Raw genomic sequence first — 144,179 nt, 5'->3', positions numbered from 1 at the left:
ATAACTGCAGAAATTAAAATTATCTATTTTATTAAATATGGTAAACTCAGGTTCTAAATCAGACACGGCACTCTGAGCTCTACCAGAATACTAAAAATCAAGAGTTAGTTCCAGGAGAGCAGGAATTTTGATTGTTTTGTTTCATAGTTGTGTCCCAAGCATAGTGCTTTGGACCACGTAGGCACCCAATGAATAGTTGTTGAATAAATAAATGATTAGTAGTAGCTGCCTGTCACTAAGGTTCCAGTGTAAATAATAATAATGGAAACCTCCTTTTTGTTGAAGAGGTATCATAGTTCAAAGGCAAAGTAACCTCTCCTGGCAACTTCCAAAATACAGCTATAAAACATCTCCTAAAGGATTAGTCCCCTGAGTGATGAAGCACCCCGATTCAAGGTTCCAAAAACTCAGCCTGTCGGAAATATCAGAGTCTTAAAACAATCATGTTTAAAAACACTGTTGTTTTAAGGATTTTCTTTGATTTATATGTTGTTTCTCTTGGAAAGGGCTTGTTATTTTTCTAAGCAAGTTAGGTCATTAAACTGGGCATACCGGGAAAGAGGCAAATTAAAGAAGACATTTTAAAAACAGAAACTATGGTTACTTTACTGTATGTGTCTTGACAGAGTTTCTGATGCCTTAAATTTAATTTTACCAATAAATTCTCTTTATTAAAAATAGACTGAAAATATAATTTGAAATAAAGTATTTAATATTTAATCATATCTTCCTAATGGGGTTACTATGAGGAGTGAATGGTCTAAAGAATGTGAAGTACCTGAAATATACAAGATAATCATTCAACATAGGAAGTTTATTACTCTAGTGGGCAGAGCCTATCCTTATGTAACATTTTGATATTTTGTTTGTCATGGATTTTCTAAAGGTAGTTTGATTCTTTAAAACATTACATTAAGGGGTACCTGGGTGTCTCAGTCAGTTAAGTGTCTGACTTTGGCTCAGGTCATGATCTCATGGTTCATGGGTTCAAGCCCCACAACGGGCTGTGTGCTGACAGCTCGGAGCCTGGAGCCTGCTTCAGATTCTGTGTCTCCGGCTCTCTCTGCCCCTCCCCTGCTCACGCTCTGTCTCTCAAAAATGAATAAACATTTTAAAAAATAAGGGAAAATAACATCCAAGAACTATTAAAAATAAATAAATAAAACATTACATTAAAATATCACTTATCTTGATTACTAAGTTTCTGGGTTTCCCTAAACTTTGTGTCTGAGGCAAGTGTCTCATTTGCCTTACCCTAATCCTGGCCCTGGTGGGTGACTGTGATCCAGGGATGATTTAATCAAATATATATATATATATTTGAACTATTCAATTGTATTTATTTTTTTTTAAGTTTTTATTTTCATTCCAATTAGTTAACATACAGTGTTACATTAGTTTCAGGTGTACCATATAGTGATTCAACATTTTTATTCATCACCCAGTGTTTATCATGACAAGTGCACTTCTCAATCCCCATTACCTATTTCACCCATCACCCCACTACAGCCCCTTTGGGAACCATTAGTTTCTTCTTTATAGTTAAGAGTCTGTTTCTTGATTTGTCTCTCTCTCTCTCTCTCTCTTTTCCTTTTCCTTTTTGCTTGTTTGTTTTGTTTCTTAAATTCCACATATGAGTGAAATCATACGGTATCTGTCTTTCTCTGATTGACTTATTTTGCTTAGCATTATACTCTCTAGCTCCATCAATGTCGTAGATGGCAAGATTTCATTCCTTTTTATGGCTGAATAATATTCCTGTGTGTGTGTGTGTGTGTGTGTACATACCACTTCTTTACCCATTCACCAATCAAGACAGTTGGGCTGCTTCCATAATTTGGCTATTGTAAATAACACTGCTATAAACATAGGGGTGAATGTATCCCTTTGAATTAGTGCTCTTGTATTCTTTGGGTAAATACCCAGTAGTGCAATTACTGGATCATAAGGTAGTTCTATTTTTAGCTTTTTGAGGAACCTCCATACTGTTTCCCATAGTGGTTGGACCAGTTTGTATTCCCACCAAAGTGCAAAAGGGTTCCCTCTTTCTCCACATCCTAACCAACACTTGTTGTTTCTTGTGTTGTTGATTTTAGCCATTCTTACAGGTGTGAGGTGATATCTCGTCATAGTTTTTTTTTTTTTAATTTTTTTTAACGTTTATTTATTTTTGAGACAGAGAGAGACAGAGCATGAACGGGGGAGGGGCAGAGAGAGAGGGAGACACAGAATCGGAAGCAGGCCCCAGGCTCTGAGCCATCAGCCCAGAGCCCGACGCGGGGCTTGAACTCACGGACCGCGAGATCGTGACCTGAGCCGAAGTCGGATGCTTAACCGACTGAGCCACCCAGGCGCCCCTCGTCATAGTTTTGATTTGCAGTTCCCTGATAATAAGTAATCATGACCATCTTTTCATGTGTTTGTTGGCCATCTATATGTTTTCTTTGGAGAAATGTCTGTTTGTGTGTTCTGCCCATTTTTTAATTGAATTATTTTGGGGGGGTGTTGAGTTTTATAAGTACTTTTTTTTTCAGGTTTATTTATTGATCTTTAGAGAGACAGAGAGCATGAGCAGGAGAGGGGCAGAAAGAGAGGGAGAAAATCCCAAGCAGGCTCTGTACTGTCAGTGTGGAGCCAGATATAGGGCTCAATCTCACTAACAGTGGGATCATGACCTCAGTCAAAATCAAGAGTTGGATGTAAGGTGCCTGGATGGCTCAGTCAGTTAAGTGTTTGACTTTGGCTCAGGTCATATCTTGTGTTTCTTGAGTTTGAGCCCCACCTGCTTGGGATTCTCTCTTTCTCTCTCTCTCTCCCTCTCTCTCTCTCTCTCTCTGCCCCTTCTCTTGTGCTCTTCCTCTCAAAAGAAATAAATTAATGTAAAAAAAAAAAAAAAGAGTTGGATCCTTAACCAACTGAGCCACCCAGGCATCCCTGTAAGTACTTTATATATTTTGGATATTAACCCTTTATCAGATATGTCATTTACAATTATCTTCTCCTATTCCAAAGGTTGTCTTTTAATTTTGTTGATTGTTTCCTTTTGCTGTGCAGAATATTTTTATTTTGATGAAGTCTCAATAGTTTATTTTTGCTTTTGTTTCCCTTGCCTCAGGAGATATATCTACAAAGAAGTTGCTATGGCCAGTGTCAAATAAATTACTGCCTGTGTTCTCTTCTAGGATTTTTATGATTTTAGGTCTCACATTTAGGTCTTTAAATCATTTTAAATTTATTTTTGTATGCGGTGTAAGAAAGTGGTTCAGTTTCATTCTTTTGCATGTTGCTGTCCATCTCTAGTCATTCTTGATGGCACTGTATGGTCATCTTACCCAAAGGCATCCAACCAATGGACAGTCAAGTAACCATTTGTATGGTGAGGCTTGAAATGATGAGATAGGGTAATCAGATTCCTTTTTGATGAAAAAGATCTAATAATTTGAAATATGGAAATTCAATAAAAGTATTAAGAAGTTAAATGAAATGATTTTGAGGATTTGCTTTAAATAACTCTTTTTTAAAAAAAATAAAAAAGAGAGATAGAAGTTAGCAAAATGTTGATCATTAAAAAGTAGACGATGGGTTTTTGGAGTTCCATTATCTATTCTCTCTCTATTATTATCTATTTAAATTGAAGCTATTATAAAAGTAAGCCAATGAGGGGTGCCTGGGTGGCTCATTCCATTAAGCATCCAACTCTTGATTTTGGCTCAGGTCATGATCTCATGGTTCATGTGATGGAGCTCCACATCAAGCTTAGCACTGTGAGTGGAGAATCCGAGCTGGGATTCTCTCTCCCTCTCTCTGCCCCTCCCCGGCTTGCATGCACATGCATTCTCTCCATCTCTCAAAATAAATAAATAAATACATAAACATTTATTTAAAAAAGTAAAAAACTAAGCCAATGGACAGTGAAGGCAAAAGCCAAATATCTGTATCAAGAGTTGCCATTAGATAGGATCGTGGGTGGCCATAATAAGCAATAGGTATTCCAAAGTTATGAGAGATTTAAAAGAATGAGTAAGTATTGGAAACTGGTCAGCCTAGGGAATAAAATGGTTCTGTAATTCAGAAAGGCAGATGCCTTAGGAAAGTGACCTCTGCTCCTTGTAGATTTCTAGTTCCTGGTTTCTTTTCCCATGGGGCTCAGCCATACTATAGCTTCTGCCCTTGAATTCCTATGCCATTCCTGATTCTCTTTTTCTTGCCTCATGTTTATCTTGTAAAATTGATTTCCCTTTTCTTGAGAAAGCTCCAGTTATTTATTTAAAAGAAATAATTATTTGTATTTGTTACAGTCAGAATCTGCCCAAGTGGAGTGGCCCTACCAATGTTGGAGTCAAATGGTATTCAGCATCTCATGGAGGGTTAGGAGAGACCCTTGTGGGAAACAGGATGTCGGGTGATCAAAACCAATTCAATCTGCCCTCTAGGTACAAAGGCACCAGGAGAGAATTAAAAGCAGTTTTCCTAAGAGGTCTTGACAGTAAACAGGCAGAACTAATAGACAGTTTGCCATGACCATTTCCTGGGGGAATATGTTGATCTGAGAAGTAAATATGGTCATTGACCAGTCAAGTTGACCTAGAGGCTCTGTGTGTTAGGCCAGTCTTCTCGCCTGAGGGGGGCCTTCCATTTTGAGTGCTATCACAGCAAGGTAATCTCCCATTTGGATAAAGATGAAAGGCTTGGAGGACTACTCTTTTGCCCTTCAATTTACCACAAAGAATAAAGGGTTTCTAGGCAGGATGAAAGAAGTAATCTAGGAAAGAAGCCAGAAAAAGGATTCCAAAAGGCAGTGTCAAGAAGCAGGTTATGGGGAAGTTAGAACAGAGGTGAAATAGGCAGAATTTGGTGCCTGGGGTAGGACAATTCTCTGAGGAACAAGTTGTGATTATCTGTATGCATCAAGGGCACCAAAGGGAGAGGGGCCAACTTGGCAGCCTCTGTGTAGGAGATCTTGCTAGAGCTAGAAGATATACATGTAATTCACAGAAATCTGGGCTGGGAAAGAATATATATTTGTGCTTCAGAGCTGAGCAAAGGAGGAATAGCCCACTTTATTCCTTTCAGGAAAGTGAGGTGGTGCCATATACTTCCTGTATCAAGGAAGGTCATGTACTCACAAAGCAAGGAAGAGACACAACAGAAGTGAATACGAGTATCTGTAAGTTTAAAGAAGGAAGTAATATCCAACCATGCCTCACCACACAGAAAGAACCACCTTAAACAATTTAGTTTATTTTCTTATTTTTTCCATGCATTTACTGAGTCAAGAATATATGCTGATTTTTAAGTGTCATTTAATTCAAGAATATTCACAAATCACTTAATTTAGGAAGAGGCATTTAATGATATTTAACATCTGTCCCCAAATGATTTATTATCTTTCTTCATCAAAAAAAAAAAAAAAAAAAAACACCAACAAGTTAGGTCATTTAACATGAAGCCTAAAGATGCATAAAAATAATTTCTCAAGTTCTTTAGCAATGAAAAAGTTCATTATGTCATTCTATGCAATACTGCTTTTGTGGAGAGGGAGAGAAAAGACCTTTTGTTTAGTAATTTTCTTGGCACAGGGTCCTCACTATGTAATAAGCTTAGCCATTGTTAGCAAAATCTGGACAAGAACAGCACCAGTTATTGTTATAAGTGATCATCAAATAAGGCAAGAGATTCCATATGAACTGTAGGTTAAAGGATATGGCTCAAGAAATATGTTTCTTGGTGCTGAGAGAGGAATGGAACCAGCAGAGGAATAGCTAAGTTAACACTTCAGGGCTGTGTCACTTGGGATGTTTTTTTGCTGTAAGTGGCAGCAAATTTTGACTCATTTTAATTAAACAATAAATACATATAGTATCACACCGCATGCCCAGGTTTGGTTAATTTAGCTAACCAATAATGTCAGCAAGGACCCTGATTCTCTACATCTTCAGCTTTGCCTTCATTGGTATATTGGTGTGGTCCTTAGTCCAGCCCCTCTCACCGCTGTGGGATGACTCCGGCAGTACCCACACATCACAACAACCAGGGAAGACGAGCCAGTCTTCCATGAAGTGTCTCTCTTTAAGAGAGGGGAATCTTCCTAGAAGTTTCCACCTACAGACTTCCCTTATGTCTTATTGGCTGGGATTATGTCATATGTCCACATCTAAAGCAATCATATACAGGAGGTCGCCCAATCACAGTCCATATCCTGTGTTTGGATATGAAACTAGCTTTCTTTGAAGACCGTGGTTTGTAAGGAGATGGATAGGAGCAAAATTGGGGTGGTATTGGAAAGGAGGGAGGAAGGAAGATGTCAGGTAGTAAGCACCAGTGTCTCTCACAAGGGCTAAGTGGTCTCTGGGCTACACAATGTCCCACATGACATACACAGTTTATGGAGTTCCTGAATATGGTTCCTAAGCATAGAAGAGAAGTGCTGCTCCTTTGTGCATATGTGTTATTACTTTTGATTATTTTATCAATTGGTCAGTGTATGTCTTCCAATAATGTCCAAGAAAAGACCATGGGCTGATCCATTTTCTGAGTCCCTGACTATCTGAGCATTTCTTTCTATTGCCTTCAGTAATCAGTGACAACATGGCTAGATATAAAATTATAAGTCACAATTCTTTCTCAACAAAAGTTTGTAGATATGGTTGCATTGTTTTCTGTCAGCATGGCAGAGAAGTCAGCGATTAGATTAATTTATGCTCCTTTGTAAGCAAATTATTATTATTTTTTTAATCTGAGTGCCTGAAGGATTCTTTTCTTTATTTTCTCAGTTTAAAAATGTGCTCAAGATAAATCTAGATGTGGGTCATTTTCTTTAATTTTACCTAGAATATAATGAGTCCCATCCATCTGCAGACTCCAATGTTTTTCATGACAAGAAAGCAAAATTTTTATTATGTCTGATTTGTCTCCGTTTCTCTCGTTCTTGTTCCTATCGTGCTCATTGGGTGGAATCATATCTCTGTCCTCTGTGTCTATCACCTTCTCGCTGCCGTTTTTACTGCCTCATTCTGCTCTATACTATAGAAGAACATCTCAAGTATGATCTTCCGAACACTCACTTGCTTTTCCACAGGGCTTGTGCCACTCTTTATTCATCCCGACATATTTGCATGCTATATTATTTGGTATGAAACTTATTATAGCTTTGGTAATGTTGATATTCTTAATTATCTCACCCATCTCTCACTGCCTTTCATCTCACTCTGTTGTCTTTGCATCCCATCCTTTGCTCTGTGACTATGCGCACCTCTTTCCTAGAAGTCATGTCTCCTTGCGTCTTTCTGAGGATATCACACAGGCTTCTAAAAATGTTTGCTGGTTCCTCTGCAGGAGGTCATTTTCGGAGGAATGTTCCTCATCTGATCTTCTGTGTAATTGTTTTTCATGTTTCCAATGACAGTTTTTCTTTTTCTGATTACTCATTTTTGAATGAAAAAACCAAAAACGAGTTTCAGATTCACCCACAGGCAGGGTGTGTACATTTTATTTGGTCTTATTGATTGGACATTTGGGTAATGATGGAATTTTCTCAGATTTATAGCTTGATAAGAATGGGTGCCTGTGAAATTCTGATAATTTAGCTGGCATTCCTGTAGTGTGGCTCTGCTGTGCTGAGTTCCTTCCTCTGGGTCTGGTCCTATGATTACCTCCTCGCTGTGTATTGCTACAGAGACAATTCTTTCTATCCTCAGCTACAGCATTTTATTACTGGGGCTATTCCTTCAAGAATTCAATGCAGCCAGCACCCCCAGTCTCATACACTTCCTAGAATTAGTCTCTGAATGAATGTTGACAGAGATGGAAAGAAGTATTTATATCAACTCAACATCTAACATCCACATGGTAAAGAGATAACTAGTTTCTTCTAGGGATTAACTAGGGATTCACAGGTTTCTTGTGGTGTAGACTTCAGGTCTCTGAGTAGGGGAATAGAGCAGCCAGGAGGAACAAAACCTCTTCCTGCCTTCCTTAGGATGGCCAGAGATCCTCTATATCTTGAGAAAAGGCAAGACTGTTAGCCAGGTGTTTTCCCCTCCTCATTTAAAAAATTTAAGTAAAACTTCCTTCTAGATTTTAGCAAGTGGTTTTATGTTGGTCTTAGCTTTAGGTGGTAAATGGGGTTTTTATATTTATGTCTTCCTAGGTACTTTAGAAGAAATTTAGGCAAGTTTCTATCAGGGCAGTTAGTCTGGTGCTGTTTAAAATCAGAAGTAGGGGCACCTGGGTGGCTCAGTCCATTGAACTTCCCACTCTTGATTTGGGCTCAGGTCATGATCCCAGGGTCATTGGATTGAGCCCTGTGTCGGGCTCCACTCAGCATGGAGACTGCTTAAAATTCTCTCTATCTCCCTCTGCCCCTCTCCCCAGATTGCACTCACTCTCTCTCTCAAAATAAAAATAAAATCAGAAGTTAAAAACAAACATTTTAGTTGATCCAAACTGCATATGAGTGAGCCAGTAATGTACTTGGCTGCTAAAAAAAACAAAAAAGAGGTACAGACCAAGGTTGGCAGTATTCTGATTGCACTCTCTCAGATGTAACTGGGAGTTTGGGGGTCCACTTATGGCCCCTATTATTAACAAAACTGCCAAAGAATATTTGGTAAATAAGAGCAAGTTCAAAGGTAAATAACTAGGATGCTGGATGTCATATCATGTTGATGGCATGGAGGTAGTTCACATTTAAAAAGAGATGGTGTGGGAAGGGAATGGGGGAGACCTAGTAACTGTGATAAAATATTCAAATGGTGGTCAGGGGAAAAGGGATTACATTTATTCTGGTTTTCTCCAAAGAGCAGAGAACAAAGATCACTTGGAGAAAGTTATAAAAAGGCTCCACATAGAGTTGACTGGTGATGGAGTGGGCACCTCATAAAGACGACCCTAAACTGCCTGGCTCTCTCTGGAAGGTCAAGAAGATCCTGGCTGATCACCCATCAAGGAAGCTGCGGGGAGAAATTCTGTGGGAAGTTGGGTGATCCTGTGACCCATATTTTAACGGTTTTGGAGTTTCGTCCTTGAGGTTTCTAACTTTCAGGCTGGGTGAGTGAGTGATTTGGATTCTCCTGCCAAGAAATCACCAAACTGTGAGAACTCAGCTGTTCTGAAGACTGGGCTCCATCTGGACAAACTGGCAAGTACCACTTTCTCCTGGGCTCTACCATTCCCAGAGAAGGCTACTTCAGAAGCAGACCACGACCAAGCTTCTCTGTCAGGGAAAGTGGAGAATGGGAGCAAACAGGTGGTTTATATGTCATCTCATGTAGTCCTCACCATGGCCCTGGGGGTTGCTTCCCAGACAAGGTACCCGAGATGAAAAGGGGCCAGATAACTTGCCAAGAACAAGAAGACATTCATCCATTGAGCCAGTGGAGGCCCAGAGTTTCTCGTAAGAGGGGTTCAGGGGCAACAGTTGAGTTGGAATGAGCATCTGGAATATTATCGTGAAGCTGCATTTACTTCATTTGCACTTTCTAATGACGCATTTCATCACACTGACATTGTTTTTTCAAAAACCTGTTTTTAAAGGTTTATTTATTTATTTTGAGAGAGAGTATGTGTCTGTGCAAGTGGGGGAGGGGCAGAGAGGGAGGGTGATAGAGAATCCCAAGCAGGCTCTTCACTGCCAGCATGGAGCCTGATGCGGGGCTCAAACTCACGAACTGTGAGGTCATGCCCTGAGCCAAAGTCAATGCTTAACCCCCCGAGCCACCCAGGTGCCCCCACATTTTACACTGTTGACATACATAATGCTATTTTTATCTTGTCTTGGAGTGACTTGTGGGGGCACATGAAGATGGGGTTAGAGCCCCTCCATCCCACCGTCAGGCCCTCCTTAGCATCATGTGGGGTGAATCAAGATTTGGGCTCTGGTCTGACTCCAAAGCTCACGCTGACCTCATGGTGAGCAGAAAAGCCTCTTTAAATGTTACTGGGGATTTGTTTTGTTCTGTTTTTGTACTTCATCTAAACGAATATAACTAAATAAGGCAGGAGAAAGCAGACTGCATGATTTAGCCTATTTTCCTGAAGACTCCCCAAACACAGAAAAGCTGGCCTGGAGGCTGGCCCGTCTACACTCCGGCTCTGTGTTGGCTCCGGCCCCTCTGCTGGCCCCTTCCTCTGACCTGCAGGTGCTGCCTCTTGTTACATGGGCAGGAGGATCCCCCACCTGCTGCTTCCCAGGGGGACGCTGCAGTCAGTCTGGGTCGAGGCTGGAACTCTTTTTTTCCTTTCCTCCTACAAACAAAAATGCCTCCCCTGTTTGTCCTATTGGGCTTGCAGTCCCAGATGTGTCAGGAGTTGGTTCCCGTAAAGCAGCCCAACCAACGGGCTCTTCCACCGCATTACATAATGGCAGGGTTCACGTCATTTTCCATTGGTTTTGGACTGTGATGCATAGTCCGTTGGGGATGTTCTGAAGTTCAGCCTCCTTCAGAGCCAGGAGAGAAAAGCCCAACAGCAAAACAAGTGGAAAGAAAGAGAATACTGGCCACGTGGCCTTGGGTCTCTTCGGAAATGCCTGCCGGTTTCTGTATTTTGTTTCTGGAAGGTTGTGAACGGTCTTCTTAATGCTAGGTCTTTTTTCGCTCATTCTCAATCCTCCTCCCCCGTCTTTGAAGATTTAACACTGCTCGCCACTTCTTTTCTGCTTGAGGCTACTTCTTCCCTTGATTTCGGTAAACCTGTACTTTTGGAATTTTGTTTTCCTACTCACTCCTCTTCTCTCCTTAGCTGAGCATTCTGCTTCTGTACCCCCTTTGCCTTGCCATTCACTTTCAACTTGACATTCCTTATTCCTTAGGGGGTCCCTGTGGTGGACCAATCTTCTGTAACAAATAGTCCCTCAAATTAGAATGGCCTCATTACGAAAGAAGTCTATTTCTTACTCACTTAAGAGTCCACAGTGGCTTGTCCTCTTGGCAGGGGGGCTTCCTCCACCTGGGGACCCAGGCCCCTCCTCTCTGTGGCTTCACCATCTCCCTAGACTCCAGGACCTCACTGTTACCTGCATCCAGTCAGCCAAAAGGGAAGAAAAGAATGGAGAAGGCACAACGGATTGAAAACTTTGGCCTGGAAGAGACACACTTCACTTCTGCTCCTTCTCCGTAGGGATAACTAGTCACGTGGCCCTTTTTAGATGCAAGGGGGACTGGAAAATATAGTTCATGGCTAGAAAGCCCCTTCCCCAGCAACAGGTCTATCCTATGGTAGGGAAAGTGATTGGGGTATATAATTGGCCATCTCTGCCGACAGCTCTGGAGTTTTCTCACTAGATCTCACTCTTGGTGACCTACTCATCCATTCTTGTAATTTCCTTTCTTACCTCAGCATTTATGACTCCTAAATCTCCACTTCTCCATCTTTCCCCATCCAAAGCTGGCTCTCTTTCTGGCCCTCCCCAGTTCTGTCAGCGGATCACCATTTTTCTGGCATCATCTATAATCCTTGCCTTTCCTCTGGGCCTTGATCCAGTGCCTCCCTGAGTCCTTGCTGATTCATCCCTTTTCCTGACTCCAGTATCCCACTTTTCTGATCTATTTAGAATGCTTTTGAAAGGCTAATCTTTCTAGAACACTTTTATTATGTCACTGCCAAGAAATTCTCTTTAAGAACCTATGATTCCTTGTTGCCACTTTAGAAATGAGAAACAGTTTTAAATAGTAACAGCCTATAAATAAGACAGCTTGTTAGGCAAAATAGTTATTTTTTAATCTGAAGGGCAAGTCAAGTTCAGTGTGATGAGGTGGAATAACCAACAGACAAGGCAGCAAGAAATTGGTTTTTTTGTTGTTGTTTTAATATACCCTTTTATCTATTTTATTTATTTTTGAGAGAGAGAGAGGCAGAGAGAGGTGGGAGACACAGAATCTGAAGTAGGCTCCATCCTCTGCACTATTAACACAGAGCCCAACACAGGCCTTCAACCCACAAACCATAAGATTATGATCTGAACTGTAGTCAGCCGTTTCATGGACTAAGCCACCCAGGCACCCCCAGAAATTGTGATTCTAGTTTACCCTCTACCTCTAACCAAATCTCTGAGCCTCAGTTTTCATTTTGTAAAATTAAGAAGGTAGCATTTTAACTGTTTGAAATCCATGTACAGATGACCTCTTTTGGTTCCTTCCAGCATTAGAATGAATGATTCTAAAAATACAACCTCCTCTGCCTAATTTTTTAAGACCCTCCGTGATTTGACTACTCTTTCTCCCGCCTAGTCATTCACACCTTCTTCAAGGCCTTCTCTATTCCATCACCTTGTTTTCTCTCCACATCTCAAATATGCTGAGTGTAGTCTAGCTCGTTGTGAGTGCCATGCTGCTTCCCCTGTCCGGGATCCTCTCCCCTGCTTTCTGCCCATCTAAGGCCCACCCATTCTCCAGGCACTGTTAGTAGCTAGCCTGGGCCATCTTGGAGGATTTGAGGCATTTAGAAGGACATTGTCACCCACCTGATTCAGCCACTTAGGAGTTTCATGACATCAGTTGCACATGTAAATTTCCCTTTTAAAATGCTGTCACTACATAATTCAGTCCTGTGATTGCTCCATGAGTTAGTTTTGTTTTCCCAGTTAACTGGCTGGCTGGTTAGATTAATTGATGATTGATTGATTGATTGATTGATTTCACCAGTCAACAAGCCTTGGCATAAGGTTGAGCCATGTGAAGTTGCTGATATTTGACCGCTTTTGACCTGCGAAGAAATGGCAATTTCCTATGTAAACCTAATAAAGTATTCTAAAAATATTTGTTATTCTTTCCACTCAACTTAGTCCAATCCTCTAAGGCAGGGGAAGCCAACATCTGAGAATAAGAGTCAAAATCCTTGTGGAGGTAATTGCTGCATTTTCTTTTACTGGTCATTTTCTATGCTGTGATTTGGGGGAAAGAGGAGTGGCACATTGTATCTCTCTCTGAGGTGGGCCTAGGCTTTCATCTGCATCAGACTGAAGGCCTGTGGTATTTGCAAGGACAGATTTTAGACCTTGGTCTTGGAAACTGGGCTCCCCGCCTTAACTTTCCACACAGCAGCTAGAGTCAATGAGTGAAGACTTTAGGAATCCAGGTCCTTTTCTTCCTTTCTTTTTGTCCCTATTTGGTCCTCATCAGAAATTAATAACTATCACTGTGCATCACATGAAGGGTTTTGGTGAGATAGCATGAGTTTTAGAATCAAGCAGACCTGTTTCAAAATCCTATCTGCCACTAACTAGATATATAAACAAGTTATTAATTTCTTGAATCCTCAATTTTGTTATCTGGAAAAGGGGGATAAAAATGGTTAACCAGCAGAGACATACCTTTTCTGTTAAGAGCCCCTTCAGGTGTTTTATCTAAAATACTTGTCCTTTCTGGGACAACTGGGTGGCTCAGTCGGTTAAGTGTCTGACTTCAGCTCAGGTCATGATCTCGTGGTTTGTGAGTTCGGGCCCCACATTGGGCTCTGTGCTGACAGCTCAGAGCCTGGAGTCTGCTTTGGATTCTGTGTCTTCCTCTCTCTCTGCCCCTCCCCAACTTGTGCTCTGTCTTTCTCTCTCTTTCTCTCTCAAAAATAAATTAAAAAATGTAAAAAAAAAAATTTTTTTTTTAAATACTTGCCCTTCCTACTGTAGTAGTCCAAGGCTAGTGTCTCATTCAAGACCTGGGCTCTTTCCTTTCCTCTAATCTATATATTGATACTCATACTTCCCACCTTCAATTCTTCCTGAGCTCCTGCTGCACAAAAATACTAAAACAGGATTTCAATGTAACATTATTTTAAATATGGTTTGCTTATTACACGGATCAAGTCAAGTCCTAGAAGTATACTAGGAAAAGCCACTTACCATCCCACATCAGCAGGGAGGGCCTGGCTTGTGGGTACAGATGACAATTATTCAGTAAAAACATTTACGTTATTGTTATCTCATAAACAAAGCATGGAAGCTATTCTTCCTGTACTAGAGATAGGGAAACTGAGGAGCAGAGGTGTGGCTTGTCTGAGCTTCTGTGGGTTGAGTTTGGGTGTCTCCTGAATGCCGGTTTGGGATGCTGACAGCAGGCCATCCTCTCCCCATTGTGCGTGGCCTTGAGACTCCCTGGGCATCGTGGCCCTCCCCCTAACTCCCTCACACCATCACTTGCCCTGGCAGGGGAACACTACCAAGTTGTGCTTTCGCGCAGAGGAGGGGAGGCTATGATTTATTGTTCAGTCACTCCTTCATTCATCCTGATTTTTTTGCTCTTTAGCAGAGCCAGAAAGTAGGGCAAGTCCAGGGTGGCACTGGAGTCCCTTAAGCTTCTGGGATTCTCTTGTGGGCTCCGGAGCTGGGGATCCCAGAAAGTCTAAAGCTTTTCTACCATTCGCCGGCAACTGGCACCTAGTCCTGATGACATGGGCTTCTCCCAGGTCCCCCAGATGCTTAGGGTGGGTCCAACTCACACTGAAAAGGATCCAGCGGGTTCCCAGTCTGGTCCACACCCATAATTCCTGGAGTCCAGTGACTCAGGGTTTCATAAGATACCTCTGTGCTAACTCACCCTCCCCATCTGAGGAAAGGGTGTTGCCCATTAACGGTTGTGTCACCTGTGGGCTGGGAAGAAGTTCTAGACCTTTGCACCCCAGCTTTCACTTAAATCCTGGGGTTCACAATGCAAGCTGGTATTCAGCTACCCCATTTCCAGCCAGAGAAGAGTGACATTGTCACAATCCGTGACGACTCCTTAGTGGCTTGCGGTGTCCTTGACCACCCTCTCTCCTTAGCCAGTTTTAAATTTATTAACTAGAGGAGGGGCACCTGGCTGGCTCAATGGGTGGAAAATGTGGCTCTTGATCTTTGGGTTGTGAGTTCGAGCCCCACATTGGGTGGGAGATTACTTTAAAATAAAATCTTTAAAAAATAAATACATTTATTAACTAAAGGAGAGAAGTGTAAATTGTCTACATGGAATCTGAGGTAAAGAAGGGTGTCTACACAGCCTGGAGACCAACCTGCAGGAGACTGTGGACTTGGCTCTCAGTCACACACTGTAGGTGTGCGCACAGCTACCCTCAGTCTGAGGTTCTTTCTGGTGTCAGTCCCTTGTGCTCTGATCCAATCGAGCTCTGGACCTTTAAGCTGAGTAGCTGAGTTCTGTTCCAGCCCACCAGTGACACAGTCCCTGAATGTGAAACAACATGCCCTGGGGGTGATTTAGCACAGAGGAATCTTCCAAAGCCCTGAGTCAAAAGTCTGCTCAATGCCTCAGCCACAGGCATCTCAGAAGACTTGCCTCTAGCTTCAGCTGAGAACACACCGTGTACACGGAGGACAAGAGTATTGCCCAGACACGGGGGACACGCTGTTCAGAAGACACACTGACATTAACGGGCATTCCCTGCTGGAATTTGTCAAGTGGAAGAGTGAATGCTGAGTGTGGGCAAAACCCTTACAGTTTGATGATTTCCAAAGTTATCGTTACTTATATATTTATATATATCTTTATATGTATATAAACAAGATGCTGCTTGTTCTGAGGTGGAATCTGCAGGGCACAGATTTGGGAAACACAGCTTTTAAGCAGCATTTCATCTTTCATGTCTATGTGCCTACCTTTGGCCCACCATATATGTTTACGGCTATATTTTTATTCTATTAATAAATCACAAGTTAGCGTGAAATGTCCATTTACAGGAGAATGATTAGGTAAATTGCTATATGATGGGATAATCTGTATCCATTAAAAATTAGACTAATGGCATGGAGAAGTACTTATGATATCTTGCTAAGTAAAAAAGAAAAAAGACTATTATATGAACTGAATTTTGAACCCCTTCCCACACAAAACCAACTAAAAGCAATGTATTACATACATCTATTTTTATACATTGAAAAATAATTCACCTGATATATACCAAGATTTATGTAGTTATTTTTCATGTTTTTCTATGGTGGTTATGTATTAATTTTATCACTTAAAATGTTACTGCTTTTTAAAAGGGACACTTAGAAATTGTTTATTTTGGAAACTTAGGGGGAAGACTCTGGACCTCCCACCAACATTCGCAAACTGTGCACTGAAGTCAAGTGCTGATGACGTGAGTTGAGTCCAGGGAACACAGGCCAAGGTTTGCTGGTCACAGCTGCAACTTTGCCCTTCATATCCCTGAGCTGATTCGTCCCCAAATCAACCAATAAAGTAAAACCATACACTTTGTTCATAAGGGCAGCATAACTCACATTCTTAACCCGAGCTGTGGAGCATACAGGCCTGTGAGGGGCTGTTTCTCTGCTTTGCTGCCCCTCTTTCCCTGGAGCCAGTCCACATTCAAGGATAGGCAGGCAGCACCTGCTGGTGGGGCGGGGGGGGGGGGGGGGTCACATACATCTGCTGGTGGCTTAGGTCTGCTTGCCCACATTAGTTTGCTTAGAGACAAAAGATCCTGTTTATCCTTACGCAAACACCTTAACCAAATCAACCCCCAGGGTGAGCTGGAAGGGTAAGAGGGGTCACAAGATGGCGGCATTCAGCCTGAAAGGTATGGAAAAGGTTGGATGGCAAGGTGCCTCGGGCGGGGTGCAGTATGTAGAGTTCCTGCCGGCTCTGTTCATGGTGTCCCAGGTATCTCTCTCATCGGCTTAAAGCTCTTCTGATCCATTGCCCAGATGCTGGTTATAGTAAAAATCCCTCTCCTTTGCTCTCTTAAAGGGACAAATCATAAGGCCCAATCCCTTTTGGATGTCTTAGTCTCTGAAGGATTTGACCCTTTGGGTGATTTATGGAATTTGACTTTTGAGGGTCTAGAGGGCCCATGAGTGGTGCAGGTGCTAAGTAAGGATAGCAAAAACAACAAAAGATGCCACTTGTTCATTCATTCATTTGTTCATCTAATGCATATTGAGTGTCTACTATGTGCTCTTGGGTGACAGCTGGGAACATGACATCCCGCTTTCATGGAGCTGGCATTCCAGGTTGGTGGGAGAGAGATGATAAGTAGGCCAATAATAAATTACAGTGGAAGCTATAATAATGAAACTATAACATCAAGATGTGATAGAGAATACCTGGGGATGAGGGTGCATGGTTCTTGCAGAACACCTGCAATGTCCGTAGGGGCCCCTAGGGGAGAAAGGGAAATGATTCTCAGTAAAGTACAAAGGTGCCCTTTTGCTGTGTATATGTATATGTGATCATGTACTGGGGCTCTCCCCTTTAACCTAAGTTTTCCTCCTCAGATTTGTCTCACTTAATGGTAAGAAGGACTCCTGGAGTCATTTTACATGTGGGTCTTTCCGAGAATGGAAGGAGGTCAAAGAAGCATTGGGGTTCCATGTAGATGGAGAAGAAAATAGGGATCTGGCATGGTATCTCCTACACCCCCTTTCCCCTGCCTCAGAGTCCAGCTTGAGGAACCCCTGTCTGACCTTTCTGGAGAGAGGCTACAGACTAAAGCAGGAGAACCTTCTATCGCTGAGGACTCCGAGAGACACAGGGCCATGGCAGTTCTGACTGTGCATGTTGTATGTTGTGTGTCCAATATAATACATGCTCATCCATGCTAATTATTGTACTACTATTTTAATGACCAAATATGAGACAGAATTAGGGAGGGGAACATTCCATACAAATGTACCGAGTGTGGAAGTTCCTGGGCATCTGAAAGGCCTGAAGCTCTGGGAGGATCCAGGGCCCGCCCACTCTATGCAGACATCAGCCTTCTTATGGGAGAGCCACCCTAAGAAGCCAGGACAGCAGCCAGGCGCCAGACAGGGACCTTACCAGAAGGTAGGAAGAGGGAGAGAAGAAGCTGTAGGAGGAAAGGCAGAGAGGAGCTTCCTTTTCCTTTCAGTCCTTCCTATTCAGAGAGTGAAGGCAGAGAGTGTTGGTAGAACGTGTACATAGCAAGATGGGAAATAAAACAATTGCATTAGTTTTGTGCAGTTCTTACTGCTTGGTAAGAAGGAAATACATACAAGCTATGGAATATAAACTACAAAATTTTAGTGATTCTACATGAATTAAATGCTCTTATATTTGTGTGTAAAACAGGTATTGCACAATATAGAGATGAGTGGTAAAATTCATGCTAATAATCTAAAACGTTAATTTTTCTTTATTTAGAACACTATATAGCAAATAGAAAACACCACGGCAAATAAAGACCACAGATGAAATGAAAACAGTTTTATATTTTAGTACTTTTGAAATATTTTATTTATTTATTTATTTACTGAATAATCTCTGCACCCTCTGCGGGGCTCGAACTCACAACTCCAAGATCAAGAATTGCACGTTTTGACTGAGCCAGCCAGGTGCCCCGGTATATTTTAGTATTTTTAAAGGCACTTTTTCCCTCTGCGTTTTAAATAAGGAACTCCACATTTTCATTTTGCACGAAGGCCCACAAATTATGTAAGTGGCCCTGGCAGGAAGTCTGTGTACATAGCTTCTACCATCCTTGGACCCCAGGAGTATCTTGGGACCCTTCCTCACCTCCACCCCCAGGAGAAAGAGATGCCTGGACCATTGATAGAACAACTCTGCAGTCGGGCCATGTTGTCAGAGGGAGCCTCAGTGGGACAAACAGCCTCCTCTTTGATTTATCTTTCCTTTCGTCAAGAATGTTAAAGTCTAGGGGCACCTGGGTGGCTCAGTTAAGTGGCCGACTCTTGATTTCAGTTCAGGACTTGATCTCGCATTTCGTGGGATCGCTCCCAAATCAGGCTCTGTGCTGGTGGTGGGGAGCCTGCTTGGGACTGTCTCTCTCTCCCAAAATAAAGAAATAAACATAAAACAAGAAGAAATGTAAAGTCTAGAGGGCTAAGATGAAGTCAGCCAGACTTTCAGTAAGGCTGCAGATTTGCCTGTAGCCTGGAAAAAATACTGTCTCCTCCTACCTCATCTGAAACCAATTTGAGGGCTTGTGGCTAAAGACCATATCAGGAGTATAATTTTATCCCCCTGTGTGTGTTTGTATGTATATGTATCTGTGAATCTCCTTCAGGGCTTATCTTCATAGTTAAGGCTCAAAGATTTGAGGTTCCTGGTTGGGACCCTCAGACTAACACCTCAGTGTGAACAAGTGCAGAGTCAGCTCTCAGAATCCAGTCGCAGGCATTTCCCTCCTGGGAGTCTGCGCCAGGGCTTCGGAGAGAGCGGTGAGGACTGAGGAAATGGTGAGTGGCTCTGGGAGGCAGCACAGGAGGATGGCCCTGAGAGGGGGAGCGCCTTCCTCCCCCACTGCAGGCAGGCAGCGGATGTGGGGACGGGAGGAGCCCTACTGCTAACAAGTGAGTGAGGACAGGGGAATCAATCACCGGGGCCAGCTGGGTGACACCACGGCAGGCCTCCTGTCAACGGGCTGGCCTCTCTCCTACCTGGGCTGGGCAGGGGGGAGTCTGGAGGGTCCTAAGCCAGCAAGACTTGTGCCAAGGCAGGCCCTTTCCAAGGCTGCAAACTGCTCCCCTGGGGCTTTGAGCACACTGGTGGTTTTTTATGCCGATTTGCCTATGTCCAAAGAATCCACCAGAGTAAACAAAACCCTTACAAATGACTGAGCTCCTCACAGAGAAAGGGGCAGGATTGCAGGCTTGTCTTTCTATGGCACCATTTTTGGTCAATGGGAAATGAAGGAATATTATTAGGAACGTTCGTTCATTCATTAATTCAATGTTTATTATCTGCCTACTTTGTAAAAGAAGAGGCTATTCCGGGAGATGGCTACTCCAGAAGAGGATATTCCAGGAGAGACTGAGAGAAGAAAACCCAGGGCTGTGTTTGGAGGTGGAAAAGTTCAGCCAGCATTTAGAGAAAACGGATAGTATAAATAATCAGAAAAGATAAGGGGTTCTGGAGTTTGGACTTTATTTTAATTCCTTGGGCAAATGGGAACCATGAAAAGTTTTTTGTTGGTATCATTGTTTTTGAGGTATGATATACATGCAGTAAAATTCATCCTTTTTTAGCATTCAGATGTTTGCAAGTTCCTATAGTTGTGTAAATACCACCATGACCAAGCTACGGAACATTCCCATCATGCCACAAAATTTTCTTGTCTCTTATTGCAGAAAACCCTTCCCCCACACTAGCCCCTTGTAACCACTGATCTGTTGTCTGTCTCTATAGTTTTGCCTTTTCCAGTGTCCTATACATGGAATCATATAGCAAGTCACTTCTTGATTCCGACTTCTCTTACTTAGAATACCACATGTGAGATTCATGCAGGTTTTTGTATGCAGTTAGTCTGTTCCCTTTTTTGTTCGCCACTGTTCTGTTGTGTGGTTGTGTCACAAGTTGGTTCATCCATTTATCAGTTGAAGGACTTTTGGGTTATTTCCAGTTTTTGGTGATTATGCATAAACTCACTGACAACATTCATGCACGGGTTTTTGTGTGACCATTAGTTTTCAATTTATCTGGGCAAATATCTAAGCATGTAAGAGTAAGATTGCTAGGTCAAATCAGTGTTTATTAAGTGTATATTTCACTTTAAAAGAAAACCTTGCCAAACTGTTTTCCAAAGTAACTGTGATGTTTTGCCTTCCCCCCAGCAGTATATGAGGATTCCAGTTATTGCAAATCCTCACCAGCTCTTGGTATTGTATTTTTACTTTTAACCATTCTAATGGATATGCAATAGATGTGTAATAGGTTGTGGTTTTAAAGTGCATTTCCCTAATGACTAATGCTGTTGAGCATCTTCTCATGGGTTCATTTGCCATTCGTATTTGTGTTCAGGTGAAAGATCTGCTCAAATCCATTCAAGCGACATGATCATAGTTATGCTTTAGGAAAATCATTCTGGCAGCAGGGCACAGCCCTGAAAACGTTGAATCAGGACCAGCAGCACCTGCATCTCTCAGGAACTTTTCAGAAATGCAGCACCTTGGCCTCATTCCAACATGATCTCCAGTGGTTAGAATGCATGTTAAACTTTGAGAAACACTCCTGTACAGGAATAATTGGAGGAGAGGAAAAAAATGTAGGGATTCATTGTTGCCATTCAGAGAACTCAGGGAGGCCGAGTGGTCAGAAGGCCAAGCAGCTAAGAATCTCCCCGTTTCCTCTGACCCCCTCTGGAAACCTGGCTCATAGTTTGAGTTCCTGGGTTCCACTGCTGGGTGAAGGCCCATGTGGTAGCAAAGAGGGCCTTCAGAAGAAACCATTGCCTGGAACAACAGATACACCTGTTTAGGCCTCCAGTAATGGCCTATGGGACCAGAGTATAGGGAGACCTGTCAGTAAGGTGGAACAGGATAGGATTCTGAGGATGCCTGGGTGACTCAGTCAGTTAAATGTCCAACTCTTGATTTCGGCTCAAGTCATGATCTCACAGTTCATGAGATCAAGCTCCACATCAGGCTCCATGCTGACAGTGCAGAACCTGCTTGGGATTCTCTCTCTCCCTCTCTCTCTCTGCCCCTCCCCTGCTCATACTCTCTTTCTCTCTCATAATCGATAAATAAACATTTAAAAAAATGATAGGATTCCATTTAATCAATTCCTCCAGCCAAGACTGAGATTGTCTCTGTGTTGGCGTATGGATAAGACTCTGCCTAATCCTCAGATGTACCTCAGATGAAAGTTCATGGTCTACATGAGGAGACAGACACAATTACCATTCAGTATGATGAGTATCATAGCAGAGAGATATATAGAAAGTGCTGTGAAGCCACCCTCAGCACAGGCCTGTGAGGTGGGGACTGTTATAAGCCCCATTTTGTGGAAAAGGCTCCATGGGTAGTCATAGAGGGGTTCAGGAACTCCCCTAGGTCTCACGGCTTGATTCCCACTGGTCTGGCTCCAGAGTTTGTGATCTTAACTGACCATGCACTATGAGCCGGGGGCTGTCCAAGAGAACCCTGAGGTGAACTATTGCAGAATCAGTGTCCCTGGCCCAAGCAGCTCCCTGTCCTTGTCCCAGCCCCAACTTGGCCCAGAGGGACTGAAGACATAGAACAGATGCTTAGATAAATCCTTCTAGCTGCCTGTGGAAGACTTGGGCATAGGCTGAAGGCACCAGGCTTTCCTGTTTGCTGTTGAGCTGCCCTTGGTCAAGGCTCCATGGTCATCCTCTGCTCAGGCCACTGCCTTTCATTGCAGGCAAAGCTGGACAGTATCAGAAGTTTGGCCCTCCTTAGATCCCACATAACTGTGGATTTCTCCTCTATGTAAAGAGATGAAGCCAAAGACAGGGTTTTTCTATTTCTTAGCCTCCCTTGACAGCACGGAGTCCTGAACATTGTAAAGATTTCCAAAAAGGTAAATATCACACAGCATGGCCAAGGATGCAGTCTTCTAGGTTTCTGTGCAATTGGCCTTGGGTGGGTGGTCTGATGAGGCCTTTTATCACCTTAGTCTTCTGATGCCCCTCTACTGTGCCCACAGCAGTGGGGCTCCTCCACCCCTCTGGGTACAGCCTTTGGAAGCCCCTGAAGGAGGGCCACATGGAACTGGGCGGGGGGAGGGGGTGAGAGCTGACTCCAGAGAGGTGGTCAGGGTGGGATCCCAGAGGGTCTTGACTGCAGAGGAACCCAGTTTGTGTTCTGAGGGCAACAGTGAGCCAGTGATGGACTTGAAGCAGGGAAACAAGGATTTGATGGGTGTTTTAGAAACTCCTTTCACAGCTGTGTGGAAGATAAGCTCCTTGAGAATATAAAACGTTGGCTTATTTTTTCTTAAATATACCATATTTTCCAAGTTAAGCCTAAATCACTGACTTTGCTTTTCTCTATGCATTTTTATTTGATCTCTTTAAAAGTTTAAGGGAAACTTTTATTATCTTAAGCCCCTGATGATGCCCTAATTCTGTCCTCTCCCCACCATGTGAAACAAGGCGCAGTGAAAGAAAGCAGCCTTTTCAAACTTGTGCAGTGGGTTTTGGCAAAACCAGGAAGGATTTGACACGGTCTGGATTCTCAGAATTGTGCTCTAATGAGATCCTATGGCCATCCACCCCCACCAACAAGTTCACACTCACCTCCTAAGAAGTTACTTTGGACAGAGAAAAAGGAAGAGCACACCCGAGCTTTGGAAACTTGGCTCTGAGTCCATTACACATTTGCAGGCCACTGCCTCAGTTTCCTTCTGCGTCACTGGGCTTCTGTTGTTAATGTTTCTCGGGGAGTTTCCTGCCAGTTCCTTCACTGTATTATAAATGTAAACACAGTACCAAAGTTGGCCTTTAGCCCAGTATGGCTCCTTAGGAAATGTAAGTGGTAAACAAATGTTGAACAGAGAAGTCAATGCTGACTGCCTTCTTTTCTAATATTGCCAACATACCTCTCTCTTTACCATGAAAATTGGCCTCAGCCCCATGAGTCTAGCAGCAGCGTCATAAATGGGCTCAGAGCTGCGATGCTGCTTTGAGGTCCACCCACTGCTCTCTGTCTCCGGAACACACCCGACAGGAAGGATCTGTACGTAAAGGCTGTTCATGAGGCTGCATTTATAGCGTACCATGGATTTCATGCAAATGCTTCCACAGCTTGAAGTGGAAAATGGTATACCATCCATCACTTTCACTAAGTGATCCCCAACTCTTACCTGTGCTGTTCCTGAAGGCAACATAAATGCTCCGCTGTCCTTTATACAAAAGCCTTCCAAATTGTACAGTGACAAACACGTGTGCTTCTGAACAGTACTGTACAGGATATACAAAATACCGTACAGAACTTTGCTTCCAGTCCGTACCTCATTCATACTCAAGGAATACCCTTGAGTCCTCGGAGGAAAAAAACCAAACAGGTGAAAACTATTAGGGTACATAAGTAAACAAAGTTTGAGCTTTTTAAACAGGACGTTGTTGGGCTCAAATTGGACTTTGGGTTAATGGGACGAGCCATGCCTTTAACCACAACCCAGGCTTCCAAAGAGAAGTAAGGCAGGCTTGAAAGGAATCTAGCTTCAGGCAAGTTAGGAGTAAAGAAGAGAGAGAAAGAAAGAAAGAAAGAAAGAAAGAAAGAAAGAAAGAAAGAAAGAAAGGAAGGAAGGAAGGAAGGAAGGAAGGAAGGAAGGAAGGAAGGAAGGAAGGAAGGAAGGAAGGAAGGAAGGAAGGAAGAAAGAAAGAAAGAAAGAAAGAAAGAAAGAAAGAAAGAAGAGAGGGAGGAAGGAAGGAAGAGAAAGAAAGAAATCTGTCCTTTTTGAGCAAGAACTGGTAAGATATTCTCAGTTAGCGTAATAAAAGTGAGTTTAAACCTATCTCAGACTTATAAAACATCCTCCCAGAAAGCAGAGATGGGAGTGGGGAAAAGTTGGGGAGGTCACTTGATTTTCCCTCAGAGACCGAAGCATGGTCCCAACAGGATACAGTGTTCCCTAGATCTGAATAAAGCCCTGAGCAACACACCCTCTTTCATGGTGACACCATCTGGCCCCTGTTCTCAATGCTCAGTATCCTCATTTTCTGTAAATGACGCACTAACCTGCAACAAGGCAGAGTTTCCAAGAGGACTCACATTCAGCTCAGTCCTTGATGGGAACGGGTAGCAAATGGTGAGCACAGCTGGCAAAACTCCAGGTGGGAGAAACACCCTCCTGGAGGGTGAAGTCTAATGTGTCCCATCCACACTGTACTATAAGTTTCTCCTCTATCTTGATTTTTAAAAACTTCGGAGGCCATGTTTATATTTCCAACCTGTCACTTAGGCGTTTTGTTTCACTATTGGATATATTTCTATCACTGAATGATAGTTTTGTAGCCTCATTTTAATTTTTCCATTTTACCCCAAGCCTCCCTCCCCAGGCCAGATGGGGACCCCAAAACATGATTACCATCAGTTACTATCCCAGGGAATGCAGGAAAAGCTTAGAATAATATCCCCTAGGATCACTTTCTGGAATCAGCATTTAACAGCAAGCCTGAATATTTCTTCCTCTTGCCACAAGAATAAAATACTTCACTGGAGTAATCATGTTGCTGATGAAACCAAGAAGAGTGCACAGAGGCAAATGTCCCCCATAAATCTGACAGCTGGAGAAATGAGAAGAGCTTCCCTAAAAAGGGAGGAGGCTAAAGGGAATTGTGTTATCATGTTGAGCCATGTTTACGATACTCAAGTTTAGGGTAAACACAATGATCAGGCTTGCTAACCTTGTTTTTAAATGTATTTGAAAAGTCAAATAAAGCAAAACTAAAAATTTATAGAGGGCTGGAAGAGTGGCGTTTTTTTGAAAGTGGGGAAGGCTTTAAAAGCTTTAAAGCCTTTGCCCAAATTTCCATTACTGGTTAGCATTTATTATTAAAATGTGAAACTGATGTTTGAAAAGCTCCATATAAGTTTAGACCAGGCTTGATTCAGACAATGTCTTTACCAACTTTCCCCCTACATTATAACTACCTGTTCTTTTTTTCCTCCTTTTTATCCTTGTATCATAGGCATTTCCCCATGTTATAGACTTCGTAATTATCCTTTAATGTATATGTTAATATTCCCAACCACTAAATGCACAATACATTTGTTATTCTCCTTTTGGTTGCTTCTAATTTCTCACTATTATAAATGCTGCTGCAATGAGCATTTTGGGGACTTTGGCTTGTATTTCTAAAGGTAGAAATAATGGATAAAATAGTATGTACATCTATATGCGTCTGGATATTGTTTGCTATTTGTTTTTCAAGAAGATTGTACATAGTCACCCAGTCATTAGCAATGAATTAGAAAGTTGTTCTCACCAGCTTTGGGTATTAATATGTAAAATTTTCTCGTTAACAGCAAAATAACTTACCTCGAACCTTTAAAATTTTTAGGAATGCAAACATGGCCATCTCTGTCTCTGCTTTCTTAAACTGCTTTCTGCTTGGAAAGTTGTTCCCTTCCCCCTTCCAGAGACTTTGGATTTGCAAATGTGGGGAGAGCAGATTCTCCCCACAGGGTTTAAGCCACACCTCAGAACAATTACATCAAAACATCTGGAAGTGGGTCCTGGGCCCCAGGTGTTTTCCATGTGCATCCAAACCTACCATTGGGATAGAAGGTGGGGTTCAAAGTCTGCTTTGAAAGGGCCAAATAAGACAAGGGATATTGGGGATATAGAGGCAACAGTTTCCCTTTCACGAAGTTTGATGAAAGGCAAAGAGATAACAAAAGTAGCTTGAAGAGGCAGCAGTATCAAAGAAAGGTGCTTTTAAGAAGGAATAGGTGAGCTGCATATGTCTGAAGGCAGAGGGAAGGATTCCATGGAAAGGGAGAGAATGATGTGAGAAACTGAGAGAAAGAAAGATGAAGAAAGCAGGAATGAGGGGAAGGAGTTGGCCCAGGAGGAGGAGTAGTATGGGTTAAGGGAAAATCATTCTTGCTTAAAGAGATGTGAAGGAGAGAGTACGGGGAGGGGGGAAATGCAAGGACATTTTGAGGTGTGGGAGTGTGCATCAGCTGGCCCCGATCTTTTCAGAGGAGCAAGAAACTCCTGGGAGTGGGGTCAGGGCAGTGGAAACCATTGTGGTCAACCACTGTGAAGAAAGGGAAAAAAGGAAATAGAGTGTACTAGATGCAGGAGATTCAGTCAACTGGTCAACAACACTCCTGATGAAAGTCCCTATTGAGAAGGGACAACAAACTAATGACTAAAATTAGGGTTGGAGATTATTAGCTGTTATTTATCCACTTTATCCTTGCAAGTTTGTGCTTGTGAGCTGGCTTTATACATAATATCAGCCAGGGTTCAATCAGGAAAGCCAAGCCACTATGCAGGACATAGAATGACATTTTTAAAAATGTGGGTTAGAACTGAAGCAATGGTGGGATGTGATGGAGGTCTTCCTAAGACTGTTGCCTCTGCAGGTGGCATTGGGATTATAGGTCAGCAGAGACTGAAAGCAGGATGTGCAGTGAGGGAGAGCAAAGACAAACTGGAACTCATGAGGGCAATTAGTCCCCACGTTTGTGTGACTGTCTCCACCTTGGATGTGGGTGACCTGCAGAAGTAGCTGGTTTTGTCAAAGTTGCACATGTACCCGGTCCAGGACCTGGAGGAGCCGAGCCCCACAGCCAACAAGGTAGACCAACAGAGGCCCCACAACAGTTGTGAGCTGCCACGGTGCCTGGGACCTACACAGAAATGGCTGCCTCATTTTTGCCTGGAACCGTGGGGTGGGAGGTGGGAGGTGGGGGTGGGGGTTATAGGGAATTCTGGGAAAGTGGGCTTCAGTGTGCTGACACCTAACGTCGCCTCACACACACACACACACACACACACACACACACACACACACACACACACACAGTCTCTATCTACATAGTGTTTGAAAGTACTCCACAGACTGAGGCAGGAATCGGAGACACGAAGTTGACTGCAAGCACCATTTGAGTTTTAAAAGAGCAGAAACGCCAGCCCCGAGGTTACAACGTGGACCCAAAGTCACATCTAGCGTTTCGACTGGAATGGTGACATTTAAAACTTTATTTCCTGGTCCTACCCATGAGCGAGAATGGAGACGCCCTCTCCTGGCTGGCGGCGGAGTGCCAAGGAAACTCCTCGCACGAATGTTTTGTGTCATTGCAGCAAGAAGCGTGGGGCCAAAGGCATCCCCGGCGTTTTTAGACATGTGGCCTTAAGGGAGCTTTTCTCCTCTCAGCACACCTTTGGAGCACACGTGGCGGTGCGGAGTGGGAATGGGAACACCGACCCTTCCCGAACAGGGCTGGGCGGGAGCAGCTAACTCTCGTGGGGCATTTCCGCGGTGAATCTGAAGACGCCGCAACGTCCCAGATTCTCATAACGCTGCTCACATATTTGTCGTCCAACGAAGCATGGCTGAAATAACACAACCACCTTGTTACAGGTTTGGGGAATGCAGAGTCAGCTAGCCTCCTGGCCCCGTGGCTTCCATTCCCCTCCGCGGAGGTGGCCAGCTGAGGAGCCAGGCCCTCTCGGTCTGAGGGATGGTGACCACGTCTGCTCTGGCCTGTGCCCTGCCTGCTTCCTCTATCACGGGGAATCAACAAGAGAGAAATTAGCCAGCCAGCTCTTCCTTCCTGTAGTTCAGCCTAGGTAGCCACGTGCAATGCCTCAGAGAGGCTTCTGTGTTAGACTCGGATGGCATTTACTTTTATTCAGCAGGTGCAACCAAGCTAAACTGGAAAGCAGAGCCATTTAATGGGACCTGGGTTGGAAGCATTTTGGAAAATGTTCTTGGAACCATGAAAGCCTGGCTTCCCAAAGCTTTGCTCTATCTTTCCCTTTTCTTTCCTCCTCCTTGGTTTTCTCTTCCTTCTTCCCTTTTCTCTTTGTCCTTCATTCTCATTCAGAAATGCATAACCAGCCACGGGAGGGTTTACTGGGCCCAGGCCTGTGATGGGACTGGGGATACTGAGAAGATACAGCCTTCTTCCTCAAGGGACAGATTAATAAGCACCACATTGCCCTGGCGGGGCAGGCACAGGGGTTGGACGGGTGTCAGGTGAGCTGAGCCTTGAAAGAGAAAACACAGTTACCTGGTGGTCTCCTTTGTTTTTAGTTCTCATTTCTCTGCCCAAATGTCCTCTTTTTGTGCCCTTTGCCACCATTAGACTGAAGAAAGAGAGCCTGACAGCTGATAGTCAACTTTGAAGGCACACTTCTTATGTGCATCTCTGGGCCCCATATCCTGGGTAAAGAAAGCATTCTCAAATACCAAACTCTCCAACTCCCTGACTCCCCAGAGGCACTCAAAGCAAAGTTCCAGACACCTAATCATTGGCCCACTTTTAATTAAGGCCTCTCAGCTGTGCCGGCCTGTTAAAATTTCTGCAATTCTCTTAAAATACAAACATACTTCACTTTCAAGGCTCTTCCCTGTTATTCACAGTTTCTGGGCTGCTTGTGCTAGATTTTGTTGTTGCCTTTACTTTCTCTCCTGGCCTATCCATACCAAAGCTGATTAGGTGGCCAGAAGCTTAAACAGAATTTGGCTCCCAGGCTGAGAGGTGGATTTATCATCCACCCCGTCCCCTGGTATCACACCTGTCCTCCCAGACACACCCTCTGGTACCCGGCCCAACTGTAACCTGAAGGTGCTGATCGCCAGGGGATGGGAATCAGCCGTTAAGGGAGGGGCTTGCGAATGCTCACGTGGTAGCACCAGACCTACAAGAAGAGACTGAGCAAAGTTCGAGATTGCTCCAAGGCTGGAAGTGAAAGTTAATAAACAGGTAAGGCTTTGAAACGAGGTACCAAGAGAGGCAGACTTTCTGTAGCTTCTTTACGAGCAGCATGTCACTTATCTGCGCTGCCTTTGGGGTGCTGCAGCTAGAAATCCGAGGGTCTTGGAGGCTGCTGTCGGGCTGATAACCCTGAATGCTGCCCTTCTGTTATATGGTAAATCTGAAAGTTGGGAGGTGGGGGTGGTGTCCTTGGACCAGCAGCATCTTTGCCGCCTGGGAGCTTGTTAGAAATGCTGGCTCTCTGGCTCCACGCCTGATCTACGGAAACAGACTTCATTTTAACAAGATCCCCAGGTGATCTGCATGCATATGACCATTTGTTACAGAGCTTTATGGCTAATAAAGCCCTGTCACATACATGAAATCCTCATCTGAGGAAGGCAGAGGAAACTGCGGATTTGAGGTGAGTGATTCATCTTTAGGTCACACAGCTGGAACTAGACATTTCTTACCTTCTACTGGTTTGGAGCTCTTTCTGCTGTATCTTTTGGCATCCTGGCGACAATCAAGAAAGAATCATGGTTCACAGGGTCCTTATGCTGAGCTCTCCCCTCATGCCATCAGCGCTCTATGTGACTTGTTAATCTCACTGGACTTAGGAGGTGGGGCTTTTATTTTTCTCATTTGTTTTTCCACTAGTTAAGTGGCGGAGCACCAGAAGCAACTAGTGCATTCCAGACTGTTTGAGTTACCCACCTGAGAGTTGGGTTTTGGATTTCCCAGTAGTGACGGGGAAGCAGCAAGGAACAAGGGGATGACACATACATGGGTGTGACACTGGATAAGTCACCTCACCATCCTGCCCTTAGCCTGCTGGCCAACCCCAGCCCAATCTGCTGTGTGGCACCTTGGGAAAATTTCCAATACAGCTGTCCTACAAAAGTTCCTGAGACTGAGTTAAAAACCCTCCTTGCAGCTACATTACAGCCTTCCAATTTCAGCTGGCAAAAGGGTACCTTTCAAGAAGGGAAGGTGGTTGAGCCTGGAGTATTTCCTACAAACCCCACACCACAGACTGAGTTTACTGCCAGTGAATCAGGAACATATGGCACTCAACAAGCTTCCCTCTGAACGCACACTGTTTAATAACCTAGGGAATCGCTGTTTCTCAAAACAGTTGGGGTTTGTTACCAAATCCAGGCCCGCTGAAAGCCAGTTTGAAATGTACTGTCAAACACACCACACTCTCCAGGGCCAGATTAATGCATCTTTGCTTTATCCACAGGAGATTACTTCCCAATAGTACCATTTGGTGGTTGTGACTCAGAATGGGGTCTGATTAGGACCAAGGTTTGAAAAACACCTGACCAGTTATGCTGAGTAAATGCAGCTTAAAACAAATCACAAGCACTGCTTTGGTCACAGTGCAAAAGAACACACACTTGCTGATTCTATTTTCAGAAAATTAATGAACGATTTCAGTTATGGCAAAACAGCCCTGCAGACAAGGGTCAGTTTGCTCTTTTAATCAAGAAGCTTTGCCAAATATTTACTAAAATAGGGCAGACTCCTTGTAAAAGTATAAATAGTTTTGTTTCTTATTTAAAATAAAAAGGTCCCCAGCACCTTATATGGTCTGGTCCTTTGATGGCACTCAAGTGTTTTTATAGTAGGATTTCCATTGTGGTCTCTGCTAAGGAAAAAAGAAACAAGATTGCAACACGAGTTCAGAGAAAAATGATGCTTCACATAAAAATCTGATAGAAAACTCTGCAGAGTAAACTGTGAGTAATGTTGTCTCGAGAGGATAGAGCATGTGGTAATGCACTCAGACTCAGCGAAGGCCAAGGTTTCTGTAGCAGACTCAGTTGGTTGCTTACTCAAGATCTATCCCTCCTTCTTGATGTGACTTTGCTCAGTTATCTGTCTCTCCCCAGCATGATTCAGTGGATGGGCTTCATGGGCAAATTCTGTTTAAAGACAATCACAGGAGTACTATCGATAGGTTTAAAAATAGGCATGTGATCCAATTCTGTCCAATGAAAGGTGAGAAATCTGCTGAGGGGGTTGGGGAAAGATTTCCTTGCACCCAAGAAAGAAAAGTAAGAAACAGCTTCTTCTTCCTGTGGTTATGGTCACATTTGGATATGATACTTGGAAAGAGGCAGCCATCTTGCTCTCCAGCAAAGGTAAAACTGACACAGGGGTGGGGCAAGGCAAAGAGAGTCAGTGAGACATGGAAAAGAGCCCTGACACATCCCATCTGGAGCCCACCTGCCTCTTGATTTCCTGTTAGGTGAAGTAACAAACGTCCTTATTGTTTAAATCAGTTTGGGTTGGTGTTGGCAGTATTGGCTGCCCAAAAAGCATCCAAACTTACTATTACATTGTCCTGAAAACTTCACCTCACCTGTTGTGTTGCCAAAAGGCTTCTGAAAGGTTAAAATGTCCTTAAATGATGTAACATAAAGCTGTAGGTTAAATAATAAGTCTAAATGATGATCTATACTGGTTATAACTAATCTCATTTTCATTTCTCAAGGTAGGCAGGTCTGAGTGGTATCCTAAAAGATACTTTCTATAATGAAGCTAAGGTTGAGTCAGTGGTACATGTTGCTAGCACTGGCTGAGTGAATCTCTTCACCTCCCTCATGTGTCCCCCTTCTAACATATTGCGGAGAATGTCAAGACAGCTGATGGGGGTCAGAATTCATGGTGGAAGGCCTAAAACACCAAATCTTACTGGGTCACCCAGGAGTTCAACCTCTGGCCGAGGCTGTGGGGACATCTTGAGCTACAGACACATAGGTTTACTATCCCAAATCCCATCTGAGATCTCAAGCTCAACTTTTAGAGGAAAAAAAAAAAAAAAAAAGAAATCTTTGCTACATGTAAAAAAGTAAAAATTAAGGATTCTCAATTATAGTCTGGTAGCATTTATGCCTCTGATTGCATGTATCCCAAAAATAGGCTGCTAATTTTCCCCAACAGAAATTTCATCCCAAATTGTTCTTTCTGCATGGAGTCAGAGGGTTGACAAAACAAATAAGAGATATATTCTGTATTTGATATTCGGAATGTCTTTTTTCTCTCCCCTACCCTTTTGTTACCTTCTTCAAAGGTCTTTATACAAATATTCCAAAACGAAACAGTGAAATAAAAAGAGTCAAAGGGAATTCTAAAAGCGTCCTCTGCCTGTATCTGATGAATGAAACGGTTAGAGTTTTCACTTGTAATTATTTGGCTTAGTGCCTGAATTTCCTGTTTCCTCCTATCTAGGAAACCTAGTTCAGCACTCCCCACCAAGTCCATCACAGGAGGTGATTACTGAATGTGCTACCAGCTCTAGCAAGGAAAGGCTCGAGGTTTAACTCTGTAAGGGCCCCTGGTTCTTAGATTACAGGTCGGAGGACTGATGGGTTGCCCAACCAAAATCGAATCTGGAAATATTTTTCATTAGAAGTTAGAATACGGGGGCACCTGGGTGGCTCAGTCAGTTGAGCTTCCGACTCTTGATTTCACCTCAGGTCATGATCTCAGGGTTTGTGAGTTTGAGCCCCGTGTCAGGCTCTGCACTGACAGTGTGGAGCCTGCTTGGGATTCTCTCTCCCTCTCTCTCTGCCCCTTCCCTGCTTCCGTACCCCCATGCTCTCTTTCTCTCTCTCAGAATACATAAATAAGCTTAAAAAAAAAGAAGTCAGAATACTAAACTTTGTTTCTGTATTCACTCAAAATTATAAAATAGGGGTTAAATTCTGTGGAGGACTGCAGCAGAGGTTGTGAGAATCTATTGGCTGAAGAGCAAAACTCATAAATCATTAACCAGATGTTGGTTATGATTCTGTGTTGATGCATTCTCACAATGGCAAGGATATCTCTGGTTGTGCTGACATTTTGGTGCACACCAACACTCTCTTCAAAGACTGTAAACAGTGTGGTGTGAGCTCTGTTTAGAAAGAATTACTGTTCTATAAAGCTAGACACTGAGAGTCTTTTCATTTCTTTCCTTCCTGGAAAGGTATAGTGCCTTCCTTGCAGGCACTGCTCTGGGCAGCATGGGGCACAGAAGCAAAAACTATACTCTGTAGCAGGCACAGCCTGACCTCACATACATAACCTTTGGGTTATCTTTAATGTGAAATCCAAACAGAAGGCTCAAGAACTATGTTAACACAGGCCTTTATCCATTGCATTTGTTACAATTCAAGCCAAGAGAGAGTGACACGGCTGCCATGGTAATCATGTCATCTAGAGCACACCTCAGTTTGCAAATGGTTTTCCATGCATTATCTTATTTGAACCTCTCAATAATCCTGGTGGAACTTTATAGGCCAGAAAAGCAGAGAGGAAATCAGAAGGCTCAAATTACCCACCCAAGCTCACATTTGGAGGGCAGAACTGGCCCTTGAGCAAAACCGTCTTACTCCACATCCAGTGCTTCTTCCATGAAACCCTATTGTCTGGACGAATGTAGCACAAGAGCAGTATTACATAAGCCTGAAAAGCACAGTAGATCTAGGCTCAAATTCTAGCCCCACTACTTATTGGATCTGTGAACACAAAGTCCCTACATCCCTGCCATGGCTTCCCATCTATAAAATGGAAATAATAATCTGTATATCACAGGTTTGGAGGGCTGGATGCATTTAATGCATGAATGGCACCAAGCGTAGTGCTTAGTAGGAAACCCGGTACTCAGCAATTCCTCAATGAATAATAGTTATTAACAAACAAAGATTAAACTTTGGTTGACAATTTTGAGTGCAAATCCCTTTCTGGGGCTTTTCACTCTGCTACTGACTTTTAGTCAAAGATGTCCTGTGAGCTCTATGGAGTGTGTGGGTGGCTCAGTCGATTAAGCATCTGAGTCTTGGTTTTGGCTCAAGTCATGATCTTGCAGTTTGGTTAGTTTGAGCCCCATGTTGGGTTCTGCACTGACTCTGCTTGGGATTCTCTCTCTCCCCATCCCTCTGCCCCTTCCCAACTCACGCTGTCTCTGTCTCTCTGAAAATAAATAAACTTAAAAAAAAAGATGTCCTATGATTTCTAGCTTCCTCCCCTACCAAATGAAGGCAACAGGGGCTTCATACAAAAACCTGGAAAACCCCTTCTATCTGACCTCTGTTTTTGCACAGGGCTCTCCACAGTCTGTGGGATGTGTAGGGGTGTGTGTGTGTGTGTGTGTGTGTGTGTGCACCCTAGGTGTGTTTGAGGGAGAAAGAAGTGAAGGACCCTTGTATCAAATTTACCAGCTTTTCCTTCATGTTAACACTCACCCAGCACCTAGCCAAGGACTTTCCAGTGGGGGAGATTAAAATGCAAAGGAAAGTGGTGACATTGGTAAACTGCCACAGGTCTCTTGGAAAATAGACACCAAGTCTCTTGGAAATAGACAATACACAGACAAGGCTGCTATTGATTTCAAAGACTTACTGATTCTAGGGTGGCAACAACATGATTTGGTAGTTCATTTTCTTAAATTTATATCATTTTTTTAAAGCACTATAGGGCACAAACAAGTAAACTCTGATACTCACATCACCTGGGAGGAATGACAATACAGTGAGAAAGCCAGCACAGAGAAGAGGCTGTTCTTACTACCACACCAAAAGACCTGGATATTCAAAGTAGGGATGGTTTACTGTGTGCCAGATAAACCACTCTAACCGAGGCCCAGGAGGTGGTGGCAGTTCAGAGTCCTCCCTCCAACCCTTTTAAAGGTAAATTAAGCAAGTACTTGCTGGGATGTGCAACATAAGAGAAAAACGGAAAAGCACAAATTCCTGCATGGCGTCAAAGTGATTCTTGAAGGAGGACAACATTCCTTAGGGTTATATTTGGCCAAAGGGGTCACAGCTCAGGCTCCCAAAGCTGTAAGTCTTTATATTCAATGGTTAGTTGTTCCCAAGAAGCCCAACATCACTGGGAATGTGGAGGGGATGGTTTCTGTTCAGACCTTCAGATCAAGTGTTCACACTCTATACCTACCATTCCCCTTTGACACCTCAGGATCTGGTATGGATTCCAGGGTTCCACTTGACTCCCCTTCTCCTGCCTGTGAGTTCACACATGGAGCCCCCTGGTGTCCTTTCCCAAAAGCAGATTTTTGGTTTGGGCCCTCTAACCTTGGAGACGCTCTAATAACAGGAGCCTCTGCATAACCCCTGTATGGATGGGCAGCCTTAGTCAAGCCTCAAAAAATGTTTCTGTTACCATCCTCAGCTGGGGAGGTGAGGGCCTATGGGCTTTAAGACATTTAAGTAAGAGGAATCAAAAGAGGACCATTCACGCAATTTAAAAATAATAGATAGTTATGATCACTTTTCATCAGCATGATTGTTTTGCTTGGGGGCAAATTAATGCTCAGGGACTGAAATTCTCTTTGCCAATAGTTTATTTAACACAGTTTCAGTTACGAATTTCACAAGCCAGTAGTATTCAGGATAACGTCTCTTAATAAGCCAATGAAAAAATAACATACTCCAAATCAATGATAAATTAATCATTGTTCCAAGAAAGGAGAGATGAAAGGAATAAAGTCCAAATTTAGTTGAGGTGTACCGTTATAGCAGCTGGTACTCGTTAGAGTGGCTTAGGCAACTAAGAGCTGTTGTCCACCTGCCAGCCCAAAACTAAAAGTCCTGTGTTGCTGGAACATATTGTCAGGAAACTAACTCACCCCTGTCTCCATTGCCTTCAGTTTGTGATTTAGTCAGCTCCTTCTTCCACACTTTTTTTTTAAGTTTATTTTTTTAAATTTATTTTGACAGAGAGAGAGCAGGGAAGGGCAGAGAGAATCCTAAGCAGGTCCTGACATGGGGGCTTGAACTCACAAACCGTGAGATCATGACCTGAGCTGAAATCAAGAGTCTGATGCTCAACCGACTGAGCCACCCAGGCGCACCCATCCTTCTTCCATATTTGTAATGAGTCACATGAACACAAAGTCACAGCTTTGAAAAGCCAACTAACCACAGGGAATTTAATTCCTACTTATAATTTCAGAACACCTTCTTTCCCTTCCCTGTCTGTATCTGGCCACAGCTGCACAACCCAAAGTTACTTCAAACAGGTCTTTCTTTTTTAGGGAATTATCTTCATACTGAGCACACACTGAGATCGGAAATTAAATTCTCTGTTTGGTTAGAATTATACCTCTCGGTAATCCAGGAAATTAAATACAGCCTTAATCCATCACCCACCACCTAAACTATGTCTCATTATCATATCAAATGATGGAGCTCGGGATCCCAGTGAGAGATCTACTTTTTCTATAGTGTTTTTGTTGGTAGCAATTAGTTAGCCAAGAGCTGTCTAATGGAAAGGCATGGCATGTGAATTGATCAATGTTGTTGTTTTTAAAGTTTAAATCGTTAATCGGTAGCTTCTCACCTGACAGAAAAACACCCAGGAGGGATTCTTTATTACTCATGCAGCGAAATTAAATGATCAGTCACTCTATAACCCCAGTACATTCTGGTAAATTTTGAATCAAATAGATTACAGATTTTATGTTTAATTTAGTTTCAATATGAGTTTATAGTTCTCTAACAGCTGAGCAGGGAGCAGACTGTGTTTTTTGTTTATTTGTTTGTTTGTTTGTTTGTTTAGTCTATAAGAAAAGGAAAGTAAGGAAGGGGGGACTAGGGACCAAAGCTGACTTTCAGGCCAGCTGTGTTTCTTCTTCAAGAGGGACCACTGAAGAGGTGACGGTTTGTTTAATCTGAGAAATGTAAACAGAAGGAAGCCTGTCACAATTAAGTTAGAATTTAAGCACTAATTAAGTCTGATGCAGGATAATGGAGATTTAGATTTAGTAAATATTGGTCCCAAATGGCTCTACTTTCTTTATACGTCTCAAATTAATCTTAATGTAAACCAAAGTGCATGTGTTCTTTTCAAAGTAAAGTTTACTCACATCTGTATTCTACAAGAAATGAGATTGGAAACCACAAGGATTACATTTCCCAGGAACGTATATGAAAGACCACAGCCTTGCGGCCGTGCTATCTGTATTTCTGCACTATGCTTGAGGCCCGTCCGTTCACACAGACCAGCCACACATCACAAAGGAATCCTGGGCCAGATTAAACACACACACACACACACACACACACTCTTATATAAACTGACCTTAGGTGTTATAGACTCTGAGATTTTAAGATCTACTTTTTAAGATTGTGTTGTATAACTGGAAGAGTGTGTTAAAAATATTTGAAAAAGAAAATTCTAATTAATCTACCAGCAACTACAGCTCCCATTTCAGTGATGGCTAACTGAAAATCCAGATTGCCTTTGAGGGCATGGAGAAATAAACAGTTCCTGATACTTCACAGAAGAGGAATTTATTTAACGCTGTGAAGGGAATTTGTGATTGCCCAGTTTATTTTAAGACCATCTTTGTCACTGAAAAATACATTCTTGTTGAATAAGTTAACCTTTAACTTTGGTTTTTATGTAAAGATGATATACCTATATTATATTCTTAAAGTTGTATTGTTTTTTTAAACAGCTGGCATCAGGAAAGAAAAAAAAAACCCAACCCTCACTTAAAAAAGGTGAATGATTTTCCCAAGAGAAGAATTTTGTCATATGAATTGGTGGGCAGACCAGGAAATATTTTGGTAATGGAATGTATGGCATCTTAACTTTTAGATCAGAATCACAGACCTGGAAAGGACAATCCCCCTCTTCTGAGTAGGGCTTTCCCTGAAAAACATTAGCATTTTGCTTAACAGTTTGATAACCAAAATAGACATTAAGAAAGTAAATCAGCTGGGCTACCCATTTTACAGGTGAGAGGACCGAGGCCTTCTCAGTGAACCCACAAAACAGATGACAGCTTTGATGAGATCCAGGAGGGATGTTGGAGGGGGAACCAGCAAGAATCAGGCAATAGGTAAGATGTGGAGGGAGGAGAAAAGAGCAATCAAGGATGACTTCTAAGTTTTTGATCCGAGCAGTTGGGCAGGAGGTGAAGTCATGTCCTGAGATGGTGAGGACTGGAGGCAGAGCAGGTTGGGAAGGTGGTGAAACACAGGGTTCTGCTGTGGATGACGGCTCAGGTGCCTGTTAACCATCTGAGTGGAGATGTTAAAGAAACAGTTGAATATGTGAATCTGGAAGCTCAAGGGGGATCAGGGCTGGAAATAAAAAGTGGAGAGGATTAGGATGGAGAGGAGAAGCAAACTCAGGACTGATTTCTGGGCAGGGAGTACTTCTAGAAGGAAATTCGGAGTTGGAAAACTCATAATGTTGAGCTCCTCTACTGAGTATCTTTATAATTTTGTTTAGAGTTGTAAATTCCTGGACTAGCAAATATACTCATGTTCAAACATATAATTCGATTACATTAATGAAAGTATATTTTGGGTCCAAATGTTGATGGGTTTTGGATTAATTGCTTTAGGATTATTTTTAATCATTGCAAATTGTAAGTTGACTATATTCATACCTTCATATCCAGTAGGAACTAGTTCAATGAACTTGACAAATATTTAGTAAATGCTTTAGAATCAGACATCCTGGACTTGAGTGCTAGTTATATCACTTAATTAGCTGTGCTTTCATAGGCAAATAAATCAGGGTCTGAGCCTTGGTTTCCTGAGGTATAAAATGGCATTGGGAGGGTTAAGTGAGACAATTTACCTTAAATTTTACCTTAAAATACCTGGAACAATTCCAAGCACAGAGTAAGAGCTCACTAAGAGGAAACTATTATTATTTAGATAAGGCATGTTCTCCCAGGACCTTCCAATCTGGTGAGAGGATACAGACACTACCAGGAAATGCCAGAAAGAAGTTTCCAAAGTGAGCAGATTTGATATGAACAGGGATCTCCTTAGAATACTTTCATTCCCTTCCTGTCAACAGGAGTCAGAAGGATGGTTCTAGCCTCCCCTGCTCTCCTTCATGGCTCAAAGCCAGATGGCAGCCGGGCTCTAGTCCTTGGAGAACTCTTTCTGGCCACTGAAGAGACACCAACTCCTCAGAACCTGGGGCCAAGTGCAGCTGGCAGGCCCTTTCTCAGTCCCTTCCTTCCCTTGGGTGCCTCTGCCCTCCCCTTACTGGCCTGAATGTCTTCCCCACCAGAACCTTACGCTACCCTTCCCAGAGTCACATTTGGTTCCCTGATGTGCTGCTGTGTCCCCAGTTAGCTGTTTCAGTTCCCTCTCTGGTCTGGGGTTTCCAGTAACAAAGGTTGTAGCATCCAGAGGACATGTTCTTACTGCTGTGTTGGGGTCCTTCCAGCTGAGCCTAACGTGCAGCCACCTGGCCTAGTGATGCTGAGCTCAAACGAGGGTTGTTTGGGGACCTGGGCTGAAACCCCTGTTGAATGGTTTACCCTGGTCTAAGGTGCCACTGTACTTTTGCAGGCATAAATTTCATCCCTTACAATGGCAGCGGCTATTTGTCGCTGCTGGGCATGACTACCTGGCTCATTCACTGGTCTAATTCACTCTGGATCTTGAAATGTTCCTTCTTCTGTTTATCATATCACAGTAGCTTCAGTAGCCAAAGGATCAAATCTAATCAGGAAATGAGATGTGCTTTCTGCCTTAGACATGCCCTATTCGCAGCCAGGCCAGTTATAAAGGCAAAAAGCAGAATTTAGTCTGTCGCTTGGTATGGAGCTCAGTAGCAGTTCAATACCTGGGTGTTGGGGCCCAAAGCAATGGGTGCTCAGATTCTCCAGAGATTTATGGAATTGAAGAATAATAGCCATAACAACAAAAATTTATAAAATGTAAAGTGTATGCTGGTAAATAAACATGTATGTTTATTTAAAACAGTATATTTTAAAATGATTACTTTTTAATTGATTAACCCAGTGCTTCAATCTATTGATAGTCCTCAGCCTTGCCAGGTTACTTTGTACTCTGATCTTCCTAATTTCTACTGTATGCTTGAAAATCAACAATTAGGCATCTCTGTGGACCAAGGAAATGAGGTCAAGCCTTGCTTCCTACTACCAGACAGGAGCCATCAAAGATCTCAGGTGGTCAGAGCTTGAGGAGGGGCAGAAGTGGGTTTACTTAAAAGGTAGGTTTAAGCATGAGGACTTGGGATTTTTTTCAAGGTCCTGTACTTGATTTTGTATTTGTCATTTTACATTGTTTTTATTTTAAAGGCACAGAAACTATATGAGCTTGAGGCCTCACCAAACGTCAGTCTACCTTTGGGAAGAGTGAATTCACTCCAGGGCCAGGCAAGGGACACCTCTGGCTCCCTCTGGGGCACCCTGCCTTGAGGGGTCAGAGGGCTGAGCTGTGAAACCATGATGGGTACAGTCTCCATGTCAATAGGACCCAGGGCACTGAGCAAGGGCAGTGTCGGGAGAAAGGTCCCAGGGTGCAGGATACTGCTGGAGAAATTTGCAGGACACGAGGCAGTGGACATTCACATCCATCTGAGTACCAAAAGGGGGTGTTTTTGATGGAGTGGTGAAAATATAAATTCACATGAAATGCAGGTTGTGAAGTAGGGCCCTGCATATCCATCTAGTCTCCTAAAGGAGCCTCCCCAAGGCCTTCTGTCTCCCTGAGCTTGCCCACATGTGACCCGAACCCTCTTCATTTGGGAGACTTACGTCTGGGGTTCCCTGTTCTTTGCATGTCCCATTTGGGCTCCTTGTTATTGCTGTACATTTTGTGGTTTCTATTTAATCCTAGCTGTTTCCCCGGGACTCTGGCCAAGTTCCTAGATCCATCCTACCTGCACGGAGGGAAGGGAATGTAAATAGTAATAGATTTTGAACAACATTGTAAATGCTTTATGGACTGTGTGTTACAGGGAGTAACTGAGCTGTAAAATTGGAATTAAACCTATGTGTTTACAGAAATGTGCCAATTGTAAAACTTTTCTACTTTCTAAATAGAGGCCTTTGTGAATGCAGAGCTTTGGGTACACAGAGGGTGGTTCAGAACCGAGGACTTCAGGACCTCTCCGGCAGCCTCCTGTGAACATCTGAGACGACATCTTGGTCCCATTTTCCCCACAGCCCTTTGGAATAACTCTTCTTGGGGGGCATGCAACTTCTTCATTGAGTCTGTAATGCATTCTTCGTTAAATACCCCTCATATGTGCCCTTCCGTGTGAGCAGGAAATGCCCCTCCCTCTGAGGTGAAAATGGTGCTGTCAACACCCCTCTTCAGAGGACATATGCTTTCTGAGTGATAGTGATGAGCTCCACCAGCTGTCATGGTCTCCACCCCCTTCACTGATGAGCCAGCTGGAAATATCCCTCTGAGTCACTGTGACCAAGACAGCTTCCTTCCTTCCTTTCCTTCCTTCCTCCATCCTTCTTTTCTTGTTCCCTCTTTCCCTTCCTCTCTCCCTCCTTCCTTTCTTCCTATGGCTTTCCTTTTCTGAATGCTCCAAGACTCTTGGCTTTGCTCATTTAATCACTAATTGACTCCACAAGCAGTATGTAAAGTAAAAGAGGATTCTGCTAGCTGTTCTGGGCCCAGAGGACACCCCCACGCACGCATACACACACACATCCAAGGAGTAATAGGAGAGGGAGGTAGCTTAGAATCACAGAAAATAAGTCAGCCAGTCCTAGCTTTGAATCCTGGCCCAGACACTTACTAGGTGAGAGACCTTGGGCAACTCAACTTCTCTGAGCTTCTGTTCCTTCCTCAGGTGCATAATGGGGAGAACTTGGCAAGGGCAATATAAGAATTAAAATCCATATAATAGGTGTCCACTAAGTGGTACACATTGCTATCTGTATGACCTGGACAACCGTTCACAATTTTTCCTGTAGTCTCAAAGAAGGAAATGCCCAGAAATCAGTTATCGTTTGGGTTTCTGACAGATAATAGATTGGTAGGAAATAAGTGAATCAGTATTTCAGAAATTGGCATAAAGCCGTGGGAGGCTCAATTCAGAGATCATTTTAGACTGGTCTTGGCTCACTGCAGACCAACCCACCAAAGTTCATTCACTGGGAGCCAGATTAATGAACTAGAATTGAAATGGGAAATATTTAGGCATGTCAGATAACTAAGTGTCATTCTACTGTGGACTTGTGGGACCTAAGCATTCTGGAGCAGGTTCCAGGATATTCTGTCAGTGGAGTATGCACAATATGACCTGGGGGGACACTAAAAATCCTACCCTGCCCAAGAGTGTTTCTCCAGCAGTTGGTACCCACATTGGCACCCTGTGTTCAGATGCTAAGTTTTGATACTTGCCACCCTCGAGTCTAGGCTGCCCCAGGCACTTGTGTTCCACATCTTTCCCCAGCCTCATGTACCATCAGATGTTCATCTCTGCATTCCATCTGCTCTCAGCTGACCGTAAATAACACTAAGAAGCCACCCAGCAAACCAACCCTGATAAAGGGATTAATGGCTGGCCACAAGAATAATAGCACTAAAAAGCATTTATCTTGTACCAGGAACTTTACAGAATATATCAATTTCTAATCTGTATGAGAATTCCACATGGTAGTTTTTCCCTGTATACTGTTATATAGATGAGGAAACTGAAGCTCAAACAGGTTATTAATTTGGGCAAGATTGCAGTCTAGTACCTGGTGGAACTAGGATCCGAACTCAGATTTGTCAGTGACTGTTGAAATATTCACCCACATATTGCCTAAAGTCAAGGCTGCACGAGGGGTGGTGTGGATACCTGAATAACAGTGTAGGTACTAAGGGAGGAGGGACTGATGTTGGGGAGGCAGGCATAATGGCCGTTGCAACTCTGTACCCAACCTTCATGCCCTGTGCTTTAAAGGAAAATTCTTATTCCTTCTGGGTAAATTTTCCCTTCCTCCATGCTGAAGCCAAAAGGTGACTAATACTCCACTAAGAAGAGGTCAACATTGGGGCGCTTGGGTGGCTTAGTCGGCTAAGCATCCAACTCTTGGTGTCAGCTCAAGTCATGATCTCATAGTTTGTGGGTTCGAGCCCCACATCGGGCTTTGCACTGACAGTGCAGAGCCTGCTTAGGATTCTCTCTCTCCTTCTCTCTCTGCCCCTGCCCCCACTCCCATGTGCACTCTCTCTTTCTCAAATAAATAAACTTAAAACATTTTTTAAAAAGAGGTCAACATGATGATAAGTAAAGGGTTATGATAAAGCAAAGGGGCATTAACAGGGGCAGGAGATGTTTCAGAAAGGGCATTGTCAATGTGGGATACAGGCAAGGCACTTGGTCCTCGGGGAGTGGCAAGGAAGAAAGACATGTGGCAGTGGGGAGGGCTCTCAGAGCTATCTTGGGCAATGTGTGTGCCGTCCTGGGGGGACTACGGAGTCTGAGTGCCACCAATTAAGTTGGGACTGCTGGTAGGGGCTTCTGTATTGGTGGTGCCAACAGATTATTTGGCTTACCCAACCAGACAAGAGAGTCCTGGGGACTGGATAATATACCTTGGTGATAAGCGGGGCAGGGGGCGGGTGTCCTTGTTGGAGTGCTTGGGTCAGATCCCAAATTGGCTGTTCATGCGGAGTGTGAGTTTGGGTAAGTTGATAAACCCGTCTCACCCCTAGTTTCTTCATCTGTCAAATGCAAATAATCACTCTACCAATACTTCACGAGGGTACCATGAGGATTAAATGGGTTCATGTATGAAGATACATAAGACTTAATAGCCTTGCACATAGTAAATACCCAATAAATGTAAGCTTTTAGTGTGATTTTGGTTTCTTCATGTAGTATGGTTGTTCTCAACTGGGGGCAACTCTCCCCCACCCCTATAGGACACTTGGAAGTATCTGGAGACAATTTTGGTTGTTACAACTAGGGGAGTGAATGCTACTGGCGTCTAGTGGGCAGAGGCCTGGGATGATGCTAACATCCTGCAATGCATAGGACAGGACCCTATAAAAAAACGATTATCGAGCTCGAAATGTTAATAGTGCTGAGGTTCATAAAAACCAAACCATGTGGATCTCCCATTGTTTACCAAGGATTTGATGAGATATTTGATCCAACATGAGACTGGCAAGAGCTGGATTCAGGAGGTTAGCAAACAGCCTCTTTGGTCTGGATAAGCGGAGCTAAGCTGCACATCATTTTGACCCAATTCTCAAATTCTCCTTTCAGGGTTGCTTCATCTGCTGCTTGTATTATCCAGCAACATTTGACTACTTTGACCCCTGCACTTTTATCTTTTTTTTTTTCGGCAGAGAAGATCACCAGCATTCTGAAAGGCCCGTGAATAGCACCCAGGAGCTAAAATAGGCCATGGCAGCTCCTGAGGGTGGGAGGTACCCTTTGCATTAATGGAGGTCCCCTCCAACCACTGGTTTCACTCATTATATTTGCAGGGGATTTAATAAAATCCTATTTGTATTTCTTTTTTCAAGACAATTCCTCTACCAGGAATTCGGCTCTGTTCATGTATCCCATCTCCCCAGTCACTTGCCTATTGAAATTGGAAACATTGTCCATCTGGTAGGGTCTGCTTCACACCTAACCTCCTGCAACATCACTGATGTAATTGGAAACTGTCTCTCCCTCCCCTGAATTCCTGTCATGATCTGATCACACCCTGACCTAAAGGAAGCTGCCTGATAGCTTTTCTGGGCAAAGACTGTATCCATACATCTCCCCTGGTTTCTAATGCTCAGGCTCAGTAGGTGCTTGAATGAAGAGATAGCCATACAGAGCCCCACAGGAATGCTCCACCACCGCAAGCCAAGTGCAAGTCCAGTACAAGCCCGTGGAGACCTGTGCCCAGGCCCATGCCTCTGCTGTGCGTTTCTGGGGTGCCGCATGTCTCTCTGGTGAGGCCATTTTCTCTTGGATTCCTTGGGAAAATGTCCCAGGCATGTACGATAAAGGTCAACACTCTGGGCATGGGACTGTCCAGCTGAATTTATGTTTCTACCCTTAAGGACCCTGGAGCTAAACTGCAAATAGGGTGGGACCCAGAAATAAGAGAAGATTGTGGTGTGAATGTCAGCGATTTAGAGCACTGGGCCCTCTGCCCCTGATGCAGCCAAAGGCCACTGCCCACTCTCTAAAGGACTGTTGTTAACAGCCCAAGGGTGTCCTGCGAGTGTCAAAGGAAAGTTCACATTTCCATGCAAGGCCCAGAGGCCAAGGGAGAGGTCAGATGCGTCTGTGGGGTTTTTGTCTGGTTGTTCTTTGTTAAAACCCCCATGTGGGCCTGTTTTGCTCTCGCGCATATCTGCATGTGTTTCTGGGTGGGTGAGAATGCTGTGCAGCTGGTCCTGCGAAGTGGTTCCGGACGACAAGGAGGTCGAGGAGGAGCCGTTTAGACAGGGTTGCATTCTGCTCTCGATTTCCAACTTGGCAAAAGAAACTGCATATTCATCTCATCAAGTAAGGGGAGAGTTAAGGGCGTTGCCACCAAATTCTTATCCCTTCCCACATGTGCAAGTCAGGAAGGAAAAGTTCTGACTGTGTTTTTCTGTAATGCCAACTCATACCTTAGGTATGGCAATAACTGCCTAGTCCCTGGTACATAGTAGGTATTATTTCCTAACTTTTATTATGGAAAATTCAAGCATGTATAAAGATAGAATATACAAGAAGATTTCAGGCATAACAAAGGTACCTATCACTCAGCCTCAACATTTGTGAACTCATGACCAGTAGTGTTTTATATACACACCCCCACACTCACTTCCTCTACCCTATCTACATTATTTTGTAGCAAATTCCAGACATCACAGTTTCTTCTATAAACAGCTCTGCAGGAATCTCTGGAAGAGAAAGACTCTTTAGGGGAAGGAAAAACAAAAAAACAAAAAAACAACCAAGGGGCTCCTGGGTGGCTCAGCCAGTTAAGTGTCTGACTCTTGAATTCAGCTCAGGCCTTCATCTCAGCTCAGGTCTTAATCTCAGGGTCATGAGTTCAAGCCCTGCATTGGGCTCCATGCTGGGCCTGGAGCCTACTTAAAGCAAACAAACAACCTGCCCCCCAAAACCTCATAGCTACAATTCCATTATCACATCTACAAAATAGCAACAATCCTTGTTTCATCAAATATCTAGCCAGTGTTCAGATTTTAAGTTGTCTCATGACCATCATAATTTTTTTTAAGTTTCCTTAGTTGATTATGTTCCTTACTTTCTTACGTTCGCCTTCTGTTTTTCCAATAAATTGGTAGTTGGATCTTAGGCTTCATCAGCTTCAGCTCTGATTTTTATTTATTTATTTTTTTGGTAGGACTGCTTTATAGACATGGTATTCTCCCATCAGGAAGTACATAGTATCTGGCTTCTCTCTTTTTGTGATACTAGCAGCTACTAATGATAAATTAATGATGCATTAATTCATTAGAAGTTGCAAAATGGTGATGATGATACTCTAATTCTACCATTACTTCCTCATTTATTAGCTGTAACACTTCTATCAAGAGAAGAGAAACTTCTTACCTACCGCTTGATTAGCCAGTACAATCATCAATGCAGGAAAGGCAAGATAAATGCTTGATTTTTTTTCTCCCGTATTTATCACTGATTAAAAAAGAAAAAAATTGATTCACCAGCCTCCTTCGAGTGTGAACAATGATTATCTTTTAGAATCAACATGAACTCATGAATTTAAATGTATTTGATACATTTTAATCTGTTGCAGGTACTATTGACTTTCAAAACATCCCATTTCTGGTCATTGGAGTCTCTTTAAGAGGCTTTTTTTTTTCTTTCCTTTTTTCTTTTTTAGTTTAAGTATAGTTGACACACGACGTAGCGTTAGTTTCCGGTGTACAACATAGTGATTCAGCTTCTCTCTGCGTTATGCTGTGCTCACCTCACGTGTAGCTACCATCTGTCACCATGCAACACTGTCACAATACCACTGACTCTATTCCCTATGCTGTGCCTTTCATCCCTGTGACTTATTCATTCCATAACTGGAAGCCTGTACTTTCCACTCCCCTTCACCCATTTTGTCCAACCCACACTCCCCTTCCTTCTGGCAACCATCAGTTTGTTTTCTGTATTTATGGGTCTGATTCTGCTTTTTGTTTGTTTATTCAATTGTTTTGTTTTTTATATTCCACATATGAGTGAAATCATATGGTATGTGTCTTTCTCTGTCTGACTTATTTCATTTAGCATGATATCCTCTAGGTCCATCCATAAAGTTGGCTTTTTAGTCCCTGGATGCAATCCTAGTAGTTTTCAATGACTTCCTATCTGGTATGACAAGATGTTCCAGGCATATCGTGTGCATCTCCTGCTCTAAATCTGGAGTCAACTGTTTCTTCAAAGAGCCATGTGCCTCTCAGTGGGAAATGGTGTTTCTGGAGCTCATTCTGGGCATCAGGGTGCTCTATGCTGCTCATTTTTCTAGGCCTTTTTAGTAGACAGGACCAGGAAATAGTTCCTTTCGTAAGATAAATATATCATGAGTTCATACTGATACTTCCAATTTAGAATCAGGATCACGGGGATTCTGCTTAACATCTTCCATCCTATATCTCCTTTCTCCCAAAGTTGAGAATCTTGATTTTCAAAGACAATCCAGGTTTTCAAAAAATCACATAATTATGCACATGTTCCATACAACACACACACACACCTCAGAAAAATTGCCAACATCGCCACCAACAATATGATTCCTGAAAAGAGTTTAAGTGGGTTTTCTTCTTGCTCTTGTAGTTCTTATTACCCCTAGAGTATGTCCCCCTAAGGGACCTGTAGTCAAGCTGAAGTTTTCAAGTCCCATGGAATAGTTCCTCTGTGTGAGGTTATGCAAAGTGCATTCACATTTAGAATCATTTGTTTCATTTTTCTTTTCCAGAATTATTTTTTAATTGATTTAATAAAATATTTACATGGTTACAAAGTCAAATCTATAAAACAAAGTATATTTAAATTAACCTAACTTCTATTTCATATCTCCTTTACCTATGTTCTCCTATATCTTAGAGGAAATCATTTATTTTAAAATTTTATGATTTGTTCTTCTATTTTTTTTTAAAGTTATGCATACACACAGATATACACTTCCTTTTCTCAGATGTATACAATACACAAATTTCACTACTCTGCTTTTTTTACTTACTGTAGCTTAAAGATCACTCCATAGTGGTACATAGAGATATTTCTTACTCTTTTCTTATTCCTTACTTTAATAATGAATATTTGAGTTGTTTCATCTTTTTTGGCAAAAATAACAATAGTCTTGTACTCTTTCTTCTTTCTTTCTGTATTTTCAACAGTATATCTTTGGAATAGATTCCTAAAAATAGGATTGCTAGATACAGAGTAGTTTAAAAAGCTTTTTTAACAATCTCAAACTTAAAGAAAATTTGCAAATAGAATACAAAGAACATTTTTTTTTTCCGGCACCATTTGAGGGTAAGTTGCCAATATGATGCATTATCACCAGTGAATACTTTAGTATGTTTTCCCTATAAGCAAAGATATTTGTCCTCATAACAAAAACATAACTATCGAAATCAGGAAATTAACATTAGCCTAATGCTACCATCTAATCCTTGGACTCCATTCAGTCTTCGGCAATTGTATTTTTTTTAAGCACAAGGATCCAGTGTAGAATCACACAGTGCACACTGGTGTCCCCCAACTCTTAGTGTCTTATTTTGCAACAGTTTTCTCTTTCCTTACTTTTCATGACCTCTATATGTTTGATGATTATGAAAAGTCAGTTACTTTGTTGTATGTGCCCCAATTTGGGTTCATAGAACTGCTAGGTTTTTTTTTGGTTTTTTTGTTTTGTTTTGTTTTTTTAAGATGTATTAAATTAATGTTGATCATGTTCTTCTTAGGTAGCATCAGGATCTTGGGGGAGACGGTGGAGCAAGATGAAGGGAGGGAAGTATCTCTGGAAGAGAGGGGCCCATCTCCTTTGAAAATGTGTTTATCTCATTGTACACAATGGATGAAGGCCTCTTTTAATGAAGGGTGCGGGTAGGGGAAAGGAAGCCGATTCCCCAGGAAGCTCTGCCAGATAAGAAATCTGTGACTCTGTAAACTCCTCTGCTTCTGTGTTTTTGTATTGTCCCTCCTTAGCTTCCTCCTTAGTTCCAATACAGTTATTTGCGGGGGGGTGGGGGGGGGGATAATCCAGCTTTGTTTCAGTTGAACTAAAGGGGAAAAAGGATTGGTCCAAAGAGCTGGTCAAGAAGGAGGGCTGGTATGATGGGTCTACCTTCTTCAGGAGTCAAACTCATCAACTGGCTCTTAAATACAAACGGAATGAAATCATGTATGAAAGATGCTTAAATATAGCAAGCACTGGATGGATAGCTGCTATGTAGACAGTTAGGAGCTCCTCCTTCCTCCTATCAGGGCTCTGCTTATAGCCCACTATAGGCCCTACCCTATTGGACCTGACAGTGTCTCCTTCTTTGTGGGCCTGGGGTTGCCTCCTGGATGGGGACTGTGAAGTCTTATCAGAGCTGAGCAAGGGGAATGGCATGTGCTGAATAGCATCACATTAATCTGACTCTCAGCTATGCAACCCATTAGTTGCCCTGCTTAGGGGGGCTTCCTTCAGACAGCAGGAATGTTTTCCAGAAAGAAGCTGGGTGAGGGCACAATTGATATGGGAGAAGAAAGGAGAAGGACTGGGTAACCATCTATTGATGATGCTTTCAGGTCCATCAGCCAGAGTAATTTCATTTAAACTGAACTTGAGGGGCACTTGGGTGGCTCAGTCGCTTGAGTGTCCGACTTTGGCTCAGGTCATGATCTCGTGGTCTGTGAGTTCGAGCCCCACGTCGGGCTCTGTGCTGACAGCTCAGAACCTGGAGCCTGCTTGGGATTCTGTGTCTCCCTCTCTCACTTCCCCTCCCCGGCTCATGCTCTATCTCTCTCTCTCTCTCTCTGTCAAAAATAAATAAACATTAAAAAAAAAAAATTAAACTGAACTTGAGGAGAGAAGGAAGAGGGGGGAAATTGGAAAGTTAAAGAATTTGTGATTGGTTTCCTTTCATGTCCAGAATGCAGGAGCTCAGGTTGGCTAATACTGTCAGGAGCCCCTGCAGCTGGAATGCAGCCAGGCCCAAGCCTGACACTCTAGTTCTGAGTCTATCTGAGAGCTTGGTGAGGCAGGGGGCAATTTACCTTAACAGCATTTTAAAGCTGTGTTTTCTTTTCTGGCAACAAACAAACAAAAACAGGTAAAACCTTAGTGCAATCCGAGTGTTTGCCCTGCTTGCCAAAGATTGAACAGACATAATTTCCTCTTAGGAGGGATGGTGGAAGTTTGGGGGATGGTGTCTCCGTGTGCATTTATTTCTTTATTTTTAAATGTTTATTTATTTTGAGAGAGAGACAGAGACCCTGTGTGGGGGAGGGGCAGAGAGAGAGGGAGAGAGACTGCCGAGCAGGCTCCACACAGTCAGTACAGAGCCCGATGTGGAGCTTGATCCTATAAACCATGAGATCACCACCTGAGCCAAAATCAAGAGTCGAACACTCAATTGACTGAGCCACCCATGCGCCCCTGTGCGTACATTTAATTGGGTAGATTCCCCCAACTTGAATAGAGCATGCAAAGACTGTGTCCTTTTGTTACTCAGTAGAAATTCCAACCCACTCATCAAGGGATAATCAAGGTCCACCTTCAAACAACACCTTTGAGATAACCTCAAAGACTTAAAAGCCAATATTGGCTTATAGAAACTCTATGCATATTCCACATATTTCATACATTGGTATTTAAAAATTCCTTGTTTCCAAAATAAAAAAAAGTTAAGAAAAGATGAGGGGTGCCTGGGTGGCCCATTCAGTTGAGCGTCCGACTTCGGCCTAGGTCATGATCTCATGTTTCGTAGGTTCGAGCCCCTTGTTGGTCTCTGTGCTGCCAGCTCAGAGCCTGGAGCCTGGGTCTCCCTCTCTCTCTGCTCCTCCCCCACTCATTACTCTTTCTCCCAAAAATAAATAAACATTTAAAAATTAAAATTCCCTGTTTCTGATGAAGTACAGTTTGCGGATCACTACTCATCAGAAGGTCCCTATTTCCCTCCCTTCCCCCTCTTTTTCTGGACAAAGCATGAATTTTAAACTCTAATGATTGGTATTTGGCAGTAGTAGGAGCTCTCAATAAGGGGTTTTGGCATGGTTTGGCCTATTTGTGTATCATTTTATGAATTGGTGAATGATGGCACAATTTGACAGTAGAGCTTGTAGATATAAAAGATTTTGTTAAAACACTTGGAATTTAAAAGCTCTTTTTGCCTTGTAATGAGTCCTTTGAAAGATAATCTGTTTGAGGCCTTATGGGGTTTCTGAGGAAGCATGCAGCTTTGAGGGGAAATGCGCTCTCTCTCCCCTGGTCCCACAAGTGCACATTTCTCAACCCAGTGCTCTCACTGGATCGCTCTGCTTCCTGATGCAGTAATCAGATATTTTGGTGAAGGAAATTTTAAAGCCTAATCGTGCTGTAGTGAGGAAGGTGAGATTTCTTTCCTTGCATGTAACTCAAGGGCACATTTTTCTCAAAAACCAGGTATTGCTTTTTGGCTTCCCATAAGATGTCCAGCCCATTACTGTGAAAGAGCCCATAGTCTCTGCCCTTGGAGAGATTACCATCCAGAGTGGAGGAGAGGCAGCCAGCCAAATAATTTACACGTGTGGTAATTGCAGTAAACTTTTATTACTGTTGTCAGTACATTCAACACATTTATTGCATTTACTGAGCCCAGTGCCTGGGGACACAAAGGTAAATACTAAAATTTATCGAATCTATATTGTATATTACTGTCACACCACTACTCCTTTTTTGGGAGGGGGGCGGTCTCACCAAAAAAGAACAAAACACTGCCAATTGTAATATAAATGCATCCGGATTCCAGAGATGCTAAAAAATGGGAAATCTGCATCTTAGAATGAATGAGATGCAGTAATCCCTTCCAGATTTACCCAGTAGGCAGGTTGAAATCAACACAAAGCAAGGGAAGAAGCATCATCACATTTGAACAGTGTGCTAGGTTGGTCCACAGCCAGGAACAACTGATGCAAGAGGCAAGGAAGGTAGGCTTCACAGAGGAGGTGACATTGAACAAGGTCCTAATGAGTGAATAAGGATTTGCAGATGGAGAAGACAAGGCATTCCAGGCTGAGGAATCTGGGTGCGAGCTTCAGATATATGTCTCAATTTAAGGCTCACAGGAATATGTTAGGTTTTATTATTACTTCTCTTTTACAAAGGAAGAAACAGGCACAGGGTTAGTAATTTGCCTGTTTCTCAGCTGGTGATCAAGAAATATTAGCTATTGGGGCACCTGGGTGGGTCAGTTGGTTAAACATCAGACTTCTGATTTCAGCTCAGGTCATGAATTCAAGCCCCATGTTGGGCTCTATGCTAGACATGGAGGGAGGGAGGGGAAGGAGGGAGGGAAGGAAGGAAGGAAGGAAGGAAGGAAGGAAGGAAGGAAGGAGGAGAGGAAGGAAAGGAAGGAAAGGGAGAAAAAAGAAATAGTAGCTATTGTTCTTATTTTGGTCCAATTGTAGGGACAGCTGGGCTCTCCAATATGGTAGCAACTAGCCACATGGACTATTGAGCCACATGTGGTCACTTGAATTGTGGCTAGTCCACATTGAGATGTACCGTAAACATAAAATATACACCAGATTTTAAAGACTTAGATGCTAAAAAAGGTGTAAAATATCTAATAATTTTTATATTAACTACATGTTAAAAATGACAATATTTTGGATATATTTGGTTAATAAATGTGTTATTAATGTCAACTCTTCCCACTTTTTTGAAATCAGCTTTTTAAAATCATATATGTGGCTCACATTGTTTTTCTTTTGGTCAACACTGTTCTAGAGCAGTCTGCCTGAAGTGGTGTGGTGAGCAAAGAAAAGCAGCTGTGCCCATGTTCGCTACCTGCGGCCGCTGGAGTCTGTGCCTCACATACTGATGCTTCACTGGTTAGGTAGCTTGCCCCAGGCTCCACAACTGCAAGTGGCAGAGCTGGGCTTTGAACCCAGGCACCCTAGCTCCAGAGCCTGCCTTTGAGCTCCAGAATTGTGAGCTGTTGGTGACTTTGAGTGCAAGGGGGCAGGGTCAAATCATTAATGTGTTACTCCCTTCAGGGAGCAGGTATATGCATGTTTCCAGAAGGCCTCTGAGGAGTTGGCGGAATGCTGGGAATTTCTGGCACCAGCCTCCAGGTCTCCAGGAAACAGCTTCAGTCCTGAGCCAGGCTCCTGTGAGAGCTGGGCACCTAGGGCATTCCCTGGAGGGCAACCAGGTTTTGGCCTAGACAAGTGAGCTTCTGCCTGAAGCCTAAGTCCTGAGCAAAGATCAAGCTCCTTCACATCCAGGAACCCCACTTTTGAATATCACTGTTCTACCACTCACCCCACCCCCTACCTGATGCACATACCCCACATACTTTGAGGTGACTATACCTCCATTAATGCTTTCCCTCAGCTTACTGGCCCTTTTTTCTGTTGCCTACAAGGCCAGTTCATCCTTCAAGACCCAGCAAAAACATCACCTTCTCACCAGCCTTCCCTGACTCACCCTGGGGCAAAAGGTATCATCGCTCCCTCCTCTGCTCCATGTCGTAGTTACTAGTCTCCATAGCAGTGGCGCTGCTCGATGACACATCCCACCTGCACACATGCTCACTGCCTGCTTGGAATGGAATGGAATCGAATCACATTCAGTCAACTCAAGGAGACCAGCGACAACCCCCTCACAGTCAAACTCCCCTCTGCGAATCCTCAGGGAGGCCAGCAGCTCCTGCTTTTTGCCTGTTAAAAGGCAGGACTAAAAGAGGAAACGGGTAGTAGTTACTGTTTAACCTCTGAAGTGATTGTTAGAGAAGCAAATCATACAAGAAAAAAAAAAACAAAAACCTACCATCACGATTTAGTGACGGGGCACATTCCAGGAGACGCGCAGGTTGGTTTAACTCACAGGCTCTTAATCCCTGAAACTCATTCCCTCTCACTCACAGGTGTCACATGCTCTGATGTCTTGGGGTTGGAGGCACAAACAGGGGCCCGTTTCTGTGACACCTGGAGGCTTCTGTGCTTGATTTCTTGGTTCATTTGTTTCTCACAGCAGCCTCATAGAGTGAGGTAAGTTTTGGGATATTTCCATTGGCCTTAAAGTTTTGTCTCAAGAATCAACCACTTGTGACAACTTCTCCCACGTCCCCGTGGTTTGATGACACCTGACGGTCAGTGCTTTGGATTACACCTCTGAGTCAGTTCTTGTTCCTCCCCTGCCACAGCCAGAAGCTGACAGCAGTGATTAGGTGCCAGGTAATATCTTTAAGATGGCGATAGGACCTGGAGGATGTGCCTGCCGGAGGCCCTAAAAGGAGCCCCGAGTCAGACCCAGGAACCCCGGGCACGCTGCAGTGTCTGTGGAACTGTCCCCCAACACTGTTTTCACAACAACAAAGTAAAACCGACTCTTATTCCAGAAAGGAAAAATTTGACCCCCAAGCCCCAAGCGCACCGTTATTCCGCCCAGGAGCCTATCTCCTCCATCACCTGAAATATTATTTTGCATTAAAATTTCAGTTATTCTACTATAACGTCTAGCCAGGTTCAGCACCTTGAAGCCAGACAACTCAACAGGACGATCTCTCACTTTTCTTTCTGATTGTGAAGATTCTGATTGTGAAGCACTGTATTTTGGGATGTGTACAATTTAGAGAAGGAAGTCTGCCTTCTGCTCAGGGAAAGCAGGGAATTTGCCTTGCATTCGGTGTGTGAAGAGCTGTGTGGTGGCATGACATGAGGATATTTAGCTTCTGTTCTCACTCTTCTCTTTCCTCATCTCCTCTTCTTGCTTCTCTTCCTACCGAGAAAGGTACTATAAAGCCTGGGAGGGTGAAATGTCCTGAGGAACTGCATTAGCTCCCTCCTCCTGCCGGCAATAAGGCCCCATAGAGACCATCAGGGTAACCAATCTTAAGAAGTGTTGGGTAGCCCTATCTTCTGGAAATGAGGAATGACGAGGACCTTTTGTGTTTCAAGGGTTGAAAAGGAAAAGTTGCCGGGCCTGCAGTAGTGTGATCCCTAGGGATGGAACATAGACAGAAGTTTGGGGTCTACAGGGCTGGACAGCCTGGTAGAATCTGATGCAGCCTATTTGGGTGACTGGATCTTTGAGGAAAGGTCACATAAAGGACTGAAAGTGAGCAGGAAAAGCTGCAATTCGGGGAACGTGTGCTGAGCTGAAGACAAGGTAGAGGATCATTTTCCCCATACTCTTTAGCAGTCTGTGCAGAGCCCTAGACCACCGTCATCTGAAGGCTCTATCGGGCACCAGCCACAGCCACATGGCAGTCAGTGTTCAGCAACAAGTCTGCTACTGGGGGGTAGAAGTCAGGCTGACCTCTCTTTACGGATTATGTGAGTCTTTGAGATTCTGGACGAGTCACGGGGTGGGAGACAGCCCCAAGACAGAGATGGCTGGACTTTCTGTAAATCCCACAATCTGCTAAACCACAGGAATTTAAGTCTCTTGTTCTGTGTAAAAAAAAAAAAAAAAAAAAAAAAAACTAAACTAAACATGATAGTATTTGCCCCCAGGTTTGTGAGTGGTCCTATGGGTTGTCACCTCCAGAGTATGTGTACACATGAACGATTTGAAAGCAAAGAAGTTTTCACCACCAGCCCCAAATTGAAAGTTGGTGAAGGGGCTGACCCCAGGCTTCTGTCTTGATGGTTCTGAGGCTCACTGAGTCAAATAAAAAAAGTAGAAGCCACTTGATAGATACTTTGTGTTTACAATGGGAAGGAAAGGGGTGCCTGGGTGACTTAGTTGGTTGAGCGTCCAACTTTGGCTCAGGTCCCGATCTCACAGTCTGTGGGTTCAAGCCCTGCATTGGGGTCTATGCTGACAGCTTGGAGCCTGGAGCCTGCTTTGGATTCTGCGTCTCCTTCTCTCTCTGCCCCTTCCCTGCTAGCTCTCTGTCTCTCTCCCAATCTCTCAAAAATAAATAAACATTAAAAAAATTTTTAATAAAAAAAATGAGAAGGGAAAATAATCACTCTGGGGAAGATGGTGCTAAAACAAAGCAAAATGAGAGCATAAGCATTAAGACAGGTTTGCCACTAGTCATTCTGCATTTAATAAATATTCCCATAGTATCTATTCTTTTTTTAATGTTTATTTGTTTTTGAGAGATGGCGGGGAAGGGCAGAGAGAGAGAGGGAAACAGAGAATCCCAAGCAGGCCTGCACTGTCAATGCAGAGGCTGGTACAGGGTTTGAACCCACAAACTGTGAGATCATGACCTGAGCCAAAATCAAGAGTCAATTCTCCACTGACTGAGCCATGGAGGCGCCCTCATAGTGTCTGTTCTTCTCCATGCACTGTGCTATGTACTAGAAAATAAAATGATGAAGCAGACATTGTCCTTGCCCTCTGGAACAAAGGTGGAGAAATGCATTAATCAATCGCTCAAGTAACAGTTGTTAGCACTGAGGACTAATTATTGTCTATTTCCAGGCTGATTTATTTTCAGTTAAGAGACAGGATAGATGAGATTCTATATATACAGCTCAAGATAGGAAAGAGTTAAGCCCTGCATGGAGAGCCTTGCTGAGGCTGTCCCAGGGGAAAAGAGGGGCCCATTTATCAGTCCTTGGGCAATGGGTTGGTTCTTCCTCTACTGTCATTTCAGAGAATGTGTGTTCCCTCCGGCATCCTGGCTGGCCCGGAAGGTCACTGCAGGCTCAGGGTGCCACAAATGTAGGATTGTTCACTCTCTTTGGCTGGGGAACTGGGCTGGAGACCAAGCTGGCCCACAAACTCAGGTTTTCCCATTTCATTTCAAGAGCTGCCAACTTCAGGGCCTTAAAAACAGGTTTATGGTAACACTAGGAGTGATGGCAAGGGGGGGGTCAAAGTCAATGCCATCGACAGGCCATCTGTCTTCAGAATAATTTCCCAATTTTGAAATAACTGCAGAGTGATTGCCAGAGTAATTCAGAGGGGAGGAGAGATGGAGTGACTTTGGCTAGCAAGGCTGTATGTTGAAATAATATGAAATAATAAAAAGAATTTCCTAGGGAAATTCTAGTCTATTTTTGAACAGTGTGGTTTTGGTTTCTTGTTATAATTCTAGGGCAAAATGTGAATTAATTTCCTATTAATTAGCTAATAAACTCCACAAATATTTATTGTAGTTCACTCTTTTACTAGCTGTAAGACCTTAGGTTACAATCTATCCACCACTCCTAACATCCAACCAATGATATTTATTTAGTGCCTACTGCTGCATGTCAGAATTTGTGCTACCCTCAAAGAGGGGAGCCTAACCCAACCTAACTCTGAGGTAGAGTAAGGGGAGAGGAGCTGGGTACAGTAAGGGAGACTTCCCTTTAGCAAAGCCAATGCTTACAGTTTACCTAATCTCTTGCCATTCACCTCTTCCCCCAACACACAGGAAAACTACATTTCCCAGATACACTTAGACTTCTTTATTTGGTTGGGCCCATGTGACTAGATACTACCTATTAGGAAGGAGCAGAAATGGTGTATGTTACTCTTAGGCCTGGCCATAAAATTCCTTGTGCAATTGTCCTGGGTCTCATGTTCCCTTCTGTGGCGAATCCAGATGGCATCAATATAAGATGCAAGGCATGTGGAACCCTGAGTTACCACTTGGAGGAGAGCCACGGAAGGACTGTGGTGTGGAATTTATTTGTTATAACCTAGCCTCGCCTTCCTTAACTTATGCATACCCTCTAAACATAAGGATGTCTAAGTTTAAACTTAGTGTTAAAGGATAGATTATCTTGGCTAAGTCAGGTAATGTGGCCACTTTTAATTATATTTTTGTAGCTAGAAAAAAAAAACTATATTAAAAAGAGCCAACTTACCACACAAAGTATTTTGACCAAATACCAAAGTCTTGAACGGACCCCAGGTTTCAATTTGAACAACTGGGCAGAGTGGTTGCGTTCACCAAAATAGATACTGTAGAGATTCCCTGAAAAATTCTAATTCACCCTTTAGAAAGTTTTAATATGACTGAAGAAGGTAATAGTTTAATTGAAAGAATCACTGTCTCACCACAGTAATGGATCATCCAGTCCTTGACTGTTTGGAGTTTACAATTTAATGAGGTAGAATAGAAGAGAGCAGGAAGAGAATACCAAGTGCATTCAAATCCGAGAGCCGGCGCCTAGATTTCTTTCCCCTTCCAGGAGGGCTCTTCTTATTCACTTGCTTTCTCAGAGGATGCTTTCTGACACGTTGATGTGAAGCAGTCTCCCAGTTACTCTCTCTGCAGTTCTCCTCACTCTCTGATAGTTCTCTTGTTTATGAACTTTGTTTGTTTTATTAGCAGCTGTCCCCTCACACTAGAATGGAGAAAAGAATGTTATCTCCAGCACAGTGTTTGACATTATCTCCAGCATGGTGAACAGTGGCGAGCACATAGTAGGAGCTCCATACATGTTTATCAAAATCAATGAATGGCATGTGGCCAAACAGGAGTCAAAAAGCAAATGTTTTATTTCAAAGCAGATTTGTAAATATCTGTTTACAGATGGCCAAGCTTGGGATGTGTCCCAAATGAGAACAGTGAAGTGGCCATGTTTATCATTTTGCATCAAAGAAAAACCGATGTCAATTGGCATCTATATCTTATCTTTTGAAATTAAATTTTCTCAAAAGACACACAGGAACAAGTCCATTTCTGGAGAATTCCTTCTTGACAAAGTCCTACAGATGGAAATGGTTTTGAATTTAATGTTATTCATGTATGTTAACCCTCTTTTTTGCAACATGTCTTAGACAATTCAATGCCCAAGATGCAATTTTTTGCTGTAGACGCTAAAAGAAGCAAGAACTGTCTTTCAAAAGGGACATGAATTCTTGAACTTGGACTTCTTCTATCTGACTTAATTTCTCTGGACCCTGAGGCACGGGCATTTCAGATTAGAGTTATCAGGAAATCATAAGAACATGACCTAATATTGTCTTCAGGCAATCAGCTAAAATCTCAGTTTTGAAAGTCACGTCCGGTAATGTAAAGACTAAAACGATGTGGCTGCAATCCTGAAGCTAGAAGCTATAGCCAGAAAATAGGTCAAGAAAAAATTCCCAGGGGCGCCTAGGTAGCACAGTAGGTTAAGCATCCACCTCTTGATCTTGGCTCAGGTCATGATCTCAGTTGGTGAGACTGAGCCCCGCATCAGGCTCTGTGCCAACGGCACAGAGCCTGCTTGAGAATCTCTCTCTCTCCATCTTTCTCTGCTACTTCCCAGCTTGTGCATCTCTCTTTCTCAAAATAAATAAATAAACTTAAAAAAACAAAAACAAAAAACAACCCTTCTCAGTATCTTCCTAAAGCCCAATAAAACCTGAACTCTTAAAAAAAAAAAAAAAAAAAAAAGCCAAGCAAAAACTACATTGAACTGGGCCTTCCAAGGACTAGCCTTGCTGGTTCACCAAACAAGATGGGCTTCTCAGGAAGCCGCATGAGTGGGCTCATTTCAAACCAAGCTAACCAAGCACTAAAGAGAGGTCTATATAGTAATAGGTTTAGTAACAGTTAAAACAACTAACATTTACTGGGTGCTCGCTGTGTGGCAAGCCCTCTGTCAAGTGCTTTACATACATCATCTCATTTAATTCCTCATGACATGTGCCAGTGAGGGAGGGGTTAGTAATTTCTATCTATAGGGCATGAAACAGGTTAATTAACTTGCCCACGTACAGACAGATTTTCCTGACTCTCAGGTTCAAGGTTTTACCCGTAACCTCTCCAACTCTCCAATCTTAACATACATGGTAATTGTCATAAGAAAATGGAACACTTTGGGAGTGGCAAAAATAAAAACAAAAAACAAGCAAGCAAACACGGGCTATGAAAACATACAGATATATTTTATTTGGAGTCTTCTTATAATAAAAAGGATCAAAATGCAACTCAGGAGACAGTATTTGGTGTAGTGGAAAGAGGAAAGCATGTCAAAGCCTCTGTGTCCTGCCTCACTCCTGTATTAACCATTGGTATGACTTCAGGTCCTCACTCACTTTCTCTCTGTCTCAGTTTCCTGGTCTATAAGATGGGCCTAATCTGTCTCCTATATTTCCCAGTCCTGAGAAGCTTTCTGAAAGGCCTAACAAAGGGGAAGATTCTAATTTCGGTTATCTAAACAGTTTCGACCCATTTTAGTCTCCAGGGTTTTTTTTTTTCACTATCCACTACGTACACAGAAAAAAAGACATGTCACAATAGAATCACAATACAATCAAAATCTCGTCTACACTACAAGAAATCATTCTTTGTGGCCTGTACTGTGCTTTTTCCCTTTAGAGGCATAGAAAAGGGAAGGTCTCATGATCTATGCTGAGGAGGATCAGGAAGTAGCTTGGGAGAGGGGGTGGACAGCAGGTTCTCACCTCACAGCCATGGTGGGAGGCAGCTGGCATGTGTGGAAGCCCTTAGAGCACCAGGAGAGTAGGAGTTGTGCCATATCCATCTACTTAAATTCCTTCAGCATTTTTATTATCTGCTATATAAATTATAAAGACTCCGGATGGTATTTCTTTGTCATTTTCTGGTTGATATAAGTCTTAAATCAACTCCATATACATTATACTCAGACAAGATGGAAAGGGAATTCTTGGTCTGGCTGTCTGTCCCTGAGAGGCAGAGGTAAATCAGGGAGGCCCCAGATGGGGGTTTTGGGGGGAAGGTCTGTGGGTCAGGAAGACTGTGATGCCCAAGAGGTGCTGAGGGATTTCATGGCTGAGCTTGATGGGGCTCTGTGTTGAAGGGTGGAACCCAAACGATGACTCAAAACAACATTTTTCCTTCTTTCCACAAATGCTGATTGTGTGACACATGCCTAGGCACTGTCCTGAACACTGGAGAAACAACAATGAGAAGACAGTCTATTATAGTCCACTTTAAGACAGACTTGAAGCAATCAGGCTTGGGTTTAAATCCTGCCTGGGCCACTAATTAGCTGTGGGGGGGGGTAGATCACTTGACTCTTTGAGCTCAGCTCCTTCAGTGAGAAAGTAGGGACAACCTCACAGTTACGACTGTGAAAATTAAGTTAGATTGTTTAAGTGAAGTATTTAGCACAGTAGTAAGAGCATCCACGCAATGCTGGAAGCCCTTTGAGAGATAGGGATTGGGTCTCGGATTCACTCTGAATCCTCACTGCTTACCAGGGTTATACAGAAGGTACTAAAAGAATTATCTGTTGAAGTTTTGAAGGTTAATGAGAGAATCAGATTGGAGACCGGGAAGCAAACTAAGTTCTAGAACAGGATTAAAAAGTCACAATGTCAAGAACTAGATAAAAATGGAACCATGATGTAGGAACTGAACATTCATTGTAACCGGTTCCTGGGGGAGACCTCCACAGGAGGTGGCGGGTATGTGGTGGTCATGGAATAAAGGGTTGTGGCAGATACCGCGGTCTCCTCCTCACACCAGCCCCATAGGCTGTTAACAGTTCTCCTCGTTCCCACAAACACGTTTTGACTCCTTCTAGCAACCATAGACCTGCACTGAAATAAATAGCTTCCCTTCAGGAGTTTCTACTTGCCTTTTCCACCAAACCCTTTCTTTGGATTAGGAAGTACAAACAGAAAATTAACTCTCAACCTAATGAATATACCTTGGTCTACATGCAGGAGGAAGTATCAGGTGACCCGACAGTTCTGAGGTGGTGGGTCTTGGGAGGGTAGTAGCTCTACCAGGTCCAAGGAATCCTCTGGAGTTTTCCTTCAGATGTCCTAGGGTTTGGTTGTGAGGCACATGGGAGGCTTTGTGGAAGTTGGTCAGTATACTCTGGGCCAAGAAGTGAATGAGGCACTGTGCAGGATGGGGAAGGAATGATCTCTGTCTTTCAACTAAGAGGTAAGATTTCAGATCCTTTGAAAGCCCTGACTAAATGCATGCAAAAGAAATCAAACACGTAGGGAACTGGACTGGATGGCATTAGAAGAGAAAGACTTACAGGTAGAAATGAATTGCACACAAGGTTTTGCAGGAGATAATCCAGGGGGATTAGTGAAAGGGATGAAGGAGGCTGCTGGGTTGAGGGGCTGGAAGGTGGAGGTGCGGAGGCAGGAAGGAACAAGCTGTAGGAGCAGCCTCCCTGGAGAGCCATCAATTCGGAAAGAAATACCTCAGTCTGTCAAGGACCCACAGGGCACTCTATTACTTCCGAGGGTGAGCCCCTGGGACAGCGACCAGCCCACATCCTTTCCTCCAGATCGTGATGGTCCAGCAGCACACAGTGCCCAGGGTTTTGGAGACCTCCCCAAGGGTGTTATTTTGATCATTCTTGCCCAGCAGCAAAATAACACCCAACTAATGAGTTGCCAACTGCAAAATATTTACACCGCCTTCCTCCCTCCCTGTCCCAATTCTCACCTACCCCGGAGAGGCCCCACGTTGATTTTCCTCAGAGGAGGGTCAAGTGAAAGGCACAATCAGGGCTTCTGGGGAGAGAGGAAGGACAGGAAAGGGCTGCCTTGCTGCAAGACAAAGCTGGGTGAACAATTGAGTCTTTGCCTCATTGACAAAAGAGAATGAGGGATGAGTGCCAGGCTGACTTGAATTGACTGGAGAAAAGTAACTTTTGTAATTCATGGCCCTCTGCGTGCTATGGAAATGCTGGCAAGGCAGGGAGACAGGCATGTAATTTGCAGGCAGAAAGAGCATGAACCATGAGACAATTTCGGGTCCCAGGGTCAAGGATGGGAACCTCAAGGACCAGGGGAGCCTCAGGGAGGCAGGGACTGCCAGGGGAGGGGCTTGGTCGGCACTGTAGGCCCCAGGGTCTACAGCTCCCCCAGCACCACCTGCTGGGCCATAAGGGCTGGCACCACGCACTTCTATGATGACATGTGTCAATGTTAGCCTATCCGGGATGGCCACTGCGGGGTTCTGCAAGGTGTCAAGGGGAGCCATGAGGCTGCTCTGTAGGGAGGGAAGGCACCAAGAACAGGTCAGATGATAGGAGGAGGGAATCCAGTGCTCTCCATCTGTCAGTTGGTCAACAAGGCATTACTGGGCTCAGCATGACAACTGCAGTTTGCTCCCACTGCCTAACTAACTCATGGGCTTTGAGGCATAGATAGTGAGTAACTTAGCAGTGATGGAGTATACTGAAGACTTGCCCCCACAGCGACTACAAGAACTCCAAAGAGGGGGTTGGTGGCTGAAATTGAATTATTCGTCAGTGTTGTTGGGTACTTCCAAGCTGGAGATCGTGTTTAGAACAAATAAATGTGAAGTTTCTCACAACCAAGTGGTCTGGGAAAATCTGTACTAATTATACAGCACAAACCTGGCGTGAATTGGGTGGCAGTTGAGTACAACTGTGGTGAGGTGGAGAGCTCCCTAGGGCCCAGAGTGATCAGGAAATTGGAGTTAGGTGCTGATGGATAGGTAGGCTATGGACAGGCAAAGGAAAGCGGGAAGGCATTCCAGGAGGGAGGGGGCAGCATAACCAAAGACCATGAGATAAACATGGTGAGTTTATGGTGCTTTAGAGGGATTAGGCTGTTTGGGTTCAGCAGGTGCTCTCAAGAGCATGGGAGAGAAGAAAGCACAGGCACTGGGCAAAGAGCTCATTGCAGGACCTCACAGTGCCTGGGAGGGTCTCAGCTGTCAGGGTCTTCTCATGAGACTCGTCCTGAGCAACTTTTAGGGCTTTGGGAGATCTTTCATCAGAGTTCCAAGTACCTCAGTTGATTTTTAATTCCCCCTTACTGAACCCTATGGAAAGGAGCCAAAACAGCAGGTGCTCCACTGAGATACTAAAACTGGTGTTGAGAGTCACCTGGCTGTGGTGGAAGGAAACTGGGCTTTAAGATAGGGGGCAGGGTTTGGAGAGAAGAGAGATGACAAGAGTCTCAAGCCACTGGTAGAAAGTTGCTATAATGAGATCCTGGGTATCTGCAGTACCTCCTCCTTTTCTGGAAGAGGCATCAGGGATGCCTTTGAAAAGACATCATCCAAGATCTGTCAAAAGGACAGGACAGAAAAATAGCAAGAATGTTTGTCCTCACCACTTCAAATCAACTTTATACAGGAGATCCTAGCCAATATGGTTGAGCAAGAAAAAGACATTAAAAACTATACATACAGATTAGAGAAGAAGAAGCAAAACTGTTCTTTTTTTTTTTAGGTGACATGCTCTTATAGGCAGAAAAGCCTAAAGAGTCTACAAAAGTCTATTAGAGCTAATAAACAAGTTTAGGGGATCTGCGTGTCTCAGTTGGTTAAGCATCTGACTTCAGCTCAGGTCATGATCTCGTGGTTTGCAAGTTCAAGCCCTGCATCAGGCTCTCTGTGGTCAGCACAGAGCCCGTTTTGGATCCTCTGTTCCCTTCTCTCTCTGCCCCTCTCGCTTGTGCTCTTTCTCTCAAAAATAAATAAAAACATTTTAAAAAAGAGAACTAAAAAGCAAGTTTAATAGAATTGCAGGATCATTATTAACAAATGACCAAACAATGAAATTTTTAAAATTCTATTCACAATAGCAAAAAAGGATAAAATATTTATCAATAACTCTAATAAAAGAAATATAAGACCTGTACACCTAAAACCTCAAAACATTCCTGAGAGAAAGTGAAGATCTAGACAAATATAGAGATATGAAGTGTCCATGAATTGAAAGATTCAATACTGTTAAGATAGGAATTGTCCCCAAATTGATCTATAGTTTCAACACCGTCCATATGAAAATCATCCTACCAGCTTTTTTTCTGTAGATTTTGACAAGCTGCCTAAAATTTATATGAAAATGCAGAAGATCTAGAGAAATCAAAATACTTTTGAAAAAGAAGAACAAATTTGGAGGATCTATTATAAAGTTATAGGAATCAAGATAGTGTGGTATTGACCTAAAGATAGGCATATAGATCAGTGGGACAGAATAGACTCCAGAAATAAACCTTTAAGTTTACAGTCAATTGATTTTGATCTAAAGGTGTCAAAGCTGGGGTGCCTAGGTGGTTCAGTCAGTTAAGCATCTGACTCTTGATCTCTGCTCAGGTCATGATCTTACAGTTTGTGGGCTGGAGCCCTACATTGGGCTCTGCACTGGTAGCACAGAGGTTGCTTGGTATTCTCTCTCTCTCTCTCTCTCTCTGCCCCTTCCCCACTCATGCGCATAAGCACACTCTATCTCAAAATAAATAAATAAACCTAAAAAAAATAAAGGTGTCAGAGCAACTCAATAGTCTTTTCAATAAATGGCAATGAAACAATTGAATATCCATAGCAAAAAAAAAAAAAAAAAAGAAACCAACTTATAATGGAGCACCTGAGTGGCTCAGTAGGTTAAGCATCCAACTCTTGATTTTGGCTCAGGTCCTGATCTCATGGTCATGAGATTGAGCCCTGTGTCGGGCTCCATACTAGGTGTGGAGCCTGCTTAAGATTCTCTCTCTCACTCTCCCTCTCTCTGTCCCTCCTCAGTTGCACACTCTCTCTCTCAAAATAAATAAACAAACAAACATATCTTTGCCCCACACCATATGCAAAAATTAACTCAAAATGAATCATAGAGCTAAATGTAAGAGCTGGAACTATCAAAACTTCTAGAAGAAAGCATAGGAGAAAGGCTTTGAGAGCATGGATTAGGCAAAGATATGACACCAAAAAACATAATCCTTAAAGGAAAAATATTGATAATTGGACTTCCTTAAAATTAAAAACTTTTGCTTTTCAGGAGATGCTATTGAAAAAATAAAAAGACAAGCCACAGAACAGGGGAAAATATTTGCAAATCATATATCCTATAAAGAACTTGTGTCCAGAATATAGAAATAACTCTTACAACTCAATAAGAAGAAAATTGATTTTTAAAAAATGGGCAAAAGATTTGATTGAATAGGGACCTCACTAAAGTAGATATACAAATGATCAAAGAACATATGAAAAGATGCTCAACAATAGTCACAAGAAAATGCAAATTAAAACTGAAATGAACTGATATTACCTACACTAGGATGGCTATGATATCATTGACAATGTCAAGTATTGACCAGGATGTGGAGAAATTGGAACTTTCCTACCTGGGTTTTGGAAACAAAATGGTACAATTAATTTGGATAACAATTTGGCAGTTTCTAAAATGTTAAGGGGCACCTGGGTGGCCTAGTTGGTTAAGCGTCCAACTCTTGATTTTTACTCAGGTCATCATCTCAGGGTTGTAAGACTGAGCCCCAGGTCGGGCTCTGCTCTGGCCATAGAGACTGCTTGGGATTCTCTCTCTCCCTCTCTGTACCCCTTCCCCATGCATGCACACACACACTCTCTCTCAAAAAATACAAATAGTAAGATGTTAAATATATATTTCCTATATGACCCAGCCATTCCACTTCTAAGTATCTACCCAAAAGTAATGAAGACATATCCACACAAACACTTAAGTGCAAATTTTCATAACTACATTATTCATAACAGCCCCTGAAGGGTAGCAGAATATGCCACCCCAAAATATGCCTCTTTGGTATAAGGATTATTTTGAGAAACATCAGACACAGGAGAAGTTCTGAAAATAGCAAATTACCCCTTTGGAAGGGAAATTTACATTTATAAAGAAATCTCCATTTGTAACGATGTATCCCTTTCTGTACCAGGAAGAGAAGGATGTTTCTAAATCACAAGAGAATCTTATTAATAGAGAGGGCACTGACCTAAAGCTACATAACAAATCTTCCCCTGTTTTACCATGCTTTTTCTAGTAACCTCCCATAACTAACTGGCCTCCATCCCTACACTCCTTCCCCACACACGACTTTCTTCTTTCTTTAGCCAAAAATGGTATTTCAGCTGGAAGTTTAGGCCACCTCAGGGTATTACGCATTATTCCCTGGGTGTCTCCCATGTATGCACAAGGTATACATGTTAATAAACTTCTGTTTGTTTGTCTCTTGTTCATTTGTTTTTTATTACAGGGGTCTTGGCCAAGTAGTCAGAAAAGTAGAGGGAAAATGGTTTTTCCTTCCCTGCACCCCAAAGAGGAAATAATCAAATGTCCATCAACTAGTGTGTAAATAAACAAAATCTGGTTTATCCATACAAGGGGAGAGACAACTACGCACCAATAAAAAGGAATGAGCTGCTGATCTATGCAGCCACACAGATGAACTTCAAAAACGTGCATAGCAGGAAAGGTCACTGAGAAGACAACTTTTTTTGTATGATTTTGTTTATATGGAATTTTTAGGAAGGGCAATGGTACAGAGACAGAAAGCAGATGAGAGGAGTGGAGGTAGAAGTGGGAATGAACTGCTTAAGAACAAGAGGGACCATTTTGGTGGGACTAAGGCATTCTAAAACTGGATTATTATAATTGTGATTGGACCGCTGTTTACGTTTACTTAATCAAAGGGCACCTTGGTGGCTTTGTTGGGTAAGTGCCAGACTCTTGATTTTGGCTCAGGTCATGATCCCAGGGTTGTGAGATGGAGCCCTGCACTGAGTTCCGTGTTGAGTGTGGAGCCTGCTTGAGATTCCCTCTGTCTCTCTCCCTCTCTGTCTCTCTCTCTGTCTCTCTCTCTCTCTCTGCCCCTCTCCCTTGCTCACTCTCTCACTCTCTAAAGTAAAAAAGTAATAGTAAAAATTCAAAAAATATAAGTTTATGTAATCAGGCTGTACACATATGATGAGTGAATTTTATAGTATGTAAATTACACTTCAATAAAGCTTTGAAGGATAGGGAGGCTCTTAGAGAGGTCTTTGGGGTGTGTGTGTGTGTGTGTGTGTGTGTGTGTGTGTGTTACAGGAAGAGAGAAAACACCCACGGGAGGTAGTTATGAATTTAAGTGCAGTGGAAAAACACAGGGGTTCTGGAGCCAGACTGCTGGGTCTGAATCTGGCATCTACCACTTACTACTACCTGTAAGGACTTCAGACAAATTACTTAACCTCTGAGCTTCCGTGACGTGGGGCTAATAGTAAATACTAAGCTAGCTGTGAGCACTGAAGGCAATGTACGTAAAGTGCTTCGCTGAGGGTCTGACAACATAATAGTACTCAGTGAGAGAAATTTCTAAACCAATTACTTCTACAGAAATTTCAGGGCTTTGTTTTAACTATAAAATTATGGGCTCTCTGGGTGTATCATAGCAGAATTACAAGCCTCTCACTGACCTGATTTAGCAGCCTTATTCATGAAGAAGCCTGGGACCATTGTCCAAAAGGCTTGGTTTCCAGTACTGGTTCTACCACATCACACCATATGACTCTAAGGGGGTTTCTTAAGCTCTCTAGGTTCCTGAGGTATGTCTACTTACCAAACAGGTTGCCAGGATGTTCCGGAAGTCAGAGCTTATTGCCAACATTAAAAGTGTTCTGTATAAGGGAATGATAGCACAGAGCACAGAGTCAGGGCTGGGGTCCAATGTGAGAGGAACACAGTCTGGCCAAGGTTACTGTGCCTATGTGCTGGGATATGTGAACATCAGCCTAGCGGGAGGCCGTGGAAATTTTCACAAACCAAAATTGGCATTTGGAACTGAACTGGGAAGCTGTGAACACAGGATGTTGCTGAAAATGGTGCTGGGCAGGGCTGCTACCTGAGGTTTTGGCAGGCTTCGCCCCCTGCCAGTTGATTGCAGAAGGATGTTGGACCATCAGGAAACAGGGATTTGAAATGATCCCACGGGAAGTGTGAATAACAACAGAGGCAACAAACAAAGGCAGCCAGGCCAGGTCTGCCAGGGGGCTGTTGGGTTGGGAGACATGTGAGTTCTCACTTTCTTCAATGCTTTGGGAACTTCTAAGGTGGAGCCCATCAGGCATTCAAAGATGGCTTCGTGATAGATTCCTCCACACCGTCTGCCCTCCTCCATTAACACCTGCTGGAGGAGCAGATGGAAAAGTAGCAGCTTGAGGGGACAACTCATTTCTGGCCCAGGATGCTGGCAGTCCTCCATGGAATGCTTTGTAGCGGACACCTGCTATATTTTGGGATGCCCAGGACACACTCCTACTTTTTTTCTGGTGAGATCATGTGGATTCTTTCTGGGGGGGGAGTTTCCTCTCCCCGTTACTACACTCTTGGTGGGACCATCAATACAGGTAGGCTGCCCTCCTCTGGCCAAGGAAATTCTCCCTCTTGGACTCCGAGTTGAGCTGTTATCCATAAGAATGGAACCAAATCGATTGGAGAGGATCTGACTCCAGGCCCTCACTCAGCCTTTACTTATACCAGCTTCTGCCCCAGGTTCTTAACTCTTCTTCTATTTTGTGAGCCCCTGATATCATCCCAAGAAATTCTGTTTTGCTTAAGTTAGCTGTGGTCCATTTCCATTTCAAAGAACCAACATGGAGCTTGGCAGGGAAGGACGTGTCCGAGGAGCATGACCACAGGCAAGCTACTAAATCCATCGGAGCCTCAGCTTCTTCAGCAGAATGGAAATAGTCTTTCTTTGTAGAACTATTAGGATGAAATGTATTTATTCACTCATTCATTTAATATTTACTCATAGCCACCGTTTTCTTGATACTCTATGAGGAATGAGAACAGGGACTTCGTGAACAAGTCAGAATACAGTCCCTGTCTTCATGGAGGGACACTCTAATGGGAAGAGAGACAGTGAACCTAGGTTTACAAGTCTGATGATGTTATTCTGTATGGTACAAGGCACTGTAGGAGTGGTTAATAAGGGGATTCAAAGAACCCAGTAGAGGGCCACATATGGAAGGACCTTAATGTGACTTCCTTTTCCCTTTCTTTCTCCTTTCTTCTTTATCCTGATACCTTCACCACTGAATGATCTTTGCCATGTTCTTACAGTAGAATTAGGATACTCCAGAGAAGTCCTGATGAGATTCTGCTTATTGTGTCTGAGGCAGAAATTGGAAGCCACTCACCCCAACACGTGGGCTTACCCAAGCATAAATGGAGGCCAAGGTTAGGAGGACGGGAAAGGGAATAGGAAAGCACTTACACCTTTACAATTGACTGCTTCTAAGGCTAACAAGGTCTGGTACCACTAGGTACCTTTCTAGCATCACAAAGTCTTAAAATTCATCAATATATTAGAAATGATTCCTGTTAGCCTGAGAAAAGATCTTAGAGAACATCTAGAAAGCCCCTTCATTTGCAGAGGTAAGGCAGTCTGTTATCAGTATCCTGAGTGTGTAACTTTCTGACACCTTTGGTAGGCAGTGACAGAGACTGGTTCCGTTTTCTGTAGACAAGTCTGGTGGCTGTACCTTCTGACAAATAGTCTAGGTTAACCTTCCAAAGGGCAGGGACAAAGGGAGTGGGGCTCTGTGCTGTGTGTTGGGGTAAGACAAAGACGGTAAGACACAAGTCTTTTAGGGTTCTTTTGAAATAGCTGGGGAGCTGAGATACGCATAGTGCCATATAATCACACAAAGCAACAATACTTGGGAACTGCCTATTGACCACCGTCACACAGCACAATGTGCTGGTGCCATTTCCCTCCTGACATCTGTGAAACCTATCCCATCATTTCTGCCCACTTCCCTCCCAAGTCTCCTGTTGGGGGTGCCTGCTCCTCAGATGCCCCTATCTATTGATAGTAATACCATCTTCTAATCACAAAGGCTTGAAATATTGGAGTTAGTTTTTACTCCTTTCTTCTCCCACCTCCCCAAATCCAGTTAGTCACTAGGTCCTGTTGATCTAATTCTTAAATTCTACCTCATCCTGTCCAAAGGCACCAGAATAGTAGTCCTTTTTTTTAAAGTTTATTTATTAATTTTGAGAGAGAGAGAGAGAGTGGGGAGGGGGTGCAGAGAGAAGCAGAAAGAGAGAATCCCAAGCAGGCTCTGCACTGTCAGCATGGAGCCCGAGGTGGGGCTCAATCTCATGAACTGGGAGGTCATGACCCGAGCCGAAACCAGGAGTTGGATGTTTAACCGACTGAGCCACCCAGGTTCCCCAGAATAGCATTCCTAATAGAGAGCTCTTATATCATCCCCCTGCTTAAAGTCCTTCAGGGTGCTGCAGAAGAATTTATAAAATGAAAGCCAAACCCCTTAGCTTAATGTCTGTGGTGCCTAATGATCTAATCCCAACTCCCATGTCCTCTCTCAAGTCCTTCTTCTTTCCTACAGGGAGGTATCAACCATGGCTTTTTGTTTTTTGGTTGTTTGTTTTTGTATTGTGATTCTTCGACATCTAGGCCTTGCTGACCCTGGAGGGACTGCCCCTCCTAGGGCCTGCTAATTCCTAGAGATAGTAAACAACTAGCCCCAGGGTTCACTTTTGAAAGGCAAACCAGGGGCAGTTGGCTGCCTCATTTGATGGTGAGACTCTTGATCTCAAGGTTGTGAGTTTGAGCCCCACGTTAGGTGTAGGGTTTACTTTTAAAAAGGCAAACCTTGGGGCGCCTGGGTGGCGCAGTCGGTTGAGCATCCAACTTCAGCCAGGTCACGATCTCGCGGTCCGTGGGTTCGAGCCCCGCGTCGGGCTCTGGGTTGATGGCTCAGAGCCTGGAGCCTGTTTCCCATTCTGTGTCTCCCTCTCTCTCTGCCCCTCCCCTGTTCATGCTCTGTCTCTCTCTGTCCCAAAAATAAATAAACGTTGAAAAAAAAAATTTTTTTTTTTTTAAATAAAAAGGCAAACCAGGGTGCCTGGGTGGCTCGGTCTGTTAAGTGTCAGACTCTTGATTTAGGCTCAGGTCATGATCTTACAGTTGTGGTATTCAGCCACAACCGTGTGTGTGTGTGTGTGTGTGAGCACGTGTGCACACACGTGTGTGCATATGCCCTCTCTCAAAATAAATAAATAAAAATTAAAAAAAAAAGACAAATCAGGGCACCTGTCTGGCTCAGTAGAGCATGTGACTCTTGATCTTGGGGTCATGAGTTCAAGCCCCCACATCAGATATAGAGTTTACTTAAAAACAAAACAAAACAAAAACCCAGTCCAGAGCCCACACCCCAACCACCTCCTTTATCAGTCTCTCACCCTCAGGACAACCCTCCTCTGCCTGAAACACCCCAGGGCCAGCCCCTAGGCCCCTGAACCCCCCAACCTAGGTGGTTACTCCACCTAACCGAGCACTAAACATGCTCATCCCATCTTGCCTATTCCTTCCCATGGAAACCACACTGAAGGCTCTTGGCCATGTTTTGCCCTGCTCCTGACCAGCTGTGATGCTTCCCCATGTGGCCCCCTGGGGCATGGTATGTATGACCTTTCTCCTGGGATTGTGAGTATAACTCTTTTCAAAGGCAGTCTTCTCCTGTCAGCCTTGTCATACCTAAGTAATAATACAACTTATACTTTAAAACGAGGAGTCTCAAATAAATAAATAAATAAATAAATAAATAAATAAATAAATAAATAAAAACAAGGCGTCTCATCCTCCAGAAGAGCTCTCTGCTTCCCAAACAGGTTCCTGCTTTCCTGCATACATGTCTTTGCCGATGCTATTTGTCATTCTCAGAACGAACTCCCTCTGCCATTTCCACATCTTACAATTGCATCCAAACTTCAGTGCATTCTCACCAGCATTGGTCTGGATCATTCACATAAAGATGAATGTGTGAGGTTCAGAGTAGGGCATGACTTGTATTATAACACACAGCAAGTAGAAGGTAGTGTCAGGTCTCAAAGCCCAGCAGGCTTTCTTTGTGTGCTTTTCCATCACTGCATTGGCTCAGATCCTTTGAGTATGTGCAGAAGAAACTAACCCTAACCCACCTGAGCACAAAAGGATTTCCTGGAAGGATGCTAGGGCAGCTTACATAACTGAAGGAGCTGAAGGCCAGATCGCAGGTGGAAGCGTGAACCAGCACAGACCTGGGAATGAAAGTCTGAATCTTCCCTTAAGATCCCAGTCTTTAATAGGACCCAGCTCAAGCCCACTCCCTCGAAGTTTCAAACATCTGGAAATAAAAATTTGAAGGAAACCTGCCTGGTCAGGTGTGAGCCTGGGATAAATCAGCTTTGGTGGGGTATGTTCAGGAGAGGGCAGGGTAACAACACTGATATGATCACTGGGGGACCACTCCTGTGTATTAGGGAGTTCCCCAAAGAAAAAGGGAGCTGTTGAGACTTAAGCATGTACCCCAACTTGAGTCTCCTACAGTCGTCTTTCTAGCATCTTAAATACTGAATTCCCCAAATCAGACTGGGTAATGGAAGGCTTGGATGAAAACAGCTCTAAAGCGACTTGAACTATTCCACAGAGTCACTGAATGCCTATTCAGTGTAAAACCTATGTCAGACACTGGGTGGGGAAAAGGATGAGTTTGGAATGTGAACACCAATGAGACATGGCTCAAGGATAAACTAGGCATATAAATCAGGACAATGCAAGGCTCTAAAGGAGGGAGAAAGTCCTATGAGATTTTGCAATATGGAGAGATTTCCTAAAATTTATATCCAGAGGAAAACCAAAAAACTAAAATTCAGATTTTCCTTCTCACCGCGACTTTATCGCATGCTGGAGAAACTATCCATGATTCCACATGGAAAGGAACACAGTGTTCTTATTTCCACCTACTGCGGTCCGGCCGCCAATTCAAACATCTGTCACCCCTTAAATGTGCACTTAGGGAAGCATCAGGTTCAGGGGGCTCATGTGCCACTGCCAAGCCCCCGCTTAGATGGACTGTATAAACGTGGTGTCTGGGAAGGAAAAAGGGAATATTTTTCCTATATTTCCGCAAGGATTTCAGGTGTTTGTTCTATCAGGGAGACGCTTTTTGAAAATCTGCGAGCACAGACAATAAGAAAGCCCTCTCGCATCCTAACTGATAGGGTTCAGGACGGAGTCCTTTGCTGATAACATCGCTGTACGAGGAGAGTTTGCCACAACATTTCATAACTCAAGAGCCTCAGGCCCAAGGCCACGCTGTTGCAACATATTTGGATCCATCTCAGGTTGTGGCGGTGAGAGAGAGAAGAACGTAAACATCTTGGTCCCACTGGGGTGATCAAAACAACTTGGCTTTATTGAGGGCAACAGGTGCACCTCATGATTCCTCAGGGTCAGGGAAAATCAGTTTAGGATTTGATGTTGGGGTGGGAAATACCATGGCCTTTTCACTTACTACCAATGTTGGCTTGCCTTTCGTCAGTGGCTACAGCAAGAGGCGGGGCCGGGGGGATGCACAGGAAGGGAAGGCTGAAGAAGCAGGTGAGTGGGGAGCCGGAGGCAGGAGGAGGTAAGAGGGAGCAGGGAGAATTGCTCAGCCCCATTTTCACTGCTGAGGTGGGGGAGAGTGGGCAAAACAGAATCAGTGTTAACTTCAGCAGTAGGGAGCACGGGGGGAGAAAATGAGCCACTCAATATTTCTGCAGGCATACTACGTGTCAGGCTCTGCTGCATTTTCTTCCACTTGGGAACTTAGGAACAGAGAAGCCTCCAGCATTTGTACTTGGAGACTTACTTTGATCAGGCATCTCCTCACCCTTAAACCATACAGAGGCTTCATCTCTAGAACATGGCTTTCTTTTAGCCAGGTGTTCAGTCTTCACCCATGGGGCAAAGAGCTTAGAATGCTTTTGTCTGGAGGCTCACAATAAGCATTCACACACAGATGCTGTTGTAGCAGGGAAAAAGCCGAGCATAAATAGTAGCCCTGCGACTGTGTTTCTTCCTCTGCTTCGCTGAGCTCCTCAAAACACAATTTGCTTCACTCTAGTCCCACTGTGTACAGGTGCATATTAGTGTTATATATGCTTAGTTTTCAACAAATATTTACTGAGGCCTCACTGTATGCTAGGCATTGAAGATACAGTGGTTCATGAAATAGGCACGATTCTCGTTGTCATGAACTTTACAATCTAGTAAACGATACAGGTAAGAGACATGATTTACGCCGTGAATGCCACATAGGAATGACTGGAGGCTACAGGGTGCTGTGGAAGTACCATCATTTCTTACCACAGGGTTTTGATGGTCCGCTTGTCCAAAGCACTGCTCTAGGTTCTAGAGGAAGAGATGATAAATAAGTGGGAGACCTGTTTGAGGAGGCAACATTCGAACAGGATACTAATGATGAGCAGAATCTGAGGGTTAGGGAGGAAAGGCATGGGGCACTAAACTCAGAATGAGAGGTCAAGGAAGGATTCCTAAAGGTGGTGATGTCTGAGCTGAGCCCTCAGAATGAACAGGAGTTATTCAGGTGACCAAGGCCGTCGTTTAACGAAGTATTCCAGGCAAAGGAAGGAGGATATGAAAAAGCCCAGGGGAGAAAGAGTAGAACATATGAGAAGTTTGTGGCTGGAAAAGATGAGGGTGTGGTATATGATCACTAGTCACCCCACCCACATTCCCCTTTGCCTGGCAAAATTGTTTTAATTGTGTAAGGGCCATTATTTTTGTGTATGTTTTGTTTGTTTGTTTTAATAGCCTTACTGATACACTAGTCCAAACATGTCAGGACAACTGATAGAACATGCCAGAGGAACTCCTGCCATCTGGTGGATAGAACATCACCAGGTATAGAAAATGAGCTAGTAGTGTCAGGCTCACAGCATCCCAGATTATGGCAATCTTCGATTCAGTGGTTTAAAAAGTCCTAATAGGAACTTGAAAAAAAAAAAGTTAAGGAAGAAATATGTAAGAATATTCTTAGGCCAGGATCCCCTGTAGTGGGGGAAATGAAAGGGGAAGAAAGAAAGGAAGGAAGGAAAATAATTATGTACTCTGTCAACATTATACTGAGGGAGCATGCTTCTTACATTCCTCCAAATGCTAAGGTGGGTATATAAACCCCATTTTACAGCTAAGCAAACCAAGGCTCACAGTACGGGAAAAGCCAAACTTGGCTGACTCCTTTGTTATGCTGCCTCTAGACATGATTTATTTTATTTTTTTCTTTTGGCATTTGCTTGAATTTTATTTATTTATTTATTTATTTATTTATTTATTTATTTATTAAATTTACATCCAAGTTAGCATATAGTGCAACAATGATTTCAGGAGTAGATTCCTTAGTGCCCCTTACCCATTTAGCCCATCCCCCCTCCCAAAAGCCCTCCAGTAACCCTGTGTTTGTTCTCCATATTTAAGTTTCATGTTTTGACCCCTCCCTGTTTTTATATTATTTTTGCTTCCCTTCCCTTATGTTCATCTGTTTTGTCTCTTAAAGTCCTCATATGAGTGAAGTCATATGATATTTGTCTTTCTCTGACTAATTTTGCTTAGTATAATACTCTCTAGTTCCATCCATGTAGTTGCAAATGGCAAGATTTCATTGTTTTTGCTTGCCAAGTAATACGCCATTGTATATATATACCACATCTTTATCCATTCATTCATCGATGGACGATGGGCTCTTTCCATTCTTTGGCTATTGTTGATAGTGCTGCTATAAACATCGGGGTGCATGTGCCCCTTCGAAACAGCATATCTATATCCTTTGGATAAATACCTAGTAGTGCAATTGCTGGGATGTAGACTAGTTCTATTTTTAATTTTTCGAGGAACCTCCATACTGTTTTCAAGAGCGGCTGTAGTTCCCTTCAGAATGGCTGCAATATTTTCCAGTTTGCATCCCCATCAGCGGTTCAAGAGATCTTCTTTCTCCGCATCCTCGACAACATCTGTTGTTGCCTGAGTTGTTAACGTTAGCCATTCTGACAGGTGTGAGGTGGTATCTCATTGTGGTTTTGATTTGTATTTCCCTGATGATGAGTGATGTTGAGCATTTTTTCATGTGTCGGTTGGCCATCTGGATGTCTTCTTTGGAGAAGTATTTATCTTTTGCCCATTTCTTCACTGGATTATTTGTTTTTGGGGTGTTGAGTTTGATAAGTTCTTTATAGATTTTGGATACTAACTCTTTATCTGATATGTCGTTTGCAAGTATCTGCTCCCATTCCATCGGTTGTCTTTTAGTTTTGCTGATTGTTTCCTAGACATGGTTTATTTTTAATCGGTAACAGGTACAGGGGCATTGGTTTCCCAGTTGTTACATCTATGCTTTTAACCTCAATGAAAATATTTAAGGCCCTATGTGGTGTTTAAAAGATACTGGAAGACTGTCTATTTTACTCAAATCAGTTGGTTCCCACAGCAGAAGAGAGCCTCAAGTGCCACATTATAGCAAACCTATATATATATTTTTAATGTTTATTTTGAGAGAGAGAGAGAGAGACCAAGCACACCCAAGAGTGAGGGGAGGGGCAGAGAGAATCTCAAGTAGGCTCCACACCCAGCTCGGAGCTCGACATGGGTCTGATCTCACAACCCTAGGATCATGACCTGAGTTGGATGCTCAACCAACCCAGGGACCCAGGTGCCCCATACAGCAGACATATTTTTTTTTCAACGTTTATTCATTTTTGGGGGGACAGAGAGAGACAGAGCATGAACGGGGGAGGGGCAGAGAGAGAGGGAGACACAGAATCGGAAACAGGCTCCAGGCTCTGAGCCATCAGCCCAGAGCCTGACGTGGGGCTCGAACTCACGGACCGCGAGATCGTGACCTGGCCGAAGTCGGACGCTCAACCGACTGCGCCACCCAGGCGCCCCAACAGACATATTTTTAAAGCTAAAAAACTAGAACACATTTCTAACAATTTTATACTACTTCTAGTTGACATTCTTAAAAATGCAATTTGGATGCAGAAATGTTGGAATCCACAGAACACATCAAGGACTGACATTTTTTAACCTGAAGCAGTCTCAGGAAAATCTGAGATGAACAGGGTCCTACATGTATGAAAATGAATCACTTTGGCACAGCATAATCAAGTGTGTGTATAATGCTTTCCCATAGTACTTTATGCATACTTACAAGTCCTTAAATTGATTTGATTGTTATGGCACCTGGCACATTGTGGGAGGTAAAAACACAACTGTAATAATTATGAAATTTTTGCTCACTAGCCTCTTTCACAAGGATGTGAAGAGTTACTACAGACAGAATGTCCACCAGCTGTTCTGTCTCCACTGAGGTCAAAGCAATGGGAATGGAACACCAGTAAAATGGAGTGGAGGGAAATTAGAACTGATACAGCTAGGATGGGGAGTCAGGAAATCAGGAGATGTTAAATCCTGTGGATGTTTAAGAATAAAAGGGGTGGGGCACCTGGGTGGCTCGTTGGTTAAGTGTCCAGACTTTTGATTTTGGTTCAGGTCATGATCTCATGGTTTGGAAGTTTGAGCCCTGTGTTGGGCTCTATGTGGACTGTAGGGAACCTGCTTGGGATTCTCTCTCTGCTCCTCCCCTGTTCGTTCTCTCTCTCTCTCTCTCTCAAAAAAAAAAAGAGGCTGTTCTTAAACTGGGATTATTCTGGTTGCGTTTGGAAATACCTCCTGGTGTCAGGTTCCTAGTCAGCCCCAAAGTTTTGACTGAGTACTTCTCTAATGTGATAAGAAATGTGGGATGGAGGAGCGGGGACATAAAACAGTCTCCACCTTCCAGAAATTTATAATCTGGGTATAGAAAATCAAGGAGATGATCATTTGGATTGGAGTCATGAGGGCAGGTTTTTTAGAGGAAGACTGACGTCTGACAGCCTACTAAGAACACATTTGGGATACGCAGGAGGGAAAGGGGTTGTAGGTAACAGCAACTAAAAGTCCAAAGGCTCCTTTAGGTCTCTTCTGAACCTAAGTCCTGCAATCAAAATACTGCTTTCATTTAAATTACGTATTTTGGGGAGGTAATGGGAGTGGGCAGAGACCGTCTACTGAAAAGAGATTATGTAAAAAGGAATGAGGCATTTCATTTTTATGTCACTCCCTATCAAGTAAATTGTACCAAACTTAAGAGAATAGGCATCCTTATTAACAGAGGTTTTTGGCTTAATATCTTGCCAGGAAAGCAAATTAATTAAATGTAACTTAAATGTATTCAGTTAACAAATATTTATTGAACGCTTGCTCAGTAAATGCCAGGCCTAGTCTTCATACTGCATAGGGACAAATAAGAAAGATGCTTCCTCAAAACACACAATAGAGATATAAGATGCTGCTCTTTATTTTTACACATAAAAGTGAGTTTCTATTTTTTGAGTGTACACATTTCATATGCCATTTATCTGTGGAGTTTTAAGAAATTAGGGACCCCTGGGTGGCTCAGTTAAGTGTCCAACTCTGGCTCAGGTCATGATCTAGCGATTTGTGAGTTAGAGCCCCATGTCAGGCTCTGTGCTGACAGCTCACAGCGTGGAGCCTGCATCGGATTGTGTGTCTCCCTCTCTCTGCACCTCCCCCCTCTCAAAAATAAACAAACATTAAAATAAAATAAGAACTTAAAAAGACAGGACACTCACAGAAACACCAGGCATTCATTTCACAAAACTTGGGGGAAAACTGTAAAGGAGTATTGCTAATATTTGTCTAAAGATTACTCCCACACACACACACACACACACACACACACAGTGGGGCTGGTTTTGTTTTTAACCAGAATATTTGAGTGTAGGAAGACCAGCTACATGCCAGAAGAAATACAGAAACTTATGGGCAAAAAAGCATTAAAGTGAGTATCTAGAGAAATCTGGAGGTGGCTGGATTCCCCTCCTTTTGCTTATGGATGGAGCTAAAAAAACAATGTGAGGCTACATAGCCCTACGTCTGCTTCTGATCTACTGTCTTAGTCTTGTCTGAGCTGGAGTCATTTCTAGTCTTAACAGAAGTTACAGAAGAAATTTATACAAAAGATGAATACATAATTATACACCTATAAAAACACATCAGTAGAATGTAGGTAAGGAATATATACAAAAATTCTGATTGGAAAGAAATTATAAGGTGGCTCTTGCATTTTCTGATTTCTGCAACTCATTCACCAGCTGACAGTGCTTATTCTTAAATCTGAATTCTAAACCACTTACAACTGTTTTCTAGTCCTCTTCCCTGCCTTAGAAAAGCTATGTACACACACACACACACCCATGAGATTTTTACTTATCCTTTTGAATTCTTTTCCATACATTATTTTATTAATTTTTTAAAACACTTAAAACAGTTGTCAAGGACAATTTATTCTTCTAATGCATTTTCTTCTATTGAGAAAAATTTAGGTCACATTAAGCTTTCGCCTTCACTTTTCTGAACTTCTCATCCAACCTGCAACTGCTTTCCTAAAATAATGTCTTTTCATTTTAGATACCTAAAATGTCATTATTTAGTAAATACTTGCCTTAGCACTGACCTTTGTGGTTACTTTGTTGAAAATCTTGCTGTAATTTGACACAGCATTAACTACTTCTGATTACTTATCTATCACATGGGTGATAATACCCACCTTTCAAGAAAGGCAGGCAGTTCAAACAGAATTTGACAAAATTAGGAAATGGCAACATCAGTTCTTAGAACAGAGAAAAAAATCTGAACAGTTGAGTTGACATTTCTGCCGAATGTTAGATAGTGTTCTTTAAAGACCACAGACGGCACGCACAAATGTAGGCGGAAACAATACATCTGCAGACACTGGCAGACAGCATTACCCGCCAAATTTGGCCACAGTTTCTTAAGATAAATAACTTCTCGGTGACGCGTAGGGCTGAAACTACATAAACAGCAGAAATTACTAAGACCTAAGCCTACATGTTTTGTGGGTTTCAAGATTTTATGCAATCAATTTTCTGACATCTGTAACACCATTTTGTTCCTAAAATGCTAATGCCAGAAACATGAGATTAACATCACTTGATGACTTTTGTTCAGATTTTGAAACAAACTAAGTTTAATTCTTTGGAATAATCATTGTTGAGCCACATTTTTATTTAGGTCATTAAGACAACCATAATCATCTCCATATAAGGAAAAGTTTCATTAAAAATGCTAGAGAGCTGCAATCTGTTTCAAAAACCAACACTTGTAGTTTGTTATATTAATAGTTCTAAATGTCTAAGCCTTATTAAATGAAAACACCCTTAACAGTTTTATCTCAATAGTGTGAGCAATAAGAATTTTAAAAAGCTGACAATGAAAAATAGCTGAATATTCTGGGAACTTCCATCATAATAGGAAATGGCATTAACTAGTTACCTTCTCAACCTTTCCCTAGAAATGACTATTTTGACTAAAATCTTGTAGGGCGATATCCGCCATTATAAAATGGTGTTTAGAAGGCTGAAAAACTTGGAAGAACATGTGTATGGAAGCTCCTTATTAATTTCTGCCTATACAGCACCACAGATGGAGGCAAGATTCTCTAGTGGGACTGAGACCCCCAAGAACTGATTTATAGCACTGGCTCCCTTTTACCTCTCACCTCCCCTTCCATATCAACCAAGTTCTATTCTAACAGTGATATTGATAAAAAGTGGAAAAATTTTTTTTCTTTTAATGTTTATTTTTGAGAGAGACCGAGTGTGAGCAGGGGAGGGACAGAGAGAGGGAGACACAGAATGTGAAGCAGGCTCCAGGCTCCGAGCTGTCAGCACAGAGCCTGATGCGGGGCTTGAACCCACGAACCATGTATCATGACCTGAAGTCGGATGCTTAACCAAGTGAGCCACCCAGGTGCCCTGAAATGTTCTTTCTTAGATATTAAATTCTCTTAGAGAATGTCTCCTTCCCTGCACTTTTGGTAGTTAAATTTTTCTTCGTTAATTTTCTTAGAATATGTTAACTTGATTGTGAATCACACCAAGAAAATTTTTTTTAGCTAAGACTTCTTTCTGTTGCTGAGATGACTTATTGTTTTACTATTTTGTGACAAATTTCCTATAAATGAGGTCAATGAGCACCTTTTCTATAAAACAATCTACTTCCATTTTTCATATATTTGTTGAGCCAGGTCAATTTTTGTTAATCTGTCTACTATTTGCTGGAGAGACAGCATTCATTAGTCTCAAGAGGAAAATATTTCCAGTGACAAATGTGTTTTTAAAAAGAGGTATTTTTCAAATGAATAGTTTGACATAAGAAATAGAAAAGAATAACTTTATTAAACATACAAATTCAAGAACATTCAAGTTTTTTTTTTTAAAGATTATAGTATGAGAAGAGCGAGTACATCAGTGGTAATGGCTAAACACATGCCATACTTACCAGAGTAGGTAGACACACTGACTTGAATGTACAAAATAACAAAATGTTCTGTATCCATAAGCTGTTTCTATATTCTATCCTTACTAAATGGGAAACTTCTCCGTGGATCCACACCCCCAAACTTATTTCACACAAAGAGTTTGATATGCTGTCACTGATATATATCATTTTGGAATGTAGTAATTCATAAGTCTCTACCTCTGGTCCTCTTCTACTCTGCCCACTTCATTATCTCTCTTCCCAGTCTGCCCAAGACTGTAGTAATCAATCTTCTTTGAGCAGGAGCAACTTATTTATAATAGGATATAGAGATCCTGATGGCTCCACTCAGAGGAAAGACTCTCCAATAATCTTCTCAAAGCTGTATTCACTTTTCCTTTTAGCAGCTACCTAATTACACCTAGGATGGTGAGAAAAATAAAAGCATTTTGGATTATCAGTCTTCACCTTGGCCCTGCAGCTTTCCTTTAATCAATCCGTGTATGCATGAAGTACCCAACTGTAAACACGTGCAATATTTAACAAAGCACACAGAAACTTTGTGGAAAGCACCATGTTATTTTCAGGGAGAATTTAGGTGCGGGTAGAGAAGGCAAGAAAATCAAGAGAGAAAACATTAATGTGGCAATTCACACAAAAAATGCTTTAACAAAATACATTAAAAAATGGATAAATTCAATTTTAAGTGGTATTACCTCCAACATTTTCTCATTAGTTATTTTAGTGTTCATAAAAGGTGTAATATATGCCTCTAGAAGAGGAAATGATCGCCTTTACCTATAGAATGGTTAGAGCACCAACACCAGGTTGAGTTTTCTAAAAGTACACATAGCTCATTGCTTAAAGAAACCAATAAAGTAAGTCTTTTGACTCATTTAGTCCCCATTACATCCATTAATTTTAAGATCACATCCATTAATTTTAAGATTTGTACCTCAAACCTCTATGTACTAAGGCTAAAATAGCTTCTTTCTCTGCATATGGCAGTGACAAGTAATTAAGGAAGCTGAAGATCTAGTTCTACTTGGCTAGATCTAACTCAAAGATCATGTAGTTAGCCCTAAGAACTATCTTAGGCATCTTTGATCGTAGTCCGTATTTCAGCATTTGCCAGACAGCAAATACTAAAATTTTAAAATAAATTATTCATCCTGCCCTGGTCTCTAATCAAGAACTTATGGCTATTACAAAAAACTCTTTTTTCACCCCATCTCATAATACACAATAGCAAACATTATAAATAAGGAACGATAATCACAAGCTCATATCTTTAAAAAAAGGGTGCAACAAAGCCTCTTCAGCTGTTATTCTTGAAGCTGGATTTAGATCTAGAAGTTTATCAAGCAGGTCATAAGCTTCATCAGGTACCTCATTCCAGCCTGCTAAATTGGTAGTATCTGTATCCAAACCACCCCCACAGCCATTACTGTCTCCTTTATACAATGAATTTCCTGAATGCTGTGCTTCAGGTGTTTGTATAAGGTGAGAAACTTTATGGTCAGTCTTCTCTGAAAATGTTGGGTCACGAGAAGCAGGCCCTTGTACACCGCTTGTTAATTTCAGAGTGTTAGAATCTATACCTCTGAGCTTCTCACAAAGTTTTCTCAAGTCTTGTGCTGGGACTTCTTTGCTACACAATATCGACTTGCCTAAAAAAGAATAAATACATGTACATTATTTGAGTATACCAGAAGCCTCTCTAATGGGAAACATCCATGCCCAATTGTGTGCTTTGGGGATATATTTGCCCTGCATAAGAGCTAGAGTACCACATGCTAATATTTGTGTCTTGTACTACATAGTTGAAGGTCAAATCATAAAGTGGGTGGTGGTAAGTAGAAAGCAGTGACTTACTAAGCTATGTAAGGGACTCACTGGACTGTCAACTCCTTCAGCTTCACCATATCCTTCTGTAATCTTTCCTCAGCTGCAGCTCCTGTTCCCTCTCCCCCTTCCTAGCTTTTACATTCCTCTGGCTATATGGTTCCTGTCTTTGCCTAGGATCCCCTGTGCTCCCCCATGTGCTCGGGATACTCCAACTTATATCCTCACTCAGCTTCAGGCCTCTGTGAGGCCTGACACTCTGACAGAATTGAACATTCTAAACTTGTGTCCAAACTGTGAAAATTTCTATTACTTTTGTTAGCCTGTATTGTAACTGTAGAGCTGTCTCCCCTACTAGACTCTGAGCTCTTTGAAGACAGGGTCTATTTTATTTACTTTTGAATCCTCAAAGCCTAGACAATGTCTAGTGCATACTAGGTCCTCAATTAATGGTGGCTGGACTGGATAAAAAAGCTTTATTCAGTCTCTCAGGTCATTGTTCAAGTATCACATCCTGACAGATACTTGGGTCCTTGACAGACCCATCTGAAACAGCTGAGCCCTCTTCTCTCCCTTTCTCCTTTTATCTTTCTCAATACTACTCATTTGTCTGACAGATTTGTCTCCCCGGCTAGAATTTAAGTTCTGTAACAACAGATTCAACAATACTACCTGGGCCACATAAAGTCCCAATAAATGTTTCTGAATGAGTTAATAAGCCAGATCTTAGTTTTTAAAAATATAAATGTCTCTGAAACAATTTCCTGACAGAATTATTCACATATGGGCAAAAATAAGCTAAGCACACAAACAGGCAAAAGTGTATTGTATTTGCCTTATATATTTCCTTATTAAACAGAAATGTGGCTCCAAACAATGGAGTAGCACAGCATACAGATTTCTGGGGTACATGGGTTGTTAAAAAAACAATCTAGCTCTGGATGCTATAAAGTTACTTTTACATGTCCTGATCTAACTACTGGATTGGGTGTTCTAAGGCAGGGAAAGAAGGGAGGAGGAGGTGGCAGGCAGGGAAGAGACCAAGGAAAACAAATGACCAAAAACTAAGTCTGCTCAGGATACAACATGGCAATGCTTTTTTACTCTAAATCTATTTTATCATTCTTATTCTCTCTAGAAAATTATAGGCAGAGGAGAATAGTCATATAGTTTTATTCATTAATTTATAGGCTATGCTGAAGTTATGAAATAAGTAACAGTATGTATTACAATATCTCCCTAAGTTATACAACATGCTTAAATTTTTTCACATGATCAAAGGAGGGCTCATTCAGGGAAAATAATACATTCAATCAAAATATTTTGTTACAGACCAAGTGTCAGGCATTTGTTTTAGCTCAAGGTTTTTCTTTTAAATTTTTTATTAAAATTTTTTTTAACGTTTATTTATTTTTGAGAGACACAGAAGAGACAGAGAATGAGCAGGGGAGGAACAGAGAGGGAGACACAGAATTTGAAGCAGGTTCCAGGCTCTGAGCTGTCAGCACAGAGCCCAATGTGGGGCTCGACCCACGAACTGTGAGATAGTGACCTGAGCCAAAGTCAGTTGCTTAACTGACTGAGCCACCCAGGCGCCCTTCATTTGAATTTATTTGATATAACGAGTCCTTGATGACAATCCACAGTGGGGCCAGGTCTAGGTGTTGAGGACAGTGAGGCACGTTATACACAAGAGAAGTACAAGTACTCTCACTGCTAATCCCAAGCAAGTCATTTCTTTGGGTCATAAAGGAGAACAAAAAGGTGACTACTGAAGTTTTGAGTCCTTCTGTATTCAGCCCAAAGTTATAGTAGATTTGACTGAAACAGCTGCAGAAGTCATACTAATAGACTGAGACAAAAACTATGTGGCATTATTAGTTTCTGAGAACAAACATTATGATGATAAATCTTTAAAAGCCTAGGCCTGCTATCATGACACTTGCCCTTAAATGCTTTTGCATCACTTGTTGTGCTTCCATTGTTGGTCCTCATTATAACTTTGACTACAGATAAGGGAGAGTTAAGCTCTTCAACAAAATGTTTTGATGTCCATTCTCTGATAAACTTCATAAACTTCTCATGAAGTTTTTCAACACTAGACGAAAAGTTTTCTCAATCAGTTGAGAGTAAACATACTCACGTAACAATACAATTTCCTAGGTATCAATCCATCTTGCTTTCCATTTATGGTCATTTTCCCTTTGTGTATGTGTATTATTTCAACCTATTATCCTTTGATAACATTTTCTTATACTAGGTGCAAGAAAGTGAGAAGTTGTGGATTGACTTTGCTGAAGAAACACTTTTTGGTATATTTAAACTCCATCACGGAGCTTTCTTCATAACCACCACCAAGCTTTTCTGATGGATTAGACCATAGCAATGGTGTCTAAGTAAGGGGCAATCATTTTTGCAGTGGTTCTTAGAAGTAGTTCTTGGTTAAAATCACTTGTTTTTCCAAACTAACAAGCCTAGGCCCTTCCTATGTATCATATTTTCCTGAATCTTATTTCCCAGGAAGGAGTAGAGTGAGATAGGCATATGTATTTAAGTTCTTTAGTTAATTCTGATATGGACCCGATTAAGACCTACTGATCCTGGAGCTGGGCACAAGGGCAGCCCAGCTACTTATGAAGTGGGTTGTTTGAAATTTTGTCCCACAGGGGTATTCTATATTGTGTGGTACAATCACAGCCACCCACTTTGGAAAATATTAACTATAACTGTGCATGGAGAATAAAAACAAGGTGAACATGTGAGTTAAAGTCACTGGCCAGAACAATGTTGAGAGAATTCACAGGTGCCCCATGAAGTCTTAGAAGTATAAGAACTTGTGTAACTAAGGAGAGGACTTCCCACAACATATTATTTATATGCTTAAAATAATACTCCATCAGCAAAGGTGTTCTGCACATTTCTCTTCCTTGCTCCCCTAACCCTAAGGAACCTAACAACCCACATTTTATTATCTTCCCTACTGAGTCCTTATTATTCTGTCTCATAATTAACTGTTTACTTGTTAGTATAAACTAAGATCAATTAAGGCAAGCCCAAGAACACCTGATGCTTAATAAACATATAATAAACTAAAACATATACTATTAGAAATATTTATGTAATAAAGTCAAACCATAACTACAGGGAGTTAAGATTTTATTCCTTATCCTTTTAAGATTATAAAGTTGAACTTTAAAATATTTAAATAGCACTTTGTGCTTGCTGAGATTAAATGATTATATAGAAGAAAAATGGATAAATTATTTTCTTACACAATGCTATTAGTTTTCAAGCAACAGAGAAATTTTCTACATAACATCAGAGAATTTCTTAATAATTTGATTTATAGGAAATTAAAAAAGGCATTTCTTTTGTTCTATAATATAAAACTGCTTACCAAAAGTTTTAGCTGCTTGGATAGTTTCCCTGGATCCACGAATTGTCATAATTTGAGCCAAAGCAGTTAAATCATCACTTGCTTTATAAAATGGATACCGCCCACTAAGCAAAGAAAGGAATATGACACCTGCAGACCATATGTCAATTGCTGTAACAGAAAACAAACTTTAAAAAAAATTCCATATCTATAACTTTATCATCAGTAGTCAATTTACATCATTGTTACATCCATAGTTCTCAACCTTTGCTATGCAAATCTTGAGCCTTAAAAAACATTCTGATGTCCAGGCCCAATCCCATAATTCTGACTTAATTATGGAGTAGGGCTCAGGCATCAGAATTTTTTAAGTTCCTCAGATGCTTAGAGTGTAATACCATGATTGAGAAACCGTAGTCTAACATCCTTAATACAAAATACAATATTTTCTTTCTTGAGCAACATGTTGGTAAGTTTAAAAGGACATTTCATCATTATAAAACACTAAGTAGATATGTACTTTGTAAGATCAAAAGAAATCCAAAAATAGCTATGTGGAAAAATCTGGATGTTCCTCAAGAATTATGCACCATAGTGAAAGTGGCTTATTTTAGTGAAAAGTATTGAATATTAGAAGCTTTTCTTCAGCCAGGTGCTTACCCTAACTTCTGCTATACAATCTTTAATCTCTAGAATTCTGACAGTTAACATTAAGACTGGCACAGGTTCGGGGCGCCTGGGTGGCTCGGTCGGTTAAGCGTCCGACTTCGGCTCAGGTCATGATCTCACGGCCCCGTGAGTTCGAGCCCCGCGTCGGGCTCTGTGCTGCCAGCTCAGAGCCTGCAGCCTGTTTCGGATTCTGTGTCTCCCTCTCTCTCTGCCCCTCCCCCATTCATGCTCTGTCTCTCTCTGTCTCAAAAATAAATGAATGTTAAAAAAAAAAAAAGACTAGCACAGGTTCATGTTAAACTAATTTTTTCTTTTAGGGACATCTCTCCTAACTGCTGACCCCCCAGTATCACCAAGTTACTTGCTCACCATTACCTTGGCCATTGTATCACCTGCCTTTCTTTGTTCCCTCTGTAGCTCTGCCTGCTCCTTCAACATTTTCCCCACCCCTTAAGGCTGAGGTTCCCCACAGTTCCAACCTCTTCCCTGGACTGACCCCATCTACTTCACAGCTTCAACCATCTTTTATATACTGATGACATTTAACTGTATTTCCAGCCTAAACTTCCCTAAGTTTGACTTTTACTCTGTTGGACATCTCTATCTTGGTGTCCCCACCAATATCTCAAGCCAATTATGCCTCAATCCACCTTATCTTTCCCTGTAAACCAGTTACTTCTTTATTCTCCCCCTTGGCTACTGATACCCATTCAAGTCCCCCAAGCTAGAAATCTGATAAACATCCTGGGTGCCTTTTCCTTCACCACCCCACACCCAAATCTCACATCCAGTTATCCAATAAGTTCTGCCTTTCCTTTACCTTTCTTTTCATTCCTATTACTAGTGCCCTCATTCAGGCTTTCATCATCTCTCACCTGGACCACAGCAGGCCCCAACTCTCCAAAACCTATGCTGTCTGCATACCTGCCAGAATAATGCAGTTAAAACATAATTATCAGGGCATCAGGGTGGCTCAGCTGGTTAAGCATCTGACTCTTGATATCAGCTCAGGTCATTATCTTGCAGTTTGTGGGATCAAGCCCTGTGTCAGGCTCTGAGCTGACAGCATGGAGCCTGCTTGGGATTCCTTCTCCCCCTCTATGCCCCTCCCTTGTTCTTGTGCATGTGTGCTCTCTCTCTCTCAAAAATAAGTAAATAAGGGACACCTGGGTGGCTGACACCAGCTCAAGTCATGATCTCACAGTTTGTGGGTTCAAGCCCAACAATGGGCTCTGTGCTGACAGCTCAGAGTCTAGAGCCTGCTTCCGATTCTGTGTCTCCCTCTCTCTATGCCCCGCCTCCCACTCATGCTCTGTCCCTCTCTCTCTCTCTCAAAAATAAATAAACATTAAAAAATAAATAAACTTAAAAAACATAATTATTACCATCTCTTTCCCTTGAATAACTTCCCAACACCTATAGGATACAGTCCAAGCTGTTTAACATGTGTGATCTGACTTGCCTACCTATTATCAGGTTTATTTCTCACCATTCCTTCACTTCCATCTTACATTCTAGCAACACTAAACTTGTTTCCTATTGACTAGACTAGACCATGCTGTTTCTTCAGATTCTCTGCTCATGCACCAATGCCAACCACCTACTCCAATTTAAGTTCTCTTCTCAGTGGTTTTCTCTTCAATGAACTTCCTTCCATATTCCCTTCAAAAAGGAATAAATATCCCTACAATACCTCACATAAAGATTTACAATCATGCTCAACAGGTTACAATTATTTGAGAGTATAAGCAGATAATTTTTTTTTTTTTTTTGGTACCATTAGCAAGTACAGAATACACACAATGGACGAATGCATTTCTTTCAAGTCCATTATCTAGGGGAATGGCAGGATTCATTTACTCAATGAGATTTTTCCTGGGTTCTGGCTTCATGACAACTTTGGTAGATCTAGATTTTTTTCCTTTTTCAAAACTCTTTAACTCTTTAATTCTACTGTATTATTTTCACAATAACAAAAAATAATTTTAATCAAATACACAATCTTATGTGCAGTGCAGCACAGAAGACTTTTGGGGGGTACTGGGCAAACAGATAAAACGCTGCAAGTCTTAAGTTAGCAAAGACTACTAAACACAATTTTTCCTCTACAAATATGACATTAACAAAATTCATAGCAAAATCATCTTGTAAATAGATAAGCAAGATGCATTGTACAGGAAAAAGTCTGTTACAAGAAAAAAACAAAAAAAAAGCAAAAACAAACCCAACACTAGGAGTAGAAATTTTCAATAGCATTATCTCAAAAATGGGACTGCCACACTGCTAGTACTTACATAACTTATTAAAAGCAGAAAAACTTAATATTAGTAAAACATAAAGGTCATAAAATAAAATATACCTGGGATAACCAATTCTAATTGGGTTCTGTATTTCTAGTGCAACATACCTGTGGTTTGATTGGGGCACTTTGTCAAAACCTCTGGTGCTCTGAATCCTGGTGTACCTGCCCTAGGGGCAACCTGTTGTCGCCTTATGATGACGAAATAAGAGTTTTCTAGTTATGTTAAAGTTTAATTATTTAAGACCAAAAAGTAACATTTATCTATTTATTTCACAATAAGTTCTGCCTTGATATCTATATAAATAAAAGTTATTTATAAAGCAAATCATAATCTAGTGTGATGAAAATCCTAGATTCTGCTTCCTATTGGTCCCTCCCCCACTCCCCACCCCTCAAGTTACCAGGCCTTATTCCAGAAAAATTTTAAGGTAACTTCCAGGTGTAAAAGGAGGTAGCAGATTATAAGAACCGTAAGAGAAAAGTAAAATACACCAGAATTGAATGCAATAGAATTCAGAGGCATAAAAATCACTTCTGTTTGGAGTGATATTAGAAAATTAATTTGACATACTTATTGACTTATATACTTAAGTTAATCAGGAAAGGCTCAAGAAAGCTCATGCAAGTTCTGAAAGAAAGGGAGGAATTTATGAGACTAAGAGTAGGAGGTGGGAGTGAGAAAGACACCCTATTATTTGGTTCTGATTATTCTACACAGGTAGGAATAAGGTAACAAAAGATTAAATCAGCAAGTAAAATGTGCAAATCCAAGGTTCCAAAGAAACCATCCCTGCCCCCACCAAAATTACTTGCATACAAGAGAAAATGTGTTTTCCAATGAGCAATTCATGTCAAATGAACACTAGATGACAATAGTTATCATTTGCTCATCATCGTACCTCTCCACGTTAGTGCCTGCGTAGTTCACAGAACCGTGTTGTTCTCTTCCTTGCACTAAATCAACTGCCCACCAAATCAATGCAATTTCTAATCATGTCTGGCAGCATGCTGATGATTTGGTAGCAGCATTAAATCACATTACCTTGAAAGGCAAATGCTGCAAACTTTATCTGTTGCATAGCAGTCACAGGTCAGGCTAGCTGGGCAAGAACTGGCAGTTTTCCTCATCACACCACTAGTCATAACTTTTGTAGAAATAGGCTTCTTTTTTGTTGCTAACTTTCTAGATAGTACATCCACAGTCTTTGACTGCTTCATAAGCTGTAAAAGAAAAGTCGCATTTCCTATTTCTGTGATATTTAACCTAATGCCTTCAAATGCTAGCATGGCAAAACGTAACAGTAGAAACCTAACTTTTAAAAGTGCTGAGTGTGCTGTTGGATTGTAAGTAAACAGTTGTCTATTAAAGTATTTAAAATCTTTTTAGTTTTCTTCTGTGGAATAAATGTATTAAAATTTACTAATCAGTCCTCAATTGGTAAATATGTGACTTACACTTTATTAGAATTTTTCCTGATAGGTTACACAAGTATAACAGTTACGTTCTAGTGTCTAACTCCATTTCAGAACTGTAAACTGCACAATTACATTGGCTAAAATCAGTTTTAATTTGTTGCTTATGCTATCTAGCTGTTATAGGATATCGTAAGTCAATTTAAAACCGTTTAATATTGATGACAATTTTGTAAACTTTACAAACATCTTTACACCATCAACTGTGTGTCAGAAATGTGTTAGTTATTAGGAGCTCACATCCTAGTAATGAGAGAAAAGGCCTTAATGTTCTAAATGTTCCTTTAGAAAACAGCAACAACAGTCAGCTAACCAAAAATGATGAAAAATTCCACCAGAAAAGTTCAGGAAAAAAACTGGAGAAAATAAAAGTGTTGACAAGATGCTCAAAGCAGTAATACCTTCTGCCACAGCAAAACTCTACTTTTAAAAACGGAGTAATAATAAATGCTAGTCTACCAATCCCTAAATTCTCTTCAGTGTACTGACTGATGATTGCACTATTAAGCTACATTACTTACTTTCACTGCAGGGCTCTCATGTGAAATGGAGCTGTGTATATTGAAATTTCTTTCTCCAAAAACAGAGCGCTGGACAGAAAGGCCTACAGATCCCTCCTACAATACCAACAAAAACAAGGAAAATAAGGATTATATCTGTAACACTTTCTGCCAGCTGTACTCTGCCAGTTTTGAAAGAGTTAAGTGACATGAAACAAAAACAGCTGCATCCAAGTCATTCTCAGGCACCAAAACACTTCTGTGAAAGGAGAAAATAGTCTAGACAGAACTCTTAACACCCATATAACTGTTACCATAATCCACAAATATATATAACTAAAAAATTTAAAAACCACCTGCATGGATGTTACATTTTGCTGTGCAGCTAAAATGGAGATAGACACTTCAGAATTTTTCCCCTATAACTAATGTTTTCTTTAAAAAAGGATAATTAATCTGAACTTTATAACATGCAGGGAAAAATTATTTTCCATTTTTGTTACATAATGTAACATTATAGAGACATTATAAATCTACCAAGTAATTTGTTTTGAAATGATCTATTATAAATCTTAGTGGAATCTAATCAACTGAATATGTAACAAATGTAAAAACAAATTTTTTAATTGCAAGTATTATCCTGGTATTATATCTCCCTCTGTTGGATAAAGAAGTACATTTCTAAAACCGTATTAATACTTAAATAAAAGAGGTAGAACCTTTCCATCTTTTCCTTGTTTAATCTGACTTTGTGCATTTGTATAGGGCCTTTTCACGGTCTTCATGGTGGGCTGCTGATCGAGCTCCTTAGGTGCTGCTGGGCCACTCAAGGAAATCTTGTTTCCTGTGATTATATGGGATTTATTTTGTGAACAACTCTCCTGTTGAGCTTCAGAATGGACAAGTTTGAGAAGCTCTATTTTGGTATCATGGGTTCCTTGGGCCAAACCAAAGTCTACCAATGCATACCTAAGAAACAAAAGCAAGCATTTTTTACTTCTTTGTAACAACTAAAGCATAGTAACATCATAATATGCTCTAATCATATTTACACAAAAAGTATAATTCTTTAGGGGATTAAGAATTTATAACATTCTTGGGGCACCTGCTCAGTCGACTGAGTGTCCAACTCTTGATTTCAGCTCAGGTCATGATCTCCCCGTTCATGAGTTTAAGCCCTGCATCAGGCTCAGTGCTGCCCGCAGGGAGCCTACTTGGGATTCTCTTTCCCACTCTCTCTCTGCCCCTCCCCCCCACTCTCTCTCTCTCGCCATAAATAAACGTTTAAAAAAAAAAAAAAATTTATAACATTCTTGAAAAAAGACAAGAAAAATGAGTTTATAGCCAAGGTAATGATATAAAAGCTAACTAGGCTTGAAAATTAAGGAATGATACATCCCATACACACACAAAAATCTTTCTCCCTTTTCTCCAATGGCCTGTGCTGACAAGACAGACAAGGACTGCAGGATATAAGCCCAATTCTTTGTTCTCTTATGATGGTTAAGATGGCATCACAGTAGATACTTTTTAATTAACAAGCTTAAAAGAAAAATTAATTAAAATCATGGGTTTAGGGGCGCCTGGGTGGCTCAGGTAGGTTAAGCGCCTGCCTCTTGATTTTGCCTCAGGTCATAATCTCATGATCTGTGGGTCTGAGCTGCACATCGGGCTCCCTGCTGCTTGGGATTCTCTCTCTCTCCCTCTCCTCTCTGCCCCTCCACCATTCTTGCTCTCTCTCTCAAAAAATAAACTTAAGAGAAAAAAATAAAATAAAACCACAGGCTTAAAACTTGATTCAATTAAAGAAAATTAAAGAGAAAAGTCAGAAGTGTAAAATCCAAGAAGTTATAGTTCTATACCTCCTACCACTCTCAGTAGGATCCATCATATAATAAACAGTATTTAAGCCAGGTTTTCAGCTTTACAACACCTCTATCAGTACAAAAAACATATATGTATATAAACATATACAATACAAACTTACATAATAACAGAACTTCAGTGTTGAAACAGGAAATTGGCTATCGTGCTCTAATTCCCTCATGAAGCCCAGAGATAAGAGAAATGCGAAAGTTAAAAAGGCTTATACAGGTTTTTTTTGTTTTTTTTTTTTTTGTTTTTTTTTTTTCAACGTTTATTTATTTTTGGGACAGAGAGAGACAGAGCATGAACGGGGGAGGGGCAGAGAGAGAGGAAGACACAAAATCGGAAACAGGCTCCAGGCTCTGAGCCATCAGCCCAGAGCCCGACGCGGGGCTCGAACTCCCGGACCGCGAGATCGTGACCTGGCTGAAGTCGGACGCTTAACCGACTGCGCCACCCAGGCGCCCCAAAAGACCTATGCCGTTTTTAAGTTTATTTTAGCTAAGTGCTATTTCCACTGAACCATGGTGTATCTAATAACGGACACTGCTTTACTAATATAATTTTATCTTTTGTTTCACTGTATTTCCATTCCCCAACCACAATGAAAATTTAAAACAAAAAAATCTGTGCATGGCTGTTATAGTATGTTCTCTATCTCCCAGGTGAACCCCATAGCACAAATTCATTCAAGTGTAAATATCTTCTAGTAACTTTTCATACTTACTTTTTTAGGCGCCTATTATATAAAAAATTGCTGGGTTTAACATCACGGTGAACAATACCAAACTGATGAATGCGTTTCAAAGCTCTGAACAGATTAAACATATATTCCCGTACTTCTTGAAAAGAAAGAGAATTCAAAATGTCCTAAAATAAAGTTATGAATAAGATCATAAAATTGCTTTCAATTAAATATTTAGCCAATAAAAAGTCAGTAAGTATTAAAACCTACCAAAAAGGACTCATGCTCCAGATACGGCATAGCAATAACCACATGATCATTTTTCCTAAAGCAGTATTTAACTCCCATGACATTGTCTTGCCCCCTAGTGGAAAAATGCATAATGAACTTTAAAGGAAAGGTCAAATGAAATGAAACCTTATGCTAAGTTTCTTTAAAAATGCAACTTTAGCTATGCATAAAATGCTGGAAAACTACTTAAAACTACGCTCTTGTATGACAGCATACATGTTTAACTGACTTGTACAAAAATAGCACCATTTATGAGGTTAGTATAGTAATTCAAACATGAGATCATTAGTTTTAATTGGGGAAGTAACAGAATGAGAAGGACAAGATGAAAAACAATAATGAATTAATAAGCCTTTGTAGCAGATAAAATGGCAATAGTAATGAGTAAGTTAATTAAAAAATAATAGCTAACATTTATTGAGCATTCACTATATTTGCCAAGCTTTGATCTAAGTAAGCAGTTTACATCTATTAACTAATTCACTTAATCCTCACAACAGCCCTATGAGGAAAGTGCTATTATTTCCTCCCCCCTTTTTTTTACAATTAAGGAAATTAAGGCACAGAGAGGTTAAGGAACTTCCCCCCAAGTTAAGTTAAGGAACTTAACTAAACTAGTAAGTCATGGAGCCAGGATCTGAATCCACACAGCTTGCTCTAGGTCTTATGCTCTTAACTACTATGCTATACTGCATCATAAAAGATGAAGAAATTAACTTTACATGGTTTTGAGTCAGTAGAACAACATGGATACCACCTAAAAATGTAGAGAGATCAGGAAAAGAAGCATCAAAAACGAAGACCTCCCTCTTTTTGATAAAAAGTCCTAGATACAGAACTAAATCTTATGTGAGAAGTGAGAGGTCAGTGACAGTGCTTGTGGAGAAGTGATACCTAAAGCTGTGAAAATGATTAGAGAGAAGAGCCAATGAGCCTTGGAAAATTGCCAAGTTGGAGGGCAAAATAAGGAAAAAGGGGCAGAGAGCCCAGAAAGGGATGTCACCCAGATGAGGAGTTTTAAAAGAAGTAGTTATCAGTATGAAGGTCATAGACAATAAGGACTGAGGGAAGGCTTTTAGTTTGGCAAAGAGGAATTAACTGGTAATTTTTCTGAGAATAATTTAAGTGGAAAGGAAGAGGCCAAACAGGACTTAAGGGAAAATAAGATACACTGGAAGTAGAACATACAATTTGCCTAAAATATCTGGCAAAGAAAAGAAGAAAAACCAGTGTGGGAGCTAGAAAGGAAGCAAGATCAGATAAAGACTTTTTTTTAGCATGAACTTTTTTGAAGTACATGGAATAGAAAAGTGGTAGAGAAAAATATTTAAAACAGGGAAAAAGGAACAATTTTATTCACGGGAGTAGAATGTATGTAATTATGCCTTACAGAGGCCATCTCATTCTTTTGTCTTCTCTAATAAACATAGGGGCAAAACAAAGAAATAGGATTGTTCATTCACTCAATAAATATTTACTGGGCATGGTTATTTGGCAGACAGTATGTTAGATATTAGGGATGGGAAGGTGAATTAAACTTAACATGATTTCTGCCCTCATGGAGTTTACTATCTAATGAACAGTAACAGATAATAAACAAGACAACAAAGGACAGATTATGAGGGTTTTGAAAGAGATCAAAAGGTGCTGTGACAATAACAAACAGGTGAATCTAATTTAATTCAGATGACATCTTTGAAGCTTGCTCAGATCAGAAAGATCAGCCCGCAAAAACTGGGAGAGGACTTAGTGACCAGGGAACCGTAATGGGTAGTGACCCTGAGATGAGAAAGCTCGAGACAAATCTGAGGGAACTAAAGTGACTAGAGCACAGAGAGGGAGGTGGGAAGAGTGCATGATATAAGGTTGGATTTTTTTTTTTTTTCAAAGAATACTGGGAAACCAGTGAAGGATTTTAAGAGGGGGAAATAAAAGTATACAATTTATATTACATACATACAAATTTTTATATTTCAAAGATTACTCTAGCTGTTCTGTGACCATGGGATTCAGGGGGAAAGAGAAGAAGCAGGCTATTGTAGTAATCTAGGTTTGGTCTGAGGTAGTGGTTGAGAAAATAGATATGAATGGGTTTTTAGATATATTTTGGAGGCAAAAATAGCCAGGACTTGATGATGGAGGCTGAGATGAGCAGATGAAAACAGGCTGTTGTAGTAGGCGTTTTTGTGGGGGTTTTGGCAGGCAAAGGAGTATTAAAATTTAATTTTCAGCACATTAGGTTTGAGATAATTATCAGGTACTCAAGTAGAAATGTCAAATCAGTAGGCGGGTATATACAAATCTGCAGGTAAGAGGTCTGAGGCAAGATATACACTTATGGGAATCACTATCATACACCTAAAGCCACATGGAAATACATGATACTACCCAGGGAAGAGTACAGAGCAAGAGAACCTAGGATAAGGCACCAAGAAACTCCAACATTTAGATGTCACGTAGAAGAGGAAGAACTGGCAAAAGATATTGGCAATGAAAGGCCAAATAAAGCAGGAAGAAAACAAGAAGTATGTGACAGTATAGAAGTCAAAAGACACTGGTTCAAATCAATTGTTAAACTCTGCCTAGGGTTCATGTGAACAGAAAAAGAAACTGGCAAGATGGAAGTCACAGTGGACGCTTATATAAAGTGGTTTCAGTTTAGTATAGAGAAAAGTAGACACACAGTGAGAGTAGTGAAGGTAAGGTATGGAAGTGAAAATAGTATGTATAGATCATTTTTGAGAGGTCTGGCTGGGAAGAGCAGCAAAGAAATGATGAAACAGCTGGAAGAGGGATGGCAGTACAGGGGGATAAGAAATACTAGATCATGTATGTTTGGTGACAGGAATGACCTAGAAGAGAAAGACCAATGGGAAAGACATGCCAGATGATTCTGCTGTTCAAAATAAAATATGAGATGGGGCTGTCAATAGCTGGGGAGATGTGAAATAGGAGTTCCCTACATTTTAAAAAATATCTAGACCACGGTTTGACTTGGCAGGAAGATTAGAAAAAGAAGTGGTCAGAGAACAGGAAGTCAAGCTGAGCCTCAAGGATAATCCATTCTAAAAATATAAATTTAATTAACCATCCCAACATTAGAGGGGGAAAGTGCTACCAAACTGCAGACTCCTGACTGAAAAATATGTTGAATTCATGGACAATCTAACCACCCCTGTTAGATATCCGCTTAAAAATCTTAAATATACAGGCAGTTCAGTTAAAGATAATGCATACCCAGCCACTGTTAGGCACTGAAGTTCAGCTGCAATTCTTATAGGATGACTTGTTGGAATTAAATGTTTCAGAGCTATTTTCTCTTCAGGTCCTACTTGTAACTGTGCTGTGGCCAAATAAACAGAGCTAAAAGTGCCTGTAAAACAATGTATTCAATTTTTCAATATTTGGTTTTTAAAAATGTTAATGAAACAATGCTAAAATAGATCCTAAAACTGGAGCCCATGAAATTATCCTAATCTATCATTAATATATTTAAAGATATTATACATGAAGAGCAAAAACATCTAAAAATAGGACTTTCAATTTTTAATAAATTCTCAACTGTCTTCAATTCTTTAGGGGATATATTAATTTACCAAAGCTCTACAGTAAATCTGCCTGGGTTAGCATAAAATATTTCCATGGTCATGATCCATTCTAGCAAGTATTTTTCTATAGTATTGTCATTTGAAATTACTTCCTTTAGAGTTGGATACAGGTCTGTTAGAAGTAGACTTGTTAATAGTCTTGGGGGGAAAAAACTACAAAACCACCTGGGCTTTTAAATTTAGCATTAAACTAAATAGAAAAAATAAAAGAGCTGGTGGTCAGTTAAATTTGAGAAAACTGAGTTAAAACAAATTGATAAATTTCTTTACTACAAAAATTTCCAAAGCTAGAGCTTTGTGTGCTTTGTGTGTTTAAGTACATCACAAATAACCAAAAGGGAGCCATACATACTACATTTTCCAAACTTATTTAGCCTTAGAACACCCTTCTCCCCTCCCCCTCTCCAGGAATAGCTATTAATGTTAGAAGGACAGCAGTGTTTTCCAGAACAAAATTTTTGAACACTAAGTCAGTGTTCAAAAAAGGTAAAGATGTAAAGATCTGCTTCTTATCCCAAAACATCTCACCTTCTAATTTTTTTGCCCAATGACCTAGGCTTCTTTGTGTTTGACACTTTTCATTGTGAAAAGCAAACAATGAAGTAAATGGAAGCTTTTTTGTTTTTAACTATTTAGGCATTTCCTAACATAGCCACCAAAACCTTTCATTATCTTTTACCTTCTCATTCACTTCACATCTGATAAATTCACCCTTCATTTAATCAACAAGACTGCCAGTCTCTCAATGACATTTATGTCGATACTGACCATCTTATAAATATTGTTACCACTTGATTTCCATCATTTTGTCACCTTAGATTTCTCTGTTTCAACATACAGTTCTACCTAACTACAACAGAGAAAGAAAAAGGAGGACTTTCCTTGATCAAATTCCCCCACATGAATCTTATATTTTTCATTTTCAATAATTATCCTTAACAATACATTAGTATATCAACACTTTTAACGGTATAACAGCATAAAGATTAAAATAGGACTATTCATTTTACTGTAAATATTTATTCTTTCATTCTTTCCAGGGGAAAAAGAAAACCTGATGTCATAATTAGTAATATGACCATGATCTTATTATTTTAAAAAGTATATACTTTTCAAAAGGAAATAGTAATGAAAATCAAGATTATACAAAGCAAAACATAAGGGAAAAAAACTTATAAAGTAGATCTCTAAGTTACCTTCTCCAATTTTGTCCTTAATCTTAAATAGATTACCAAGCTGTGGTACAGCTTCATAAAGCTTCTCAATATCTTTTTTAACACCTATCAAGGAAAAAGAATTTATAGTTATAATTAATGAAAGTATATTTTATACTTTAAGTTAAAAAACCTCAATGAAATAAATTCTAAAACATAATTAAAAAGTTAAAAAGTAGCTATAATAAACTTTAAAATCATGATAAAAATATTTAAAACCCTGTTAAGTTGCTGTAACACACTTCTTGAAAAAACATAAAACTGTTAAGTCCCAGAATCACACACATCAAATTTCTATTACTCAGAATTATATTAACAGATACACTGTCACTGCATAGAGTACAACACAATAAAGAAGCTTTATTTAAAAAATAACTAAACAATTTGTGCTGTGATCACTAGATGGCATGACAAGGACACAATGTAATTTTCTTGAAAACTGTTTCTCTTCCCCAAAGATACAAAATCTTACAAGCTTGGGAAAGTTTTATATATTGAGTATTCACAGTGTACCCTCAGAGAGAAATTCTACCAAAGCTCTCAGGAATGTTAAAAATATTTTTAAAAAAACAACTATCCCAATTATCAATAGTATCCTTTATCCTTGAGACCAGATAAGATAAACTGCTACTTTTAAATACATATAAACTCTTTACAAAAATATACATGGTTAAAATAAGAAAGGCAGTAATACCAAACGTGATAAACTACTGGATATAAAAGAAAACTACATACTTAAGAGTTATCGGATTTTATTACTGTATCTAAGACAAACATCAGCTACTTTTTAAGTTATAATAGTAATAATGTAAATAATGTATGTAACAGTTTAAGACATTTTCAAACCACTTTCACATGTATTATCTTTTCAGATCTTCACAACAGCACTGGGATACTGGCAAAACAGGAATTATCCTGATTTTCAGATAAGAAAACCCTATTTAGGAAAGTGAAATTATGTGTCCTTTTAACAAACACTGTGTTTTAAAAAGTGCTCAGGGTCCTCTGGGTGGTCCAGTTGGTAGGGTGTCTGACTCTCAATTTCGGCTCAGGTCATGGTCTTGCAGTTCATGGGATTGAGCCCCGAATTGGGCTCCATGCTGACACTGGGGAGCCTGCTTGGGACTCTCTCTCTCTCCCTCTCTTTCTGCCCCTCCCCCACTCTTTCTCTCAAAATAAATAAATTTTTTAAAAATGCTCAGCGATGGGAATGTTAAAAAAAAATTAACAAATTTGGTGCAACTCCTGTTCTCTAAGAGTTTAGTCTAGTGGAAAAGTCAGGTGTTAAAAGCTCCTCTGAATACAAGACAGTAACTATAATAATACAAGAATGCATATGTTACTAGATATAAGGAAGGGGAGGGGAATGAATACAGCAAGCTCCAGGTGACAATTAAGCTGTGTTCTGAAGCACTCACCAAGTAGAAAAGTGGATGAAGGCATTTTATGAAGAAGGAACTATGTACACAAAGGAATGGAAAAGGAAAAAGGCATGGATTATTTTATCCAAGGGGAGAGGTCGGTGAGGGAGGTAATGAAATTCAATGTGGCTGAAGAAGGGAGAGGGAAAGAATGCAATTGAAAGCCATGGAAAACTTTTAAGCAGGAAGATGACAAGTAGAGGATGAATTTGAGGGGGAAGAAGAACATTAAGAGCTGGAAACTAAATAACAAGCCAAGATCTAGTCCAAGAAGATCTAGTATTCTTTCCACTGTATCAATCCATCTAAGGAAATGGGAAGAACTTACTTTCCCATCTACTTCATGGGTAACTGGAGAAGCTTCATGGGTTTCAATACACGAGGCAATACTAGAACAGTAATTATGAGTAACAGTTTTGGAGATAAGAGGACTAAATTAAAATCCTGGCTATTATTTACCAGACTAGGTACGACTTTCCTTGAGCACACAGCTTATTACATTGAGCCTTAGTCTCCCCAACCACAGAAAAGGGGTAATAACTGTACCCATGCCACTGAGATACTGTTTTTAACACAATGCCTGACACATAGCAAATATTAAATAAAAGTGGTAATTCTTACTGTTGTAGTTATTAACATTATTTCTTTAGCACTTTTGCTTTACCCTTTACTTGAAATCTTTTTCCCTTATTATTTCATGTGGCTGGCTCAAAGGTCAGTTCTTCTCTGATATCCTATTTAAAACAGCATTCCTCTCATTACCCTGTTTATTGTCTTTGGAGTGCTTGTCCACTATAAAATCATCCTGTTTATTTGTTTGCTCTCTGCCTCTTCCCACTAGAACATAAGCTCCACCAGTACAGTTCCCTGTGTGCATAATTCACCACAGTACACTCAGCTCCTAGTTAGAACAGTGCCTGGTATGCTTGTTCAGTGAATGAATTATTACTATCATTATGGGCATTCAGAGATAGCTGAAGGGAAAAAAAGCAAAAGTTTAGATGTTACAAAAGAGTGAAGAAGTCAAGACAGCAGCAGCTACCTCACTGTACGCTACCACACTACTTCACTCTAGAAACCAAAACCAAAGCCAGGGGGGAAAAGCCAGCCTCTAGCAGTCACTCTTGCCATAGTCAATTACAATCTTTCTTAATGGGTGTCAATTCCAACCAGCTTCAAATTCCAGTGTCACAGGAAAGGCACCATGAAAGAGTAATAAAAATGATATATTCAATTTTATATTACATGTCCTTGATTCTGAAACACAATTTTAAAAACTCTGAAATTGGGATGCAACTTACAATTATTGTCAGCCAGTATCAATACTTACAGAACAGGTATCAGTGACTTGACGAAAATCTAAGAAATCATTAAAGAGCATTCACATTTAACCCTTTAAGAGCAAACGGTTGTAGGGAAAAGTGGTAAAGGTGATGAAGCAGAATCAAATGTAGGCCAGCTCCACATAATTGGGCTCTTATGAGTGCATTAACAAATGGTAATTAAAAAATGAATTCTTCAAAGAAATTCTGCATCATTAATGTATAGAGAACATTATGAGGGGGAAAATGGGGTGTCAATGAGTGTGACTATACTCAAAGTGACTCAGAAAAGAAAGATGTTAAATATTTAATTTCCTTTTTAATTATGTACCTGAGATATACAATTATTTGTCTAATTACATCCAAAAGAACTCTTTCAAAAGTATAAAATAAAAAATTCTAGGTGATAAGAAAGCACTGTGTCATAGTATAACTGGCAGCATTTCTGAGCAGCAGATAAAATGGGGTTATCTAACAATCAATGGTATTTAGGGGCACCTGGGTGGCTCAGTCAGTTAAGCATCTGACTCTTGATTTCAGTTCAGGTCATGATCTCACGATTCATGAGTTCAAGCCCTGCATCAGGCTCTGCAGTGGCAGTGCAGAGCCTGCTTGGGATTCTCTCCCTCCGTTTCTCCCCTATTTGTGCCCTCTCTCTCTCAAAATAAATAAACTAACTTAAAAAAAAATTTGTTTTAAATCAATGGTATTTATATACAATGAAATGTTAAGAACCCTATTTGTAGTCTCTTTACTACAAAATGTATTGAAGTGTTTGTGTGGATGTTTTGTTGTGTGTGTGTATATATGAGAATACTAAAAGCTCTGTAGTCATATGATACAGAGTTGTGCTGTCTTCTAGTTTCATGTAACTAAATTTATTTTTTAAAGATTTTATTATTATTATTATAGTAAATGTTTATTTTTGAGAGAGACAGTGCACATGCGCAAGCAGGGAGGGACAGAAAGAGAGGGAGGAAGGATCTGAAGCAGGCTCTGCACTGAGAATGGAGAGTCCAATGCAGGGCTCAAACTCAGGAACTGTGAGATCATGACCTGAGCAGAAGCTGGACGCTTATCCAACTGAGCCACCCAGGTGCCCCTTAAATTTATAAATTAAAATTTAAAAAAATTAAAAATTTTGTCGTATTAGCTATAAGTGACAACATAGAAACATTTCCATTATTACAGAAGGTACTATTGGGTGCTGAAATAGAAGAAAGCCCAGATTCAACTCCTATCATTAAACCACATTAATACTCATTTTCTTAACCTGAAAATCAAAGGGGTTAGATTAGATGAATTTTCCTTTGAGTTCTATGTTTTGGAACTTCCCTTTGTATTAGCATGAGCTGGCAGTCAGTAATAGAGACACTGGTTAACTATTAGAAATCACCAGAGAGGAAATACATGTAATAAGGAACTACTGTAATACACAAGCCACGTGAAGGACTATGTAAGCTCAAGGTGTTTTCATGCCACTACTAACTTGCTAGGCACTTACGTATCTTTACAAAACTCAAAATATGTTTATATTAGTTTCCTGTCACTACAGAACAACTCTGACATTTTCAAACAACAGTAAAACTTTCTGACAACCAAACTGAATAAAAAATCCTCATTTCTGAAGGAGATGAGAGTAAATAGCAAAAGAGAACATTAATGTTAAATGACAGAAAACACTACTAAAGGCAGAGACGAGAATGACTATATACTTTGAGCATCAGGGGGAAGATCCTGAAAAGTCTACAAGCCAAAAACATTTACATGCCTATACTTTATTTCTTCTTTAAAGTTTATTTATTTTGAGAGAGTAGGTGCCAGTGGGAGAGGGGCAGAGAGGGAGTGAGAGAGAATCCCAAGCAGGTCTCTGTGCTGTCAGAGCCAAAATAGAGTCAGATGCTTAACCAGCTGAACCACCCAGGCACCCCTAAATGCCTATACTTTAAACATGAAGGTCTAAGCTTCCATTTTGAAATTTTAAGGAAAAATATTTTTCCTGCTACATAATATATCCAAGTGGCTTTAATACTATGCTCTCAACTTTCATCATTGCTGGCCTGTACCATCTATTCGTAACATAGTACCCAGAGTGATCCTGAGAAAGCTAAGTCACCATGTCACTATTTTGCTCAAACCTAGTGTTTCACAGCTTGCTTCATATAAAGGTGAAGGAACTACCTCCTCTCCTCATACCTCTCTTTGCCATCACTCCCATCACCCTCCAGCCTCCAGTGACGAGGACCTGGACAAGGCCTTGCTATTCCTAAATGCTAGGCACACTCCCATCTCAGGGCCTTCTCCCTTGCTGTTTCCTCTGCCTGGCATGCTCTCCCCCATATATCTATGTAGCTCATCACTTTACCACCTTCAAGTCTTAGTTCAAATGTTACCACACTGAAGTCTTCTCTGACCAATTACACTTCTTAAAAATCACAATCTCCTACTCCAACACTTCCTATCTCCACTTCCCTTCTATATTTTCTTCACAATACTAACCACCTTTGAACACATTATTTCTTTTATCATCTATCTTTCCAGTAGATTGAGGGCATTGATTTTTGTCTGTTTTATGCACTGATTTATTCCAGCACCTAGAAAAGTAATTGCACATAATATTTAATATTCATCATATAAACAAAATGTTTTCAATTACTTACAACGGAGTAAAACTGCCACTCTAGGAATATATGTGATGCTTATTCTGAAGCTTTGTGTACTGTCTCACTTACATCTCTTAAGCTAGGAAGATCATATAATTTAGCCCAAACTTAGGCACTCTTGAGAGTGAAAGGGGACACTAATAACAATTACAGTGTGACAACAGGCATAAACTGGATCTGTCCCACACATATCATACTATAACCCATTATAGTAGCAAGAGCTAAGAGCATCCATATAACACATCACAAGCGCAACTTATAGTATAGTTCAACAATACAGAGGAAAGTAAACATTAGATACAATATTATGCCCAGTATTTTATTCACTGTGGCATTTTTCTTAATAGGAAAAAATGGAAAACAATCTAAAGGTTTACTAAAAAGGGTAATTAAATAAATTGTAGCATACTATGCAATGAAACATTAGCCAATCAACTTAAACCAAGCTGTAGATAATTTACATAAGAAATGTTCAAGTTACATATTGCTAAGTAAAAAATAAAGACTAGAAATAAGTTGGTTACGATCCTAATTTAGTTTTGTTTATTTGAAATGTATCTCGTTATGCACAGGATGACTAAAGGACTGTAACAGGAGGTCAACGGGGCAATATTTGTATAATAATGTATAAAATTTGGACGTTATTTCCTTATTTGAGTTTTCTACACTTTTTAAATTTTCATCAATAATCACATACACTTTTTATATAAAAAAAAGAGCTACAAAAGCTGACATATCCTAAAACAAAGGACCATGTTATTCATCCATTACACTAAGTATTTTACTTTATATCCTTGCCTTAAACCATTCATTCATGTATTTTTAAGCACCTACTCTGTGCTGGATACTATTAGGTTCTGGGAATACAAAGATATACAAAAAGGTCCTACCATTCAAAAGTTATTCCATCAAGAGAAAGTGAATCATATTAGCTCATGAGACAGTTATGGGCCTGGATATCATTAGCTTTACTCCTTACTGAAGTTATTTTTTATATAACCTTAGCTTTTACTAAGCATCATATTAAAAATAAGTATGAATAAAATTTCAGCATGTTTTATGAGTTATTAAAGGTACTGCTTATAAGGTTCAATGTTCTGTTACAAAAAAGTCACAAAACTTTAGAAATTTAGACTACAATTCACTTTACTCTTTATTTCCCAGATTTTCAGAATATTAGAATAGTAGCTTTCACCTGAACATAATGCTAAAGCCATGTCGGATTCATCTGTTCATACACTCTGTCTAAAGCACAAGATACACCAGGAGCTATATGAGATACTGCCTTCAAGGAGCTTACAGTATAAATGAAAAGACAAAATATACAGAGTGCTAAAAGATACAAGAAGGTTAACACAATGACTGTTGTTATTGTATTATGGGTCCAATGACACAGGAGAAAGCTGATTGTGAAGAAAAGGACAAATGGAAGAGGGACAGCAACCATGAAACTGGATGAAGTGGCATTTTAAGATTATTCTAGTAGCAGTGTACCAAATGAACTGGAGGATGGAAAAGAAGTGAAAGCAGGCAGTTTAGGTAAGAAACTTCATTGTAATTCAGGAGCATGGTGTAAGAGAACAGATTACTGTGGTGGAAGTAGGAATAAGAAGCAATGCCATACATATTAAAAAAGAAGTAAGATAAAGTTGGATAATTTCTTATGAGAAGCAAATATAAATCATTAAGTCGAAGACAACTCTAGAGTTTTTAAGCACAGGCAACTGGAACAACTGGGACATTAGAAAGGGTACTCATTTTGACACCAAAGAAGAGTTTAAGTTTTAGTCAGAAAGCAAAAGCATGTGATATCATTTTTCTAGAGTGGATAAATAGATCTCATGGATAGAAGGTCAAAATTAGTATCTTCTGGACAAGCAAAACATGCTTAAAACAAAGATGGAAAAGAAGGTTTAGCTATCTTTTAGGAAAAAGGAAATGGTCACCTGGAACTCCTCTATTTAACAAATACTTATTAAATGCCTATTATGTCCCAGGCACTGCAAGAGCAGGAATGAAGGTGCACACATTTTAGTGTATAAGATCAGGTATTGTTTGATCCTCTCCTCACTTCAGGGTCTGGGTTAAGGTCAAACAACACTGAGATGTACACTGAGATACAGTGCTTTTGTACTGCTACATATATTTCATTATTTATTTGTCAGTGAATTCTGCTTTTCAATACTTCAAGTGAAAATTCCTCCATCGTCGACTTCTAAATCCAAGTTTAATGCAATATGAAGACAGATAAGAACAGAGATCTGGGAGAAGAAATTCTAGTTTGGGTATCAACAAACTGTTCTTGGATAACCACCAATGTTTAGACTCTAGCAACTTCTGTAAAATGACATGGATGGATTACAATCCTTCTAAAATGCAATCCAATCCTAAATCTAGACCTCAGGAAGCTTTACTGATATGTAAAACACTCCCATGTAAACATACAACTCACTTTACCATTCGGGAAGTTCCTTTTAAAAAAAATAACCGAAATCACAGAATTGTTGCCTGCACACCCTTGGAATTAAACACATACCTGGTAGTTTAAAATTCTGCTCATGTTTTTTTAACGAGCCGTCCGCCTGAACCTGGTCACGCTGGGGAGAAAAAGCCATTGGTTCATCCATCTGAATCCCCAAAGATGCCTCCATCACAAAACAACTGGGATGCAAAATGCCAGCTAAGGGGTCATGTCCACCGGGGGAGCAAAGCAGCTGTGAAAATTAGAATACTGGAGAAGATGAAAAGTTTAAATCACTCACTGAACCAAGCAGTAAAAAAACGCCAGTCCCCACAGGGGCAGATATTTAAAAGCGCACCTTATGTCTAAATCCCCAAAGGGGGTAAAACTGTGGGCCGTTTCTAAGGATTACATTTACTTCCCTTTTACCTTACAGCAACACAGGCGGGGGCGGGGGAGGGGCGGCGAGGGGAAAATGTTCTAGTCAGGGGAGTCGCCTCGGCGGCCGGCGGTGGAGGGAAGGGTGGTGGCGGTAACTGGGGCGGCAGCGCGACGGGACACAAGCCAGCTGGAGAATAGGGGAGCAGGGGCGGGTACGGTAGGCCTTATGGGGAGAGCGGTTTGACCTGAGGGAAATTAAAGAGGAATGAGTACTCAAAAGGAGGGACAGGAGGTTCGCTCAAGGCCCCATGCAAGTTGATGGAGAACTGATCCGATACTGGCCATCAGCGGAGGGGAGAGAAAGAGGGAATGAATGGGATCCTTCTGGGAGCACCGCCGCGAGCTCAGCGGGGAAGGACCTTCCTCCTTCAGACCCGAGACCCAACGGGATGCTTAGTGCGCAGGCACATGACTTTCCCGCCGTGGGTCAGCGGGATCCGAACAGGGGTGGGAGGATGGGTTACTGCGCTGCGACAAGACCGAAGTCACGATCCAGAATTCGTTTCTAGTCCCTCAGAATCCCGCGCCATGGAACAAACCGTCGGAAACTCACAGTTTAAGGGAATACGACTTCTGTGGCTCCCCAGCTGCCTGGGTCGCCGCTGCCAAGAGATCCCCACCTAGCGACTCTGCCAAAAGCGCCTGCGCAACACTTCCCGCCTAGCTGCTTCTCGTTGCTCATGCGCACTGTAAAGGCCTCGGTGCCGCGGCATCAGCCATTGAGCGCTTGCGCGGTAGGGTTGGGTTTTCTCCCCTAGGCGATGGTTGGTTAAAAGAGCGGTTACAGAAATAAAGCCCGGGAATGATTCTTTGCTAAAGAATAGTGAACCGTGAGGTTAAGGATCCAGCCCAATTATCAGGAAAGATAATTCAGAAATAGAAAAGTCTCAGGTTCTAGGAGTACTGACACATCCTGACATACCATGGCCACACAAGAAACCGGGCACACTCTGAGTAAAAGGTGGTTACTTTCCCGACCCCCTGCTTTTCACTTCCTTTTGTTGACCCCCTGCTTTTCACTTCCTTTTGTTGAGTGCCCTACTTCAGTAAAACAAACAAAACCTGCAACTGTTGGTTGTTTATGACTTTATTCGCAGAAATGAGCCCAGAGACATTCAAACACTGATTTAGTCAGTGTATTTATTGAGCCTGTGGCTGCGAGGCAGGTTTCTGGAGGCTGAGGTTCCACACGTGAACACCACAGAGAACCACCATCTCTTTGTGAAGTAAAATTCCAGTAAGGAGGAACAAATTCCAGTTAGGAACAAATGAACAAATGAAGAACAACATTCTTTCAGATATTCATCTGTGCTCTGAAAGAAAGTAGAAGGATGTGTTAGTGACTAGGAAGGAGGCACCATGATGGGAGCCAACAAAGAGAGACTGCCAGGCAAAGGATAGAGCAAGTGCAAAGGTAGAAATGAACTTGGTGTATTGGCGGGGTGTGTGACTGTAAATTCACAGAACATCAACATCAGACAAAGTCACTCTGACCATGATAAATCAAGACAAAAATAAAAATTATTTTTGTAATTATATCTGTAATCATATCTGAACATAGGCAAAACAAAAACATTGTCCAAACCACAAAAATGAGCAAATGTTTTCCTATCCTGGCTAATATGAGTGACTGCTGCTTCTTTACCTATTACAGTTATAGTCTCAGCCCAGTAAATAATACTCCTTATTAAAATACCCAACTATAAAATTACTCCTGCCTCCCTACAACTTCCAATCCAGAATAAAGTTCCTCTTCCTTGAATCCTCCCCTAAATTACCTAACAACTCCAAACTTCTAACACTCTTACTGAGATACCCATGGTTCTCCACGGTGGGTATTCTCACTTACTGAAACAATAAACCCAACTTGTTCAACTACAGTTTTATTCCTAGTGGTCTTTGGTTGGTAGGCATTGACAATAATCAAGTCTGAGATGCCTGTTAGGTACCCAAGTAATAATGTCAAGTAAACAGATGGATATATTGGTCTGCAATGGAGTCTCAGTTGGAGACATGAAACTGGCAATTATGAGTTTATATATGAACCGTAAAACCTTGGGGCTAGATGAGATTATCTAAGCAGATTTCAGAGAGAGAACTGGTCTATGAGAACCTCCAACATTTCAAAGTTAGGCAGAGGAGGAAGAAAGAAGAGCCAGCAAGAGACCAAGAAGGAGCAGCCTGTGAGCTAAGAAGGTGATGTCATAGAATTCAAGAGAAGGAAGTTTTACAATTGAAAGGAAGTGATCAACTATGGTAAATACTGCACAGAAGTGAAGTAGTGAGGACACAGAAATGGCCAGTGGATTTGGCAACATGGCAATCATTAGAATCTCTGGCAAGAATAATTTCAAGGTGTAGTGAGACAGAAAGACAAGTGTGTTGAAGAACAAAAGATGAACAATCAGCAACAAGTCTTAAGGTTTTGTTTCTTTGGTTGTTTTTTTTTTTTTGGTGGGAAGGAGGATGAAGATTAGAGAAATAAGATGGTGGCTGGTGGGTTAAGTAGAGCAAAGGAAATTTTTTTTTACTGTTGTGCTGGCAGATAAATGCTTATATTATGGTGGGAATGATGTAGTACAGAAAGAAATTGTTGATGTTGGAGAAAAGGGGAATACCTACAGGAATGAAATTATAGGGGAGAATGAAGGAATGGATCCAAAGCATAAGTGGGCCTTTGAAAACAACCCAGATTCCCATCCTTTTAACACAAGGGAAAAACATAAGATGAATTCAGATGCAGGTGGTTTGTGTGTGGGTGGGGGGAGAAAGTAGTTCCAACCAGATCACATACATTTTCTTAATAAAATGAGATGAGGTCTTCAGCTGAGAATGAGGCAAGAGGGGGTATAAGAGGTTGGAGGAGTAAGAAGACCAGAGAGATATTCTGAGAGTAAGAAGGTGAACTGTGGAAAGATTGTGCTATTGCCAGCACGGTTGAGTGCCCATTTTCAATTTAAAGTAGTCTGGGGGCGCCTGGGTAGCTCGCTCAGTCAGTTATGTGTCTGACTCTTGGTTTCGGTTCAGGTCGTGATCTCACGGTTTGTGGACTTGAGCCCTGAGTTTGGCTTTGTGCTGACAGTGCCAGGGAGCCTGCCTAGGATTCTCTCTGTCATCTGCTCGCTCTCTCTCAAAATAAATAAACTTTAAAAATATATACAGTCCAGATGGCATACTGGTATGATTTTCTCAACCTTCAGTCAAGAGTATGCAGACATGGAAAAGAATGGTTGGATTTAACTAAGGATAAAGATCACAGGGGCAAGTGAGGGTGTTTACAACGAAGTGATTGGAATAATGCACCATGGAATCTTTGGGAGGCAAGAAGGAAAAGTTATATAGGAAGGTGATAGATACTGGTATATAGATAGGTCGATACATAGACAAAATACAAAGTGCTGGGAACTATGGATTGGAACTCTCTCTGTAGTGTAAGAATTGATATAATTGAAGTATATGGTTGAGTTAGAAGGATAGAGCTAGCAGATGGGGCATGGGGTGATGAAAATTGGGTTTTCTTAGATAAGAGCATTCGAGAGGGTAGTTAACTTTGCGGCAGGGGTGGGGGGGAGAGGCAGGGGGAGGGGAGATCTGTTTTGGTGTGAACAGATTGTATTATCCTGAGTCCAAAACCCATGCTCAGGCTAGGGAGGTATCAGTTATTTTGCTTAATCCATTTTCTCCCCAGGCAGTAATACCCCTCCTTTGGGTCCCATTAGCATTTTATGCATGCTGCCATTTTAGGACACAGGTATAAGAAAGAAATGAAGAATCTGGGCCCCACCACAGACCTACTGAATCAGAATCTTCAGTATAATAGGGTCTCCCGGTTATTTGTATGATTTCTGGAGCCCCAGAAGCACTGTTCTAGAACACTGATTCTAAACGTTGCCTGCACATTAGAATTACCTGAGAAACTGTTAAAAATTCTGAAGCCCAAACTACACCTCAGATCAATTACATCAGAATTTCTGGGGGTGGAGGGGCACCTGGGTGGCTCAGTCGGTTAGGCATCCGACTTCATCTCGGGTCATGATCTGTGAGTCTGTGAGTTCGAGCCCCACATCGGGCTCTGTGCTGACAGCTCAGAGCCTGGAGCCTGCTTCAGATTCTGTGTCTCCCTCTCTCTGCCCCTCCCCTGCTCATCCTCTGTCTCTCTCTGTCTCAAAAATAAATAAACACATTTAAAAAAAAATTTTTTTAAAAGAATTTCTGGGGGTGGAATCCAAACATCAGACTCCTACTTTATTTTATTTTATTTTATTTTACCCTGCTTTACTTTATACTTTACTATTTTATTTTATTTCATTTTATTTTATTTTATTTTACTTTACTTTATTTTATTTTATTTTATTTTTTAGAGCGAGAACACACAAGGAGGGGAGAGGGGCAGAGAGAATCTTTAGCAGTCTCCACACTCAGTGAGGAGCCTGACACGTGGCCCTGGGATTGTGACCTGATCCGAAATCAGGAGTTGGACATTCAGCTAACTGAGCCATCCAGGTGCCCCCAAACATCAGATTCTTTTAAAGCTCCCCCATTTGACTACAATGTGCAACAGAGTGAAAACCACTAATTTAGATTTGGTCACATTAATCTGTAAAGCCTGTTATCATAATCCTTGCCAAAGTTATTTCTCCTCAATTATATACTTGTACAATCTTTAACTTCTTCTTTGTATCTTTTATACTAAGTGTGCAGTAACTACTTCTTTGAATGAATGTATCTTGTGTCTCAAATTATTTATAAGCTTTATACTAGCTGTGTAGCCTGCATGAATTACTCAGTATCTCTGACACTCAGTCTATCTCAAAAATGTAAAATGGACACAGTTCTTGCTTGGTTTGGCGTGAAGGATTGAGTTAGATAAAGTGAGATAAAACATCTAAGGTGCTTAGCGTAGTAGGCCTGACTATGTTAGCTCATTTAATTTACAGTAGGTTTTTTTCCCCCTTTCCCTATGTCCTATCCTCAGTGCTGTCCACATAGTAGAGACACAATAAATAGCTGTGGAATTAATGAACAATTAGAGTTTAGGTTTTAAATGGTTACATTTATATCTCCAAGAGCAAATTGAAGATGGGTTGATTGTTGAATTTTGATTATAAAATTCAGTTTCATAATATAAATGGGCATATACTTGACATTTAATTATTAAATAAAAAGTAATTTTTGACTTGTGGGTTGAATTAATAGTTGTTACTTAGGGATGTTGGTAACTATGTAACACAAAGTTTTCTTTAGGGTCAGACCAGTGCCTTCACTATTTTTCCTTCACAGCATGTTTATTCAGACTCCACAGGCCTGTGTGTGTGTGTGCGTGTGTGTGTGTGTGTGTGTCTTCTTTTTATCTTTTGTTTGTACCTATGCATCCTCCAAAGTTAGTGAAAGTTCCATTTCTTCAGATATCCCAGCTGAGGATTTGTCCCTTTCCTCATGGTTAACTCTTTATGGACCATCTACAAGTAAACTTATCACATGCTGTTTTGTTTTCTAATTAACTGCATTGGACACTTTAGTTCCTTATTAAACATACTTTCATGTTCTCTGAGGTACACTGCTCTTCTGTGCGTTTCATGTTCCAACTTGACTGCAATCTTGTGAAGGACCTTGTCTTCCAAGGATTTCTTTAATTCTTCATAGCACTTAATTCCATGCTAGCCACAGAGCAGTTGTTTTACTAATGCTTTTTGCAGTCAGCATCAACATGTACTGAGTTTTTAAAGTTTTTATTATTTATTTTTATTTTTTTCTATAATAATTATTCCTAATTTTTATTTATTATTTTTTAAAATATGATTTGTTGTCAAGTTGGCTAACACACAGTGTTAGTAAAGTGTGCTCTTGGTTTTGGGGGTAGATTCCTGTGGTTCATCGCTTACATAGAACACCCAGTGCTCATCCAACAAGTGCCCTCCTCCTCAATGCCCTTTAGCCATTTTCCCTTCTCCCCTACCCCCCCCCCCCACTTAAGCTTTTACTTTAATTCCAGTTAGTTAATATACAGTGTTATATTAGTTTCAAGTGTACAATATATGTACTGAGTCTTTTTATCCTATTTAGATGAATTCATATTCTGAGGAAGGGAGTTTGTTTATCCAGTAGGTTGTTTTCTCTTTCCTCCACTTCCACAGGAGACAGTTAAGGATCTAGGAGGTAGTCTTATTTCAAAGGCATGAGAAAGCTCTGCAATGATTTTCGGCAATTGATATCAGAACAGGGCTTATTATTACATAGGTCCTTTTGTGGTTCTAAACTGGGTCAGAGAAAAGACAATGACTATGTAAATTAACTGTTTTGACTTCTTCATCTTCAAAAGTAAGAGATAGGGAATGGGAAAGGGAAGTAAGAAAGAGAAAGTGGAAGTAGAAAAGAGAATTAACATATGAAAATACAGGTCACTGTGCTGGCTTTAATCTTATTATTCTAGATGTTCTGCATGGAAGGGAAAAGGTAAATAGGGGATTGGGGCGCCTGGGTGGCTCAGTCGGTTGAGCGTCCGACTTTGGCTCAGGTCATGATCTCGGGGTCCGTGAGTTTGAGCCCCGCATCGGGCTCTGTGCTGACAGCTCAGAGCCTGGAGCCTGCTTTGGATTCTGTGTCTCCCTCTCTCTCTGCCCCTCCCCTGCTCATGCTCTGTCTCTCTCTGTCTCAGAAATAAATAAAACATTAAAAAATTGAAAAAAAAAAGTAAATAGGGGAGGAGATAAGCGTCCTTCAGAGGGGTGTGACCAGGTTGGTAGGTCCTGTCCACTGGAGGGGGAGGTGGAAATCTTGAATGGAGAAATGACTCAGCAGTTAGAGGAAGACTGCTTCCCAGGCCTGGCAAGATGCTCATCCCTGTTGACAGGAGCAGGGAAGGACCAAGCGGGCTGGACAGTGGGTACCTTATCACTAACAGGTGGTTTCCCCAGTGCCTTGGTGCTGCATGAGACTCCCCACTCCCACCACCGAATCTTTGCATAATTCCTGCCAGGATTAGAGGGGAATGCAGATATTGAATTTCCTACCATCTCAGCAGAATGATGTCTCGGAGGTAAATGAAAGCGGATTCAGATAAATAATTGCAGCAGTTTTTTGAACAGCCGAGTTGGAAATTGAACCTGATCAATAAGTTCATGCAACAGTAAATGAGTCAGGCTTTATGATTCTCCTCTTTATGTCCCCAAACCTGCTCATTTTCCGTTAGAGGAGTGAGCAAGTTAGGGGGACAATTAGCTATTGTCTACCTGGGCTGGGGCCTGGGTACCATATGGCCCCAAGTCCTCTTATGTTTATCCTATTGTGTTAGAAATCTCTCCCCTGTCAGCGCACCTCCTCTCACCCTCTACCCTTTAACACAGCTCCCTCTCAAAACCTTTTGCTCCTGAGTGCTAAGTAAAGCAGAAATTTTTATTTGACAAATAAGGAATCATTTAGGGCTGCCCTCCAAGGTGGCTAAGAATGAATTCTATAGTATCGGAGGCACACAGTTTGGGTAAAAGAATAAACTTTACTGGGAAAAGTTATTAGCTAACGGTGAGCAAGAGAAGTCATAGACCTCTTGTCGCCAGTGAGATTGGGAGTCTGATCTGCGGCAAAGATTGTCCTACCCTCCTACTGTTCTTCTTTCTTTATAGGGAACTCACGGGGACAATCTGATTAGTGGGATTGAAACTACTTGGGCATCAGGCAATCTGTGTTTAGACGCCCAGTAATTATAGACAACTTATCTGCAAAAAGCAGGTACCCAGCAGGTGGAGACCTTGGGTCTTGAGGAATTTGAATCGGTTACAGTCTATCACTCGAGGAAAAGCAGGGAGTTCCTGTCAGTTGTATAGTCAATTCAGAATAAGTTCCCAGCGTAACGTTCAAAGAATTCTGTTCATCTTTCTTTCTCTCCACGCAGTCAACTAGTAACAGGAAAAGTTATTGGAAGTCTTATCCCCTCCCCCACTTTTTGTTTGTTTGTTTTTTACCTCCATTATTAAGCTGAGGCACTCTCTCAGGAAATCCTCAAAGATAAATAACCTAGGATAAAGATAAAGCAAATATGTAGCTTTTGGATGTGAACAGAAATTTTCTCTTAGGGCAATCAACAGCTATAGATTCAATGTTTCTGTGCCCCCTCCATTCACATGTTGATTTTGAAACCTAGTCCCTACTGTGATAGGTGTAAAGAGGTGGTGCCTTTGCAAGGTAATTATGTCCTAAGAGCAGACTACTCGATTGGGATTAGTGTCCTTATAAAGACACCCCAAGGAGCTCCCTGGTCCCTTCCACCCGGTAAGGACATTACAGAACGGCTGCTATCTGTGGACCTGGAATATATTCTCATCTGTCTGGGTCTTGATCTTGGACTTGCCAGCCTCCAGAAATGTGAGAAATAAATGTTTGTTTTTTAAGCCCCCAAATCTGCAGTATTTTATTATAGCAGCCTGAATGGACTACAACAAAAATAAGTAGATGAAATAAACCCCTACCTTATAAAATAAAATTATACACATTCATTGTAAAATATACATGGAACATAGCATTTCATGGGAAGAAGCCATTTCAAAAATAAGAGCATAAATTATTTTATGTGTGTGTGTATATTTATTTATTTATATATAGAGAGAGAGCATGGGAGAGTTCAGGAGACAGGGGCAGAGGGAGGGAGGGAGGGAGGGGGAGAGAGAGAGAGAGAGAGAGAGAGAGAGAATCTTAAACAGGCTCCATGCTCAGCACAGAGCCCAACATGGGGCTCAATCCCATGACCCTCGGATCATGACCTGAGCAGAAATCAAGAGTCAGATGCTCAACTGATTGAGCCACCCAGGTGCCCCCAAAGTATAAATTATTTAAAAGTTAAAGAGCTATGATTCAATTCTGAAACTGCAGTGGAATAGCAAGGATTTTTGAAATATACAAATGAATGAACAGAAGTTCAGTTTCTCAACTAGTAATGCAGGAGGTAAAAAATAACTGCCTTGCAGAAATGTTACACAGATTAAGAAAACATTTAAGGTTTCTGGTAGAGCTTATAGATTTTAATTAATCATACATTGATTAATCATACATTACATTAAACTGTAGTCATACAGGGGCACCTGGGTGGCTCAGTCAGTTAAACGGCCGACTTCAGCTCAGGTCATGATCTCGGGGTCTGTGAGTTTGAGCCCCACATCGGGCTCTGTGCTGACAGCTCCGAGCCTGGAGCCTGCTTCCAATTCTGTATCTCCCTCTCTCTCTCTGCCCCTTCCCTGCTTGCTCTCTCTCTCAAAAATAATAAACATTAAAAAAAATTTTTTAATGTAGTCGTATGTTTTAATTAATTCATTCATTCAACAAACACTTTCTCATACTCATGCCTAGCAATAGAATAGATCCTGTCATATGGAGATGAGTAAGACGAGGACTCCTCTCTCAAGTGGCATGAAGTCTATCTGGGGGTTGAAAGAGACAGTTTTCATATTCATCCTTTATGATATGAATTTAAGCACCTCTTTCTCAAGAAAGCCTCACCAACTAAACAGGTTAGGTCTCTAGGTGTATTCTTCCATAACATCTTGTACTCTTTCTTTTGTCACATTTTGTTATAATTACTTGTTAATGTAGATCTTTGTCATTACACTTGCTATCTCTTATGATGGGGACGAGACTGGTCTGGAACATGCATTCTGAAGCTGGACTGCCAGGGTGACCATGGGCAACTTACTTAACCTCTTGGGGATTCAGTTGCTTCATTTATACAATGGTGATGGTATCCACTTCACAAGGTTGTGCTTAGGTGAATAAATTAATAAATGTGTATTGTTTAGAACAGTGCCTGGCACATGGTGAACTCTATGAGAGTATTAGCCAGGAGGATAACAGTGGTGATAAGATTCCCTAGCACAATATTTGACATATATTAAGTAACTCAGGAAATACTTGTCAAATGTTACTGAATCTTGTCCAATGAATGAATGAGTAAAATGGAATAAATGCATAGAAGAGGGAGTTATTAACTTGAATCAGAGAACTTTTTCTGGGGAAATTGAAGTCCAAGCTGAGGTTTGAAAAATTAATATGAGTTTACCACTACACCTAGTAGTAGGGGAAGAAAGAGGCATTCTCTTAGCCATTGAAGAAGAACTGAAACAGACAAATGTGTTCACAGAACTATAAGTTATTTAGTATTATTTCAACACAAATAGAAAAAGATTGGAGAGAGATGAGCCAGAGAGTAGACACAGACCTCATCATGAGCATTCTTGTATGCTATTCTCAAAATGGGCAATAATTAGCCCTCAAAATGGGCTAATAAAGGTGTTAAATCAGGGTAAGAGAAATATAAACTTGAGTTATATTAACATCACTTTGAGGAGAGTACAGAAAATAAACTATAAGAGAAAGAGGTTACAAGCTGCATGACCTATTCAATAAATGTTTAGAGTCAGCAAGAGCGAGAACTTGAAATAGATGACCTGAAATCGTCTCTTTTTGGAAAAGCTTCAATTTTTTGAGTCTACTTCATAAGGCTTTATGCTGTGTACAAGTCATTTCTATATTGTGTTTATATCTCCTTGAGGGATGTTGAAAGGAGAGCAAGACTATAGATTGTTTATGAATTAAAAGGTGTACAAGAATGAAAAGTAGCAACCATGTTCTCGTTATTGCTGACTTGACTGAAAGAATGTTGTTTCTAGAATTGCCAGTGTGGTTTCCTTTGCAAGAGAAAGCGGTTGCAGCAATATTAACTAGGTCAGTGATTCTAATGTATGGATGTAGGAACAAATTAGCCAATGAAAACTATTTACCTTATTTTTATGTAGCTATTTTTACAGGAGGTAGATTAGTAAGCAGTGGGTCCTCTTGGAAGGAGGGGTTAGGGAGGGGACAATGTGAGCCCTGGACACACAAGGCGCTTCCTATGTGTGTCCTGCTTTATCTGGGTGATGGATTGAGCATTGATTCTACCTTTTGGGCTTCCTCCTGAAGAGGAGAGCTAGTAGCAGTCAAAGTCATTGGTCCAAGAAGTCACTAACATGGCACTTGCCTCCAGACATATCTCTTCTTTGAGAAAACACCCAAAACAGGAGAATATGCTACTCTAGAGTCAATGGTGAGAGAATATGAACATTCAGGATAGATATGCCCTGTGTATAAGGTGTGGGGTCACATGAGTCTGGCAGCTGGCGGCACTGCTTTATTGGCTTTATTCTTTATTGGCTGCTTCTCCTCTAAGAAAGAGGCCTCCTTATTTTTAAGAAGCTGGTGGATGGTTGAGAGAGAATTGGGATAAATGATTCCAACTGTTCCCCTTTCCTCAGGGTTTGGTTGTAGTTGAGGTAGGTAGATAATATTTAAGCTTAGTCCTGCATTAAAATAGTGTGGGGAAATGGGCATTTCCTGACATTGGGGGACATAATTATAGTGACCAAACTATAGGACTTTCCTCCCATTCAGGCATCCTGAACAGAAATTAGGAAAGCTCAATAGCAGTGGTTTATGGGAAAACCTCCAAGAACTTCCTCTCAATCCCATTTGATGTATGCTCGAATTATTGGTATAATGAGAGAAAGAGAAGAAACATTAATGAGCACTGTCATAGGCAATGAGTTGGGCACTGAATTTTGTTTTTTAAATAGAAGTTTCCTAATGAGTGTGAGGTTGTATCTCACTGTGGTTTTGGTTTACATTTCTCTAATGATTAGTGAAGTTGAGCATCTTTTCAAGTGTATATCAATTGTACGATCAAGTGTGATCAATTGTATATCCTCTTTAAAGAAATGTCTATTCATGTCCTTTGCCCATTTTTGAACTAGATTTTGCTGTTGTTGAATTTTAGGTGTTCTGTATATATTCTGGATATTAGTCCCTTATCAGCTATATGATTTGCAAATATTTTCTCCTATTCTGTGGGTTGCCTTTTTACTTTATTGATAGTGTCTTTTAATGCACAAAATTTTTTCATTTTCATAAAATCCAGTTTGTCTATTTTTTCTTTTGTTGACTGTGCCCTTTGGTGTCAGAGCCAAGAAATCATTGCCAAATCTAATATTGTGAAGTTTTGCCCTTTGTTTTCTTCTAAGAGATATATAGTTTTAGCTCTTCTGTTTAGGACTTTGGTCCATTTGAATTAAGTTTTGTATATAGTTTTAGGTACAAGTTCAACTTCATTCTTTTGCATGTGAATACCCAGTTTTTCCAGTAGATATCAACTATATTTTTAAAAACATTTCATTCAACATAGCTAGCAAATAAATGGCTCAGGTTAAGTTAAATTTTAAATTCAATTTGAAAGTATAAGTAATTGCATGCTCTATTATTAAAAAAAAGATACTGATTTTTGTCTTATTATTTTGTGACATAGTTTAAAGAGATTTAATTATCTTAGAATTAGGTAAAAAAAAAAAAAGAAAGAAAAAAGGAAGCCAAGCTGTTCAGTATAAAAATCTATCTTGTTGTCTTCTCTGTCTGTTCATCTGTCCATCTTTGTGGTACCTGTAGGTAGTTGTAACCCAGTTTAAAAATTAAAAATAGGAAGAATAGGAAGCTTTGTAAGAAATATCTGGAAATCTGACAAAGAATAAAAAATATTTATAGGATAAAATAACATCATGTTATACTTGAAGGTAACTGCAGCATACAAAGAAAACAACATATTTTTTCCCCTAAAACATATAGATTTCAAACACTCTGGAATAAATCTTGTCATTGTCACTAAAATTCAGAGAACCATAGGAACAAATTCATATTTTTAAAATTTAAATGCAAACTTATGAAAGTTGAGTTTCATTTTTATTTTGTCTTATTTATTTATTTCATTATATTTTTTCCCATTTACTGGGCTCCAATGTTAAGTAAAATAGTACTATGGCTGGGGGGTCAAGGAGCAGATCCTGGGATGTGTCAAGTTTCATCTCCAGGCAGTGAAACACTGTAGCATCTGGTACCACTCTGAAGCCGTCTGACAATTTCAGTTTAGCCATTAATGGGAAGAATATTCACCCCAGTGAAGTTGTAAAGGTTTGACTTCCCATTCCTTGTTATCTTTAAAGAAGATGATTTAAGGTTTTGAAAAATCCCTAGAAATTCCAAGTTCAGGGCCTTTGTCTTGATGCCCTTTTGCTGGAAAAGAAATACGCTAGAGAGTAAATTCTTAAAATGATATATCAGTATTGCATAGAACTTTTAATATCCTTGTGTGTCTTTAAATTCCAGGATGAGATTTTAATTAGTCAACTTTTATTTTAAAAAATTCAAAAGAGTAAATGTGCATTATTTTCAAGATGGTTTATCAAGATATAATTTAAAACAGTAATGTTAATTGGGGTTCAATGCTAGTGATTTTTCAGATGTGGAATAATTTTTTGTTGTAAGTACCAAACTTTAGGGTTGCCTGGGTGGCTCAGTTGGTTAAGCCTCTGACTTCGGCTCAGGTCATTATTTCACGGTTGGTGGGTTCGAGCCCCATGTTGGACTCTGTGCTGACAGCTCAGAGTCTGGAGCCTGCTTCGGTTTCTGTGTCTCCCTTTCTTTCTGACCCTCCCCTGCTCGTTCTCTGTCTCTCTCTGCCTCTCAAAAGTAAACAAATAAATATTTTTAAATATTTTTAAAGACCAAACTTTATCCCAAAGAAGAATTTTACAGTTAGGTTGTAAATCTCTGTTCCTCCCCCAAATATTAAAATGTAATTTAAAATGGAGGCACAGGCACAATTTACTGTAGATGGACGGCGACTTGGATGTTTAATTTTGACACCAGGGAAGAGACACAAGCAAATACTCAGTGCCTCCTTGAAGTGAAGTGAGTCTTTTCTTTCTGTCTTTGCAAAGCTGGGAATTGTGGTAAAGCCAATAAAATCACTTCAACGTCCTTCAATAGCAGTGCTTGTAATCCTTCTTAACAGTTTAAGTCCAGTTTACATTGTTACATGTACGTTCTAATACATTGTCTCCCCTAGCCACATGAAGTAGTACACATGCCATAAAATTTGGAGCCAATTAAAATAAGTTACATCACAAACTTTTATTTTTCTATTTTTTTTAAATATGAAGTTTATTGTCAAATTGGTTTCCATACAACACCCAGTTCTCCTTCCAACAGGGGCCCTTCTCAATGCCCATCACCCACTTTCCCCTCCCTCCCACCCCCCATCAACCCTCAGTTTATTCTCAGTTTTTAAGACACTTTTTAAAATGAATTTTATGGTACCTTTTTGGAAACCTGGAAGTTCTTCAGGATAACAGGGATCTCAGAACATGCTACCAGGAGCTGAAGAGGATCCCTTGCCTATTAGCCATCGCCGAAGATAGTGAGCTGTGTACTGAGAAAGTGAGTGAGGGTGGCAACCAAAAAATAAAAGGAAAAACAGAGGCGCTGGAATTAAAATGGTAGGTGCCTTCTTACATGTGACGTATAAATGATAATATCCTAAATAAACAGTCTTACCAAGAAAGATTACAACAAAAACCCCATATATTCTATTTTTAGATCCTAGAAGGAGACAACAACTGCTTATATAAACACTCATCTTCTATATAGCAAGAAATCACATCTCCATGATCTATGCTTGACTCCAGTATGTCAGAAATTCTGGTAAGATGCAGCACATCTGGAACTTGTCAAAGCAAGTTAACTTTACAAGATAGTTCCTTGTAGCAAGACCCCTGGCCAATGCGTTCTTTCCACCACATTTCCACTGCAGTTTACCCATGGATAGTCACTATGAATGTTAAAAATAAAGGATAAGTTCCCTTAAACTTTACATTTTGCTTGAACAAAGTGAGCACTTTATTGTAAAATTGGTCTAACAACCAGCATTCTAATTTTCCTGCTTTTTTTTTTTTTAAGTAAAACTTAAGTAGGCAGTTATAAAGACTAATGTGTTTATGGAATATGCCCACTTCCCTCTTCCATGCCATTATGTGGTTATCATTTTATATTTGCTCTTTTTCGATATGAGATTAGGAAGTAAGTCCTGTAATAGAAGTTAATAGGACTAAATGTTCTTCTTAACACACCTGAAAAACATTGGTATTCTGTTAGAACCCAGGATCCCAGACTCTTTACACTAAACAGATCAGTCCTAACACCGATGCAACAATAACTCTTCAAATATTCTGGATATTAACTTATGGGAAAATAACAATTGCTAAAGCCAGGACAGATAAGATGGTATCTTTGTCTGGGTTCTCCTTAAGGCCAGTAACGTTTATTAAACATGACTCTAGGGAGCCAGGCATACAAGGCAGGAAAGAAGAGAAGGCAACGAGGATGTGTTAAGGGGTTGGCTACCCCATGGGTGATTGACATATCGTCCTCCGAGGGGGCTTTTATTGTAGAAATGTATGTAGAACTTTTCATCTGGGTTTAAAAGAGGAAGCAAGTTTGTATCCATTGGTTTCTGTTTCCCATTGGTCAACTTCCTCTTCTTTTGCAGGTTGCACATGCCAGAACATGGAGGGGGATCTTCTGGGTGTTCTACACAGGGGTGTCCCCACAGCAGACAGGTAGAAGGACATATCACAAGTTGAAGCAAAGGTACTATCAAATTGCTTCTGCCCAAAATTAGGAACAAGTTGCTGCAGGAGTGGCTGAAGTGAGAGTTGTGGTCAACAGGGTTTGAAGAAGTTCACGTCAAGAACTGGAAAGAGCCCGACTTTTACCCTACCTGTGAGCTATCAAGTTAGGCTGTCACAGTTTCATGGATGCAGGCAGAAGACATGAGATTTCTCAGTCAGAGACAAAGGAAAGGGTGGGCTAAATGGGTGATGGGCATTAAGGAGGGCACTTGTGATGAGCACTGGGATATATGTAAGTGACGAATCACTAAATTCTACTTCTAAAACCAATACCACCCTGTATGTTAACTAACCTGAATTTAAATAAAATCTTGGGGGGAGGGACGCCTGGGTGGTTCAGTCAGTTAAGCGTCCAACGTCAGCTCAGGTCATGATCTCATGGTTCATGAGTTAGAGCCCCACATCAGGGTCTGTACTGACAGCTCAGAGCCTGGAACCTGCTTCAGATTCTGTATCTCCCTCTTTCTCTGCCCTCCCCTGCTCATGCTCTGTTTTTCTAGAAAATAAATAAATATTTAAAAAAACTAAATAAAATCTTGGAAGAAAAAAATAAAAATAAAAAAGCAAGCTCAATAAAGAATTGTTGAAGTGAATAAAGCAAAGGAAAAAATGTAAGTAATTATATTACCTTCATGGCAGGAAGAATTATTTATATCCACATAGCATTTTTTTGCAAAACTTGAATGCTAACATATTGCTAACAGTGCTATGTTCAGAAATGAACACCATACGGGGACAAAATAATCTTAAAGAAAGAAACACGGAAAATAAAGAGACTCTGTTATGCCCATGGGTCAATTTTCTATAATTCAGTTAAGTAAATCGAGTCTATTGAGTATAGTCTTGGAGTAAAGATTTTAAAAAAGACAGAAATGCCCTTTGTTCTTTCTTTACCCTGAGTAAAAGATTGTACACAGGAAAACTCAACATAGGAGGTTTTTGGGTTTTTTGAGAACGAATATGTAAGCATAAGCAGTACACATTAGTAATACTTTATACAAAATTGTTCAAACTGGGATAGTTTTGAGGGTGAAAGGGGGAATCATTAATAATTATGATGGAACAACAGGTATAAACTGGTGTTATTCCTGGAAAACTGGAGCCTATGATCACTCTAGATATAGCTTATTTAAATGATCACTTCAGGATCACCTTGCTGGCTCAGTTGGTAAAGTGTGTGACTCTTTATCTCGGGGTTGTGAGGCCCATGTTGGGTGTAGAAATTACTTAAAAAAATAAAATCTTCAAAAAAACAAACAAACTACCACTTCAACAGCCTCAAATAAAGTAGGTAGGAAGTTTTAACATGCCTCACTGGTCTCCAAAACATTTAAAAGCTACACAGTACTTTGTTACAGTTTTTTTTTTAAAGTGTATTTATTTTGAGAGAGGGAGAGAGAGTGTGCATGTACAAGAGTGGGGGAGGGGCAGAGAGAGAGGGGGAGAGAGAGAGAGAGAGAGAGAGAGAGAGAGAGAGAGAGAATCCCAAGCAGCCTCCTTGCTGCCAGCACAGAACCCGACACAGGGCTCGATCCCACCAACTGGGAGATCATAACCTGAGCTGAAACCAAGAATTGGATGCTTAACTGACTGAGCCACCCATGTGTCCCTGTTTCAGGTTTTTAAATCTTCAAATAACCTCTAACTTAAATACACAGCACCAATAGTGAGACAAAATTCTGTTAATTTCATTACGTCCCATTAACTAAAGCTGTTAACATTTAGCATCATGGCTGGTCAAGATGAGACCACAATATTTTTTTCTCCACTAAAGCAATTGGAGTTCAGAGAGATGAGTAAATATATTATCTGGAATGTATTTTATTAAAATAGATTAGTGATCATATAAATTATATTGTAATACATTTTAGAATAAGCTTTAGGATACAAATACATGATGTTTAATGTTTTGTGGAACTCATCCTATAGGATAAGAGTATGTATGTTAAATGAGTTCTTAAACTATAAAACAAGGTGAAGGATAGTCTAATCCTTTGCTGCCCATTTATGGCTATTGAACACTCAAAATGTGGCTAGTCTGAATTGAAGATGTGCTCTGAGAATAAAACACACACTTATGTCGAAGATTTAGTAGAAAAAAGGTGAAAAATCTCAATTGTTAAATGTTGAATTCATGTTGAAATGATATTTTTTGATATATTGGGTTAAAATATATTATTAAAATCAATTGCACTTTTTTACTTTTGAAAATGTAGCTTCTAGAACATTTAAAATTACATGTGACCCACATTGTATCTCTATTGAATTGTGCTGGTGTAGCCTGTTTCAAAAGATGGAAATGAAGATGGAATATAAAACAATAGAGTTACAAATGATCACATGAGACAAATGAAACGATTTCTAGTGATTTTTAAAAAATATTTATTAATTCTTGAGAAAGAGAGAGAGAGAGAGAGAGAGACATACAAGAGCATGAGCAGGGGGAGGGGTAGAGAGAGAGGGAGACACAGAACCTGAAGCAGAGCTTGAACTCACAGACTGTGAGATCATGACCCAAGCCAAAGTCAGATGCTTAACTGACTGAGCCACTCAGATGCCCCTCTAGTGATCTTAATGTAACCTGGGTTTGGCTGAGTCTTGCTCCACCTACCAATGTAGGTTCCTAGCTCTTGGAGACCCCCATCTCATCCCATCCTGTTACTTCTGGGTATTCCCAAGGGGTCTCATGAGCAAATGTTAGTTCCTATGTGGTTTTTTTCCCTCTTGCTCCAGCTCTTTTCTTGTAGGCCTCACCTTGCCTTGGCACCATGGCTGCTGCTTCCACTGGGAACCATTGCATCTACTTGGAACTGCCACCTGTGTGACTTTAGAGGAAACTTCAAAGGTGCCAAAATAACAACACCTAACTGCAATTAGGGGAGAATGTTGCTCTGATCCTTTTGTGTTTTACTATCAGAGAGAGAGAGAGAGAGAGAGAGGGAGAGAGAGCAGAGGCATACTACCTGTGCCCAAATATCTTTTAGGAGGTTTTATGTGCAACAGCTCAATACAATGTTTCTGTTCTCCATAACACAGACATGAGTCCATGGTGGGGCTAAACAGAAAATTCTGAGCAAGCAAGAATTAGGCCTCTTGTTTATTATTCAGGTTTTGCTACTAGGTCACACATGCCTGCCTGCCTCTTCCCTTGTGCAGCAGCTGAACACTGGTGGGGTGGAATTCAACCGCAGACTTGCTTTCTTTGGGAGAGCGCAGTATTGCTGTTTGAATGCTTGAAGGCAGAGAATGCATGCCCCAGTTCACCACACTTCCCGCTGGTCCCCAGCATGTTATGTTGTATCCTCCTCCATCGGCTGCAGGCTTGGACTTTGAGTTTGCAGCCCTGTTTTATAGCCTTGCTATTCAGTGTGTGCTCCTCAACCAGCAGCAGCAGCATTCATTGCTGGCAACTCAGGAGAAGGCAGAGGGTCTCAAGCCCCACCCCAGGCCTACTGAAGTGGAATCTGCATTTTTAAATGATCCTACATGATTCCCCTGCACATCAAAGTTTGAGAAATCCTGCCATATATAGGATTTATATAACTTATACATATAAATATATATATGACTTTACATATTTAATATATGTATTTATATAGGATTTATACATTTTTATATAGATGCCATAGCCCACACTTGATAGGATTTGGCCTAAGTGATTTGCAGATACAACCAGACAAATCTGGTCTGGAGAAAGTCACTGCTTAGACTGTGCTCCCTGCTACTGCAATAAAAACCATTAACAACATAACTTTATATTAGGCACCAAGCCTTGGAAATCAAAGAATTCCTCTCTGTTTTACATGGAAGTCACTATCTTTTTTCAGTTGCTTTCCTCTTTCTTAATATGGTTTATTCTCAGGTAGAATGTCCCATCTCTTTTTATTCTGTGGCACCTCCCCTATGTTTATACCTTTAATGATAAATTGAGGGGACTGATATTTTATTTGTATATATGTTTTTTAAGGTTTTTTTTTGTTTTTGTTTTTTGTTTTGTAATCTCTACACCCAACATGGGGCTTGAACTCACAACCCCAGGATTAAGCATTTCATGCTCTTCTGACTGAGCCAGCCAGGCACCGTGATATTTTATATTTTTGTGCAACTAAAACTGTTGAGCTTATGAATTTGGGGAGAGTGAAGAGCCTAGAGAAAGAAAACATCTGGATTTTCTTTTGATTTAAGGTGGTTTGAGCCACTGGAATGGCAAAACTCTCCTTTAAAAAGTCATTCCTGTGGGCATCTGGGTGGCTCAGTTGGTTGAGTGTCTGACTTGGATTTTGACTCAATAGCACAGAGTCTGCTTGAGATTCTCTCTTTCCCTCTCATGCTGGCACTCTCTCTCAAAATAAATAAATAAACATTAAAACACACACACACACAGCCATTCCCTGTTTGCTGTGCTAGATGCTCTGCTGTCCTGCCTTTCAGAGAACTTCAGTTGTTGTAAAACATATTTGGCAAACAATTTGGGGGCAAGGGTAGGACAGGAGGCTCTTTCTTATAGCAGGGCATGGAAGCCCCTCATTAATCACCTCCAAGCAGTATTTTTAAAAAGGCAAATACCAATTTTTATCTATTTTTTAATTTTTATTGAATTTTTTAAAGAATTTTTTCTTTTTAATGTTTATTTTTGAGAGCCAGAGAGACAGGGTGGAGGACGAGCAGAGAGAGAGGGAGACACAGAATCTGAAGCAGGCTCCAGGCTCTGAGCCTGTCAGCACAGAGCCGGGCATGGGGCTTGAACCCAAGAAGCGAAGTGTGGGATCATGACCTGGGCCGACGTCAGATGCTCAACCGACTGAGCCACTCAGGTTCCCCTTCATTGATTTTTTTTTGGTGTTTATTTATTTTTGAGAGAGACAGAGCATGAGGGGGGGAGGGGCAGAGAGAGGGAGACACAATCTGAACCAAGCTCTGAGTTGTCAGCACAGAACCCGACTGGGGGCTGGAACCGTGAGATCGTGACCCGAGCTGAACTCTTGACAACTTAACTGACTGAGCCACCCAGGCGCCCCGTAAATACCAATTTATAAACAGTAGCTTTGTGGAAAGCAATTTAGCAAGAAGTATTGTATTGAATATTGTCTCTACATCCACTGTCTACTCCCTCCACGCTGCTCTGTGCCCTGGGAGGCTGATCTCTACTGACTGGGTCACATCACACACTGGTGTCTGGGTGAGGCTGGGTAACTAGTAAGCGAGAGGTGAGGAGCAGGAGAGAGATTGTGGATTTATTTCCCCAGCTCCCTCCCTACTAGGCCCCAGATTGGCTGAACTGTGTTCCCTACCTAAGGCCATACCCACCTATCCCAAAAGCTCCTCTCCTTCAGTCTTCATCCTCACCAGATTCCAAGAACAGCTCTCCATTCACCCTTCAGGTCTAGAAAATGCAAAGGCTTCCCCACCCTTCACCACCCCCACCCCTCCCTGTTGTCAGTGCCCAGAAGTTTCACCAGCCCTTAATTCTCACTCCTTTGTAAGTAGTCCTTCAATAATCTCTCCTTAATTACCCTTTTGGGTGTGCCTTCCTTTCTTTTTCTTTTCCCCCAAGGTATTGAACTTCAAATTTTTGGGTACCTTTTGGGGCATCTGGGTGGCTCAGTTGGTTAAGCATCTGACTTTGGCTCAGCTCATGATCTCACTGTGAGTTTGAGCCCTGCATCGGGCTCTGTGTTGACAGCGCAGAGCCTGGAGCCTGCTTCAGATTCTGTGTCTCCCTGTCTCTCTGCCTGACTATCTCTCTCTCTCTCTCTCTCTCTCTCAAAAATAATAAATAAACATTAAAAAAAATTGGGGGTACCTTTTTTTCCCCCCACAGTAATTCTACTTGTAAAATTCTTAAGAAAATCCTGAGAGCTACAAAGATTTATGACATGGCAGCCAGCAGTAGGCCCTGTTCACTACATTGTTTCCTGGCTGTGGTGATTGTTTGGTAACCACATGATCCATGCATACCCAATCTGGGTGATTTTCAGGTCCCAGTCTCTTGTGTGGAAATTCCCTGTCAATCAGGGGGGAGCTTTGTTTTCCAAGAAGTACAGTGGAGAAAGGGAAAGAAATTAGATCGCTGATGACAATAACTGGTTTCACTGACCCATCTTTACCTGCCACCTGCTTTTTTTTTTTTTTTTTTTTTAAATTTGAGAGAGAGCATAGACGGGGTGGAGGGGGGCGGGCAGTAGGGGCGGAGGTGGGGATAGAGAGAGAAGCAGGCTCCAGGACCAGCTTGGAGCCCAAAGAAGGGCTCAATCCCACAACCCTGGTATCATGACCTGAGCCAAAATCAAGAGTGGATGTTCAACCTACTGAGCCACCCAGGTGACCTGCCCCTCCACCCACCCATCCCCACCCTGCCCCCTGCTTTTTAAAAGAGTTTTGTTGAGGTATAATGACATATGATAAATTGCACGTATTTAAAGTGTAGAATTTGATGAGTTTTCACATATACATATCCTGTAAAGCCGGCACCACAAACAAGATAGTGAACCTATCCATTACCTGCAGAAGTTTCTTCAGCCCCTTTGTAATCACTCCCACTCCTCCCCATTCCCCACCAACAGCTGATGTGCTTTCTTTCACTACAGATTAGTTGCATTTTCTTTTTTTTTTTTTTTTAGTTGCATTTTCTGAGTTTTATATAAATAGAATCATACAGATGTATTGGGGGGGAGTCTGGCTTCTTTCATTTAGCATAATTATTTTGAAATTTATGTTGTAGACATCAAAAGTTCATTCCTTTTTATTACTGAGTATGATTCCTTATTATTAGCAGTATACCACTGTATGGATGTACTATAATTTGCATGTCTACTTACCTGTTGATGGACCTTTGGTGGTTTCTAGTTTTTGGCTAGTACAAATAAAATTGCTGTGATCATTTGTATACAAGTCTTTGTAGGGACATATATTTCCATTTCTCTTGGGTAAATACCTAGGAGCAAAATGGCCGGATTACACAATAGGTATATGTTTTAGCTTTGAAAGAAATTGCCCCACTGTTTTCCAAAGTAGCTGTACTACCTTACAGCCCACCAGCAGCAGCTGAGAGTTCCAGTTCTGCTACGTTCTTGTCAGCACTTGTATGCTTAGTCTTTTCATTTTAGCCATCCTGGTAAATGTATAGTAGCATCTCATTGTGCATTTACCTATTAAGTAGTGATGCTGAGCATATTTTCATGTCTTGTGCCAAATGTCTATCTTCTTTTGAAAGTGCTGTTCCTTTCATCTTTAAAAATTAGGCTGTTTGCTTTCTTGAGTTTTGAGAGTTCTTTATTGTATCTTGCGCACACAAGGGCTTTATTTTATTTGCACATATTTTCTCCCAGTCTGTGGCTGGTCTTTTCATTTTCTTGACATAAGTCACAAGAGCCAAACTCTTTTATTGTTTAAGGCAATTGGAGGCCTAAATTTACAGTTTTACTGAAAATCTGGAAACAACTGGAGAATGAAGAATGAAACATTGAATGGGTGATTATACAAACTATATGAAAAATGAGAAAGAAAGAAGTGGCCCCTGATCTGACAGCTAGCCTGGTGCTATTGGCCAGGCATTACTGTTTCCCTGTTGAACATAAACAATTTAATAAAACAGCAACATCAGTCAAGCCTACTCTGCAACTGGGATGGATCAAGGCAAAAACGGGACCCCTCCATACTTAGGTCAGGACAAAATACGAACCTTGTCCAAATCAGAAAAATAATCAAACATTCCCTGATCCTGGCTTATATGAGTGATTGCCTGAACTCCCCTCCACCCTCTTCTCCCCTACCCCTCTGCTTCCACCATCACATCCTTGACTATGACTTTTCTGCCTTCCTCTTATAAGGACCCGTGTGATTACATAGGACCCACCTGGATAATCCAGGCTAATTTCCCCATCTCAAAATCCTTAACTAAATTTTACCTGTATTATATTCACAGATTTCAGGGCTTAGGGCAAGGAGATCTTTGAGGGCTTTATTCTGTCTATCCTGCATAATAGGATTATTGTGGGCATTAAATAAGAGAAGACATGTAAAATGCTTTATAATTAAATATTATTATTAAACCTCAGCTTAGGCTTTTGAAATTCATAAGCCAAGAATTATTATCTGGGGCCTGCTGTGTCATCTTTAAAAAAAATTTTTTTTTAATGTTTATTTATTTTTGAGAGAGAGAGACAGAGAGGAGAGTGTGAACAGGGGAAGGGCAGAGAGAGAGGGAGAATCCAAAGCAGGCTCCAGGCTCTGAGCTGTCAGCACAGAGCCCCACATGGGGCTTGAACTCATGGACTGTGAGACGTGAGATCATGACCTGAGCCGGAAGGCTGAGGCTTAACTGACTGAGCCACCCAGGCGCCCCTCTATCATCTTTTTTTTGATCTCATATTCTATCTGCTACCTGAGTAAAGACAGGGTCGTGTGGCATGAGGAAACTTGGGGTAAAAAATGTCAGTTAATTTGCAAAGATCCATTCCTGCCACACCTGTAAATGTTTTCATTTTTCCTGAATTGGCCCACATGCAAAGAAGTTTAATGGCCAGTGAACTAGTTGGCTTTGAGGTCCATTCCTCTAACACTAGGATCTTCACATTTAGATCCTCCTTTCTGAGTGAGTATGCGTTGGGATGGGACCCCTTGTGGTTTTTCTTTGCATTCTTTTCTCTCCCCACCTCCCTTCTGACCACATCCCCAGGGAGTGCCAGAGGGGGCGGGCGCAGTCACGGTTGGGGCATGGTTAGAACTGACATCTGAGAAGGGACAGGGACAGCTCATTTGTGGTGGTAAGAGCCAACCTCACCCCACAGTGGGAAGTAAATACTGCATGGTGCTCCATTAGCATTACAGAGCATGAGCATTTCCAGGTGCCACTGAGAGGGGCTGAAAAGTGAAACCAAGGTTTGAGTGAGTCTTGCATGGTTCATCTGAGAAGAGCCAGCTGGTTCTCTCCCCGTGCTCCTTAGCTGTGCTAGCTTCACTGTGCTTAGGCAAGGCTGCAACTCATCAACTCTCAAAATGACAAGAAGCGGGCAGCATTCAGTTTTTTAAAGCCAGGACGGAAATTGTTTTAAAATGCTGGGAAAAATGTAAGAATGTATTCCCCAAAGCAAGGTCAAGAAGTCTCTAGAGGGGAACTGTGTCTCATTTTGTGAAATGATCTCTAGAAAACAGACATGTGGACCTTGTGGGAACTAAGGATAGCACCAAGGATTAGAATGAATGCTGAGGAAAGAAAGTGATAGCAAATAGCCTTAGGAAAGGAAGATGAGCCATTAATTTTAAGTTATTAGCAGCTGTGGAGATCTACAGCCGCACTGACACATAATTAGGAGGCACTAATAAATCCTGGCACTTAACACTGATAAAAAATTCTAAAGATTACCAGTCATTGAGTTACTCCTATGTTCAGAATCTAATACTTGGTGCTTATTCATGTTATCGTCAATTCTCGGGAAAATCCTGCAAGTAATATTATCACATTATGTTCTCTCTTTTTAAAATAATCTCTATGCCCCATGTGGGACTTGAACTCACAACTCCAAGACCAAGAGTCTCATGCTCTACCGACTGAGCCAGACAGGTGCCTCTAGCATCCTATTGTATATTCACTTCTTAGCTATAGTTTTCTTTTATCTTTGAAGCTGGAATGATAACATCTATCTTACACTGTTGCTGAGAAATCCGAATTTAAAAGTATATGTCAAAGTGCCTAGCATTTAGCAGGTGTGAAATTTATATTTGTGAAATTGTTGTTGAAATAGGCAGAAAACATGAGGAAAATAAAGACATTTTCATCAGTTATTTTGTTTGGTAATTGTATTGCGTACCTGATATGTTCTGGCCCAATCCAAACAATGAATATAGAGACTTGACTTTAGGAGGCTCACAGTACAGTGAGCAAAAAAACCCGAACAGAATCACTGATCGGACAAAAAAGTTAGTGATTAGAATTTAATACTAATATTTAGGATAGGATGCTAAAAAGGTGCCTCTAAAACCAGGAAGCACATACGTGGATTCCTAAAAGGAACAAATGGGAATTGAGGAGTGTGTGTGTGTGGGGGGGGGGGTGTCTTGTCCGTTTATTTGGGGCAGGGGATAACCGTCACTAGTTTCATACTGGCAAGGAAATATGTCTAGGAGATGGAGTGGACAGGTAGGCAGGAGGTGAATCATGTCCACCTCCGTATCTTTTTCTAAGAAGTTTAAAGTTTACAGTAAAGGGTTAGGTAGCCATTGAAAGATTTTATCGACGATGTACTCTGAAAGATTATGTGGGTAACAATGTGGAGGGAGACACACAATACTAGATGCAGGGAGAGTGAGGAAACTAAAGGGAGGCAGGGTGGTGCAGTGGTTTAACCTGGGCCCACATGTTTTTGGCTTTACTGTTTTCTAGTTGTATGGTCGTGGATCATTGACTTCTTTACGCCTCAGTTTTCTCATCTGTGAAATGGGGATAAAGATGGTACCTAATTGGGGCACCTGGGTGGCTCAGTCCGTTGTGTCCGACTTCAGCTCAGGTCATCATCTCGCAGTTCTTGAGTTCAAGCCCTGCTTCGGGCTCTGTGCCAACAGCTCAGAGCCTGGAGCCTGCTTTGGATTCTCTTACCCCTTTCTCTCTGCTCCTCCCCCATTTGTCCATCCCCCCCTCAAAAATAAATAAACATTAAAAAAAAGATGGTACCTACTTCATAAGATTGATGTGACAGTTCAAAAAAAGTAATAGAGATACAGCAAAGAGTACAATGCCTGCCACATAATGAGGCCCAAGTACATGCTACCTTGTTGTTGTTGTTAGTATATTAGTGCAAAAGGGAAATGATGAGGGCCTGGGCTAAGAAGGTGGCAGTGGAAATAGGAAGAAGGGGATGATGTCAAGGAAGTGGAGTGGAAAGGACTTGTTAATGGAGTGTATTAACCTGACTTTAAAAGGAGTGGAGGGGCAGGGGAGCTATTTGAATTCACTGGGTGAGTAACGAAGGTCCAGATTCAAAGCTGTTCTGGTTTATGTTCTTCCTCCATTGTTCTCTGAGTGGATTGCATGTCCTTATCCATATAGGTAGTGTGTTCAAACCTCATCCACAAATACAGATATACAAGAAATATAAATGTCTTTTTCTCCAGCTCAACTTTAGATCTGTTTTTAGTCTTCCCCATGGACAGCAAAAACATAATGTCATTTAAATTGGGGTTTTTCCTCCCTTTTCCTAAGGTTATACTTATGTCCTAGGAGTTCCAGGATATGGGATGGGATTCACCATTAGCTCCTTGGTGTCACCTGGCCAAACTGATACCCTCAGAGGCTACCATCACCCCACTGGGTCTTCAGTCTGTGATCCATGTGGGCTGTATTTTGACTCACCTCTCAAGTTCATTCCTAAAGCCCGTTGGGTTCAGGCCCCTCCTCCTGGGCAGTAGCATGTATATTGCTTCTCAGTCAGGTGGTCCCATGATATGCTGAGCAGTGGAAAACTCTATAAGGTGTTGGGTCATTCATCACTTCTGTGACCTCTTTGGCAGGTAGAGGCATTCCATCATTTCTCTACCACACTGAGGCATGCGGGTGAGGCTGTCTAAGGTGCTAGTTCTTCTCCAGGCTCTTGCCACCTGCAGGACTTATTTCTGTTCTTGACTCTCCGAAACCCCTCCAGAATTTCTGTAGACTCCCCCAGGTCTCAATTCAACCTGAGGGATGGAGTGAGGAAGTGCAGATGCCCTTTCCTCAAGGATCCCAAGCTTTTAAGCTCTTATTGCTTCCCTCTCCAGACTCTCCTCTCTTTCTACCTTCCAGGCCTGAAGCCAGGTTCTTATCTTTGTTTTCTTTCTTCTTTTTCTTTTTTTTTTCTAAAAACTGGCAGAGTCTGTTCAGTTCCCCTCAGGGCCTAGGTTTTGAAACTCAAAAGCAAGGAAGAGTCTCTTTTAAAATCTGCTTTCTTCTGTAACACCCCTTCCCTGAGGCCATGAAGGAGGGGAAGTGCTAAAAGATGGGAAAATGTCAAAGAAAAATATTCTATTAATACTTCATAGATATTATGCCACCACATTTTAAACAGAGTCATCAGGCGATAACCTACAATCTCTTTTGTCTTTAGCCTTTGAAAGTCTTTTATCTTTTCTCTAGTTGACAGATATGTTGTGTGTAATTTTGATATTCTTTTGATTTATTAATGCTGGATGTGCAGGCAGTGCTGAATGTTACTGATGCAGAAATCTCTCAAAGAGAAGATGAAGCCAGCCTCTTTGAGTTGGGGGGAAATTAGGGTAGGGATGACAGATGGATTTCTCCCTCAATACCACCCTAGTGCCATGGTGTGGGACAGAAAGACATTGAGAAATGTGTATGGAAAGCTAGGATGAGAGAAAGAATTTGTCTCTAGCTAGACTAGGCACACTGCTGTGCCTGGGACAGTCCTAGTCTATACTTCATTTCCTTATATGCCATCTGATAAGTGCCCCTTTCTTTTTCAAAATTGTCATGGCTTAGACAATAAATTATATGGCCACCTTTTTCTACCTTCTATAAGCCTGTTAACATGTTCCCATATGCAGCTAAGCTAGAGACACCAAAAGCCTTAGTTACCCAGACTTTTCTTGACATAATGAAATCAACAAAATCACCCATGAGTGTGAGATTGAAAAGGGTCTTTGTTTTTAATTATAGGACTATCTAAGTCAACAGTTACCTTGATATAAAAAATCATAATTTTAATATAAATAAATAAGGGTATACTATTTATCCACTTCTCCTTTGTTTCATTATTCACATATACCACTGTGGTTGCTTAAATCTTTTTGCCCATTCAATTTGTGGTGGCAAAGAGAATCTCAAGTCATCTGCTGTTCTGTGTTTCATACCAACATTTTTAGAGTTCTTAATTATTCATGAGTAAAATAAAAACATATGCTGCCTATAAAATGTTCTCCTTTTCAGTTATTGATGTGATCTTCCACTAGGATAGTTTCTAGGAAAATTGCCAAAATTGTGTATGTTATCTGTAGGTGGCAAATGCATATATGTATGTCCTGTGAAGCTGATCTGATTCTGAAGACCAGAAATAAGAGATCCGAAGTCATGACGATTTTCAGTAAACACAAATTCTCTGCTGCAGGCCACATCCCTGATCCCCTATAGTGCCTCTTGGCTTTTTAGGAGATCAGTTGTCAAGAGTGGTCAGACAGTCAGCAGGTCAACAGGCATCCTAGAACCTGATGAACTAACTCTAGTGTTTAAAACAACTCTCTTCTTTCGTTTTTGTGTACATGGCATTATAGTTCCTCTTTCAAATGTCTCACTCTACATTTACAGTATATTTAAAGATCACTTTTTTATTTTTTATTTTTATTTTTATTTTTTTAGAGAGAGAACGAGCAGGGGAGAGGGTCAGAGAAAGAGAGAGAGAAAATCTGAAGCGGGCTCCATGCTCAGCGGAGCCGACGCATAGTTCGATCCTATGACCCCCAGAATCATAACCCAAGCCGAAATCAAGAATCAGATGCTCAATCAACTGAGCCACCCAGGCACCCCTAAAGATCAGCCTTGATGGAAAACTATATTGGCTCTATTTCTGTCAAGTTTATGTAGGCCTAATATCCAGACAATTTTAAGAGATTCTGTAAGCATTATGAAATGATTTATTATTTTTTTTAATTTACATTTCAGAAATGAAATTGGGGTGCCTGGATGGCTCAGTTGGTTAAGTGGCCGACTTTGGCTCAGGTCATGATCTTGCGGTTTGTGAGTTTGAGCCCCGCTTCCGGCTCTGTGCTGACAGCTCAGAGCCTGGAGCCTGCTTTGGATTCTGTGTCTCCCTCTCTCTCTGCCCCCCACCCTGCTTGCACTCTGTCTCTCTCTCTCTTTCTCTCTTTCTCAAAAATAAATAAACATTTAAAAATGAAATTTAATTGTTCTTTGCTCTGAGGAACTTATAGAACATGGCAATGCTGATAAATTTTTTAAAATTGTGAACAATATATATAGTGAAACTGGGTAATGTAACTTGTACTCAAACAGTTATCAGGACAAGCATATAAAAATAATATGAGTGTGTTTTTTTTTTTTCTCAATGAAGCATACTCTGGCATATTTTCCATTGCTAAAAAGACTGGAATAAATGTTTTATAGGCTAAATGAAGTAAAGTTCTGTCAGATTCCTCTGATGCTTTGCAACATTGGAATCTGAGACAGGAGAAAGAATAAAGTAGGGAGCACATGGGGTAAACAGATGGGCAGGTATGGAAAAGAAGCCTGGCCTTTTGGTTGAATTATTTAGCATGAGGTAAACATTGGCAAAGAAAAGGTAAAGCACAGTGTCTGTAAAAAGCAAGTGGAAGGGAAATGTTGTGACAAGGTCTTTGTGATGATTGGCTCTAATCATAATGACAACATAATGGTAACAGCAATAAAAGTCATCTTTTCTGAGTCCCTATAAAGTGCCTATGAAGTACCTACAAAGTGCCAGGCACTCTGTGAGGTGTTTTTCCATGTGTTATCTTGTCCACAATAATATAACCTGAGTTCTTCTTAGAACCTTACCTACTGGTGTTCTTCAGAGTTCTCTCCTTACCCCAAAATATTTCTGGGTGTTCTCAGATGGGGCCTCACACACATTCACAGACAAGTTCAGCCAGTGACCATCTTTGCTGAGTTCCTCTGTGTCTGCCATCCACAGGCTGCTGTGGACTGTTGGTCACTCCTCTTGCTTCCTCTGGGCTTTGGTGAGAGCCTTGTCATTGTCCTCCACTGCTGCTTCTAGTACGTACCATTGACTGTGCCAGGTTTCACTATCAATTCCACTGACTACCACTGTCAACTGCCTGAGTCTTGAGGGTTTCAAAGTTACATGGTGTTCTATGTGAAAGCGATAGAGAATGCATTTGCCACATACTGATAAAGAGGTTCCAATGTATCCTAATCTTTTATACAAGAGTAGTTCTCTGTTTCTGACTTCCTGTCTCTGCTCCCTTCCTGACTCAGTAGGTTCCATTTGACAAGTTAGGAAACTGAGTCTCAAAGAGCTAAGGAAGTTGAGTAATTTATTTGCTAGAATCACAGATTGGTAGTTGTGACTTGCTGGTGGAACAGAGGTTTGGACTTCAATTTGCTTAAAGCCTGGGCTTTCTCAACACACTATGCTGCTCTGCCATCCCTGATTTTTCTAGGCCATCTGATGGTTCTGAGTGTCCCTTCTTTGGAATTTGAAAGAATCAAAGTCAGATTTTAAAAGCTAAAAAGTACAGAGAAGGGTCAAAGTAATGAACCTGGAAACTGAGGGAAAGTTCAAGATGGAGTCCTTCTACTCAACCTTGAAGGAAAAGTTGGTAAGGTAGGTAAAGGATGGGTTGGGGTAAAATCAGAATGATCTAAATAGAAGAAGCAATAGTTACAAGATCACACAGTCTGGAAGCTACAATACCTATTGCAGAAACTTCAAGAGGCTCAGTAAATTAGGCGTGTGTGGAAAGAAGTAATAGGGAATGATAGGAGGGTATCCACAGGTCACAAACAAAAATGGTTGCAAAGTCTAAGCAGATGAGGCCAACGAGTGAAGCAGGCTGGGTGAAATACAATAGGGACCATGGAGACTGTGACAAACCAGAGAGCACAGACAGCATCCAAATGGGCAACTATTCCTTACGGTAGCCTGATGTTGCCACTGTGAATACAGACCCATATGTTGTCAGATATTTTTTCATTTTTTGAGAGAAGCCTAATATATAGATTTTTATGTGAATTTTCCCAAATTGATTAAAATACTATGTGGCCAAACAAAATACATGTGCCTGCAACATCTGGGCCAAATCGTGATAAACTTTGTATGACTGAACTTCTTCCTAAACACATTCAGTGGGAAATTACTGAATGTTTTTAAGTGGAAACTGACATAATCAGATTTGTGTTTTACAAAGACTTGTAAAGACTTCATTGATAGAAGTATAGTGGATGGATTGAAAAGGGGTAAGACTGGAAAATGGACGACTTTCTGGATGTCTCTGGTAGGAACCCAAATGTAGTGATGAGAACAGAAGCAGTGGAGATGAACTGTAGGGGAAGATACAAGGAAAGCTTGGTGACTGATTAAATATGAAAGACAAAGAGAGAGGAAGAGCTAGGATAATTTCCTTGTCCTATAGGCCAACAATCTTTTAGAAGCCCAGAAATCTTTCTTCTTTTGCAAAAACTTCCGCAGCTCGGGTAAGGAACAACCAAGTGTTCCAGAATCAAGTCTTGTGTGATGAAATGAAACAAAGAAGGGTGTTTATGAATGTCTTTTATGGACATCACCAAGAGATTCATGGTGCTGGGCCTGCACTATCTCTTCTACATGACAGCTGGTTATAGCTGTGGATTGGGTTATTTTCCACTACATCACTTTCCTTTCAGAATGCTTCTCTTTTTTCTTATAGCAATCAATTTGGTTCACATCTTCAGACCCTGGTTAATATAATAGTCACCTGGTTGTTCTTCTTGATTCTCCGTCTCTCTCCAACTACGTAAAGGTTAAACTATTCTTCCTGGCTCTCAAGGCCCTCCACAATCAAGCACCAACCCTCGGTTTGAATTGTATTGCTAGCTAGGGCCTGATTTGCACACTCTGCCCTCTGCAGGCTGGTCTCTTTAAAGCTCATATGTGCTTTCAAAACTTGTCTGTGTGGAATGCCCTACCTTCTCAACCCTTGCAATTAGGGAATGCTGCCAAGTCCTCTGTCTATTTTGGCCTCATTGCTTCTCATCTTTCTTTCTTTCTTTTTTTTCTTCTTAATTTTTTTTAATGTTTATTTATTTTTGAGAGACAGAGCACTAGACAGAGCACTACCGAGAAAAAGAGCAGAGAGAGAGGGAGACACAGAATCCGAAGCAGGCTCCAGGCTTGGAGTTGTCAGCATAAAGCCCGACTCAGGGCTCGAATCCACAAACCATGAGACCATGACCTGAGCCAAAGTCAGCACTTAACTGACAGAGTCACCTAGGCACCCCTTTATCTTTCTAAGTTGCAAAAGCAGTTTGTATTCTCTGTTGGATGAGCCAGTGGAGGACTCCTTGAAGCCTTAAAATACCTGCTGTACACAGAGAATGGCTAATTCTTTCCTGAGTAAGCTGCAATGATTCTAGCAGGATGCTTTCAGTAAGCCCAATTGTCGTCCTAGCTGTGGTAGCCTGGACTGGATAGGCACTGCATGTGCCAGAGATAGCTGTATTTGGGGTGGGTCCATCTCTGAGGTGACTTGTCACAAACCTGACCCCAAAGTCATCTTTCATGGGGTGGTTATTCCTTTTTGGGGGGTGGGGAGGGAGAAGGACAAGATTTTAGATGAACAAAGTCAACTATGTTCAGGTTACTATTATGAGAAACACCACATTCTTAATTCTCTGTGTAGCCACTACGTTTAACACTGTAGGAGGAACATCACATCCAGGTGCTCTAAATGGCTGGTGAAGCAGCCCAGATTGCATCATATTTTTGTAAATAATCCCCGTCACTAAAGGAAGTCTGTGCATTTCTTACACTAAGTCAAGAAGTTTTGTATTTTTTTCAACTAATGTTTCATGGGCTTTAGGCATCTTCCCAAGAAGACCTCAGAGACATTTCAAATGGAAAGCACATGGGTATCTCCAGGCAAGATCAATTGGCTACCTTTCAAGAGGCCCCACAGGATGGATTATCTTGGTGAGTTTACCACAGCCTATGATCTGGCTCTCAGCCCTGTAGATTTAGAAACTGGATTTTATCAACACTTCCAACATAGATCTATTTGTCATTAGTGACTCACATTAATCAGCCCACAAAGACCGATGGAAAAAGCCAGAGCATCTATATATTAGTAACTCTCCCAAAGACTGGAATACTTGCTTAGAATATGAAGTCTGAGTAAGGATTAGAGTAAGGAGAGTTTCATGTGTCATACATCTGTGAGAAGGAAATGGATAGAGTTGGTGTTAGTGCCAGGAACTCCACACAACCTGTAGCTGATATTATCCTGGGCCAGCTGGCAGTAAACTATTACCCCTGGAGGTGGGGAGAGGAGGTTTTTGCCACAGATGTGGTCTTTCTTCAGCTCAGTGTTTGGTAATAGACGATCCATAGGGGAGAGATACCCACCCCAAGGATTAGGATGCTTGCATCTGTAGTCAGGGGTACTCTCTCCATTGGATAATAATGGTAAATCATATCTAAAAAGTTGATTGATTGGATGTGAGGTATGGGGGAAAATTAGGAGTCAAAAATGACCCCTAGGTTTATGACTTGAGTAACTGGATGAATAATGGAGCCACAAACTGAGGTAAAGAACACGAGATCATGAGTTCAGCTTGGACATACTGGATGATTTGGGAATGCCTCTGAGACATTCAATTTGAAATGTCCTGTAGGCAGTGACCTATTCAGATCTGTAACTCAGAAGTGTGATCTGTGCCAGAGATATAAATTTGGATTTGTCAGTGTATAGAAAACTGAAGTCATGGGAATTGATATTTTCTTGAAAAAGCATAGAGAACAAAGAGTGGAGGGCCTAGGACAGAGTTCTGAGGAACACCAACATTTCATTGTTGGGTAGAGGATGAGAAGCTGACATAAGAGACTAAGAAAGAATAGCCAAAAAAAAAAAATGCTGAAAGAAAATCAGGAGTGTGCTTGCATGGAAACCAAACCCAGAAACTATTTAAAGAAAACATGTAGGTGCTTTGAATGGTGACGTAAATTCTAAGTATAAAATGGCTTGGCATTGCACAGTTAAGTGTCTGAGATTTAGCAAGATTCCACCTGGTGCAGATATGGTCACTGGCTGCAGTATGTCCTATTAGGGACTTTGAAGAGTGCTGGAAAAATCCTCTGCATCATGCTGCATCTATCCTGCCATGGGTGGGTGGGAGGAAACACTTCATTTGAACTGAATTTCTGTATCTTTTGCTATATAAATAAGGGGATGAGGAACTTAATTGAATTAACAACAACAACAGAACTGAAAAGAGATATTGGAATTTACCAACATAAAGTTTTCTGGTGACCTTAACAAAGCAGTTTTAGTATAGTGATAGGGTGGGGATGAGAGGAGGCTGAGGAACAAAGGCCCACTCCCAGAAAAAAGGAGGTTGAGAGAGAGCGTGTGTGTATGTGTGAGAAATGCAAATATATGTTACTTAACCTGAAGGGAAAAACCAGATCAGATTATTGCTAAATACCTTTTAAAAAACGATTGTGTTCTCAGACTCTTAACTATAGAGAACAAACTGATGGTTTGGGGAGGTGGATGGGGGGATGGATGGAATAGGTGATGGGGACTGAGGAGTGCGCTTGTCATGATGAGCACGCAAGTGTTGAATCATTATATTGTACACCTGAAACTATATTACACTGTATAAGTAACTGGAATTTAAATAAAAACTAAAAAAAAAAAAAAAAAAGCTATTGTACTTTCAGCTTTAGAGATTGCACTTTAGCATGCTAGCTTGGTCTTTCTTTCCAAGAGGCATCAGTGATGTCTTTTAAAAAATGTTTGGCAATGGTAGACTGTTTCTGGGAATGTTTGATGCCCAAGGACTGTGACCTGAAACACTGACACAAGAGGAATGCTGGTGTCTGAGCTCAAAAGTGAGTAGCTACATATGGCCTGTCTGGATTAAATTAAGGTCAAAGTTCACAAGTGAGAAATATTAAACACGCACTTAGGATGACATCTAACAACCTCAGTCTGTGGGTTGGAACTCTAATAAAATTAAGGCACCACGTGCTGCATTCAGTCACATACCCGACTTCCACTGCTATCTAGAAGCATCATTCTTGGCTTAAACCAGCAAAGAGAAAAATAAAAGCATACTGTTCCTTTGCATTCCATTTGGGAACAAGTTAACTTTGAAAAATTCCCAGAGATGTCAGATTCATGCAGGACCAGGTAAAGAGGAAAATCCAGATGTTTCCATGAGCACGAGGGTAGTAGGTATTTTCTCCTCTTAGGGTGGAGGGGGTCCCTTTATTTCTCCTCAACAGTTATCCCCTCACCCTCCCACTCACACAGTTTAAAATAGCTCTCTAGATTTCACATTCTCCTTCGTATTTTGTTGTCATGATTAAGCATAGCTGTTTTTAACCCATTTTCCAAAGGACAAGGGTCTGGTATACCAGGATGTAGCAGCTACTGCAGTACAATAATGCTAGAAATGTGATAGCTACTAACTATCCTGTTTTCCTGTTGTACAATTTCCATTTGTCTCTAGCAAGCAGGCAAGTGTTAATCTGTACTGAAGATCTGGAAGGTATACCAAAGGAAAAGATCTGCTTCAGTGCTTTGCTTTTCTGAAATGCCCCCCAAGTGGGACTACATTACTAGTAGGAAGACCCCACTGTAATATTGCAGATTTAAAGACCAGATGCTTTGACATTAGACAGACCTGGTTTCAAATCTTGGTCCTGTCATTTGTCAGCTGTGTGATGTTGAGAACTTTGCTTTGCTTCTCACTTCCTGTTTTTTTAATCTGCATAATGGGCACACATAGGGTTATTGTGAGGATTCCGTGAGGTAATTTATGTAAAAGCCCTGACATAGTATCTGACATAGAGTGAGGATCCTGAATAAATGTTAGCTATTAGTGTTAGTAGATATCTTAAAAGAGCTCGAAAATATATCATAAATTTAAAATAATTGGCAATATGATTTCCAATATTATAAGGG

At 41.1% G+C, this 144,179-nt stretch overlaps 1 protein-coding gene and 1 long non-coding RNA gene across 5 annotated transcripts; one reads left to right on the top strand and one right to left on the bottom strand.

The window, feature by feature from the left end:
* Window positions 1-81,759: 81,759 nt before the first annotated feature.
* CDC7 (cell division cycle 7) lies at window positions 81,760-108,698 on the bottom strand. 4 transcript variants are annotated; one of them, XM_015064425.3, is made up of 12 exons: window positions 108,551-108,698; window positions 107,632-107,826; window positions 99,672-99,755; window positions 98,105-98,240; window positions 94,847-94,940; window positions 94,619-94,761; window positions 92,745-92,994; window positions 92,047-92,142; window positions 91,095-91,273; window positions 90,158-90,240; window positions 87,103-87,252; window positions 81,760-83,530 (listed from the first exon to the last, which is right to left on the bottom strand). In XM_015064425.3, the coding sequence occupies exons 2-12, from the start codon at window positions 107,744-107,746 to the stop codon at window positions 83,136-83,138; spliced, it is 1,725 nt and encodes a 574-aa protein (XP_014919911.1). In that variant the 5' UTR covers window positions 107,747-107,826; window positions 108,551-108,698; the 3' UTR covers window positions 81,760-83,135. The 4 variants fall into 4 exon arrangements, with proteins under 4 accessions (XP_014919911.1, XP_014919913.1, XP_026914425.1 ...); XM_015064427.3 differs by having other exon boundaries at window positions 107,632-107,809; window positions 108,551-108,682; XM_027058624.2 differs by lacking the exon at window positions 108,551-108,698 and adding an exon at window positions 108,280-108,529.
* A 13,403-nt stretch (window positions 108,699-122,101) lies between these two features.
* On the top strand, window positions 122,102-143,597 carry LOC128313926 (uncharacterized). Its single transcript, XR_008295047.1, has 4 exons — window positions 122,102-122,339; window positions 122,440-122,544; window positions 123,389-123,489; window positions 141,072-143,597. It is a non-coding gene; the product is annotated as an uncharacterized LOC128313926 (long non-coding RNA).
* The last annotated feature ends 582 nt before the right edge of the window (window positions 143,598-144,179 follow it).

The sequence above is a fragment of the Acinonyx jubatus genome, chromosome C1 (assembly GCF_027475565.1).
Source record: "Acinonyx jubatus isolate Ajub_Pintada_27869175 chromosome C1, VMU_Ajub_asm_v1.0, whole genome shotgun sequence".
NCBI classification, from domain to species: Eukaryota; Metazoa; Chordata; class Mammalia; order Carnivora; family Felidae; genus Acinonyx; species Acinonyx jubatus.
This window is presented reverse-complemented; position numbering and strand designations above follow the sequence as displayed.

What these genes read in the sequence shown, in the direction of transcription:
- CDC7 (XM_015064425.3), bottom strand. Translation starts at nt 107,746, where the DNA reads ATGGAGGCATCTTTGGGGATTCAGATGGATGAACCAATGGCTTTTTCT. An exon ending in AACAAGGAAAAGATGGAAAG is followed by an intron (nt 92,143 to 92,744) that starts GTTCTACCTCTT and finishes TTGGTATTGTAG; the next exon opens with GAGGGATCTGTAGGCCTTTC. An exon ending in CCAAGCAGCTAAAACTTTTG is followed by an intron (nt 83,531 to 87,102) that starts GTAAGCAGTTTT and finishes ATTCTTTTTTAG; the next exon opens with GCAAGTCGATATTGTGTAGC.